General features: G+C 42.1%; 3 protein-coding genes, 1 long non-coding RNA gene, 7 other non-coding genes and 1 pseudogene across 19 annotated transcripts; 3 read left to right on the top strand and 9 right to left on the bottom strand.

Annotated features, from left to right (window-relative positions):
- Window positions 1-4,950: 4,950 nt before the first annotated feature.
- Window positions 4,951-5,032, bottom strand: TRNAS-AGA. Its single transcript has one exon. It is a non-coding gene; the product is annotated as a tRNA-Ser (tRNA).
- Window positions 5,033-11,828: 6,796 nt separating this feature from the next.
- TRNAQ-CUG lies at window positions 11,829-11,900 on the bottom strand. The gene has a single exon. It is a non-coding gene; the product is annotated as a tRNA-Gln (tRNA).
- Window positions 11,901-19,783: 7,883 nt separating this feature from the next.
- Window positions 19,784-19,865, top strand: TRNAS-UGA. Its single transcript has one exon. It is a non-coding gene; the product is annotated as a tRNA-Ser (tRNA).
- A 3,269-nt stretch (window positions 19,866-23,134) lies between these two features.
- Window positions 23,135-23,206, bottom strand: TRNAD-GUC. The gene has a single exon. It is a non-coding gene; the product is annotated as a tRNA-Asp (tRNA).
- Window positions 23,207-23,706: 500 nt separating this feature from the next.
- On the bottom strand, window positions 23,707-23,788 carry TRNAS-AGA. The gene has a single exon. It is a non-coding gene; the product is annotated as a tRNA-Ser (tRNA).
- Window positions 23,789-30,732: 6,944 nt separating this feature from the next.
- Window positions 30,733-30,814, bottom strand: TRNAS-AGA. The gene has a single exon. It is a non-coding gene; the product is annotated as a tRNA-Ser (tRNA).
- An 8,748-nt stretch (window positions 30,815-39,562) lies between these two features.
- Window positions 39,563-39,644, bottom strand: TRNAS-AGA. Its single transcript has one exon. It is a non-coding gene; the product is annotated as a tRNA-Ser (tRNA).
- Window positions 39,645-40,754: 1,110 nt separating this feature from the next.
- LOC119877867 lies at window positions 40,755-43,106 on the bottom strand. Its single transcript, XM_038583978.1, has 3 exons — window positions 42,951-43,106; window positions 42,448-42,844; window positions 40,755-42,180 (listed from the first exon to the last, which is right to left on the bottom strand). Exons 1-3 carry the CDS (start codon window positions 43,104-43,106, stop codon window positions 41,942-41,944), a joined length of 792 nt encoding a protein of 263 aa, XP_038439906.1. The 3' UTR covers window positions 40,755-41,941.
- On the top strand, window positions 42,560-67,218 carry ZNF184 (zinc finger protein 184). 3 transcript variants are annotated; one of them, XM_038584380.1, is made up of 6 exons: window positions 42,560-42,731; window positions 43,273-43,416; window positions 50,864-50,931; window positions 59,072-59,198; window positions 59,514-59,609; window positions 62,756-67,218. In XM_038584380.1, the coding sequence occupies exons 2-6, from the start codon at window positions 43,410-43,412 to the stop codon at window positions 64,711-64,713; spliced, it is 2,256 nt and encodes a 751-aa protein (XP_038440308.1). In that variant the 5' UTR covers window positions 42,560-42,731; window positions 43,273-43,409; the 3' UTR covers window positions 64,714-67,218. The 3 variants fall into 3 exon arrangements, with proteins under 3 accessions (XP_038440308.1, XP_038440307.1, XP_038440309.1); XM_038584379.1 differs by having other exon boundaries at window positions 42,560-42,976; XM_038584381.1 differs by having other exon boundaries at window positions 42,560-43,025.
- Window positions 63,254-105,705, bottom strand: ZNF391 (zinc finger protein 391). Of its 7 annotated transcripts, none has more exons than XR_005384417.1 (6): window positions 105,619-105,705; window positions 105,046-105,116; window positions 104,000-104,074; window positions 99,429-99,619; window positions 68,342-68,819; window positions 63,254-66,407 (listed from the first exon to the last, which is right to left on the bottom strand). XR_005384417.1 is itself a non-coding variant. In XM_038584397.1 (6 exons), the coding sequence occupies exon 6, from the start codon at window positions 98,385-98,387 to the stop codon at window positions 97,527-97,529; it is 861 nt and encodes a 286-aa protein (XP_038440325.1). In that variant the 5' UTR covers window positions 98,388-98,675; window positions 99,429-99,619; window positions 103,526-103,682; window positions 104,000-104,074; window positions 105,046-105,116; window positions 105,619-105,703; the 3' UTR covers window positions 95,494-97,526. The 7 variants fall into 7 exon arrangements, 6 of the variants coding, with proteins under 6 accessions (XP_038440327.1, XP_038440325.1, XP_038440322.1 ...); XM_038584397.1 differs by lacking the exons at window positions 63,254-66,407; window positions 68,342-68,819 and adding exons at window positions 95,494-98,675; window positions 103,526-103,682 and having other exon boundaries at window positions 105,619-105,703; XM_038584394.1 differs by lacking the exons at window positions 63,254-66,407; window positions 68,342-68,819 and adding an exon at window positions 95,494-98,675 and having other exon boundaries at window positions 105,619-105,703.
- Window positions 74,785-89,915, top strand: LOC102151425. Its single transcript, XR_005384426.1, has 3 exons — window positions 74,785-75,246; window positions 89,272-89,341; window positions 89,443-89,915. It is a non-coding gene; the product is annotated as an uncharacterized LOC102151425 (long non-coding RNA).
- Window positions 105,706-109,451: 3,746 nt separating the features above from the next.
- On the bottom strand, window positions 109,452-110,886 carry LOC111094039 (annotated as a pseudogene).
- Between the last annotated feature and the right edge of the window lie 6,268 nt (window positions 110,887-117,154).

Here is a 117,154-nt window from a genome sequence, read left to right as displayed (position 1 = left end):
CTTTGTTCATTTCCAATGGTCGTCTCTCCCTTGAGTTGTAAAAGTTCTTTATAAACTCTAGATGCAAGCCCCTTATCAGATATGTGATTTGAAAATATTTTCTCCTATTCTTTTGGTCATTTTTTATTTTCTTGATAGTGTCTTTTGAGGCACAAAAGCTAAAAAAAAAGAAAAAAGAAGATCTTGATGAAGTGTGATTTATCTACTCTTTTTTGTTGCTTGTGCCTATTTTGTCATATCTAAGAATCCACTGTCAAATCTGAGGTCATGATTTCCCCAGTATTTCCTTCTAAAAGTTTTATAATATTAGACCTTATATTATGTCTTTGACTCACTTTGAGTTAATTTGTGTAAATTGTGTGAGGTAAGGGTCCAATTTCATTCTTTTGTAGGTGGTTATCTCGTTTTCCTGACACCATTTGTTGAAAAGACGATTCTTTCCCCCACTGAATAGTCTTGGCACTTCTAATAAAAAACCAGCTGACCATAGACATATGGCTTTATTTCTGGACTCTCAATTCTATCCATTGATCTCACTGGCTTGATTATCACTGCCTTGTAGTTACTTTTAAAACTTGACAAGTGAGGCCTCCTACTTTTTCTTCTTTTTCAAGATTGTTCTGGATATTCTAGGAATTCTTGAAATTCCATGTGAATCTGAATCAACTCATCAGTTTCTACGAAGAAATCAGCTAGCATCATGAAAGGGAAGATCAATTTGAGTGAGAATAGCCTTCATAACAATGTTAAGATGCAATGCATAAACATGAGATTTCTTTATCTATTTTCATTTATTTCAACAGTCTTTTGTAGTTTTCAGAGTATAAGTTTTGCACTTCTTTTATTAAATTTATTCCCAAGTATTTTGTTCTTTTTGATGATGTTTTAAATGGAAAAATTTACTTTTGGCCCTTTTTTCCACTCCTATGAAACATGATGAGTTGTCTGAAGCCTCTCATATATATATATATATTAAGTGCTGGGAGGTGTCAGGGATAAAATTGCGTAGTATAGCTTATGTAGACAAAAACAAAAAATTTTAAAAATCCAACAACAGAAAAACAAACTGAAATAAACTGCCTTTGAATTCAAAAGGCTGGCTTCAGAGGCCAGAGTGCTAACCATTATACCATAGAACAATTTTGGTTAAAAGGTCCCTTTTATATGATTCATGCTGTCATAAAATTCCATTTCCGAATGAATTTAATCTTATTGACTGGGGTATAGCAACACAGTTAAGACAAAGAACATGCCCCTGCTCTTGCGAGTTGAGTCCACTAGGAGGGATACTCTATACACATACAATTAATATACCCCACATAGGAAGATCATGAATAAACTGCTTAAGATTGAAAGTACAGGGGTGCCTCCTGGCTGGCTCAGCCAGTAGAACAGGTGAATCTTTACCTTAGGGTTGTGAGTTTGAGTCCCACATTGTTTGTAGAGATTACTTAAAAATAAAAACTAGAAAAAAAAATTTTTAAACTGAAAGTATATTGGCAGAGATGAATTGGGAGGCATAAATAAAAATGTAAACCTGTCATTTTTAGATGAATGGGACTTGAAGATGCTGGTTGGAAGAAATTGCTGGTCCATGGTTTTATATACATATATACAAGAGACAGCTTGTGGAACTAGATCCTCAAAGTAGAGCCTGTTTGTCCTCAATGTGATAACGTAATATAAGAGTGAAAAAAAGAGAATCAATTTGTCAATGCCTCTAGCAACATAGATCAGGCAAGTCCTCAAAAGTCATTTGCCTTAGGCAAACAGGTGCCTGTTTTGGTCTGTAAGCATCATAAATATACATGGGCATGGCAGTGGGTGTCTTGAATTCCAGTAAAGCTTTCTTCCTTGGTGTGGGGGCAAGTGTGAGTTTGTCATTGGGAGCATTGGGAGGACAGATGTTGGACTCAGGTCAGACATACCTATTATAAGTTAGAATTTGTTTGGAGCCCACATATCTCCTCATAGTCATTTTATGTATTTTCCAAAATAACAAACTAGAGTGAACAAACTCTTCTTCTCATTTAGTGGTCGTGAAGTTATTAAGAAAGAAATTATTAACTAATTTTTGGTTCAAAATCTCATGGAGTGTAAAATAACACTCATCCTCTCACAAAGAGGTGCCCCTGACAAAACCAACGACTGTAGAAACCCTGTCAGGGAATTCACACTGTTGGAGACATAGATGGAAGGCTGAGAACTGTCTGCACTTTAGAAACTCTTGTATGTCACATAACCTCATTGTAACGAATGGACTTCACCCTACTAAACTGGAATTAAATACAAAGTTGCTAAAGAAATATCATCTTTCAAATATGTCTATGTGAGTCATTACATCAATTTTATTAAGGAGGCCAAAGTGCACCCATGCCTGAAGCTAAGATTCTAGTCAAACCAGTTCTTGGAATTCTCTCATCTTTTTCAGAGGGCTCATGGGTGTGGGTTCCTCAGAGCACACGCCTGGGACACTAAAATAAGGCAGGTAGGTACAGCAGAGTGAAATGGAACCCTGTCCTCTTTTTTTTTTTTTTCCTGTCCTCTTTTAACCAGAGATTATTGGAACCTCTATTTCATCTCCTTCACAACCCTAAGTCTCCACTGAGAAGAAGCCCTTAATTTGTAATATTCTGGGATGTCTGGGTGGCTCAGTGGCTGAACATCTGCCTTTGGCTCAGGTCGTGATCCTGGGGTCCTGGAATCAAGTTCCACATTGGGCTCCCCACAGGGAGCGAGCCTGCTTCTCCCTCTGCCTATGTCTCCACCTCTCTCTCTATGTCTCTCATAAGTAAATAAATAAAATCTTTTTAAAAATTTTGTAATATTCTCCATTTTTTATTGGAGAAGGAAGCACAGAAAGGGAAATAGATGCTAGGCAACATTAATTCTCTTAAAACTTAATGAATTTTCTGAATTCTGTGTTTTCAGAGTGTTTATTGCAATTGCCACTCAGAAGTGGCACTTTGCACTTGGGAGTCTTAGAAACCTCATAAACAGCATTTTATTTAGGATGCTCTGTTGCTTCCGAAGGACTACCAGATAATGTAGCCAAGGAAACATAAACATTTCCTAAAGTATATAAGGAGAAAGGATGGGTTAATTGATCTACTCCATGCAGACTTTTAGATGGTGCCAGATAAACAAAAGAGATGAAAGAACACTCTAAAGGAACTTACTGAGAAAGGACACAGCACCAGTTAGATTCATAGATGGGGTTAGTTTCTACTACATTAGGCTAAATCATTTGAGGTGATTGAATAATTAATCACCTGGGCTTTGAGGATTAAAATATGATCATCCATTTCCTCAAACACACTCTCACTCACACACACACATTCTGCAGGCATCACAAATGACAAATATAAAACCAGTTTGATATGAGATATAGGTATAAAGAAATATGGGGGCACTAATAGTATTGTGTTTTCTTACAGGATATTTTGGCAAAGACACCATAAGAGGCATAGAAGCAGGTGAATGAGGGGTGAAGTTGAAGGCTTCTTCAAGTAGGAGACATGGGTCAGGATTTAAGAAATGAAAAAGCTGGAGGTGAGAAGTGCCCACAGGAGGAAGCTAATTATCAACTTTGAGAGCAGAGGAGCCCTACCTTGGCTCTAGGGCAGCTACTCAGCCAATCAGAAACTGTCCCACAGATGAAACAAAGGCAATCCTTTTTTAGCACATTTTTATTTTAAAATTCTGTAAACAGTTCATGTGGTTTTCTTCCCTCTATTCCCTTGATGATAGAATTAAGAATTATTTGCACAGGAGGACGTTAACCTTCCATTAGCTTTGACCTTCTAGAATTCTGTTAATTTCTGAGTCTCAGCAACCAGTATGCTGGATATGAGAGCAGGAAAGGAGAAAGATGAAGAGTTTTTGTGGAAAATGATCAAATTCATCCTCCAGAAACCTGCCTTTGTAGATAAAGCCAAGTTCCGTTTATTTTGCTAGCACTGCTCACCAAAGAGGACTTGTTACAGCTTAGTATCAATGCCCCACTTGACTTTGAAACTCAAAGCTTTTAATTATACTTCCTGCCTCAAAGGCCCACATGAAAGAGGAAGGGATCTGATATTTCACCAATACAGTGAGCACCGTGTTAACGAAAAATTATTAGAGACATTCTTGGAAGAGGTGCACACAGGTCTGACAACCATGCCCAGATCTCTGCTGCCCCACTAAGCTGCCAGGGCAGTGATGGGCTATATTTTTCGAAGAATGTCTAGGGAGGTAGTGAGCCTAGCGTCCCTTTCAGGCATTGATTTAAGACACCAACGCCTGCTTGTTATGCATGCAGTGCAATTCTGCACCTGAATGGGGCCTGGCTTGCGCCTAGATGGAGTCAAAGCCTCAATTCATCACTGCTGTCCTGGACCGGTGGGACAAACCAGCCCAGAGATCCGTTGTCCATCCTGTTCCACGACAAAATTGGCTTTATCTAATTTCTTTAGCTGTGTAGTGGTTTCCTATCAATACACATGTGGATTTGGGTTTGGGGACCATCGCTCTGAGTCAGGGCTTTCACCTGCATTTGATCCAAAAGGTCCTGGAATTTCCTTTTCTGTGTGGCAAGGGCGGGCAGAGCTGGAGAAGAGCCCAGGTAAAGGTGGATGGAATTCCTTGGAGAGGCAAACACTGCTGCCAACATTTCCTTCGGGAAAGGGTGCTCTGGTTGCAGCAAACACGAAAGCATCACAAAGCCTGGGCTCTTCTTCGCGGAAAAGAAAACACTTGGAGGAGTGCGGTCGAGTTACTCGTGAAAAAAGTTAGTAGAGAAACAACGTTGGTGTCTGGCTGTCTGGGGGCAGCAGGCCGAGTCTTTCATTGGCCCTATAAAGAAAGGGCCAGGGTAGGGTCCTTCCCGAGAGGCCAGAGCAGCGCCTGGCGCCTGGCGCCTGGCACCGGCGGGGAGACAAGAGGCTGCCTCCCCGAAGTGGGGAGAGCCGTAGTCGGCAGGATTCGAACCTGCGCGGGGAGACCCCAATGGATTTCTAGTCCATCGCCTTAACCACTCGGCCACGACTACGCGGGAGCCCGGGGCCTCATTAGCATAAATAGCCGCCGCGCTGCCGGTCTCCTCAAGGGCCACGTTTCCCACCACAAGGTAAGTGTCCTCGCCCTTCATGTTTCTTCCTGTTTGACATCGTTCAGACCGAGAGCAGCTGTGATGGCGAGTTGGCAAAGTCACACTTCCTCCGTGGCCCGTGAAGGACCCCTCACTCCGAGGGCCGGATAGAGGGAGACGCAGCAGACCTGGGGGAGCCCAGCTTCCTGCTGGGGCAGCTTCTGCTGGGGACCCGTGTGACACCCGACACTCCGGCCCGGGCTCGAGCATTCGCTGCAGAATCGAGAGGCTAGCGATGATTTGAAAACCTCGAAATGACCATCGATTTTCAAAGTAACTTTTGGAACATCCACATATGGAAGATCCTGTAGCTGATAAAAGGAAGAAGGCGCCCTTCTAGTTATCAACAAGTCGTTCGCTGGTGTGTCTGTTGTGGCCTAGTCTTGAAAGACAAATAATGCATTCATAAGCATCATTAGTACAGAGTCAAACTTACTTTAAAACCGAAACAAACAAATAAAAAAAAAAAAAAACCCTCACTTTTTGGAATTTTGACTTGAAGGAAAATAAGTCAGCTACAGCAGCCTCTTCCAGAGATAGGCAGGACTTCTTTCCCAAGTTTGTTATCGTCAGCCTTGGATTTATTTTATGAAAGAATCCTATCCAAAGCTCCTGTTTTCTTTTGTAGAGATCGAAATCTTTAAACCCAGACTCTGCTGCCAGACCCTGGCAGGGTCAGACATCAATTCTGTCACTTACTACCTGTGTCATTTTGAGGGATCTTAAGATCTTTATATCAGTTTCTCATGATTTGAAGTGAGGATGTCATAGTTTAATATGCTGCAATATGCTTAGAAAAATCCATAGATTTTTGGCAACCTCTGTTGCCAAATTAGGCTTTTATTTCTTTTGCTAAACAAATATCTCATCAAAGGAAGCTGATTTTTTTTTTGTTTTCACTGAAGTCAAATGGACACAGAAATAATGCACAACTCTTAAACATCAGGATTTATGATTTTCACAATCCACATACCCGTGTGATCCAGATGGAAATAGGTCTCAGCCAACAGCCCAGAAGCTCCCACCCAACCCCAGGCATTTCTCACCATGACCAAGGCCATCAAAGTGTGCTGGTGAGAAGGTCACTAGGATTACTGAGAAGTTCACGGTTGCTCTATGTGTAAGCTGGGGCTCACTGAAGGGGACGTGGTCACAGAGTTTGGCTTGTTAATGGCAGTGGGAAAGAGAGGATGCCAAAGCACTACACCGCTGGTGGAAGTAGTGAAGGTCAAGAAGCCAGAGGTTTGCAATTATCACAATGACCAACTGGGTCGGAGGTTCAGTTGAGGAGGCTTCACACCCAGAGCTGTGAACAGAGTGTCCCTAAGGATAAAACAGATGGTTGGTACATGTGCTGCATAATTTAAATAACCAAAATAGGCAAGGATGAATGGGAGACAGAGAGCACTTCCCCTGTAGGAGAATCATGATAATCTGACAAGTTCCTGGACCTAAGCTTGCCTCTTTTTCTAAAAGCTGTATATTTTAGGGGCACCTGGGTGGCTCAGTCATTAAAGTGTCTGCCTTCAGCTCAGGTCATGATTCCAGGGTCCGGGGATGGAGCCCCACCTTGGATCGAGCCCCACATGGGGCTCCCTGCTCAGCAGGGAGTCTGCTTCTCCCTCTGCCTCTGCTGTTCCCCTCACTTGTGTTCTCTGATTCTTTCTCTGTGTCAAATAAAATCTTTTTAAAAATAAACAAAAGTTGTATATTCTAAAAATCATATGGTTAGCCTAATCATATGTCATGCCATGATTTTTTAGTCAACTTTGTGTATTCAGTGAGGCTAAACATTCTATTTTAGAGATTGTTCACTTGCAGGAAGATGGGCATAAACACCAACTGTAGTCCCACCCCCACCCACAAGCTTCCAAGTCCTAGTGGGGAGCCCAGAGCCCCATCCTCACCAAGCTGTAGCAAGGTGCTCCCTCTACCCCTGTTCACTGCCCCCCAACACAAGGTATCTCTGAGAAGGCAGAACAAGAGGCTGAGACTTTCATTGCTCAGACTTTAAAGAGGCTTTTCCCATACCCTATTGGCAGAGACCCTATAGGGGATCTTGTATAACCACCCCCTACTTGGCAGGAATGGAGGGTCTGTTACCTCCCCACCAGGGTGGCATCAGAAGAGGCCTAGTGGTGACACAAGACTCTCATCATTGCTTAGCTGTAAGGAGGCCACACACTCCCTGTCAGTAGAGATCACATGTGAAGCAATAACGAGGCTCTCCTAGTCTTCCAATCCAGGGAAGTACTAGTGGAAGTCTAGTGGGGAGCTAGGACTCCTTCTCTTGCACAATAATAAGAAACCTACACCTAGATATGGAGAGATGCTGAATGAGAAACCTGGAATTCCATTTCCACCTGATAATAACCAGGAGGTTTCCCCTTCTCCTGTCCAAAGCAGTGTTAGATGTTCGAGGGAACCACCTGAAACAGAAGGTTTAAATAACATCCAAAGTCCCATAGCATAATACCCAAAATGTCCGGGAATCCATTGAAAATCCCTTGTCATGCCAAGAACCAGGATGATCTTAAACTGAATGAAAGATACTCAGTAGCTGTTGTGATAGGCAGAATAATGGAATCCTCAAATGTCCATGTTCTAATCCCTAGCACTTGCCAATATATTGCCTTGTTTCAGATGGTTCCCTCGAACATCTAACACTGCTTTGGACAGGGGAAGGGGAAACCTCCTGGTTACTATCAGGTGGGAATAAGAACACAGAGGGATGAGAACCAATCAGTGCCAGAGATGGAGGAAGGAGTGGAGGATGGGAGGAGAACAGGTGTGGCTGCCTGAAAGGAGATCAGGGATCCTGTGTTGAAGGAAATGTTTTCTCTTCACTGTATTTGTGTCAACATACTTACTATTACATTGTAGGATAACTTGCAAGTTGTCACCACCTGGGGGAAGTGGGGAACTGGATAAAAGGTACAGGAGATCTCTCTGTATTATTTCTTAAGAAGTGCATTTGAATTAAAATGCATTAAAAATTAACTTAAATATGCCACTTCTATTATTATTGTAGTTTCCCTTAAAGATTTAACATGCATACTTAACAAATCTAAATGTAATCAATATCAGATGTAACAAAACTTGATTTCAGCCTTGAAGTCAACACTTTGTTGATTGGTTTTGCTTCATCCTTTGCCTTTATTAAGCCAAATAGCCAGGTGCCTATTTCCACATCATTTTTGGCACCCTTAAATTTAAGCTTGATGAATAATCATGAGATTGTATTATTTGCTGTCATATCTAATCAGTGTGAGATTACGAGTGATATGAACAAGGCATATCATCCAGGTTTACTGTGGCTGCCTGAAAAGTTATTTTAAAACAAGAATAATAATTCTAGCTATTAAGAACAGAATGAAAATCTCTTATATGCTTTGTATATTAAAATACTACCAATTTGTTGAAATGTGAATGGATTTTTCACTATCTGGGGTAAAATGCTTCAATAACTAATAAATGTGAAAGTGGCTAATTTTGTTTATTTTATGTAATATTAAGAATTATTTACAAATTAAGTATAAAGATAATTTATTTTATTGTTAAGATTTTATTTATTTATTCATGAGAAACACAGAGAGAGGCAGAGACATAGGCAGTGGGAGAATCAGACTCCCTGTGAGGAGCCTGATGTGGGACTCCATCCCAGGACCTCAGGATCACAACCTGAGCCAAAGCAGATGCTCAACTACTGAGCCACCCAGGTGCTCCTAAAAGGATAATTTAAATATTGAGAATTCTTTAGCTAGATAGTTAGCAGTAAGAATATCTCACACTTTTACTCCCAATAGATATTTATAAATATCTGTCCAGCGTGGAGCCCAATGCAGGGCTTAAACTCTAGACTCTGAGATCAAGGCATCAGTAAGACCAAGAGTCAGGGGTTTAACCAAATGAGCCACCTGGACACCCCTAGTTTTAAGCCTTTAAAGAAAAAGTTCTGTTTGAGAATTCTGCCCATGTGGTCAAGACAATTTAAAAGTAAAATGTTTACTTTGCTGTATTAAACTTCACAAGAAAGAAAGACTCTAAAATTATGTGTTATATCATGATAGATCTTCACTTTTTCAAATATAATAAAGTCTATGAATAAAAGGAGAAATGGTGAGAAACAAATGGGTCCATCTAAGTTAAGAGAGGACAGAGGGCATTTTGGGGGCCCAACTATGCAGTATAGTGACTGAAGAAAAATTTAGCAAATGATAATGAAGCACAATAATATACTTATTTTAACTTCTGACTACTAAAATTTTAATTTTAGTATAATTATAATATGCTAATATATTCATATGTTATAGAATATATTAAAATATACTGCTAATAATAATTGATTTTTCAATAATATTTCTTGGTTATTTTATATCCTGGAATTTATATATTCCTCTTTGCCAATGGTTATCATGTGGCTTTGGCCATGAACTCACACAAGCACTGATTTTATAGTCATTCATCATTTGCATGAATTATGACTCCATTGAACTTTGTTTTTAATCTTTTCTCACAATAAATAACTCTAGGATAATTTGACCCTGATCACAATATCCCATTTCTTATATTACTCTTGTCTATTATTTTTGTTCCATCTTGTTTCTACATCTCAAAAGTTAGTAATTACTAATGACATTATTTTATGCATTCACTGTTTATTTAGATGTTCCTGTGTGTTTCTGAATGTTCCTGTTGTTTATAATTTTGTATACCATTCGGTCATTAGTTCCAATTTCTTGTTCATTAATCTATTCATCATTTCTATTGTATCTACTATTCAAACTATATATTTGAGCTTTTAATGTCAATGAACAAATTTCCCCTTTATGATTTTATTTCTTTTTATGGTTATTATTTATTAAAAGTGATCTTTTTCATATTTTACTCCTTAATGATAGAATTCTTTTGTTTACTGTGTTTTTTTAGTATTAATTTACTATTTAATATGTATAATTTATTATCTTCCATTAGAATATATTCTGTAGGTGAATCATAATGCAAGAGAAAAACAGTGGAAACAAAAGTTTGGGAAGATGTGAAAAAAGAATTGTAGATGATTATCACATTGATGAACATAGTGGATTAATATGGCTAAGACTTAAAAAAAAAAAAATAAAAAAAAAAATATGGCTAAGACTTCATATATTAGGAAGAAGTTGCTAGCTATGAATTGTGCATGCTCAGGGCATAACTCAATTTCCTAGCCTTCTGCACAGCTAGAATGCAGGCCTGTGCCCTAAGCTTTGCCAATCAAATGTGTGAAAGCAAAATTCCTTCTTTCGGAAGAAACAGGTGGCACAGGTCCCACACAGAATTGCTTCCTGGTCAGGTAAGTTCAAGTGGCTATGTAAGCTTTAGAGATAGTGGTGGCATAGGGCCTTGCAATGGCATATATGTTGGAGGACATAGAGAACTAGAGAGAACTGGCAGTTAACTCTAGGAATTACAGGATTATGAATAATTTGGAGAATTGGATAGTATAATATAAAAGGGTGAGTGATATTACTGTGCCCAAGCATTTGGAGGGCAAAAATGACAGATCAAAGTTATAAATTCTCAGCTAAGTGTGTCATTACTGAATCCCAGATTTCCTCTGCCCTAAAACAATTTCAATATCCCATGACCCCAGAGCTGACATAATCCAAAACCAAATTCATGAATTTCCCATTGACAAAAGGTGGATGAATGAACTGCAATTTATTGACACAGTAGAGAATTATTCATGAATGAAGGAGTGAATGAATGGCAGCTACTTGTTGTGAAAGTAACAATTTCAGCAATATGGTTTTAAGTGAAAAAGACCCATAAGATAATGTATAGCCTGATACTGTGTATCTTGAAATAAAAATATACAATTTTTAGAAATGCAATAGATAAAACTAAGGAAGACACTTTGGAATTATTTTTTGAGGATCTCAGGAACTGTCTTTCCTTAAGTTCTGACACATACTAACATCTACCAGAAAATGAGCTAACTTGCTGTTGGAACAGTTTTATGACAATAAAATGATCACAGAAATGTTGTCAGATACAATTCAAAAGCTCTGATGTCTGTGGAACATACTCATCATAGCAATTCTGTGTGGTGGATCAATGTCATAAAAATAACCAAAGGAACACTGTGGAAACACTTAGAAAATGTATCTGGATCTTTATTTGCTCTGTCCATAAGTACTTCAAATTTACATCTGTGGGCATCCAGCAGTGTTCAGTGTTCAAATATCTGAGACAGTCCAAGAAATTTTTTATTTAATAGATGAATAGATTTTTCCCAAATCTGTGTTTCTCAGTGGAAAGTGAAAGATGTGTAAATTCAGGTCATTGTACCTAATAGACATTATGAAGTCAGATTTTCTCTGGGCAAATATTGTATTCATAAGAATCTTTCTTCTCCTTCAATTCTGTTGCATCCTTTTGCACCAAGTGAGCTCATTACATTTTATAAAGCAATAACTCAGAAAACGTTCAACTCAACTCAAAATTGTGTGTCACAGAATATCTGTTAGGTGGGAGAGGAAAACAGGGAGAAGGAGGGAGGATGGTCCTCTACTCTGTCTGAACAATAGGGCAGCGAGTCAGTGTCCAGGTCCACACGGTGTCATCTTCCCCTTCAAGATCACACTCTGGGTTCACGTGAACTGGAGGTCCACTGCCAACTCCCCGTAAAAAAGGAAACTTGAAAAGGAGAACAGTCAGGTTCCACCGAGATTTGAACTCGGATCGCTGGATTCAGAGTCCAGAGTGCTAACCATTACACCATGGAACCCCACACTCGCTGGCCCCGACAGCGCTCCTCCCTGACAGGATGGATCTCCACCTCTGAGCTCAGGGAGTCCCAAGAAAGCTGAAATTCGCGTCTTAGTTTTTGACATCTGGCCCCGTGACACAGGGGCCTTGGCGTGCACAGGGCTCTTAGTGCAAAATCCCAAAGCAAATCGGTTTCTGGGGACAGACGAGACGGGTTCAGCCCTGGTGGCGCCCCTCTGCCCTTCCTGCAGCCCCGCGGTCCAGACGCAGGTAGGGCGGCTCCACCTGCCGGCGGCCGGGCTCCGCCTGCCCCGTGCGGCTGCCCAGGTGGCGCCGCCTCGCGTGTGCGGGTCTTGCGTTCCCTCCTGCCCTCGCGGGTTAATCTCATGACCTGTAAAGTGTGGATGACGTCACGACACGGGCCTGGGGCCGGACCCCGGGGAGAAAGAGGCGCGTTTTCCTCCGGGGAAGCGCTCCGCCCTGCGGAGACTGAAGCGTAAGAGCAGGATAGAAACCTCGAGTGCCTTCCACGCAGGGTTTTGTCTCTGGAAGTTTTGACTCGGCTCTTCCGGGAGCGGCTGTGCGCCTGGCGCGAACTCCTCGGCAGGAAAGACCTCCTGCGGTCGCGAGGCTGGACGCGTCCGGACCGGTCCCCACGGGCGGAGGGGCCAGAAGCGATCCCCGGCCGTCAAACCGGAGGACTGGGGACAGAAGCAAAGCATCCTTACTGAGAGTAAATAATACTCGCAGGTGTCAGGGTTTGAACCTTCCCAACAAGAGCCTAGGAGAGGTGTCGGCATTCAGCGGAGACCATTTCTGTTGCAGAAAGACCTCTATCTGGTTTGCAAGGAGATGCTCCCAAAGAGGCGCAACAGTTAGGTGAAAACTGACCCAGAGATGGTGACCTGGGAGTAGCAGGGCTCAGTCCTCCTCCTCGTCCCCTGAGGCCCCTGGCCCTCGCCCTCACTAGCAGAAAGACAAAATGAAACTCTCCTGCCAAGTGGGGTAAATAAAGTGATTCCCAGAAGCCTTAGGAAGGAGACACCAGACTTGTCTGCATTTTCAACGCAACTGAACTTCAGATCTTGGCAACAAGTTCACAGAGAGTATTTGCAGGGGCTAGGGCTTGTACCAAGTTCTAGGCTCTCTGACAATCAATCTATAAGTAAATAAAGCTATAAATATTGAATAAATAAATGGGGGCTGTGGAGAGACGTTTGGGAAGTAAATGAAATGCCTTACCAGTGAACATGAAGACTACATTGCAGTTCCAACAGCCTGGCTCCAGTAGCTTTCCTGATGTAGAACCAACCTCAGTCTCAGGGAATCGCCCATGCAGAAGAGTTCCAAATAATCTAATTCCCCACTCTTTCATTGTGGGCTCTGCATAGTGGTTGCTTTCCAAAGAGTACATTAAGGAAAGGGAGAGAAATAGGGTAAGTGATCGAAGGAACCTGACAAACACAACTTCAGCCAGTGACCAAAGTCAACATCAGCAGGAGTAAGCCATTTTTGATAGTATATAACCTCGAAATGGTATAAATGGTGAACATGACAATGACACTTCTGTGATCTTCCTCCCCCAAACCTATAACTTTGTTTAATTATGAGAAAAACATCAGACAAATGAAGGCCATTCTACAAAACACCTGAGCAGTACTCCAAACTGTGCAAAGACAAGAACAAGCAAAGCCTGAGAAACTGCCACAACCAAGTGGAGCCTAAGGAAATGCAATGACAAACTATAATGTGGAATTCTGAATAGGATCCTGGAACAAAAATGGACACTAGGTAAAAACTAAGGAAATCTGAATGACTTTTGGACTTTAGTTAATGATAATGTATAAATATTTGTTCATTAATTGTAATAAATGTGCCACACTCATGTAAGATTTTAATCATAGGGGAAAGTGAGTGTGGGATTTGCAATGTGCACCAGCACAATTCTCTCCCCTTTTAACTAATGAGCCACATTGTCAGATGCAGTGATACTGCCCAAAGAGCCAACCACCTTCCTCAGAGCATATAGACTCATAGGAATTTAGAAGGAGGAATTCTCATGCCCTGCCAACTGCCGTGCTCAGCATTGTGGGCATAGCATTAAGGAGGATACTAAGTGTTGGCTCTGCCCTTGGAGATTTGGGGCTAATAGTGATAGGATAAACTACAATTATGAATAAATTAGTTAAGGGAGCCTGTAGATGGCTAGAGGCCAATCACATATTCTTCAAAGAAGAATAAAAACTGGATGTTTACATTTGAGCAGAGATTGCAGATACTGTTTCAAAGGGTGTCTTGGGTTCACACTTTTTCATATGGAAGATGCAAGATAGGGACACAGTCTATGGACTGGTTGTCTGGACAGCCATCTATAGTGAAAGCAGAAGAGGAGCTTTTTGATGGTTTGATGGTGGACCAAACTCTTGTCTCAGGCCAGAGCTGTAAGGTTGCTTTTAGCCTCAAGGGCCTACTTTGAACAAGCACTGGAGACTCCAACTGGGCTTTCCGCCTCAGCATAATGGTAAGTTTTCTGCAAAACTGAGGTCATTTCCACATGTTGCCAGTACTAGTCTGTGGGGATTGGTTTGAAGAGTGCATGCTCACTCATAGGCGTATTATTTATTTCCCCCTAAACAAAATATTGCTGAAAAATTCTCCTCTTTCCCAAGATAAAGAAGTCATTAAAGCAAAGATTCATAGTACATTTTTTTGGCTCTGGATTCCAGATCATATTGAATAAAATCTGTGAAACCCATTTCCCACAAAGGTGCCCCTAGACTTATCAATCATATATATAATTATATGTATCCATATTTTATTCGATATTATTATTATTATATATTATTAAATTATATATATTTATATATAATTATATGTATCCATATTTTATTCGATATGATCTATATTATATATATGTATGTATTATATGTATTATATATATATATTTATATATATATATGTATGAAGTAGTCTGCAAACTACTTCAGAGTGTTTGTGGAACACTTCAAGTCCATAGACTACAGGCTATGAATAGTCTACATTTGGAGATTCTCCTATGTCACCTAACCTAATTTTTAACTAACTAAAAAGAAATTCTCTAAGTAGAACTTAAGCATCGTACTGCTAAAGTCAAATCACCTTTTATTTTTTTTTTAAGATTTTCTTTATTTATTCATGAAAAACACAGAGAGAGAGGCAGAGACACAGGCAAGGGATAAGCAGGCTCCATGTAGGGAGCCCAACATGGGACTCAATCCCCGGTCTCCAGGATCACACCCTGGGCTGAAGGCAGTGCTAAACCACTGGGCCACCAGGGTTGCCCAGTCAAATCACCTTTAAATAGTGACTGTATTTTTCCTTAATATTTATCTTGTAAAGTAAGTCAAAGTTGCACCCATGACTGCATGCAAAACACTGGTTGGACTGGTTCTCAGAGGGCTGTTGGGGTGCAGATTCCTGAGAATGCCATCTAGGGAGTCTTGACTCAGATGTAAATAGGTCAGATGAAGCGGGGAGGACTGGGCTCCTTTCTATGACAAGGTAATGGCCTTACTTCAGCCTTGCCTTGGCACCACCGAGGGGAGCCCCTTAAATTCTCATCTTCTCCTCCTACCATTGAAGAAGTAGGCATGTGACTGGAAGGCAGATGCCAGACAGTCTTTGATGATGATCAAGCCTTTAATGATGCTCAGTGAGTCTTCTAGGTCCTGTGTCATTGAAACCTTAGTTTCCTTGGGCTTTTTCCTGTCCACTCACAGAGGCACTGTTACTCCCAAGTCACAACTATCTCATAAACTGCATTCCAGCCAGAAGGCATTGCTGCTCCTGAAAATCAAAAGATAAAGCAGAAATGATCCCAGAAGAAAATGCAGAAAATACGAGTAACAATGGTACGTTACAGTCAAATGGAAGTGAATACTGACTCAATAAAACACTAAGAATGCCTGCCAGGGGAGAAAGGGAAGGTAGAATTTAAAAGCATATAAACAACGAATTTAGACATCTCTCAAGAGAGAGATGAATAAAATTTAATTTTCCTAATGTTAAGGCCTTTGCATCATCTGGGAAAATGGTAAAATATCAATATAAGAATTGTTTGGGAGGCGCCTGGTTGGATCAGTGATTGATTATCTGCCTTTGGCTCAGGGCGTGATCCCGGGATCCTGGGATTGAGTCCTGCATCGCGCTCCCCACAGAGAGCTTGCTTCTCCCTCTGCCTATGTCTCCACCTCTGTCTCTGTGACTCTCATGGATAAATAAATAAAATCTTAAAAAAAAAAAAAAAAAAAGAATTGTGTGGTCAGGACTCTATGTGGTGATCTCCAGCCTCACCATCCAAACAAGATCAAAGGAATTTGTGCCTTTCCTGTGAATAGAGAGGAAATAATGGAATAATGTACAACTATTTACTCAATACAAAATCAGACAAGATGTAAAAGGGGGACATAAAAGGACAGGATGATAGAGTGGGATATATCAGAAGGGACAGACAACTACACATGATAGGATGATCACCGTAACCCCAAATCTATTCAGTGATCAGTTGCTTGGGGTGGGGCAGGAGGGAGCTTCTGGGGCGGTGTCACAGCTCTGTGTCCTGGCCCGTGTGGGATCACATGGATGCCCCCCACTCCAGCCCTGTGATGCATCACTGCAGTGTGCACCTAACTTTCGTTCACCTCTTTACATGCACGTTCACAAAAAAAGACACAGAAAGAGAAGGTTAAAAAAGACCACAAAAGCCCATCTAGTTCCCAATTGGCAGTGTTTTCCAAGTTGTTTCATTGTGAGAATATGTGTCGATGAGTGAAAATTGTGGTATCTGTGGTGTCCAAGGGGTCTCTGGTATCTTCCAGCACCCTCAGGCAGGAGGTAGGTTTCTCTAGTCCTTTCTACCACTCCATGCTCAGGTTTCATTCTCATCGCCACAGTTTGGGTGATTCTCTCTTCAGGCCTCCCAAGATCACTTTCTAGACTGAGTGATGTCCTGGGGTGATGAGGCAGAGAGCCCAGGAGCAAAGCATCTGACAAATCTGCTGTCTTCTCCAGATTACAGCCCTTCTGGATTGGTGCCACTCTCTAGCTGCATTTTTGAAAAACTGGTCTATTTTCATTTATAAGAAAAATCTCACCCTAAATAAACAAGGCAAAGAGCAGAAGACCTTGCTCTGAAAACACTAACTGGGATAATCTGTTCCTGAGAAGTTTAATGGTTTTTGTTTGGTGCTGATTGTCTTGTGCATCTAAGAAAAGTATACCCCTCAAAAAATGCAATCTGTACATTCATTCATTGAGGACTATTTTTCAAAATCTGAACATCAGAAAGGCAGTCTTTTCCAACCACCAGCCTCACTGTTGTAGCTGGCTGTGGACTTCAACCTCCTAAATTATTTCTCAAATTATCAGTATTATTAAACATCATAAATTACATGATACTTAGTTTTAAAAGTGAAATGGATTGGCAAAACCTATTTTTTTAAAAACAAACCAACAAAACCCAAAATGAATGCAGCATTTTTCTGCCCTAAAACCTCCCTAAACTGAATTCGGATTTCCTAGCTGCAACTCTTCAGTTGCTTCTAGCTGCTAGCTCTGTGACCTTGGGTCAGGCACTTAATTTCTCTGTGTCTGTTTCCTCCTCTGTAAAATTCGGCTTCACCAACATATTTAACAAATAGTGCCCCCCCCCTTTTTAAAAAGATTTATTTATTTATGAGAGAGGTAGAGACATAGGCAGAGGGAGAAGCAGGTTCCCCACAGGGAGCCCCAATGTGGGACTCACTCCCAGGACCCCAGGATCGAGACCTGAGCAGAAGGCAGATGCTCAACCACTGAGCCACCCAGGCATCCGAACAAATAGTTCCTTTGGATAATGACCACTTGAGCCAATGTTTGGCTGGCTACTGAGGAATACTGAAGTCTTGTATCTAGAGAATTCATCTTTCTTGTTCCAGCAATAAAATCAGTATCTCTGCTTCTTCATTTTAAAAATTTCAGTAATGATGTATGCTTCAAATCATAGAAAAACAAAGAAAAACAGTAACACAACCCTCAAACCCAAAGACCACATTAGCAATACTTTGGTATATTCCACACACCCCCCCCCCAACTTCCAAATATCTATAAATAAAATTTTACAGAATCATGGTCATGTATTTCATATATTTTTATCTGGCTCTTTTCATTTAACATTTTATCATGTACTTCTCACCTGAGCAATCACAACCTCTTCCAAAATGTTGTTTTCTATAGCTTTGCAACATTCTTCCAGCTATATATAACTTAAGTTATGTAATCATCCCCTCCCATTGTTGGAAATGTTTTAGTAACATTATTATGATAACTAATTGTATCATATAGGTCTTTGCACATAAATAGTTTCCTTTAGTTTGGATTATTTCCCTAGGAGAATTTTCTCAAAAATAAGCATGCCATGTGGAAATGCCATGCCATTTGGGTGAGCTTCCTTGGTGGAATTTAGAAGCGCCACCACCAGCAAGGATATTATTCCAAACTTGTGGGGAAGGGAGCTGCATTAGCATCCTAGGGCTGCCCTAACAAATTACCATAAAGTGAGTGGCCTACAACAACAGATGTTTATCTTCTCACAGCTCCAGAGATCGGAAACCCCAATCCAAGGTGTCTGCAAGTTTGGTTGTCTCTAGAGGCCCAAGGGAGAATCTGTTTCCTGGCTCCCCCGCTGACCTTCCTAGGTTTGCAAGTTCACTTCTCCAATCTCTGTCTCCTTCTGACCCAGCCTTTATCCTTGTGTGTCTGTTTCTGTGTGTCTCCAAATCTCCTTCTCCTTATAAGGATACTATCATTGGATTTAGGGCCCATCCTAATCCAGAATGACCTCATTTTCACTTGATTGCATTAGCAAAGACTATATTCGAATAAAATCACATTCACAGATGGGAGGGGATCCTGTTGCAGTCTATCTTCTTTGGCGACACACTTGACCCCATCCATGCGAGCAATGGTCTCTTTGCCTGCCCTAAATGAAGACAGATATGGGAGAGTGAACTAACTGCAAGACACTGCCAGGGCCTCAGGCCTGAAAGGATTTCTCCTGATTGTATCTGGAAGTCTGTCTGAATCTACCATCTACCGTGAGGGTGCTTTGAGCAAGTGCTTCAATTCCCAGCACTCAATCTCAGGGTCCCTAAATTTTCCATTAAAAGAAGAACCCGGTTCTATAGTGTGTCAATGAATCCATTTTCTACTGGCAGGAGCAGTCCTATTAATACAGCTAGGTTTAGCCAGTGTTCACACCCTCCTGTGTGTTAGGAGCAGGAGAGAATGTCCGGAGGCTGGAGAATCTGTTACCCTGCACGGTTTCTCCCTGTTGGCCGGGCTCCTGGGGCTGCCGGCCTCCCGCTTCCTGCCCGGGGACCCTACCTGCCCCCTTCCCAGCCCGCACCCCCCCCCCCCCGCCCCCGCCCACCGCCCATGTTCTTTTGAAGCAGGGAAAGGGCAAAGCAGTTGAAGGCCATTGAAGATATTTAGGTTTTAGTGTTTAACGCTGAAAGCAAACGCGAAAACTCCAATTCCTTCCAGCCCGCTTCCAATCACCGTTGGCACCTGCAGGTCTGAGGTCACTCAGACCAGGGAGTGGAGTTCTGGGTGCAGACAGTCCCCTCTTGGCTCACCAGGCTTCTCTGCATTCCACCTGCCCCGCTGAATTGGGATTTGCTGTTGGGCGATGCATTTCATCCAAGGCTGAGAAGACCTGAATGGACGTAGGAATCCTATTTCTCCTTACCAGCCTTAGTAATTACGCACCAAACCATCTTTCCCTGTATCGCAGTACAGTGTAATGTCACATTATGGTGGAAGATGGTTTGGTGCCTATTAAGCGGCACACCTTCAAAGTCACTAACGAGAAGCGACAACCAGCAGGTAGTCGTGGCCGAGTGGTTAAGGCGATGGACTTGAAATCCATTGGGGTCTCCCCGCGCAGGTTCGAATCCTGCCGGCTACGATTTTGCCAAAATCTTCCTCCCATCACTTCTGTCCGTTTGCACGCCAAAGGAAAGAAGAACTTCTGTTCAGCTCACCCTGCCTTGCCAGTTACCTATGTCTCTGGGTCAGACAATTTCTTTCTCCAATTCCAAATACCACTGTGTCTGAAACCTTGACCATCAATTCTCAAAGGGATGAGTGCATCTCTTTGGGTGTGAGCCTCACTTAATATTATACCTGATTTGAGAAAGGCTATTGGTTTTTCTCAATTACGGGTCATAGCCAACTTGGATTCTCAGCATCAAAGTCAGACCCCCTGAATCTCCTGGAGTTGGTGGTATTTTCGTTGCTACCATCTACAGCTCAAGATTTATAAAGCAGTCTATACTCTAACAGCTATCATTTTTTGAATCCTTACTATGTCCCAAGCACTGAATTGGCATTACATGTGTTACTTCATTTAGTCACCAATATAACCCTATGACATAGGTGATATTAGTCCCATTTTACAGAATAAGAAAACAAAGATTGACTTGCCCAACACTGCACAGTAAAATGGTATGTACACCAAGGACTTTCTTATGTGTGTGAGGTCACTTTTCATAAATACTACAGGGAACACTCTTTTTAAAAACCAGTGATTAGCAACTCAATCCTGGTGTAAACACAGAAATGACTTTCATATCAGTACCTACCTATCAAACATTTATTATATACATATTTCCAAGTGCTTTATGTGTGTTAGCTTGTGTGATTCATTACAATGTTCATATGAAGTGAATACTATTATTACCCTTGGTTTATAAATCTGGAAATTGACATCCATAAGAGTAAGATAATATGGCCACGATCACCTAGCTTGTAAGTGGCACTGAGCTTGAACTCTGAGTTTGTGTCTATACTCAGGGAACCAAAAGTTGGGGTGGGTGTGGGGGCAGGTCAGGGGTGCTTTCGTTGCTATTGTCTACAGCTGGAAATTAAGGTTATTGCCTGACTCTCCTATTCAGATTTTTGCCTCCCTAGATAAGTCTAAGTGGTTGGTCTGGAGTATGAGATTGTTACCCATTGTGTATTAAGTGTTTCTCTAGCACAAGTTCGGGGAAGATCATTTGGCAGCAATGTGGTTTTACCTGAGTGATAATAAGTCGCTATTGTAACTTCATATGAATGATTAATTTATAAAGAAGAGCACTACACTCATTCTTATCTTCTCAGCCTGAAAACTCCAGAGCCCGAGTGGGAAAGGTTTGTTAAACCAAAGCAAGTGGATGTAAGGCTTTGGTTGCCAAGCCCAGGAATATTTCTGGTTTGAAACTAAAAACAAAATCCATGTGGAGCCCCATACAGAAACCATCAGAAAAGCCTGTTGATTCTGGTAAACAGGGTGTATTGAAGTTACTCAGAGGGGAGAATCTTAGTCTAAAGGAGCCTCAGTGTCTCAGGGAGGGGACTCTCAGGACCAGAATTAGTCATAGGATGATTTTAGAGCAGAAATTACTGAAAGAGATCTGTGGCAACAGATGATCAGAATATGTAAACTAAGTAAATGATGGGGACAGTCAGCGGTCTTATCTTTGGAACATGAGTCCATGCGGCATTATTCTATGATATTGCCATAAAATATGTAAAGAAAGTGGACTACAAACAAGTCGGGCTTAGGCAGTTTGTCTTGCACGTCATGGTCTTGTACGCTTTACATGTCGTGTGTGTCACAGTGTCACATTTGCAAGTTTTGGTTTCGTTTCAGTTACTCGTCTGTTTTGGTCCAAAGATGGCTAGCAATAAGAGTCAAACAACCAGAATGTGAAGAAGTGGGATCAGAAAAAATGAAAATCTGATCAGTTAGAGAAAAAATTCCAAATCTAACAGCACAGTTGGCTGCCAGGACTCGCTGTGCTCAATGTCTCGGTCTCTTCTGACATAAAGACTCCAGCAGAAAGTTCTCTGGTTCCTGCCCTCTCTCTTCATACCTTACTTCTGCATACTCAGGGACTGAGAACATTTACCTGTGTTTTTTGGTTGATTTGGGAAACAGAGTATAAATTCAGAGACTTAGTACTCTGGTTTGCATGCAGTGGTAAATGGAAAGAAAAGGTCCAGAGCTTTTGTTTATAGAAAAACAAACAAAACAACACCCCCCCCACACACACACACACACAAGAGGAGAAGAATGAGAGTTGGAAGGACTGGAACAGAAAAGCAGCCACCACGGTGCCACCTGGAGTGTCACCAGAGTGTCACCCCTCTGGGCCACTCTTATTCTGAGCTTCCTTGGTCATAGAAGACCCCAGTGCTTTCACTCTTGTTCTGACAGGCATTTTTCCATGATCCCCACTCTTCAAAATCAGCGACATATGTCAAGGTATTTCTTAAACTCCACCCCATCTACAAAGGCATTTGGATTGTTTCCAACTTGGACTACCTTAGCCCATTTTTCTATTGGATTGTCTGCCTATTTCATATTCATTTTTCTTACTCACACCCATGGGTACCTATACATGATGAGAGCCTGGCTCTGCTACTCCAGGTGTGGCTGCCTTGGCATCCATTTACCTTGGCCAAGGCCTGCAGGGACACTGACACCAGGGCCCGGTACAAGGGAAGGGCATGCCCTACATGGCAGCCCACAGTGTCACAAGCAAATGTCAGTTCCTGTAATGACTTCCCCAACAGCCCTTGTGATCAGAGGTCTCCCCTGCCTCCCAGGACCTTGACCTTGAGCTATCCTTAGATTAGACCCCTGTGGAGCTCACCTGAACCCCTCTTTCCGTTCCAGCCTTAGCCCTGGAACCCCCAAGCACTCCACACATGGACCCTCATCAAGGCAGGTTCCCCAGGTCGCATTGCTCTGCTCTCTGTCTTGACCTCCCCAGGCGGCACTTTGAAGAGTACTGTGCACCTTCTCCAAGATCTGCGTGATGAACTTCTCCACTAGGATTTCTCTTGTGCTCTGGTGTAGACTTGACTCACCATCACCTCGTGCTCTCCTGAACACACCTTAACTTAACAGTCATGACCACGTTTGTACATCTGAAATCTGGATCCTGGGCTCAGCCTTTGTTAGGCAGGTATGATGGGGAAGCCGGGGAGCGCGCAGATGGGCGAAGACCACAGCTGCCTCGCCCTCGGCGCTCCGGGACCGAGGTCCGCAGCTCCAGGTACCCAGCCCGGGAGCCCCGCGGCTCTCCTGTGAGAAGGTGAGGAGGACAGTATTTGATCCGAAGCCGTGGGGACCTCAGGGCCAGGAATTCTAAAAATATGTGAAGACACACAAAAGCAACCTCAGCACTCCCCGTCGGGGAATCGAACCCCGGTCTCCCGCGTGACAGGCGGGGATACTCACCACTATACTAACGAGGAGGACCCGGCGGCGGTGTCACAGAGACGTCTCATAAATGACACTGCAGTTCCGCGTCCTGTGAGCACGAGGTCTGGGCTTGGCTAGCCACGACCATCATGATCTCAGCAGCAAACGCGCGAGTGCGCCGCCCTGGCTGTACGCGGTCCCGCGGACCCTCGCCCACCTCCACCCCCCCACCCCCCATCCCCCATCCCCCCATCCGCTGCGGAACCTGGGTCCCGGGGCAGCTCTGCTCCCGGGAGGGCCCGCCGAGCGAGCCACGGCGGAGGGGGGACGTGGGGCGTCCCCGAGGGGCTTGCATCCCGCTGCGCGATGGCTGCTCCTCCTTCCCCATCTCCCTCTTCTACTCCTCCGCTCCTCCCCTCCGCCCCCTCCTCGCCCCAATAAAAGGGACGGGCTGGGACCACCCCACGCCCCTGGCGGGAGGCGCTCCAGCCCGAATCCAGCCCCACTGCTTGAATTCGGTCCAGGATGCCGGTTTCACTGAAAAAGGAGCTGTCGTAGTCGGCAGGATTCGAACCTGCGCGGGGAGACCCCAATGGATTTCTAGTCCATCGCCTTAACCACTCGGCCACGACTACACGACGACGAAGTCTTTTTCAAGTTGTGGATGACAAAGAATACAGACAAGGATCATCTGCTTGTCGTACAAGAAAGCACATTTTATAAACGACACAAACCTTCAGGTAAAATGGGGTTTGATTTTTTTTTTTTAATTTTTTTAATAAAGTCTAACCTCTCGTTCCGCCCGGGCGATTGGGAGCAATGGGATGACAATCCTCACCGCGAGAGCATCAGTGTTCCAAGCACACAAGTCAGTCCTGCGAAGCCCGAGCCTGGGGACCGGGGATTGGGCGGGGGTCCGAGTCCCGGGGACTGGTCAGGGGTCCGAGTCTTGGGAGTGGGCCGCAGGTCTGAGCCCCTGCTCCGGTGTGTAGGCGACGAGAACCCAGCATGTTTTCTCCCGGCTGAACAGGCCCTGACTTCCAGCCCTTCCTGGTCTACGGCCTTTGAACACCTGGTCCTCCAACAGACCTGGACGCTCACGACCACCTGTAGGAGGGAGTGGGTGATCATGTAGCTTTGACGGAGAAATCGGCAGAAACAGCTAGTGCTTTACGTGGTTACAGTGTCCACTGCACCATCATTCGTAAGAGCAAAAATGTGGAAGTAACGTATTAATCCTTAAGGCATTAGTATGATGCTGTTCATGTCAAGGGCACTATGTGGCCTTTAAAGAGTTAGATCTTTATCGTTTTACTTGGAAAATGTGTGTGAACATTAACATAGAGAACAACAAATTTAAATCGTCCCATTTATATAAAATGAACTCCAAATTACAAGTACATAAAAAAAAATCTGATAGCCTACTCACCAATCTAACAAGAACGCAAACAAGTGGAATGGAAGTGAAGGATAAAAATGATATTTAAGTTAACTTTGTATTCTTCAAATTTTTCATAATAGGCACTGCTTTCTGCATTGTTTATATAATTGGAAAATATATAAATGGAAAAAACAGGTTTAAATCAATAGTCCGCTATATACTCTCATTAAAAAACTGGATGTGCGTCAACAAAAAACTGATTACTAAAACTTCCCCGGGGGTGTTGGAATCATAGCTACTCCTTGTTTTCCTCTTTCAGCTTTTCTCTCTCCTTCAAATTTTGAGGCAAAGTATAATATTTCTTTGTATTTGAATTTAAAGTGTTCCCCACACTTCCTTTAAAACTACAGGATGATTCTACAATCACTTCTTATCTGTTTGAAAAAACAAAGAGTGGTGTGGCATGGAAACTGATCTGGTAAAAATTATACTAGTGTCTATCAACTCTGTATTCCACATTTTAGAAAATGACTTCTGATTAATAACTTCATTTAACCCTCAGAACAGTTCCATAAAGTACTGCCACCATCATTTACAAATAGAAACATGTGCAGATAAGAGACATTAATTAATTCAGAGAGCTAACGAATGTTGGAATGAAAGCATCTTAGTCTCCACGTTTTCTGAGGGACAAGGAAAATGACTCCCTTGAGAACTCAGAAGCAATAATCACTTGTTGCAACCCCTAGATAACCTCACTGGGTCATGGCATATCATCCTTTTTTAGAAAATACTTGATTCAATCTAAAATTTGTTAAGAATACTGGCAGTTCTTTTCATGGAGAACATGCGTCTGTGATTTTTTTTTTAACTGTCATTGGTTTTGTTATCAAGGGTAATGCTGACCTCATAAAATGAATAGGAAAGCATTCCCTTATCTTTTAATTTCTAGAAGAGTTTATATAGGTATGGCATGCTTCCTTCTTTAAAGGTTTGGTAAAATTCACCAGTAAAGCCATCTTTATTGGCCTGGATTTTTTCTTTGTGAGAAGGCTTTTAGTTACAAATTCTATTTTGTTTGTTTAGTTTTAAATATTTATTTATTTATTTATTTATTTATTTATTTATTTATGGCCCACGCCAGCAAAGGGAGAGCCAGAGGAAGAGGTAGAAAGAGAATCTCAAGAAGACTCTATGCTGAGCATGGAGCTTAGCTCAGGGCTCATCCCAGGACCCTGAAATCATGACCTGAGCTGAAATTAAAAGTTGTATGTTCAACCAATTGAGTCACCCAGGCGCCCCTACAAATTCTATTTAAATAGGTATATGACAATTTAGATTATTTATTTTTTCTTGAGCTGTAGTTTGTGTCTTTTGAGAAGTTGGTCATTTCATCTAATTTGTCACATTAATTGATGTAATATTATTCATAACATTCTTTTATTGTCTGTAGAATCTGGGTACATATCCCCCTTTCTTTCATGATATTGATAATATGTGACTCTTTTTTTTCCTCATCAGTCTGTCTAGAGACCTGTCAATAATATTCAACTTGCCAAATCACCAGACTTTGGGTTTCATTGATTTCCTCTACTGTTTTCCTGTTTTGTTTAATTAATTTTTGCTTTACTATTTAATATTTTTTCCTTCTGCTTATTTTGTGTTTAATTTGCTCTTTTTTTTCTACTCTCCTTTTTTATTAATTTTTTTCATTCCAGTATTGTTAACATACAATGTTATATTAATTTCCATTGTACTTTTGCTAGTTTCTTGAAGTGGAAGAATAATTAATTTATTTGAGCACTTGGTTTTTTTTATAATATAAACATTTCTTGCTATAAATTGCTCCCTATACAAAACTTCAGCTGCGGACACTTTGTACTATTTCGCTTCTATATTCTTAATGAAAAACTTATATTTCCCTTGTATATATTATTTGGCTTGTGGGTTATTTAGATGTATTTTCTTTAATTTCTGGTATCAATTTCTATTTTAATTCGTTGTGGTCAGAAAATATATTTTCTATGATTTCATTCCATTTAAACTGAAGATTTATTTTATTGCACAAAACACAGTGTATCTTAGTGAGTCTTCAATGTTGCTTGAATATATTGTATCCTTCTGTTGTTGGATAGAGTAGTCTATAAATCTTACTCAGGTCAAGTTCCTTGATAATGTTCAAATCTTATATCTTCTTACTGATTTTCCTGACTACTTGTTCATCAATTACTGAAAGAGAAGTGTTAAAATCTCCAACTGTATTTGAAGAATTTTTCTATTTATCTTTTCAATTTATCAGATTTTGCTACATGTATTTTGAAACTCTGTTACTACGTGCATACATATGTAGGATTATTATGTCCTTTAAAAAAAGATTTATTAGAGAGAGAGAATGTGCACAAGCAGGGGGGAGGATTATAGGGAGAGGGTGAAGCAGACTCCCCGCTGGTCAGGGAGCCTGACATGGACTTGATCCCAGGACCCTAGGGGTCATAACCTAAGCTGAAGGCAGCCACTTAATTGACTGAGCCACCCAGGAGCTACTATTATGTCCTTTTGATGTATTTACCCCTTTATCATTATAAAATGTTCCTCTGTTCCTCTTTTTTTATTTTATTTTATTTTATTTTATTTATTTATTTTTTCCCCTTCTGTCCCTCTTGATCTGTTTTCAGGCATTAAGGTGACTTGATTTTTTTCTCATTTGTTTTCCTTCTCTGGTATCAAAGTTAGTCACTGTCTGAAGAACATTATTGTGTATACTTTATTCAGTTTTCTGGTTTAAGGTGGAAGAGTAAGTCTGGTGTTGTTTTACCATGTTGTTTTACCATGGTGAAAAACAGAAGACCTTTTGGCACTGGTTATTTAAGTCCACCAATCTGACTTTATTTATTTTTAAAGATTTATTTATTTATTTATTTTAGAGAGAGTGGGGGAGGGGTAGAGGGAGAAGGAGAGAGAGAATCTTAAGCAGACTCTATGGTGAGCATGGAGTCCCAAGCAGGCTCAGTCCCCTGACCCCAAGATTCGGAACTGAGAGGAACCCAAGAGTTGTTGCCCAACTGACTGAGCCACCCAGGTGCCCCCCACCAATCTGACCTTAAACTTTAGTGGTATATCATTCTTTCCTTTGCATAGTGTTTATTCATCCTTTTCTTCCATGACCCTCTTCTTGAATATAGACATTTCTGGAACTAATTTCATTCCTGGTCAACACTATGAAAATGAACAATTGGAACAAATCCATGAACAAAAAATTACAATCAGTGTTCAATGACAGAAGCAGAACCACGGAGATGGTTACATACATTTCATATATATACACATATATTCATATATACTTGAGGGATTTGTAGAAGCTGATTAAGTAGTCTACGTAAATGCTGAAGTGCTGTAGCTCAGAGTCCATAGGGCAGTTTGTTCAAGAGGGGAAGAAAAATATAAAGTGGGGAAGATTAGAACAAGCTGGACTCCACAAGTAGGAATTGAAGCCCCACAAGATGGATTGAAATTTGTGTTATTTTGGTGCAGATGTCCTGCGGAAGCCAGGGCCCTTCATTTAGAGCTAAACACACACGTTTGATCCAAGAAAGAGGAGGCTGAAAGAGGATCCAGGGGAAGGTGGGGCAGTGGCAGGCCCAACTGCTGCCTCTGAGGAGGTATGTCAGCAGGTGAGTTAGAACGAGCTGCAAAATGGCTACTTGACTTCTCCCTCCAAATTGCCCCCAAGAATGTCCCTTGGGGACCATCCAATCAGAAACATACAGAAAAGGGAATTCAGCCTGGCTAAGTTGATATAGATAAGAAGATAATGTTTTAGTACATATGTAACAACCAATATATTTACATATATAATAACCAGAAGCGTACTGCCTTAGTTTACATAGACAATACCCAAGAGCATACTGTCTTAAATATCATAGATTTATAAATACATATATCTTGATATGTATATTGTATCAGTCCTCCAATTTTGCTATCTTCTTCAATAGCTTCTCATTTTTTAAGTTGCTCTACATTTCCAAATGTGTTTTTAAAACAATGGATTAATTTCCATAAGATACATATTTGGTGTTTGGGATTTTATTGAATCTGTTGATCAATTTGGAAATAGTTGTCACCTTGACAAAATTGAGTCTTTCAAAAAATAAACATACTATTTCCTTCTATTTAATTTCCACCAGCAATATTTTGTAGTTTTTAATCCATATTCCTGCATATCTTTTGTTAGATTTATTCCCAGATGTTTAAGGTTCAGCTGCAAATGAAATATTTGTATTTTAATTTCCACTTGTTATACACATATACATTTTGTATATGAAAAGAAGAAACAGAAACAAATAATTTTTAACCTTAGCTGAAAGTGGGCATCTGCATATTACTTCCAATGTGAACCAGAGGGACTAAATAATTTAGTGAATAATCCTGCTGCACCACAACACTCATTTATTTTACCCACTAACATTTAAGTAACATAATTGTAATAATTAGTGTTTAAATTAAAATATTGATTAAAATTTCAGGTTTATTTTTGTCCTAAAAGGGTGTTCCTTGATTATGAACTTGGATGGTGACTTCATGGAAAAGCTGATGTAACACTGCTTATTTTTTTCCTGATACAAAATCATGGGACCCAAGAATGATTTGATTATATTCACCCTTCAATTATGCATGATACTGCTGTGTAATACTTCCATCTTGTGCCTTTATCCTAAACATCAGTCATTATTAAAAATAATGTGTATGAATTTCCTTGCTTACTACAGAATTCTGCATACTATTCTTTCATCAGGCATAAACTCACATTTAATAATTTTCTCATTACCTATGTTACATCTAATGTTCAAATTGTGCTTGGGTTTTTATTTCAATGAGCACTATTTTTAAAATTAATTGATCTATGGTTTTTCTTTTTTCATCTCTTTATTTTGACATAAATTCTAATTTATGGAGAAGTTGCAAGAATAGTACAAAGAATCTTCATAAGTCCTTCACCTATATTCATCAAATGTTAAATTATGACATGTGCTTTATTTTTTCAGTAGATAGATACATATAGATAGATTTACACGTATATAATTTTGTTTCTTAAGTATTGACAGGTGAGTTTCAGACAAGATGTCCTTTACCCGTAAATACTTCAGTGTTTTCTAAAAACAGGGACCTTCTCTTTCCTAACCACAGAACAATCATGAAATCAAGATTAAAACTCTTATTTAATCTACAGACCTTGTTAATATTTTGCCAATTGTGCAGATCCTTTATTTCAAGAAAAATAGATTGCATCCAGTTGTTGCATCTCTTTAGTCCTTGAATCTGAAAGAGTTCTTCAATCTTCTTCTTTCATTTCATTGACATTAAAAAACAAAGTGGTCAGATATTTTATAGAACGCCCCCTAAACTTGAGTTTGTCTGATGTTTCCTGAGAGCTAAGTTCATAGTATGCACTTTTAGCAGAATATCTCACAAATGAGGTTGTATTCGTCGCAGTCCATACCTGGGAGATGTGTGATGTTGATTGTCCAGATACTGGAGATGCTAACTGGGATCAGTTGATTAACGTGGTGTCTGCCACAGCTCTCCACGGTCAAATCACGATCTCCTTTTGTATTACTTATATGATTTATGAATTTCACTTCTTTTTCATTACATTTGGTTGTCTAGGGAGAAAATAAGGTAAAGGAAGAAGAAAGGTAATATCTGAGTGGAAGACCAAGCAGGGTTTGTCAGAGCCATGGTGTTGGACAGGAAAGCGCAACCGTACTCCGGGAGGGGACGCCCGCGCCTGGGTGACCGTGCTGGGTTGCTCGGCGGCTGGAGGTGAGTGCCGCACCTCTGGCTGCGCTCCTGAAAACCCAGCCCAGCCTGGATCTCACGGAGCTGGCTTTCTAAGTGACGACCGTATTCTCGCAACAGAAGTGCGTGTGTGGAGAAGATCCAGGTGGGGCTTCAAGGACAGCAAACAGGTGGCAGCATCCGTTTCGTTCAAATAAGTTTTAGTTGGCTTTCTTCTTTAGTTTCGTGTTTCATTTTTTTGCCTGTGAAGACAATTGTTTAACCGTGGGACAGGAATTCGGTGGCAGCAAAGGTATAAGTGAGGGACGGAGCAGGGCACTCGCTACCAAGGCCACCCTGCAGCAGTGGGAATGGCCAGCGAACTCCTCCCAGGACAACCTCCGGTGTCGGAGAAAAACACGCCGTAGTCGACAGGACTCGAACCTGTGCGGGGACACCCCAACGGATTTCTAGCCCGTCGCCTTAACCACTCGGCCACGACTACACGCGGGCGGGAGCGCACCCACTGGCACTGGTGGAGCTCTGGGGCGCCGCACACCAACCCTCCGGAGCTCCTCGGCCCCGCCGCTGTTAGACACAGTTATTGGAAAGCAGCCGACCCCCGGGACCTCGGGACCCCGGGGACCCCAGAGCACCAGCGCCGCCAGCAGTCCCAGGTGAGTGCAGGTGACCCCCGCCTGCTCCGGTACCGCCTAGGAGTGCTGGCTTCAGAGCGCAATTTCCCCTGCGCCAAACCCGTGCGCACCCAGGCCCTTGGGGCATAACCTTCTCCTACTGAGCCCACGCTCCTCCCAGGGTGACCAATTGTGCGGATGAGCTCCAGGTGAGCTCCAGGTGGGTTCCAGGTGGGCCCCAGGCTGTTTGGGGAGGGGTGTGTTAGGTGGTTCCCAGGGGGGTTCCAAGAGGGCCCAGGAGGGTTCCAGGTGGGCCCCAGGGGTTTCCAAGTGGGCTCCAGCTGGTTCCAAGTGGGGGACTGCTTCCAGGGCTTTGTGTCCCAGGTTGGAGGCGCTCAAAGTGATGCATCCCTAACCAGCATCTTGCTAAGTTGTTATGGTTTCTTGGGGCAGATGAGGGGCTATTTCTATCCAAATTTAACCAATTCAACAGGGTTTTTCCCCCTTTCACATTTTGAGCTTCATTTCTCTGTCACAGTGTTTCCCCAAATCTTGAAACTGATTTTGTCTATCCTGCTTAGAAGGTCTTAATGTAATTTTTTAAAGAGCAGGGCAAGGAGGGGAGGTGGAAAGGGGGAGGAAGGTGATTCGAGTCTGAAGACAGGGGGATCTTTCGTGCTATCTAAACAGACAAGAGGACTGAAGTATACCCAAAGGCAGCTGTATCCATAGAGGCCATCATGGTAGACCATTTGGCCACAGACTGTGGCTATTAACATGGTGACAGAAGACAAGAGGACTCTTAGAGACACCCAGACCTTCTATAGAACCTGCATGAAGGAGATGCCCCTCAGGGTTGCTGACCTTATCTGAGAGGGGCTGTCCTGCTATCTAGCCCTAGCCAGGATTCAGTCCCTGGGGGGCTGCAGAGGAGCAGGAGGGGAGAAAGAAAGGTGACATGGGAGGACATCTTGACATTTTTCTGTCTTTTTGTTTTCTTTGAATAAATGTCACTTTTGGGGGCAAAGATAGGAGGAGGAGGGAGGAGAGGTGAGAGAAGAGTGAAGGGAGGTGGGAAGGAGATGAAGGGAAACTCTTCTCCTACTGAGATAAAATCAACTTTAAGAAACCCCCAGTTTAATGAGGGGAGAGTCTGCCCTGAAGGGAGTATTAAGCCAAGTTTTGGGTAAAGGAACCAGACTCCACATTTAACTGAGCAGTTTATTATTTGAGCAGCCTTCACTATCACTGAGTATCAGTCACATAATTAGTCTTTAAAAAGCATGACTAAGTGCAAATGTAAAATAAAATTGAAGTTGTGATATAGATGTTGCCATAATTAGTTATATCATGACACTTTCATGGGTCTATGCGATATCTAATCAGATGGGGACCCCCGTATGCCAGGGCGAGGGGGGGGCGCAATCATGTGGAAGCCAGTGGGGGCGGGGTGCAGGTGGTGAAAGTATTCACTAGAGGCAGAAGGAAGGAGATAGAAGTTTACTGACCACACTTGGGCGAGGAGTGGGGGAGGTAGGTAAGGGGGGTGCATGGCAGCAGAGGAGAAAGTGCAAAGAGGCAGTGCATAGGGGTTGTATTCAAAATGGGCAAATATGGGGTGCCTGGGCAGCTCAGTCAGTTAAGCTCTCTGGACTTCATTTATTATTCTATTTATCATTAGATTAGACACAGTTTTATTGCTATTGTAAATGATATTTTTAAAAATTATCTGTTTTGCCAGTATATGTGAATACAACATTTTGTATCCAGCAAATTTGCTATTTTTACTTATTAATTCTAATAATTTGTAGATTTGGGGGATTTTTCCAAGCATGTAATCATATTATTTCTCCACTTCTAATCTTAACATCTTTTAATTCTTTATCATGTCTTGTTTCATGGGCTAAGATGCCAATACAATTTTTAATAGCAATGGTGATAGTGGTCATGCTTATCTTGGTCCCAGTATCTGGGAGAAAGTGTTAAACATTGGGCAGCCCTGGTGGCTCAGCAGTTTAGGGCCGCCTTCAGCCCAGGGTGTGATCCTGAAGACCCGGAATCGAGTCCCACGTCGGGCTCCCTACATGGAGCCTGCTTCTCCCTCTACCTGCATCTCTGACTCTCTCTCTCTCTCTCTCTGTGTCTCTCATGAATAAATAAATAAAATATTTTTTAAAAATGTTAAATATTTACCATAATTGTGGGGGGTTCCTGGCTGGTTTGATTGGTTGAGCATGTAACTCTTGATCTCAGGGTCATGAATTCAAGCCCCACAGTGAGTGTAGAGTTTACTTAATAAATAAATCTTTAACATTATCAGAATGTTAGATGTAGGATATTGTATATATGCATCATGAGATTAAGAAATCTTTCTATTCCTAGACTGCTGAAAGTTTTTAACTATTGGTGTTGAATTTTTTATTTATTTTTTTATTGGAGTTCAATTTGCCAACATATAGCATAGTGGTGTTGAGTTTTGTTGAATGCTATGATCATTTGATTTTTTTTCTCTTACTCTTTGTGGTACATTTAAAGTGATTGCTTTTTATATTAAACAAATTTCATATAATAACTTAATAATATATATAATATAATAATTATATTAATAATATAATAATAACTAAGATAAACACTATCTCTTTACTTTTGACTATTGTGTCATTACCAGATTACTGTAAATCATTACTGGATCTGATTGCTATTATTTTATTTAGAAGTTTTGCATCTAGAATATTTTTATTTTTTATTTTATTTATTTATTTATTTATTTATTTGCATCTAGAATATTTAACACATAGATTGACCTGTAATTTTCTCTCTAGCAACATGCTTATCAAATTTTAATATGAAGATTATTGTTCTGGCCTCATAATGACAGTTAGGAAGTGTTTTTATTTTTTTCTGTTTCCTGAAAAATTTTATTTTTATTTAATTTCATAAAATTTTCCTGAAAAATTTTATATTAGTTCTTCATTAATGTTTTAAAACTGCAACAGTGAAGCCATATTTTCATAGTGTTTGTTTTGTGAAAAGGTGTTACAAACTGAATTGTGTTTCCTCCCAAATTCAAATGCTGAAGACCTAATCCTCAGTACCTCACACTTGACTGTATTTGGAGATAGGGTCTTTGAAAAGGTAATTAGCTAAAATGAGGCTGTTAGGATGGGCATTAATTCATTCTGACTGGTATTGGTGTGGGAAGAAGAAATTTGGATACAAAGAGACACCAGAGATAAGCCATCACAGAAGAAAGACCATATATGGACAGGACTGTGCTCACATAGGAGAAAATGGCTTTCTGCAAGCCAAGGAGACAGGTCTCAGGATAAACCAAACCTGTACCTTGATCTTGGACTTCTAGCATCAAGAACTGTGAGAAAATAAATTTCTATTGTTCTGAGTCTGTGGTATTTTGCAATGGCAGTCATAGCAAATAAATACAGAGGGTAATTATGATTTTAATTTCTTTAACAGGGTGGCCCAGGTGGCTCAGCGGTTTACCGCAGCCTTCAGCCCAGGGCCTGATCCTGGAGACCTCGGATTGAGTCCCACGTGGGGCTCCCTGCATGGAGCCTGCTTCTCCCTCGGCCTCTCTCTCTTTCTGTGTCTCTCATTAATAAATAAAATCTTTAAAAAAATAATTTTTTAACAGAGTTTAGGCTACTTGAATTTTTAATTTCTCTTTGTGTCTGCTTTGGTCAGTCATGTTTATGAAGGAACCTATAATTTATCCTCTATTATCAAATTTATTCCCCAGAAACTATTCATTTTATCCTTTCACTCTAATCTTGATATCAGTAAGATTTTTAATGTTGTCCCCTTTTTATACTTTTTTCCCCCTTAAGAGAAGTTAGTTTTGATTTGGGGTAACAGTTTTACTATCTGAAAAGCAAATTTTTGTTCATTTATTTCTTCTATTTTTTTTCTCTTTTTGATTATAGCTCTTGCTATTTTTTCCTTCTAAGTTTTAAAAGTTTAATTTACTGGATTTTTAAAACTAGGTTTTTGAGCTGAAAGCTTAGATCATTACCTTTCAAATTTTCTCCTCTTCCAATAGATTGGAGCTGAAGTGATATATCCTATTTTCATTATCATTCAGTTAAAAATATTTTATAGTTTTTAAAACTTATTTGACCATAATATTTTGCATTCTGTCGCTTAATTTTATAACATTTGGGAATTTTCCATTTGTTTACGTTATTAATGCTGACTTTTATTTAATTATACTGTGCTGAACATATTCTGTGTGATTACTATCTTTGAAACTTGTTGAGATTTGCATAATGCTCACCATTTGGTTATCTTGTTAAATGTTGCATGTATACCTCAAAAGTTAAGATATTCTGCAGTTGGGTATAGTATTAATCCAATCACTTAAAATTTCCTCACTAAATTTAACTTACTTTTCCATACTGCTTTTTTGTGCCATTTGTTATATCTATAGAAGCATTCAAGTATTCAACTATGATTATGGATTTTTGTATTTCTCCATTTAGCTCTGTCAGTCTTTTGTTTTCTATACTTTGAAGTTGTTATTATGTGTGTACAATATAGGATTATAATATCTTCTTACTAAATTTACTCTGGAGATTATGAAATAGTTCCATTATTTTTAGTAATGCTTCTTTTTTAAAGGCTATAAATTCAAGTTATTATCACTAAAGTGGTTCTGGTTTATCTTTTTTGGCTATTCTATGTCTTACATTCCTTTGCTTTAATTATTTTTAAAAATCTGTATGTTTAAATTGGATGCTCTATAAAAAGCAAATGGTTTTGGGTAAATTTTTTCCTGTATGACATTTTTTTCCCTTTTAATTGCAATATTTTCTCTGCTTATGTTAAAGATAAATATCTATTTAGTTGAGTTTTGCTTCTTATTCTTTTAATTTTTCCAATTTGTTCTTTGTTTTACCATTCCTGCTCCTTTGCCTCTTTTTAGATTGGTAAATATTTATATAGTTCTACTTCTTTTTCTGGATTAATTTTCAGTTATACATTAAGGATCTCAGTGCAGGTATCTTGCTTATCTTTTATTAGATTTACTTCTAGGTGTTTTAAGTTTTTAAGCTATTGAAATTGGAACTTTTATAGTGCCTTTATTTATTTATTTGAGAGAGAATGAGAGAGTACAAGCAGAGGGAGTGGCAGAGGGAGAGGGAGAAACAAGACTCTCCACTGATCAGAGAGCCTGACTTGGGGCCCATGCATGACCTGAGCCTAGCTGAAGGGAGACACTCAACTGACTGGGCCACTCAGATGCCCTGAAATTGGAACTTTTAATTTTCACTTCATGGTTATTGGAACATATAAATATATATGTTTTTTGTATATTGACTATGATACTAGCTACCATGTTAATTAACCTATTAAGTACAATTTTCAGATTTTTTATTTTTCTTTGGCATTAAGAATACCCTTTATTATGTCTTGTAATGCACATTTGCTAATGAAGGATTCTCCCAGTTTTTGTTTGAGTTAAGCCATCCTTATTTTGCCTCAATTTTTCTCATTTTCTAAATTTAGGTATAATTTATGTACGGTAAAGAGCACAAATCTTAATTATATAGTTTGATCAATTTTCAGTTATAGCTGTGTGACCATCACCATGCTCAAAATATAGAATAGCTTCTCCAGGATAACAAGCTTTCATTAGTCTCATCCTGGTCAGTGTGTGCCCTCCCTCTAAGGACAATCATTCTATCATCATAAATCAGTTTTGCTGTTTTTATACTTCATGTAAGTATAGTGTGTACTCTTCTGTGTCTTTTTTTTGAGTGACATTATGAGACTTAATCATGTTATTGGGTTTATCAGTAGTTATTCTTTATGCTGACTGTATACTCTTCTACATTTCCATTCTGTCGCTGACACTTAGGTGATTTCAGATTTTTTTTTAAGATTTTATTTTTTCATGAGAGACACAAAGAGAGAGGCAGAGACATTTGCAGAGGTAGAAACAGACTCCCTGTGGGGAGCCCAATGCTGGACTTCATCCCAGGACCCCAGGATCACAACCTGAGTCAAAGGCAGACGCTTAACCACTGAGCTACCCAGGTACCATGATTTCAGATTTTGATTATTAAAATGAAGTAGTTATGAACGTGCATGTACATGCTATTTATGTTGGTTTATAATCAAATTGTGTAGTATCTGAGTTATATGACTATTACGTTTAGCTTTTATAGATATGGTGAAACATTTTCTCCAAGTGGTTATACTAATTTATACTTCTACTAACCATGTGAAAAATACTTTTACCACCCATTGCATTGTCATAGTTTTAAATTTTAGCCATTCTGGTGGGTGTGTAGTGCTATCTAATTTTGGTTTTGATTTGCATTACTCTCATGACTAATGGTGTTGAATGTCTTCTCATATGCTTATTGACCATTTTGAATCTTTTTCATAAAGTGTCTGCCAAGTGTTCTGGCCATTTTCAAATTGGGTTGTCTATTCTTATTGATTTATAGAGGTTCTTCATATGTATATGGAATTAGTCATTTGATGGGTATATATATCATTTGATGGGTATATATGTATATCACAAATACCTCCTCTCCTTCCACAGCTTGTATTTTCACTTTTTAAATAGTGTCTTTTACAACCAATACATCCTTCATTTAAAGTGTCTAGCTCATCAACTTCTTATTTTATGATTCGGATCTTTATGTTCTGCCTGAGAAATCTTCATCTAGCCCAAGCCCATGAACATATTCTGCTGTTTTTCTTCTAGAAACGTTTGTTTTTTCTGTCACACAATAGTTTAGGTTTATCACTAAATAGTTTTGTTTAGAATGTGTTTATAATGTGAAGTAGGAAATTAAGGCTTATTTTATTCTCTCAAAATGTTGTACTGTTGTTTATTAAAAAGACCACCCTCACTTGACTGAATTTACCTAAGACTTATTTTGTAAATTGCTAGCGTAAGTCTTCCAATTTAGTTTATATTCTTCAATATTCTTATATTAGTCAATATTCTTCAATATTGACTTGACTTTTCAAGTTCCTTTGCATTTACAAATATAATATTTTAGAATCAATTTCCACAAAAATACTCTCTGAGATTTTAATTGGGACTTCGCTGAATCTATTAATCAATTTAAGAAGAATTGACCTCCTAACAGTATTGAGTCATTCCACATACAAACCCGGCATATCACTTCTTTAGGTCTCCTTATTTTATCCAGCAATGTTTTGTTGTTTTTAATGTAGTCTTGCACACTTTTTTTCAGGCTTATTCTTAGGTAATGTTTGTAATACTATTGAAAATAGAATTCAGAAAATTCTATATTTCATTTGCTTGTTGCTAGAATATATTCATACACCTGATATTTTATATATTGACCACGAAGGCAAAAACCTTCTAAATAGTAGCTAATAGTAATTGGATTCATTTAACTAATAATAGTTTTTAGATCTTTTTCAGTTTGTACATTCATAATCAAGTTATCCTCTGATAGTGAAGGTTTTATTTTCCAATATTAATATCAATTATTCCTGTTGTATTGTGCTAGACTTTACTTCTAGCACCATGCTGGGTAGAAGAAATGATAGACATCTTTGTCATGTTCCCAAACTTGGGTTCATTGTAGATATTTTGAAATAATTTCAGACTGACAGAAGTTACAAGAATGTAAAGAATTTCTAGCTATCCTTCAATCCATCCCCAAATTTTAGCATATAACTCTTTTCTTTTTCTGTCACAGATGAGAGAAAAGTATATATTATACACGTACGCTTTTTCTGAAGCTGTAGGAGATGGAGTTTGAAAACACTCTTTTCCCTTAAGTATCTCAGTACTTTCTTAAAGGCATTCTTTTTACATACCCAAAGAACAATGAATAGATTTAGGAATTACCACTGGTAAAATAAAATTCTTTAATCCATGCTCTCTATTCAGATTTTACCAATTGTTCCAATAATGCCACATACATCAAAAGAATGTACCAGATTATGTGTTGTATTATGTTTTTAAAACCTGAAACATTTAGTCTTTCCTGTGTTTCATAATAGTGCTATTTTTGAGTACAGTTATTTTGCAGAAAGGCCCTTCATTTGGGTTTGTCTGAGGTTTCCTCTGGTCAGGGGCAGAGCACACATTTTTGAGGGTCACGGGACAGATGACTCGGCGCCCTCCCCAGCGCGTCACTTCCGGAGGTAATTCTGATTGGTCGCCCAGTCAACCACGTGGTCACGGGCCTCCGCTGGCACCGCCTCTGTAGGGAAGACATTTTGCTCCTTGGGTTCCTTTTGCTCCGCGGCGGGCTTGTACTCTCGTGCCCTAATGCAGCTGGTGGACGCTCCCTCCTCCAGCCCCGCCGCCGCCGAGCGCACGGGGCTCCCGCCTGGCCGCAGAGCTCGCCGTGCGGCCGTATGTCTCAGGCGGGAGGATGCTCTGGTGGAGCAGCCTCTGTGGGGCCCAGCTGCCTGCGCCGGCGTCTACACTCAAAAGGCGGGAGGGAGTGGCTAACCCTGAGCCGAGTCCGCCAAAGCTCCGGGCCGGGTTCCCAAGTAAAAGAGGACCTCGAGCAAGAAAGAGAGTCCTGTTCACAGAGAGCAGACTCGAGGCCAGGCTTTGTCTTTGAGGAGACCTCAGGTGCCAAGCGGAGAAAAACACGCGTAGTCGGCAGGATTCGAACCTGCGCGGGGAGACCCCAATGGATTTCTAGTCCATCGCCTTAACCACTCGGCCACGACTACACAGCCCTCGGGTAGCTACTTAAGTCCGTACTAGAAACTGCACCAGCCTAGGGAGCGGACGGGGTAAAGATGATCGCCAGTGCATAGGCAGGTCCTCTGCAGATGGTTCCGGAAAGCCCTGCGCTCCCCCGGGACGACGGGAGGGGCGTCCTCGGGCGGCGGCCACGCGCTCCGGCCGCGGGAGCGGGATCCCGTGTCCCCTGCCACGGTTCCAGCCCTGAGGCGCGCCGCCGTGGTCCCCGGGGAGGGTTGGGGGGCGACGTGGCCCCCGAGAGGGGAGCGGAGTGGATGGGCGCCCCTCGCCGCTGACGGGTGTCCAGGGTGGAGGGCGCCGGGAGGGCTGCGGAGCCGCTCGGGGACCCACCGCGTCCGCCAGGCGCGCGTCCCAGGTGCCCGGAGCCCGGCCACCGTCCTCGAGGACGACTCTGGTCTGAATCTTGGCCAAAGCAGCCGCTCGTTTGCTGAGTTTCGCAAATGCTCGCATGTTTTCCCTTCCTCGTCTTGGGTTTCCGGCTGCGGGCTGAGGCTGGGGGTACAGGTGTTTTCCTTGAGCCCGTCCCGTGCACCGGTTTTTGTCTACTGGGTCTCGTGTGCTAATCTAAGGAAAGAAGAGAACGACCGCAAATGGAGAAATCACGTCGCCCGAACGCAGAGGAGGAAGAGATGAGAAGGGGAGAGACAGGCATTGTGTGCATTGATGGGACAGCCAGCCCTGAAGGGACGGACGGGAACTAGTTATCATCCATAATTTATACATGTCACTTACTTTTTATTTGGCGTACACTTTTTATCAAGCATGTAGGGCTGTTTTTATTTTTGCTTTTAAGTCATTTGGAACCCCAGCTTTCATTAAGGTTAGACACCGAAGAAATATCCCGGACCTTCTGTGATAGATTAAAAACAAAAACAAAACAAAACAACGACAACAAAAAACACGCCTCAAAACAGCAAAGAGTGATGCACTCTTTGAACTAAAATTATTAATCAACTGACTGTTTTAGGGTACCAATGAGCAAGATACGGACAACTGTTTTACTGACAGAAAAATTTTTTTTTATGGAGGAGTGGATCTAGGTAAAGGATGAGAATCCATGGCAAGTGGCAGGAAACAAAACCTTTGGAAACAACTCAAATGTCCATTTAATGTTGAAAGGACAAACTGAGTTTTTTTTTTTTTTTTTTCTCATATGATGTAATTTCACAACACAGAGTAGAAGGAATTACAAGAATACACAATCACATGGATGAAATCTCACACAGTATTGAATAGGAAAAGCCAGGCACAAAGGAATACAGACTGTAGTGCATTCTATTTTTTGAAAGTTCAAAAACAGGTGAAACTAACTTATCCTGTTAGAAATCAGAATAATAATTACCCTTGGGAGGAGTTTCTGGGATCCTGGTGATGATTGTGGTTCTCAAATTGGAGTGTTCAGTACATGGGTGTGCTGGCTTTGTGTAAATATATTGAGTTGTTCAAATACCAAGGAGTAAGATTGCTAGATCATAAGAGTATGTTTAGTTTTATGAGAAACTTCAAACTGTCTCCCAGAGTCCTCCTGACAGCAATGAATGAGAGATGTATTCTTAAACTCAGGAAATTGTTCATCTTTACTTGGGAGTCTAGTGAGACTTTGGGATCAGATTACTAAATTCAAGTCCCAACTTCCCCATATATTGGCTATGAGATCTTGGGCAAGTCCTTTGTTGTAAAGTAGGAATAATAATGCCGAAATAACTTCACTGGGTGTTTTAGGAATTAAAGGGCAAAAAGCACCTAGAACAGTGCCTGGTATATAGAAAGTGTTAAATCATAGTTGATTTTGTATGGCCCTCTCCTGATAGCCAGATAGCACTTTCTTTTCTTCTACTTCATTTATCATTTCCTTCTGAGTCATGGAAGAGCTTGAGAAGAATATTCTACTACACATAATGGACTCAATTCTCATAGAGTTGATCCAGTTCTTCTCCAGTATGACTTTATGTTGCTTCATTTTAAATATGCTTGGTATATATTTTTGTCTTTTATCATCTAGAATGTCTTTCTCGTGTTTTGTTTTTTGTTTTTCCAGCTGGTTTCCACATCTTTCTATCCTGTTTCACTCAAGCAATGTCTTTTTACCATCTACTGAGAGCTTGTTCTTGACCTCAGCTCCTTCCTGACATCTGCTCTTGGAGGCTTCCAGTTGATAGTTCCTTTCCCTGTGTGGATGTTTTCCATTTACTCCGTGTTAGGATTTCCAAGTTCAGTGTTCCCGTTGGCCAGGCCAGCAGACGGACTAACTTGACCTTGGCCCTCACCCCAGAGCTGGGGTCCACAGCTCGGAAGTGCCTGGGGAACCACACACAGAAACCCTCCCCACTTCCACGGGGTCCTCCTGTGCCAGGGACACGCTGGCGACCCGGCGTCGGGCTCCACTCGACCGGCTGACGGAGGACGAAACCACGCAGTGCCCGGAGCAAAACGCCGACACCACACCTCCCAGGTTCCTCCAGCATTTAGAAAACACAGGCCTCCGGGACCGGTCTGAGAGCCCTGAAAGTCACATTACAGGTCACGAGCAGAATTTTTAAGATGACGAAGCAGCAGAGCACTCCCTAGGTTGCAGGAAGAGGAATAAAGGCAAATAATACATCGTGGAGTGCTTGTGTGTGCTCTAAGACTATCTACAAGTGTATGCACGGATTGCTCGCAATCTGCTCGGTCACACAAACTTGAAAGTGCCCGCGGTTCCCCTGCTGCCACTGGAGGCGTTTATAAGCCCGTGATTGGCGGGGAGACCTGCCCAATGGGAAAACTTACACGTTGGCTGAGGCCTCTGGGAAATGGGGTTCAGCGTCGTGATGCCCTCTGGGAATCGTAGTTCTGCGTGTCTGCCCGGCACGGCCGAACGCTGCCCACGAGCGGGGGCGGGGTTCTCTCCGCGCGACCGGAAGTGGCTGTTGAAGCGGCAGTAGGCGTGAAAAGAGGTTGGCGCTGGGGAAGTGTAACCTCCTCGGCTCCCTTCTCTACGTCTGGTGATTGTGCCAGTGCTTCCGGACGCGGGATCCGAGTGCGCGGATCGCCCTAGAGGGAGGGAAGCCCAGGTATCACCATGGCAACCGTCAGCCTCGCGGCCGCGTGACGTCACCCTCGTCGCCGGGCTGGTCGCGGCCTCTGCGGGAGGGCGCCGGGGAGTCCTCGGAGGGAGAGCCCCTCTCTTTTTTCAATGCGGGGCGGTTCCGCCCTGATCCCTTGGACGGCTTTGTTCTTTTGTTCCGGTCTAAGAGGAAGGATCTGCACCCGGCCCCGCCCTGTCTGTCCACCTTCCAGCCTTTCCTCCCCGCAACAGGTGTGTCCTCCTCCCAGCCGGGGCGGGAGCCCGCCAGGTGTGCACGGAGGTAACGGGCCGGGCCTGGGCGCGCTCCCGCCAGCGTTGGGTAGGGGGTGAGGGTGGGGGGGCACCGAGGGTTCCTCTGCATCTGGAGCTGAACCTGCGTCCTCGTGCCCCACTCTCTTTTTGTCCAGCGGGAGTGCCTGTGCACTGGCTCTCGGCGGGCACTTCTCTTTTCCAAGGCTCTCTGAGCCACAGTGCAAAACTCTGAAGTGCGATTGTGACGCAGGCTGCTGACCCCGTGTGTCTTTCAGGGCCGCCAGCCTGAGCGTGTGGAAGGGCTCCTGCTCTTTGCTGGACGGCTGAACCCCAGACCGAGGCCCCTGCTGGAAGGACGCTGCTCGGGAAACCCTCGTGTCCAGGCTCCGGAGGAACGGAATGAGCTCCTGAGATGGAAGGTAGTGGGGACCCGAGGATGGAAGAGCGGGGCGATGGGGGCAAAAGAAGATCAAATACTTGACAGCTGGTAGAGGTGGAAAGAGGGAGCCTTATCTCAAGGATAGAGAAAAACTGGATTGCATAATGGTGCGAGATCCTTACTTAGGTTTACATGGAGAGACTTGCAGGAAGAGTTCATTACCCCTGGCATCGGGATTGGGAAATGAAAAGGAGCGATGATTCAGGTTGTCTGTGATCCTCTTTCACATGACTTTTATTTCTTAGATATGAAAATAATCTTGTGGTCAGAAAAAATCTTGGTAATCGTCCCTTCAATACAAGAAGGATAGTATCCCTGGCAGATGGCCGTTTGCTAAGCCTATGCATCCTGATGGAGTGTGGCATTAAACTCTCCGTTTTGGGTGCACACTATTCCCTTGGTGGCTCTTCCGCCCCCCCCCCCCTTTTTAAGTTCCTTATGTTAGGCAGAAGTGCCTATCCCTGTAACTTCTATGTTGAATATTAGTTCTTAGTCTCCAAAAGCAAGAGACATTACTGCCCTGCAGAATGTGAATTCAGCTGTTAAAACACCTACTCACAAATTCTTTTCTTTTCTAAGCAAAACAGCCTCAGTTCCTTTGATGGGTCTTCATATGATATGTCTGGACCTCTTTTCCCAAGACTCTCCTGCCCGAGAGCATTGCTTCTTAAAATGCATTGCCTGCAATTAAACATAGTTCTTTAGATGTTTTTGTGATAAATTCCGTAGACCTTTAGTACCTAAAAGTACTTCTTTGAGTTTGGTTTATACTTCTGCTGTTTAGAATCAGTTTATATTTGCTTTGAAAAAAATCATCAATATTACGTGGTAAGCCCTAGATCTTTTTTTACATAAACTGTAGTGAACTAGATTTATGCCATCCTTGTGCGAGATCATTGTTTTTTATCTTTAATATCAGGACTTCACATATATGATTGTTCAGGTTTTTGGCCATTTTCCAACCTGTCAGAATAATTATGAATCTTCATTAATTCAGTGTTTTAGGGATCCCTGGGTGGTGCAGCGGTTTAGCGCCTGCCTTTTGGCCCAGGGTGCGATCCTGGAGACCCGGGATCGAATCCCACGTCGGGCTTCCCGGTGCATAGGAGCCTGCTTCTCCCTCTGCCTATGTCTCTGCGTCTCTCTCTCTCTCTGTGTGACTTATCATAAATAAATAAAAATTTTAAAAAAATCAGTGTTTTAACTCTCCAACTTGATGTCACTGGCATCGTTAATGAATATTCCTTCTATTTCTTCCTTCATGTCCTTGAACAGGTCAGAGTTAGGACAGAGCTGTGTGATATATCACTAGACTTTTCTCTGCATTGTCATTGCTTTTACATTCTTTAAGTATGGGTATGCAGCGAAGTTTGGTTTAACCTATTATCACAGTTTCTTTTTGAATTTAATATCATTAAAAGTTTTAACATCACTTATTTATGTAGGTTTGAGCTCTACCTTATATTAGTCCTTGATTTTTTAAGAGTGCAGAGAATCTCTAACAACTTCATGTGTATCTAAAATTACCTCAAAACAAAAAGTTTAATTTAAAAAATGAACTGTCTTTCATTACATTATCAGTAAACAATTGTAAGTTCCAAAAAAATAACAGTTCTGTTTATAATAGCACCAAAAATATGAAACAGGAATATAATTAGTATGTGTAAGATCTGTACACTAAAAGCTACAAAATGTTGCTAAGAAAAAAATTTTTCCAGCTATACTGAGATATACTTGACTCCTAACATTGTGTAAGTTTAAGTTGTCCAATGTGATGAGTCTTTAAGATTTTTCTCTGTGTGTCATCTCCAAACAGATCATTTTATTTCTTTCTTTCTAGTGTGGATGGCTTTTATTTCTTTTTGTTGTCTAATCATTCCAGTTAGGACTTCTAGTATTATGCTAAATAGAATAGAAAAGGTGAGAGTGGGCTACCTCCTCTTGTCGATTATCTTAGAGGGAACTCTGAGCCTTTCACCATTGACTATGATATTAGCTGTAGGTTAGGTTTGTTATATATGCTGTTAGGCTGAATTTGAAAAGTATTGGCATTAATTTTTCTAGCAATATTAGACAGATTCACCAGTGAAACAGTTTCATACGTAGCTTGTCTTTGTTGGGAGGTGTTTAATCACTGGTTTAGTCTCCTTACTCCATATTGGTCTGTTCAAATTTTCTGTTTCTTCATGATTCAGTTTTATTAGGTTGTATGTTTCTAAGAATTTAAGTTTTATAGGTTATCCACATTGTTGGGACAGTGGTTTCTTCTGATCCTTTTTGTATTTCTATAGTATGAGTTGTAATGTCTCCTTGTTCATTTCTGATTTTATTTATTTAAACTTTTTCTCCTTTTTTTCTTTAGCTAAAAGTTTTTCAGTGTTGTTTGCCTTTTCAAAAAACCAACTCTTAGTTTCATTGATCTTTTCTGTTATTTTTCTGATCTTTATTTCATTTATCTCTGCTCTGATCTTTATTTCCTTTCTTCTGCTAACTTGGGCCTTAGTTGTTCCTTTTCTAGGTGTAAAGCCAGGTTATTTATTTGAGATCTTTCTTTTTTTTAATGTAGACATTAAGCACTATATAATTCCCTCTCAGAGCTGCTTTTGCTACATCCCATATGTTTGGTATTTTGTTTCCATTTTCATTTGTTTCAGGATATCTTTTGATTTATTCTTTGACCCTTTTGGTTGTTCAGGAGTGTGTTATTTAGTGTCCACTATTTTTGAATTTTTCCAGTTTTATACTATTTTTGTTGAAATGGTGGATATGATTTTAGTTTTAAATTTGCTAAGGCTAGTTTTGTGATCTATCCTGGAGAAAGCTCTTGTGTCCTTGAGAAGAATGTGTATTCTGTTCTGTATTATATGTTTTAGATCCATTTGATCTAAAGTAGGTGCAAGTCCAAGGTTTCCTTGTTAATTTTCTGTGGATGATCTATTCATTGCTGAAAGTGGGATACTAAAGTCTCCTGTTTTTTTTTTTAAAGATTTCATTTACCCATGAGAGACCCAGAGAGAGAGAGAGAGAGAGAGGCAGAGACACAGGCAGAGGGAGAAGCAGGCTCCATGCAGGGACCCCGGTGTGGGACTCGATCCCGGGTCTCTAGGATCACGCCCCAGGCTAAAGGCGGCACCGAACCGCTGTGCCACCTGGGCTGCCCAGAAGTTTTCTACTATTATTCTACATTGTTGTCTGTTTTTCCTTTGAAATCTGTTAGTATATGCTTAACAGATTTAGGAGCTTTGATGTTAGGTACATATGTATTTATAATTATTATATTCTCTGGATATATGAATTAACTCCTTTATCATTGCATAATGGCCCCTTTGTCTCTTTTCAGTTTGTGACTTTACATCTATTGTAGTTTCCCAGGAATTTCCATTTGGATGGAATATCTTTTTCCATCCATCTACTTTGAGTCTAGTGAGCTCTTAAAACTGAAGTGAGTCTCTTCTAAGGCTGCATATAGGTGGGTCTGATTTTCTTTATCCATTCAGCCATTCTGTTCCTTTTGATTAGAGAAATTCATCCATTTGTGTCTAATTATTAGTAACTAAGGACCCACTAATGCCTTATTAGTTACTTTCTGGCTGTTTTATACTTCCCTGGTTCCTTTCTTCCTCTTTTGCTGTCTTCCTATGTGAATTAATAATTTTCCAGAGAGGTATGCTCTGATTTCCTTTTCTTTATCTTTTGCGTGTATACTCTAGGTTTTGCTTTGTGGTTATCCTGGAGCTTATGTAAAACAGCTAGATAAAACAGTCTGTTTCAAGTTGATAACTAACTTCAATTGCATACCAAAAAACCCTCTACCTTTTTACTGCTCCTCCCATTTTATGTCTTTGGTGTCACAATTCACATCTTTCTATATTTTGTATCTATTAATACATTATTGTAGCTATAGTTTTAATATTCTTGTCCTTTAACCATCACATAAAAATTGGTGTTGAACACACAACCATGTTACAGTATTAGGGTGTTACTGAATTTGACTATCACTTATTTTTACCAGTGTGTTTTATAATATCCTGTTTTCGTGATACTAATTAGCATCCTTTCATTTTAACTTGAAAGATGTCTTTCAGTATTTCTTGTAAACAAATGGTGACAAACTCCTTTAGGTTTTTTGTCTTTCTCCATTTCTGAAGCACAACTTTGCTGGGTAATGTATTCTTGGTTGGTAGTTTTTCTCTTTTAGCACTTTTTTCTCTTCCTGCTTTTATAATTTTGTCTTTGATCATAGATAGTTTCATCATAATGTGCTTTAGAGAAGATGTTTTTCAGTGGAAATTATTTGGAGACCTCTGAGCTTCATGAACTTGGAGGTCCTAGTTTCTGCCACGACTTGGGATATTCTTAGCTACTATTTCTTTAGGTAAGCATTCTGTCCCTTTTTCCCCATTATTCTTCTGGGACTCCAGTAATGGCTGGGTTGTATCTTTTAATGGTATCCTACATCGGGTTTTTTTACTCCTTTTCTTCTGTATTCTCCTGTGACTGGATAATTTCCAGTGACCTGTGTTCTGTCCCCCAGGTTCTTTCCTCTGCGTGGTCCAGTTGGCAGTAGATGTCTTCCATTGCATTTTTCATTTCATTATGTTCTTTGGCTCTAGAATTTGTCATTTTGCTTTTTGTTTATGATTTCTATCTATCTGTTAAACTTCCAGTTTTGTATATTGTTTTCCTAATTTCATTTACATGTTTTTCTGTGTTTTCTTATAGCTCACTGAGCATCTTTAAAATGACTATTTTGAATGTTTTTATTGTGTAAGTCATAAATCTCCTTTTCTTTAGGGTTAGTTACAGGAAAATTACTGTGTTTCTATGGTAATGTCATGTGTTCTTGATCTTTCATGTTTCTTGAAGTCTGGGGTTATGTCTTTGCATTTGAAGAAGCAGTTACTTCCTCCTCCTGTCTTTAGTTACTGGCTTCAGAAGAAAAGTACCTTCTGTCAGCCCTGTTATGGATGCTCAGGTGTTCTCAGACCTTCTGTGGATATGTCTGCCCCACACTTTTTCTTCCCTTGTGGGGAGGATTTCTTAAAATTGCATACCTCCTCTCAGTCCTGCAGAGTGAGGCTAGGTGGCGGCAGACTCCCATTTGCTCTCCCTTGGTGGTACGAATGCTTAGGGTTTAGTGCTTTCTGCCCAGACCTGCAGAGTCAGGCTGGCAAGAGCCTGACTTGCTCTCGCTGTCATCAGGGATTTACACAGGGAGCCAGCCACAGGAAGGGTGTGCAGGTGAGGCATGTAGACCATTGGGGTGCCCATAGGCTAGTTGGGGGAATGTGCGGGGGAGCATCCCTAGTGGCTCTTTGGCAGGCTTCCTAATGGAGTCCATTAAGTGGCTAGTACGTTCTGTGGTCCTTTGTGCCCTCCAAGAGTATAGATTGCTGTTCCCCAGCTGCTCCCTGCCCCCCAGTCCCTTGGACACTTCAGTGTTCTGGATGGATGAGAAGGAAGTGGGTCTTTTTGGTGGCATCCCACACAACTAGGGAAGCTGAGTGCCCAACTCTCACTTTTACTCTCTGGGAGAAATAATGGGCCTGGAAGGTTTCTCTTGGCTATGAGCTTTACACTGTGGGGATGGGGGCTGTGACACAAAGTGAAACTGTCTCTTACATCATCAGTGCATTCAGTCCTAGATTATTATTATTTGCTTCCACCATATGCCAAAACTTCTCTCCTGGACTCCTGGACTTCCACAGAGATACCCTCACCACAGGGATGGTCTAAATCCATGTTCTTTTACAAGGAAGGTCCTTTTACACTCTTAATCTGCCACGTTGATACCATTATTCAATTCTTTGCCTGTTGTATCTTTTATAAATGTAAATCAGCCAGAATGATTTTGAGTCCTTGCTTTTTTTTTCTTCTTGGGATTTTTTCACAATTGTATAGTTAGGATTACTTTTCATATATGTCTCTGCCTTTATAATCATAACACTTGTAACATTTACTGAGCGTTTATTATTGCCGTTCACCATAACCAGCATGGTTGGTTTCTGCAGGTCTCACTGTTGTTGGTTCTGTTGGTTTCTGTTACTTGAGGTCAGAAGCATCTTTACCCGAGACATTTTTCTTGATTCTATTTTCCTAAAGTCTTGGTTACATATCTGTATATGCACAACAAATCCTTTGCTGTTAAAAATTCTAAAATCACATCTTCATTTTTTTCCTCAAGGTCTTTATTACAAATCAGTTTTCCCTTACTGATCAAATTTGAGAATAATAAATAGCTTCTTTTATTGCTTCCTTCTGCTTTCTGAGAATTGGGCTTTCCTGTTAACCATTACTTTGAATAGACCTTCCCAAAAGCAAAGTTTGTTTTTGTTTATTGACGTATAAGTTACATATATTAAGTGCACAACTCTATGTTGATTAATTTTTATATATTATATACCAGTGGAATCACCACCTACAGTAAAATGTAGGATGTTTCTGATGCCCCAGAACTTTCTCTTATGGTCCTGTCCAGTTATTATCCCTCCCGAGGTAACCACTGTTCTAACTACTATTACCATAGGTCAGTTTGGTCTGTTTTTTTTATGTAAATGGAATTATATAGTTATGTATTCTTTTATGTTTGGCTTGTTTTACTCAGCATTATGAGGTGCATCCATGTTATTAGGTATATCAATAGCTCATTCTTTTCTGTTGTATGAAAATATTGTGGTTTATTTATCCATTCACCTGTTGAAGGACATTTGGGCTATTTTCAATTTGGGGATCTTATGAATGAATCTGCTAGAAACAGTCTTTTACAAGACTTTAGGTGGTCATGAGCCTTCACTTCTGTGGTTGTATGTGGTTGTATGCACACAAGTGCTGAATTCAGAACAAGCATATGTTTAACATTAGTATATAACTGCAAAAACAGTTTTCCTATGGGTTTGATAAATTTACACCCCACAGCAATGCACAAAAGTTCCAGTTGCTCTACGTGGTTGGCAGCAGTTAGTACTGACCATGTCAATTTAATTTTTCTGGTGGGTAGGTAGTATAAGTAATATATGCTATTATGATATTTAATTTCTACTAATACAAATTTTTATATTTAGAGTTTCAAAGGACCTGTGAAGACTTTTGGGAAGTAATTGTATTATTTATTCAGATGTTGTATGTAGCAGAGAAAGCTGTGGAAATACTTTGCCTGACTTAATATGGAACATATTGAGTTGAGGGATACTGTACATATCTAGGGGACAGAACTGTGAATGTCAAAGTCATGCTTTACTTCCCAAGCCTACTGATGAGGTGTACTGGGGCCCTAGTCCTCAATGATCCTGCTTATTTTTTTGCATTCAGAGAAGTAAGGAAATGGCATAGTTCATACTATTTTCACATGGAAAGAGAATCTGAACTTAACAGATTGCTGGGAACAGCTACTATGGACAGGATTCATTGTGTTTCTTCTTCTCCTCCAGACCCTTCCTCTCCGGAGCCTGCCCTCCTCCAAGCGGGACACACTTTACTTGCATCAACCAGTTTTCAAGTAAGTTGGAATTCCTGAAATGCCATCTTAGTCTGCACAATGGATTGCGAATTTTTTGCTGTGGCATATGTTCATTTATAAAAACCAATGTTGGGGATTCATTCTGGGCTCCCAACTGCTCAGTGACCGTCTTTGCATCTCTGTCTCTCCAGCATCACTAATACATGTTCACCACTTACCCTCTTGCTTGGTGTCTTGTCATGCTCCAACAGTGATAGAGCAAAGGGAGTGCAAAACTTAATCCTTTACTTGAATAGACTAATTGACTGCTAAAAACCAGAACAGATAAGTATAAAAATTAAATGAGTACTGTGAAAGATAAAGAATGCACAAATGTGTAGTGTGGAGGGGTCAGGAGAGTTTCAAGGGGAATGGGATATGCACTACCTCTCCCAGGATATGGGACATTTGGATATTTAGACAAGTAATGTGGGAGAGATGGGTTGGATTCTAGCTATGGGGAAGACTGAGCAAAGTGTCACTAGAATTAACAGGTGTTACATGGGAATTAGAAAGATTGGTTTATTTTGGCAGATGGTAAACAAATGATTAATTAAATAAGTTAAAATATGGCAGGCCTCAGTTGTCTAGATGAGAAGTTGAAGGCTTTATTCTGTAGGCCATTTCTGAACCATTAATGGTTTTTGAGGAAGAAAGGGACAGGATCTTGTTTTAGGAAAAACCAGTAACTGAGAATTTAGGCAAAAAAAGTAACCATTGGAAAAAAAAAAAATAACCATTGTTCCAGCAGGAATGATTCACCTCAAGGCCTCCCTTCATCAGACTCCTTCTTAGACTTTTTCCCTACTTCCTGCCCCACAGTGTAGTCATCTTATCAAGGAAATGATCCCAGTTCTTCCCACTTTCAGCTCAAGTACTTCTGGTATCACTTTGTTTTTATTGAGGTATAATGTGAGAATAAGCTACGTATATTTGAAGTGTATAACTTGGTAAGTATTGACACACCTTTGTATTCAGGAAGCCATCACCATAGTGAATATATGCAATTAGAGAACATACTTTGTATGACTTGAATCTTACTTAATTTGAGACTTCTTTTGCCCTTATTTGGTCTACTTTGGTAAATGAGCAGTGAGGACTTGAATGTATATTTTGTTGTTGTTGGGTAGAGTATTCTAAGAATGCATTAGTTTCCTTTTAGAAGCATCACGACTTAAAACAACACACTTACTGTCTTCCAGTTACAGAGGTCAGAAGTCCAAATGAGTTGGCAGGACTGCATTCCTCTGAAGTCTGTAGGGCAGAATCTGTTCCCTTACTTTTTCCAGCTTCTGTATTCTTGGACTTGTTGTGTCCCATTCCTCCACCTTCACAGCCATTAGTGGCATCTGTAAATCTCTCTGTGACTCTTCTCCTATCTTCACATCTGCTCTCTGACCTTCTTGCTTCCCTCTTACAAGGACTCTTGATTACATTGGGCTCGCCCCTGTAATCTGGGATCATTATCCCATCTTCAAGTCCTCAACATGATCACATCTGCAGTGTCTCTTGTTTTAGGTAATAATTTCATAGGTTTGAAGGATTGGTATGTGGATGTCTTGGGAGGGCCACTACTCCATCTACCACAGGTATCTGTTCAGTCAAGCTGGTTGAGTGTTGTTCAGATGCTTTATATCCTTATTTTCTATTGACTTGTTTTGTCAAATGTGATGGGGATATTGAAATTTATTATGTGGATTTGTGTATTTCTCCTTGCAATTTTATCAGTTTTTCCTTCATGTCTTTGGAAGCTGCAACTAGGTGCATAAACATGTGGGATTGTTATGTCTTTTTAACCAAGTGACCTTATTTATCATTGAAAAATGAACTTTTTATTGTTTGCTTTGAAGCTTACTTTGATATTTGATTAGTGTCAGCATGGCATATCTTTTTTTCATCCTTTGGCTTTTAATTTGTGTCTTTATATTTTTTTGTAGGTGATATGGAGTTCATTGGGTTTTCCTTATTTCAGTGCAGTCTGGCAATCTGCCTTTTAATTGGGGTATTCAGACCATTTATTAATATGATTTTACATTCAATGTGATATTTATGTGTAATATGATTATTGATGTGATTAAGTATCATCTAGCTTTTTCTTTTTGTATTGCCTTCATTCCCTTTTTCCTCCATTCTTACCTTCTTTTGGAAACTGAATGTTGCTTAGGATTCCAGTTTATTTTCTTCATTAGCTTATTAGCCATAACCCTTTGTTATTTTTTTTTGTTGCTTAAGGTATACATATTTATTGCCTTTTACTTTCAAGTGATAATCCTGTTCGTAAAGACTGGAAGAACCTCATGGTAGTGCACTTTCATTTCTCTCCTCCGGGTTTTTTTTTTTTTTTTTTTAAGATTTTATTTATTTGAGAGAGAGAGAGCACAGAGGGAGAGGGAGAAGCAGACTCCCCACTGAGCAGGGAGCCTGACATGGGGCTCGATTGCAGGATCATGGGATTATGACCTGAGCCAAAGACATGTTTAACTGACCCAGGCACCACCCAGGCGCCCCTCTCTTCCCAGGTTTTTTTTTTTTTTTTTTTTTAATATTTTTTATTTATTTGAGATACAGAGAGAGAGAGAGACAGAAGCAGGCTCCATGCTGGCAGTCTGACATGGGACTTGATCCCAGGTCTCCAGGATCACACCCTGGGCTGAAGGGGGCGCTAAACCGCTAAGCCACCAGGGCTGCCCTCTTCCCAGTTTTTAATGCAATTGTTGTCACATACTTTACTAGTACTTGTGCTGCAAACCCCACAATACTTGATATTTTTAAGCAATTATCTTTTAAAGAAATATAATAAATAATAAGAAATTATATATATTTATTCACACACTTAGATTTCTGGTGTTTTTAATCTTTTCTTTTTTAAAGATTTTATTTATTTATTCATGAGATACACAGAGAGAGAGAGGCAGAGACATACGAAGAGGGAGAAGCAGGCTCCATTCAGGAGGCCCGATGTGGGACTCGATCCCATGAGCCAAAGGCAGACATTCAATTGCTGAGCCACCCAGGCATCCCATGGTGTTTTTAATCTTTATGATGTATATCAGTGATCGACACTTAGGGGTGATTTTGACCCTTGAGACATTTGGAAATGTTAGGAGATTTGGTTGTTACAACTTGGTGGGAAGTGCTACTGGCATCCAGTGGGGTGATGCCTATGATGCTGCCCCTGCAGTGATTTAAAAGAATGATTGGTCCAAAATAGCAGTAATGATAAGGTTGAGAAATGTTGGTTGTAGATCCTTTTTCTCATCTGGCATCATATGTTCTCCTGTGTGAAGGGCTTCTTTACAATTTCCCATAGTGCAGTCCACTGGTCGTGAATCCCTTCAAGTTTTTATGCCTGAAGAAGTCTTTATTTTTCCTCTGTTTCAGTTCTAGTTTGACAGTTTTCAGTATATAAAGTTGTTTCTCCATTTTCTTCTTGTTTGCATTGCTTCCAGCAAGGCAGCCCAGGTGACTCAGCGGTTTAGTGCTGCCTTCAGCCCAGGGCGTGATCCTGGAGACCCAGAAGCAGAGCCTGCTTCTCCCTCTGCCTGTGTCTCTGCCTCTTTCTCTTTCTCTCTCATGGATAAATAAATCTTTTAAAAAAAAAGAAAAAAGGCACTGCTTCCAACAAAAAGGCATCTACCCTTTTTCGTCCTTGTTCCTTTACATTCATGTGTCTTCGTTGCTCTGTATGCTTGTAAGATTTTTCTCTTTCACTGGGTTTGTGCTACTTGATTAGGATGTGCCTTGGTGTAGATTTCTTTGTGTCTCGTAGGATTGCAGTTCATTGAGTGTCTTAGATCCGTGGGTTTATACTTCTCATCAGGTTTAGAAACTAAAGAGCTATGCTTTATTTCTTCAATTTTTTCTATTCCCCTCTCTCTCTTTTTTTTTGTTTGCAGGGACTCCAGTTGCACACATATTGGCCACTTGAAGTTGCCCATAGCTCTCTGATGCCATCTCTGTTTATAAGTTCTGTTTTCCTGTTTCACTTTTGATATTTTCTATTTTTGTTGTCTTTGAATTTATGAATTTTTCCTTCTTCGATGCCTGATCTGCCGTGAATACTATTCAGTGTGCTTTTCATCTCTGAACGTTCTCATTTTTAGCTCTAAACATTCCATTTAGGTTTTTTAAGAAACCTTAAATGTCTCTTAACATTTTGAACATACAAAATACATTCATAATTTTTACTGCTGTCGTCTGTTAGTCTTAGCATTTGTGTTAGTTCTGGGTTGGCTTTAACAGATTAATTTTTTCCTCATTACAAGTTGTATTTTCCTGCTTCTCTGCAGACCTGATCATCTTTGATTGAATGGCAGACACTGTAAATTTTACCTTATTGGGTTCTGTGTACTTTTGTGTTTCTATAAAATATTCTTGAGCCTTACTCTGGGATGCAGTTGAGTTATTTGAAACAGTGTGTTTCTTTTCAGATCTGGCTTCTAAGATTTATTAGGTAAAGCAGAGCAACGTGTGGTCTCCGGCTGCTTGGTCCCACTGTTGAGACACAGCCTCGCTCAGTATTTTACCCAGTGTCTAATGAACTGTGCAACTTGCCAGTTTGACCAATGGGAAAGGAGACTCTACTTCCGGCCCTTTTTGAGCACCAGTACTACTCTCTTGAATCCTTTTGGGTGATTCTTCCCCAGCCTTGGGTGGTCTCTCACAACCACCCACTGATGGTGCTCTGCCAAGTCTTCCTTGCTTCTTTCCTATGTGACTCTCACCTGTAGTACTCTGTCCTGTGACCTCCAGTCCCTTTGGCTTCCCCAGACTCTCAGCTTGGGGAGCCCTGGGGCAGCCCCTGAGAGCTCCGCCTCTGCATTCCTGTCTGGAAACTCAGGGCAGTAAGCTGGAGCAATTGTGACTCACCTCTTTGGTTTACTACTTCTTCGGGATCGCTGTTCTTTGTTGTATGAGATCATTTGCTTGGAAACTGTTTTCCTATGTTTTGCCTAGAGTTTTTTTGTTATTTCATGCAGGAATGTGAATCCAGTCTTATTACTCTCATCCTGACCACAGCCTGATCCTTCTGAGGTTTGTTTTTGAATCACAAGCTTTATTAGGGCTGATCTAGCCCAGCCTTACTCTGGGACTGTTTTTCAGGGAGCCCCATGATCACCCTTGTAAGTCAGTGATTTGCTAGAATGAGTCCCCAAGTCAGTGGCATGACTTAGGGCTAAAGATGATTACAACATAGGATACACAACAGGATCCAGAAGAAAAAGGTGTTCACGAGTGGAATCTAGAGAAATCAGGTGCAGGCTTCGGAGTCCTCCCTCCATGATGGTCGCACAAAGACACTTTGTTTCTAGCTGTGATCCACAGAGATATGAGAAATGTCTACCTGGGGAAGCCACTTGAGTCTTGGAGGCCAGAGTTCCTGGAGGGAGGGAGCTGGTCTGGGTGCCTGGGTGGCTCAGTCATTGAGCATCTGCCTTTGGGTCAGGTCGTAATCCTGGGGTCCTGGGATCAAGTCCTGCATTGGGCTCCCAGGAGGTAGCCTGCTTCTCCCTTTACCTGTGTCTCTGCCTCTATCTCTGTGTCTCTCATGAATAAATAAATAAAATCTTTTTTTTTTTTAAAAAAGGCACTGACCCCCCTCGGCACATACGTGCCGTTGAGCAGCTGTGGTGCAGATCCCAGAGCAGGCACTGTATGTGCATGATGCCTTCATCTGCACTTTCAACAGTGCTGACAGTCTGGGACATCCCCCTCCAGGCACGCGGTCATGCCATCAGTCAGTGACGATGTAACATTAGCTATCAGAGCTTAAGGCTCAGAAACATGGATCGGGTTCTCCCTGTTAGATTAGTAAAGGTCGTACAAATCAGACCTGCTGCTTTTTGCTCTTTCCTGACAGGTAAACTTGCCTTCCTTCTGAAATGTATTGGCACCGTCTGTGGGAGCTGAGCGTGCATGTCTCTTCATCCCTCTGTCATACTGCTGACTTCATCTTGTCTGTGGAGACCATAGTATTGGCACCAGTTTTTGAACTTCCTCCTTGTATAGCTCCCCACTCTGCAGTATCTTCTTGCAGATTCCCTGCATCCATATTCTTCAGCAGTCGCTTTTGTGTCTTGAGCTTAGTAAAACCACCATTCTTTAGGGGCTCTGCCTCCTTCCCCTCCAGCCTGGGGTGCCTCCAGGCAGGTTGCTGAGGGTGTTGTGAAGCTCGTGATCGTCTGTCCTGCCTGCTGTTCAAATATAAACGCATTTGTTCCAGATAGATTGTTCAGTTGGGTAGTTGTTGACACTGGCAGAGCTAGTCTACTTGCTCTGTTCTCGTCAGAAACAGAAGTCTCATGTGTTGATTGATCAATTTTATTTTTATTTATTCTTAAAGATATTATTTATTCATTTTGAGATAGAGCATGAGCAGAGGGAAAGGAAGAAGCAGGTTCCTTGATGAGCAGGGAGCTCAACGTGAGACTCGATATCAGGACGCTAAGATCATGACCTGAGCAGAAGGCAGACCCTTAACTGACTGAGCCATCCCAGTGCCCCTGATTTACCAATTTTAAAACAAAACTAACTCACCCAGTTTCAAATACAGAACAAAGCAAAGGTAGGACATCCCCTGTAGTGCTTCCAAGTCCCACCACACAGGCCCACTGATAATGTTGGTAATGTCTTTTTTCAGGTTTTTTTCCTGTTTATATATAAGCCTTCCTAGTCATAAAAATAAAAACAAGATCATGCCATATATATTGTTCTTAATATCCCATGCATTTCTTAATCAGTGCATCTAGAGATACTTCATTTTAAAAATGTCCCTATTGGAACGCCTGGGTGGCTCAGCTTTTGAGCGCCTGCCTTTGGCCCAGGGTGTGATCCCAGAGTGTCGGGATCGAGTCCCGCATCGGACTCCCTGCATGGAGCCTGCTTCTCCCTCTGCCCCCCTCTCTCTCCCATTCTCTCTATGTCTCATGAATAATTTTTTTTAAAAAATCTTTAAAAAATAATGTCCTTATCAAGGGCTTCAGTATGGATATTCCATAAATTCTTTAACCACTGTCCTATTAATGAACATTTAAGTTTGCTTTTTATCCCTCCACAGTGTTGCAAGGGTACTTGTGCATGTGTCTTTGCATTCTGAGTGCTTCTGGAGAATAAATGCCTATAAGCAATAAAACTGGATTGAGTGATAGGTGCTTTTAAAGTTTTACTGGGTCCAGGGCTGCTCTACCTCACTGCCCATGTACACTTAGCAGCATTAGCCAACCTGCTGTCTGGTTGTATCTCATTTTTTATAGAGGGCTTATAGAACACTGTCCTGGGTGAATTTGCTCTTTGCGTTGTTGGCTTTGTTGTCGTTATTGTTGTGGGTTCATCTTTTTTCTATTTATTGGAATTCATGATATTGTCTTTTGTTTATAGTTTATTTTAGAAGTTTTACATTTTTATGTGGTTATATCTTTCAGTCTCTTTGTGTTCGGATTTTCATTTCAAGCGTATTATAAACCCTAGTTCTTGTTCTATTTTTGCTTTTCCTTTAAGATTCTACTCCAACAGACATTTTTGTGTGCCACGAAGTAAGAAATTCACCTTAATTTTTTTCTCAAATAGACAATCATTTGTTCTGATACTACTTAGTGGCTAATTTAGCTCTTTTTAACTAATTTGAAAGTCGCTTAATCCTGTTCAGTTCTTATAACCATGGGTCTGTTTCATCAAGTTTTATTCCATACTAGGCCACTCCCCTTTAATTTCCCTCTTGGTATATTTTGAAATGCAGTAGGGCAAGTCTCCTCCCCCAGATTCTTTCAAAAACATTTTTGGTTATTCTTAAACACTGTGGGTAGTAAAAGCTTTTATTGATGTTAATAGGTAGTATTAATACTCTGTGTATTTTAGATCACAGAGATGGTGATGATGGTGATGAACTATGTAGCCAACATTGACTTAGCACTAGTTTTATGCCAGACCTTAAATAAGTATTTCATGTTGAACATTTCTTATCAATTTCTCACAGTAACGCAGTGAATGAGGCACTATTTTGATGTTGATTTCAAAGAGGAAACATCAAAGTCATTCACCTAGCCCCATTGTTCTTTTGCCTTACTTCCATCAGTATTGCAAACTCTACCCCTTTCCTAGGTAAATGCTTTATGGCTGAGGAGAAATATGTTCGCTATTTCAGGAATCAGTGACCTTCAAGGATGTGATCGTGGACTTTACCCAGGAAGAATGGAAACAGCTGGATCCCTTCCAGAGAGATTTGTTCAGGGATGTGACACTAGAAAATTATACCCACCTGGTCTCCATAGGTAAGGATGATTTCTGAGTGAACATCCGGGTGTGCAGGAGGAGGGGTCTCTTGTGCTTATGTGAGTTTTTGCCTTTGATGAAGTTAAGGAACCTAAGATTCCTAAATTTTGAAAGGTTTTGAAAAGGTTTCTACTCTCCTAGCAAGTAGAAGTACAAACTAGTAATTTTTCGAAGCCCATATTGGTTCCCAATTTATACCATGTTTGGGAATTTGTCACATCAAGCCTTTATGTGCTGTTCACTGCCATCAGATTTATCCCATGTAGCACTTTCCTCTTACTGTAGTCAGGAACCTTTTTTTCTCCTGTGAACAGGACTCCAAGTTTCCAAACCTGATGTGATTTCCCAGTTAGAGCAAGGGACGGAGCCATGGATCATTGAACCTGGCATTCCAGTAGGTACTTTTGGAGGTAAGTAATGGATACCTGATGGATGAATATCATTAACTCTAACCATTAGCTTGATAAGAGGGTTTTATGCCTGAAATATAGATGTACTTGCCTCTCTTTAGTGTCTCCTGTAGAGAAATGAGAATCCATATGGACTCTTGAGCTTTGTCAGAACACTGATGGTCTCCACATACCTTCTTTTTTGATTCTCCTTTCAGAGGAGGTATCGTTCCTGCTTTTTACTAAAGGCTGCCTCTTGACCTGGACTCTTGATTCCATCTTTTCCCACCTCCTAGTCCCTAATTATCCTAGTCTCTTAATTATCACCCACTTTTCAGCCCTTACAGTTTGTTTGTTTTGGATCTACAGGCTCTGTTGCTAGTACCTTCAAACAAATAGTACTCTAAATTTCCAAATGCTTTTACTCAATACTGTTCATCCTTTTGGCCACCATCCAATATGCCTCCTTGCTTTCCCACCCAAACTCTACAAAAGTGAGTTCCATACCTACAGTCTTCATTTTTTAAATCACTTATTCCTTAAGCTTCTGATCCTACAACTTGAAATTATGAATAACTTTATTGTAAACCAGGAATTCCCAAACTGCACAGAGTTTAAAGACCTGACCCTGAAAAAATATACAAACTTAGTCACACTAGGCAAGGGATATATCTCCAGAATCAATGAGGTGGGAATGGGAGTTCTTTTTTATGGGGAGAAAAAAAAGCACTCCATGTTCAAATTTGGGAAGTGCTGGGTTATCTAAAATTTTAGCAGGTTTCTTACTGAAAGACCACTCAGAGATTTCTTATATATATAATTGGGCATTATGAATTTCCAGCAGGGTTGCATTCTAACTCCCCCCACCCTCCCAAACATGATTCCTTCTTTTCATTCTTCACCTTTAAGATTTTAAGGTAAAAATTTATGGCTTTATGGAACACAATTTAGAAAAGTGATTTTTTTGAGACAGATTAAGAGCTTTATTAAGTCATGCTTAACTTTTGGAAAAAAGTTGTCAGATTTTATTACAAATTAAAGTTTTAAAAATCCCAACTTGAACCAATAGAAGGCAATTTTAAAATATTTGTGTATTAAAAAATCCTAGACTTTGCACAAAATGCTTTAGTCATTACCAAAAAGAGATTTATTTAGGTAAAAATAATACTAGACACCTCATGTTGTGTAGATAATAACATAGGTCCCAGTGATCTGGTGGGTAAGCAGAAGGCAATCACTTAAATATTTGACTCCATTCTCTGATTTACTTTTTATTACTGGAATAGGACCACAGGATGGTAGTCTTGGTAAGCTAGCCCTTAGCCTTCCCTCTTTAGCATTCAGAGTAGACTTAATCTTAACTGCTGATTTGCTGTTTTTAATCTCCATAAGAATAGTTTATGGTTTTACAGATATGTACAGGTAATTGGAAGTTGTCTGAGTACCTACATTGAGGTGGCTTGCTGGTCGTGGGCCTTGTCTGTATCATTCTCCTTACCTTCCTTATGCCATCTTCTCTGGGCTATTGTGGAGACCTGCCCCCTCCACACACACATACACACAGAATGCAGACCTGTCACCCTGATATGTATTCTGTCTTATGGGTCTACTTTGGTCTTTTGCAGCCAGATTGTCAGCATCCTTTATTTTCCTATCCATAGGGGTGTTGCAATATTGTGGTTGATGCCCACAGCTTTGCATTAGTAAAGTGAGAATTCCTTTCAGCAGTAGGATTGGTGCTGTTCAGTCTGGCCTTCTGAACTGGCTCCAATCCTTTATTCTTTGCCCCACCACTGATCTCAGACATGACAATGTGGATAACATTGGTCATGGTCTGTTGTGTTTGTTGCCTTCAACTACAGCTCCAGGGCTGGACACCCTTTCCCCCTTTAATGGCCTCAGACCCCATGGGCTCTGTGTTCTTCACTCTGAACTACTTCTGGGAGGTATTCTTTGTGGCCATCTGCTGTTCCAATATATCTTGGCATCATTCTATTAGTGAAAACATACCCATTTCTTATACTGAACAAATGGCCATTCCTCCAAACCTGTGCTGCACTAATTTGGTCTGTGCTGGAGAAGTACTGCTGTTAGGAGTCTGCTTGTGCCTCCTTGCATTGTGCTGGTACCTAGGGTGCCAGAATGGAGGGGGTGGGAAGCTGTTTCCCATCTCCCCCATGGTGCATGCTTGCAGTGATGCTGGTGCTGATTGCCATGAGGTTGGCAGCATAAGGGATTCAGGGTTCTTTGGGATCTTCTGTCCTCTCCTGTCACCAGTGGAAGGAACCAAAGCCATGTGGTTTTTTCTTTACTGAATCTACTAGCATTGAGTCCCCTGCTTCTTTAGTTGTCATCTTTCCTGTCTTGAGCACCACTGCACTTCCTGGTTATGTGCCTTGCTGTCTTGTTTGTGTGCTGATGAACTGCTCACTTTCATTAGTATATTTTATCTAGCCTACTGTTACCCACCTTCAGGAACCCCCCCTCCCGCCCCCCGAGTGTTCTTTCCTTGCATACATTCCTATTGCTTCGTCTATTCTTTTGCTCCCTTGTCAGTGCTGGTCCTTCCTATCTGACATTTGAACATCTGGGTGCTTTTACTTTTGGCATCTTCCACCCCCGAAAACACCACTCCAGTCTAGTCCCTCTGTTCTCTTCCTAATTCTTGAAACATCTAGAGTTGAACTTGTTCTCTTCCTCCCGTAAAGTCTGTGCTCTGGGTATGCCTTCTGCACTTCTGGCAGAGATGTAGCTGTTCCCTCTGTTTCAGGGTCAGCCGGGTCTTCCATAGTTGTCCACACTTGAAGTCTTTGTCTCAGATTTCTGTTTTGTGCACATTGGGAAGGAGTCCTGTTCACACTGTCAGCCTTAGTCTGCCAGTGTCCCTGGCTGTCTGCCATTGCTCTGGTCAGTTTTTAATTTATTATTACCTTCCTGGTTCTCAGAGATCATCTATAAACTGAGTGAGACATTCTCTTGCCACTTTCATATTTTATTTATCATTATCCTTATCTCTTTCCAACTTTTTCCCCAAATAATAGGCTATACTTGAAAATCCTCAAGATTTCCTAAGAGCTTTACTCTCAGCTTTGTTAGGTCCTTCTAACAAAGGCAATTATTTGTTCCCCTTGCATTTAGAGAATATAGACATTTTCTTTTTCTTTTAGACTGTGAGACAAGACCAGAAAATAGCGTATCAGTCCCAGAGCTGGATGTTTCTGAAGAGCAGCCATCTGACGAGGCAATTGTGGAAAAACACAAGAGGGATGATCCTTGCAGTTCTAACTTTTTAGAAAGTTGGGAGTATGAGAGCATTGTAGAGAAGCAGCAGGCAAACAAACAGACCCTGGCAAGAGAAATAAAAATAACTGAAAATAAAATACCTACCTGGGAGAGAGGCCCTGTAACTAATGACTGTGAGAAAAGCATCAGTGTGAGTTCAAACCTTATAACACAAGAAAAATCTCCAGAAGAGACCTCTACCAAAACAAGTGTCAAACAGAATATAAATCCAGTTAAAAAAGAGAAAACTTGTAAGTGCAACGAATGTGGGAAAGCCTTTAGCTACTGTTCAGCTCTTATTCGCCATCAGAGAACACATACTGGAGAGAAGCCCTACAAATGTAACGAATGTGAAAAAGCCTTCAGTCGGAGTGAGAACCTTATAAACCATCAAAGAATTCATACTGGAGATAAACCATATAAGTGCGATCAGTGTGGGAAAGGCTTCATTGAGGGTCCATCTCTTACTCAACATCAAAGAATTCACACTGGAGAAAAACCCTATAAATGTGATGAATGTGGGAAAGCCTTTAGTCAGAGGACCCATCTTGTTCAGCATCAGAGAATTCATACGGGTGAGAAACCATATACTTGCAACGAGTGTGGAAAAGCCTTTAGCCAGAGAGGCCATTTTATGGAACATCAGAAAATTCATACAGGAGAAAAGCCTTTTAAATGTGATGAATGTGATAAAACCTTTACCAGGAGCACACATCTTACTCAGCATCAGAAAATTCATACCGGGGAGAAGACCTATAAATGTAATGAATGTGGAAAGGCCTTCAATGGTCCCTCAACATTTATCCGTCATCACATGATCCACACGGGTGAGAAACCATATGAGTGCAACGAGTGTGGGAAAGCCTTCAGCCAGCACTCAAACCTCACTCAACATCAGAAAACACACACGGGGGAGAAACCATATGACTGTGCCGAATGTGGAAAATCCTTCAGTTACTGGTCATCCCTTGCTCAACATCTGAAAATTCATACTGGAGAAAAACCTTACAAATGCAATGAATGTGGAAAGGCCTTCAGTTACTGCTCCTCCCTTACTCAGCATCGGAGAATCCACACCAGAGAAAAGCCCTTCGAGTGCAGTGAATGTGGGAAGGCTTTCAGTTACCTCTCCAACCTTAATCAGCATCAGAAGACGCATACCCAGGAGAAAGCCTATGAATGTAAGGAGTGTGGAAAAGCCTTTATTCGGAGTTCATCTCTGGCTAAACATGAGAGAATTCATACAGGTGAGAAGCCCTATCAGTGTCATGAGTGTGGGAAAACCTTCAGTTATGGCTCCTCCCTTATTCAGCATAGGAAAATACACACTGGAGAGCGACCTTACAAGTGTAATGAATGTGGGAGAGCCTTCAACCAAAACATACACCTCACACAACATAAGAGAATCCACACAGGAGCAAAGCCTTACGAGTGTGCCGAGTGTGGCAAAGCCTTCCGGCACTGTTCATCTCTTGCTCAACATCAAAAAACTCACACAGAAGAGAAACCCTACCAGTGTAATAAATGCGAAAAGGCTTTCAGCCAGAGCTCTCATCTGACACAGCATCAACGAATTCACACTGGAGAGAAGCCCTATAAGTGTAACGAATGTGACAAAGCTTTCAGCCGGAGCACACATCTGACTGAACATCAGAACACTCACACGGGGGAGAAACCTTACAACTGTAATGAATGCAGGAAGACTTTCAGCCAGAGCACATACCTCATTCAGCATCAGAGAATCCATTCAGGAGAGAAACCTTTTGGCTGTAATGATTGTGGAAAAGCGTTCAGATACCGGTCTGCTCTCAACAAACATCAGAGACTGCACCCTGGCATATGACTCTTTGAGGAAGTCTGGTTTGTCCTTTTGTTAAGTACTGAAGAACCAGAGGAATTGAGAAAGTGCTTAAAATATTTTAACTTTTCACTGTCACACACTGTCACACAATAGAATGGAAAGGACATCAGGCTGAAGTAATCCGATTATGTTTTTAAGCAACTTTGTGACATTGGAAAATTCAACCGTTTTAAGGTTCAGTTTGCTCTGTGAATGAGGGGTTTGGAGTAGATGGTTTCAGAAGTGGTTTGGAGTTTTATATTCCAGTTTTGAATATTCACAATATATTCTTGATCAGGGTTACTATACATCAGCATTTTCCTATGTTGCATCTAGAGTGTGTGTATTTATGCATGTTTTGCTAATAGAAAGCATTTGTGCTTCAGTAACTAGACTGAGGATCTATTATGCTCCTGTTCTGATGCATTTAAGTTGATTTACTGGTTCTTAATAAAAATAATTGTAAAAAATTCTTAATAATTTATCAGTAATATAATAGTTCACTTCAGGGCAAGTATTAAACCTTCCTGTTAACTATCTCTTCTTAGCACGTTTTAACATTCTAGAAGTTCATCACAAAGATCCCCTTCCATAGCTAAACCAGTGTTATTTAACTTTCACTGAATAGTGGAATCACTTCAAGAACTTTATAAAATTCTGTTGCCAAGGCCCCACCCTTGAAGACGTAATTAAATTGGTCAGGGGGTAGGGGCCAGGCTTTAGTATGTTTTTTGAACTCCTAATATGCACCTGGAAAGAACTGGAATAGATTTCATTATCCACTCCTTTAGTTGATAGCTGTGTCATGTGGCTCCTCCCAGGAGCCTCAGAGATTAGCTGTTGTACACATAATTTTGACTACCATCTTGTTTTGTAAGTTGGGTTCTCACAAGCTCTGGGAGGTAGGATTAATTTATTTCCTCACTGAAGTACAGAAATTCAACAGCTTTTTAAAGGTCATTTTATTTGCTTACCAAATGCAGATGACAGGGCTAACGATGCCCCTGGCAGTGTGCAGCCCACAGCCTGTATGGCCAGTGGTGGCCAACCTGGTCAGGATAGCATGCAAGCCAGAAATCTGTATGGGCCAAGCACGGAAGAGAAAGGCCCCTATGTTTCCTTCGCAATCTAGTCTAATTATCAGGCAGCTCTTTTCAGAGCAACTGACAATTTCCCAGCCTGGCCTTGAGAATGGAGATCTTTGAGAACAGAAGGTAGTACAGAAACGTTCGAGACTCTTCTACAGAGGAGGTTTGGAGGAGGGGGTGCTGCAGATTTTCTCAAGTGAAAATAATCAGTGCAGTCTTTGGCTTATCTAAATGCTAGCAACCTACGCTGGAATCTTGTCCCTTCCTTAACTGAAGGTGCCAGACAGAAACAGATCAAATTCAGGAAGTAAGGCAGCTATTTCAAATCTCAGGACCTTTCTCCGTTGTAAGTTGAAATCACTGTAAAGGAATGTCATCTTGGTATTAATTTCTCAAGGCTTCCATTATGGAGGAATTACAGTGCTCCCACTGTAGAGATGTGGAAACCAGCAGAGAGGAGAGATCTCAGGATACAGGGCAAGGCCCTCCCACAGCAATGAAGTTTCTGGACTTGTGTGAAGGGTCTTCTCATTTCCAGAGGAGATCCCACAATGGAAAACACTAGAGGCCGTGTGGAATGGGAGACTCCCGTCCTTGTGCCACTGGTTACTAAATGAAGGAGTAGAATTTATGTAGAAATTTGTCATTAACCCAGAAGGATCCCACTTTGTTCCACTAATTTGATCTCTTCATAGATTTTGTCAGATCAGATCCAAAGCACCAAGGGTATGTGATCACTACCAAACTTCATTCTTTTCTGCCTTCCCTGTGCTTGCCTGTCCTCCATCTGCTCAGTTTGTAAATGTGCTAATAATCACTCCCAGATAATACAGGCCTGGAGAATAGAGAAGCAAGGAGCCTCCTGAAGTTAACATGACCTTGATATTTCTGTATCTTTTTGAGTAGCTCAAAAAAACAACATCTCTATTAGTTGTCCCAGAATACATTCCAAGTTCCCCAGGTGGGCAGATTGGCAACTGCTGCTGCTGCTCAGACACAATCAATCTAATGCTACATGGTGGAGAGTGAAAGTGTTCATCACCTGACATGTCCCCTAGCCATGTACATTCTTCCCCCTCACCCCTATTTTAAGAACTGAGAGAAATTAATTTAAGTGGTTTCTTAGTCTTTTTTTTCTTGATTATATGCCACAAACACCTACTATACTATAACATGCTCTATCCCCATGTCAGTCTTCCTGCTTAGCAGGGAGTCTGCTTCTCCTTCTCCCTCTGCTTCTCCCCTCTTGTTCTCTCTCTCAAATAAATAAATTTTAAAAAACTTTGATGAAGCTCCTTGTCAAAAGCTTTTGAAAAGTTAAATCACATCATCATCAAGGCAAACTTCATTGCGCTGGCATAACAGGACTGCCAGTATACCCTCAGTTAATAATAATAATAAAAGCAAATGATCTTTCAAATTGAGTGCCTATACTGTAATGATCATGAAGCAATGAAAAGTAGCATTACCATTTAGACCTGAAATTAAATACCCTGACCATCTGTAGAACTTCAGGTTTTCGGGTTTTAGCTTGTCTATACTATATACAGAGAGCTACAGCATTATAAAATGGATACCATTAGGCTCCCTAAACCTGATTCTTTTGGATGCCTGAGCCACTTCTCACCACCTTTCACTAGAGCTTTCCTCCTGTGGAATCAGACCCAATTCATTCTAACTCAATTTGTCATAAATGAATTAGAAATCAATGCATGACCAATTTGTTGAAAAATCAATTTGTCCATTTTACCAAAAAAAAAAAATATATATATATATATATGTATGTTTAACAATAAAGTTACAGTTGGGTAAAGCGGGAAAAGAAATGAGCCATTACAAAAGTGGAAACATTGGGATTCATGAATTCTAATATTTTTTAAGATTACTGTAAAATTTCAGCTAGGCAATTTTCATTTTTCTAGAATACAAAAACGATGAAAAAAATCAATTTGGGGGACTAAAGATCATAAGATAGTTTCATCTTCTAATCAGTTGTGCAAAAAAGACTAGATTCGGAGACCAAAAACTTCAGTGTAGGATTAGTACTCGGCATCTGATCGACACGGATCATTTTTTGCTAAGACACAATCTAGGGTGGTGCTTCTCAGACTTTGAAGTACCTATGTATGCATCACTGAGGATCCTGTTACTGCTCTTCAGAAGGTCAGGGGAAAGGTCTGAGTTTCCAACGAGCTGCTGATCTATGAAGTCCCTAAAGTGCCCTCTTCAACATAAATAGCAAAGTTTTTGCTACGAATTGCTAGAAAAACAAACTTAGAGCTAACAGTGTCATTTATGACATAAATAGAATAATGGCAACAGTATCTAGAGATTGGCAAAGTGAAAAAATAACATTCAAAAATGTAAAAATTCAAAAGTATCCTCCCAAATCCCATTACCATAAAAATTTAAAATTATAATTTAGTTGCTAGAAATACAAACTTTGAGGAATACAAACTTTGAGTGAATACTCAAAGTGACTTTGGGAGAGTGGTCTCTGTGGCTTCTGCTTGGAAGCTCCATCTCTCAGAACATTCGCTTACCTGGGTGCCAGGGTTTCGGATGTAACTCATCTTGGTGGAGGGTGGTGGTAGTGTTCAGCTTATTCAAGGAGACCCGGTGGGGGGATAAGACTCTAAGCTCTTTCTTCCTCCATCCTGTGCAGTTCACAGAGAGCAGCCTCTTGCTGGTAAAGAATGCACACAGAGGGGCTGCAGGGGCCACGTGATGGAATGAGGCTTGGTCATGGTGTCCCCGAGGCCATCTATCTCCAGGAGCCCCTGGCTCATTTACCGAACAACCACATACTACAACCTCAGACTGGGGGCCCAGGCACCGTGGAGCTTGAGGTTGACGTGATCTCAGCCTGCAGGAGCTTGCAGCACACACTGGAGGGTAAGTGCAGGCCCAGAGCTCTGGGCGGCAAGGCCAATCAGTCCCCCAGGTGCCATGAGTCCAGGCCTCCTTCCACCTGGCTAATTCTCCAGGGACCTCTCGCTTTGCCTGGGGCCAATGTGCCGCCTGTAATAAAGGAACAAGTCAGTGATCTGCAGTTTTTTCCAAAAGGAGGAGACAATGAACACGATCTCTAATGCGTCATTTTGGAGACATGTTATTTTTGACCTTGCCATTTCTGTGGGGCAATGAATGTGTGTGTGTGCACGCACATATGTGTGCACAACCACAACAATCAGTTGGCTGGGGTGTCCTACACATGTGATCCACAAAGCAGGCCAGGAGGAAACCCCAATACCCCAATACCTTGTCTTTCAGCCTTGGAGGTCACACCCCTTCTTTGGAAGGGAGCCCTAAGTTCGGCCCATGCTCAAGGGAAGGGGTAAGGCTCTGCTGTTTGAAGGGAGATTCAATTTTTTTTAATTTTTTTATTTTATTTTATTTTATTTATTCATGATAGGCACACAGTGAGAGAGGGAGAGGCAGAGACACAGGCAGAGGGAGAAGCAGGCTCCATGCACCGGGAGCCTGACGTGGGATTCGATCCCGGATCTCCAGGATCGCGCCCTGGGCCAAAGGCAGGCGCCAAACCGCTGCGCCACCCAGGGATCCCTGAAGGGAGATTCAAAGAATTTGTAAACGTCTTTCAGACTACTACAGTACCTAACTTGTGGTTGTCCTGAGGGTGAGATAAGACAAAACATGAGAAGTGCTTAGCACGACTCCTGGCTCACATCAAGGACCGCCTGTGCAGGCTACCTTATCAGGTAAGGCGCTTGCCTCTGCTTTTCTGTGGTTTTGCTTTCCACGGTTTCAGTTACTCGTGGTCAGCCCCTGTCCAAAGCAGATGGTCTTCCTTCTAAGGGTCTGCTGGTCAGTAGTAGCCTAAGGCCGTGTCCCGATGCTCACATCATTCTGTTCCTCTCATCACATAGACATTTCATCATCTCATGTCAACAAGGAGTGTGTGGCACATTCAGATATTTGGAGAGCAGGACCACATTCACATAACTTTTATTACAAGTTCTATTTTATGTTGTTCTATTTTATTACTAGTCATTGTTGCTAACCTCTTACTGTGCTTGATTTATAAATTAAGCTCTACCACAGGGATGTATGTATAGGAAGACACATAGTATGTTCACGACATGGTACTATCTCCAGAGGTCTTGGGATGTTCCTGCAGACAAGGGAGGGAGACTATTCTCTTTCTCTCCCCGTACCTCGGCCACACCTGCTCAGTCGGCTCTCCTCTACCCGCACAAAGGAGAGACCATTGTGGCTGCTATCGTGGTGGTAAAGAGGACACAGCCCACTCTTCCACCAACTCTTAGTCCAAAGGTTCATACTATTTTGGACTTAAATAAAAGTTGGGGGAGCATTTGCCTTTTCATTTATCATAACTTTTATTTATATTTTCTTCTGTTATTCTCACAAGAGGCCTTTGAGGGACGTAGAGCAAGTAGTTAATTTTGCAAATAAGAAAAACTGAGGCCCAGGTCTTGTTACATAACATCACATAAGTAATTAGTGGCACCACAGCAACTAGAATCCTGGGTTCCCTGAGCCTATGTACAGTCTCTTCTCAGACCATCACTTCATAGAACTGATCTCTTAGTTCCACAAAACTGTGAACTACGTATTTGGTTTCCTCAAATGCTTCTTGAGTCAGGTGGGTTTTATGGAAGAGTGTCTTCCCTTAACTAATGCAGTCTGACTCAGATGGGAGCAGATTCAGAGATTGGGCACATGTGTCAAGACAAGGACTTGATGTTGTGTCCTTGGTCTGACCCTATATCCTAGTAGGTAGATTTGACCTTTGTATGGGAAGGGAGATTCCAGGAAACAGAGAGAATTTCAAGGATCCAGACAGATGCTTAACCATCTAAGCCACCCAGGCACCAGGATGATGATTTTTTGCATGGGAATCCTAGGAGCTCCTGCACAGGACATGCGTAGCTCCCAAAGGGGAGCCCAGACAAGGTGGAAATGAATGTTGGGCCCCCACACAGGAGTGGAGGGAAAGCTGGCAAAGCACGCTCTCAGTCTGGGTGCATTGTTTATGGAAGAGTACCATGATCCGTTAAGTTCTGAGGAAAGGTAACTGACTGCAAATGTGAAGAGTAGGAAATTGAAGATCAGAGGCCAGCTTAAGAAGCCTTTGCAAAGTTGTAGCTGAGAGTTCATGTGTGAAGTAAGTCAGTGACAGCAGCAGAAGTGGGATCAGCAAGGCTGGGCAATCAGCTCAGTGGAGGAGCACTGAAAAGAGAAGACTTATAGATGACACCATATTTTGAACCAAGATGATGGGCTGGAAGCTGAGGTATGTGGGTTGGACGGTTCCCACTGTGCCAGACTGCCACAGCATTTAGTATGTTTATCATCACTGGTTCCTGCCCACTAGTCAAGTAACCGTCCCCAGTCACTGTGACCACCAAAATGCCCTCTACAGGGATGGGGATACCACTTGACATAGTAGCCAGTAAAAAAGGTGGGTTGAAGATGATGATGAAGAGTTCCTTTTCACAGCTACTTGTTTGTGGCACCAACAGAATAATGGTCTGGAGACACCCAGGAAGGAGGTGGAAGTTTCAGTGTCAAGCTCCTGAGGAAGGCTGTGTGTGAAGATGCAGACCAGGACTGCAGGGTTGATGGTTTCAACTCATAGGAGGAGGAGAGAGCCAAAGGAAAGACACTAAAGCAGAACTTTGGAGAATGTCGATGGTCAAAAACCAGAAGAGTCAGAGGAAGATGTAAAGCAAGTCAGAGTATGAGTTGGATCAAAACTCTGAGAAGTGAAATGAGGCAATCCCAAGGCAAGATTGCAGGTGCAGCATGCTGCTTACTGAGCGGGCACTGACATGGGAACAAGCACATCCAGCAACAAGGAGATCATGAAAGGAAAAAGTTCAAGTTTTTGAATAGGTAAAAATAGGGGCCCCTGGGTAGGTCAGTTTGAGCATCTGCCTCTGGTTCCGGTCATGATCCCAGGACCCTGGGAACAAGTCCCCCATGGGCTCCCTGAGGGAGCCTGCTTCTCCCTCCGCCTATATCTCTGCCTCTCTCTCTGTTTCCTCTCATGAATAGATAAAATCTTTAAAAAAAAAGAAAAGAAAAGAAAAATTGGCTCATTCAATCGTGGGATCCGACAAGTCCAAAATCCCTCAAGCAGGCCAGCAGGCTGAAAACTCGGGCAAGATTTCTGTGTTACAGTCTAGAGGTAGAATTCCTTCTGCTCTAGGAAACCTCAGTTTTTGTCTTAAAGCCTACAACTGATTGAATGAGGCCCACCCCACACTACGGAGGGTTATCAACTTTACTAAATAATCACCTCTACAAAATACCTTCACAGAAACATCTAGTGTTTGCCCAGACAACTAAGCATATGGTGCCTAGCCAAGTTGACACACAAAATTAACCACCACAAGATGCACAGTATTTCATTGTAGGGACAGCCAGAATTTATTAGACCAATTAATTCCATGATGGAGGACATCTAGGTTATTATCATTTTTTTGCAATTACAAACTATTCAATGAATTACCTTGTATACATGTCATTCTAAATATGTGTAGATATATTGTCCGATATTGCCAAATTCCCCTTCATGGCATTTCTCCTCCTACCAGCAACATACAAGACCGACTCTCCCCTCAGAGCCTTGACAAGAACTAAGCTGTCAAATCGGGGAATATCTGCCAATCTGATTGATGAAAATGATAGCTCCATGTAGTTTTAATTCTCCTTTCTCTGTGAGCAGATATAGCTGAATTTCAAGGGGACAGGCCAAATTTCATGGGCTAGGGAACAGGTGGGTGATGGTAAGGTGTAGAACAGAAGAAACAGGTAGTCTAAAGGGGCAGAAATTTGGCAACATTAGGAGAGAATTCACTTGGTGGCCAGAGTAGCATGTGGGTTTAATGAAGATGTTTTTGTTATTTATTTATTCATGAGAGACACAGAGAGAGAGGCAGAGACAGGACCCTGGGATCACATCCTGAGCCAAAGGCTCAACTGCTGAACCACCCAGGTACCCCCCACTAGACTTGTTTAAAGTGATAATGAAACAAGTCACCAGAAGAAGAGAGACTGAAAATTGAAGGGTGTGAGAGCAAAGTCATAAAAGAGACCAAGAATTGTATCTCCCACAAAGTTGGGATGGATGATAGGAGCTGAGTGGTGGGTGTGGAAAGTGTGGAGGACAGACGCTTGTGGGTGGGGAGCAGATGGCAGGCACCTTTTAAAGGCAGAGGGGGAGGAGAACTTTGGGAACAAGAATTAAAAAGGGATTAGATTCACCACTGGTGGGAGAGGAAAGGCATAGGTTCCAGATGCTTCAGCAATCTACAGGGTTGGGGATTCCTGCTGCCAGGACCCCAGGCTTCCAGAGAAAAAGCAGAATGTTTGCTGGATGATTCATCCATGTGGACACCGAGATTCAACAAATATTTACTGAGCATTGACCCTGTGAGCCACACTGATGTCACTCACAATGAAATGAGACCAGGAAGTAGAGCAGAAGGCTATAAGCCAGATACTGAAGTCACGTATGTCTGAGACCAGGAGGAGGGAGAATGAGGGAGTAGGAAGATAAAAAGTGTGTTCTGGGAAAACCTGAGATTTACTTTGGCCTCAGAAGTGCTGTGGAAAATCTAGTAACAAGATGGGTCTCAGGAAGAGGGATCACCAGCATCCTAGGAATGACCACAAGTAAAAATTCTTCACCTGGATGACCTGAACATGAGGCAGGAATTAGCAGACCTCACTGTTCCAGGAGGAACACTGGTACAGAGAAGTCATTACAGAAAATTCCAAATGGACACAGAATAGTATACTCCAGTGTATCCCTCACTCCGATGATGATCAATATTTTTTAAAGATTTTATTTATTCATGAGAGACATAGGCAGAGGGAGAGGCAGGCTCCTTACGGGATACAGGACTTGATCCCAGGACCTGATACGGGACTCAATCCCAGGACCCTGGGATCAAGGGCCTGAGCCAAGGCAGATGCTTGACCACTGAGCCACCTAGGTATCCCAAAGATGATCAATATTTTGCCAATCTTATTTAGTGATTGCCCCTTCGCTCCCCACTTTTATTGATTCCTAGAGTATTCTTCAGCAAGACCCAAATATCACACAACTCATGTCTTTTAACCTATAAAGGATTTTGCTTCCTTTTAAGCATAACCATAATGTCATTATCACAACGAACAAAATTAATAATTTGATAATATTGTTTTGATACGGGCTGACTGAAGCATTTCCTTAGGGTGCAAAACAAAAAGCACTGCTATTTAGAAAGCCTGGAAAGAAATGCTGATACAGGGACAGCATTCTTAGGTCTTTGATAAGACTACTAAAAATGATCATGTAAAATATTAACATGGGGGAAGTTCTAGATGAACGTATAAACATTTGTTACATATACACCTCTCTCTCCATACCTCACTTAGGCAGATATCAACAGATATTGGGGGGAATAAAGATTGAAAGAGCATGTTCCAGCATGAGTGACCTGGCGTGCATTTCTGCTTTTCCAGCGAAGGTGGTGGGGTTGGGGGGAGGGGTCGGGGAGGGCTGGGGGAAGGATCGCCGCCTCTTTGGGCTGAAATAATATTCAGGGAAGTGACTCATCCTCAGTCTCCCGTCCACAAACCAGAAACGCAGATGAGCGCAGGGCAGGCAGGGAAAGAACGTGTTAAACACGTCAAACGAATAAACAGGTATCCATGGACATAATTAACATGTTAAACACGTTAAACGAATAACGAAAAAGAGCGAAGGCTTCACTCTGACTTATCACTTCGCTCGAAAAGACAGCAACAGACTCCGGGTCTTCACCCTCCCAGACCGAGGCGCACCTGCGCCCGGGCAGCACCTGCCGAGCGGCCGCAGCGTCGACGCCCCGCAGCGTTTCCTGCCCGCAGCCCTGACGTCACACAGGGCCGACGGTGTGGGCGGGGCTTGGCCCTGAGACCCCTGGGAAACGGAGTCTGCGCGCTGGGACACCGCGGGGGGTTCTGGGAATGTAGTTCTCAGTCGCGGGTCAGCCCCCGCCGGGAGGGTGAGGGGTCGCTGGGGGCGCGCTCTGCGGGGTCCCGAGGCACCTCCGCACTGCCGGAGGGACCCGAGGCTCGGCGCGCTCTTGCCCGCCAGTGCAGGAGGGGGAGGCTGAGTACGCCGGGTGCTGCCCGGGAGGAAAGGCCTGCTCTAGCCCGGTGCCTGTGCGGGCCTGCGCGAAAGGAGGCGCGGGACGGGGTCGGACCCAGAGGCCGAGACCACCGCGCGCCCGCGCCCCTGGGAGACAGGGATCCTCACCAGGGAAAACAAACCTGACCTGCAGCTTTTCAGCCTGAGATTTCAGGGAAGAAGAGTCGCAGGAAGGAATATATCGTGCAGCCGCCGAGGTCGAAGCCGTTTCTGATTGCTTTACCAGGGAAATGTAGGATTAAGGTGAAGCTGCAAAATCCTCTGTGACTATCAGAGATGGTGAGTGCTGGGGGTTTCGAAGCCTCAGAGGAGGATAATAGAAAGATGAGATTTAAGAGAAGAGCAGATCAGTCTCCAAAGGTTGGAAAGATGAAAAATAGACATCCCCGAGGAGAACCCTTGAAGAGAAGAAGTCCGGGGAAAGGAGGTCTGTCTTGCTTCCGTGTGAGGTGCCGGCGGAAGCCGTGGGCCTCTGTAATGTCGGCCTCACATCAGGTCATGCAGACCACTTCTTTCCCGTAGGCGCTGCTGTGTGTGCCGTTTCGTTTGGTCTATGAAATTGGGGTGGGGGGAGGGAACCCTACAGTTATCAAGCCCCTTAGCCCACTTTCCAAAGGTGTTTTCCTTGCAGGGAGGCATGGCAGCACAGAAGAATGTGCCTCCCAGCCCCAAACAACCTAGGTTCAAGCCCTGGCTCTATATGACTTTGTGATTAAATTATGTATCCCTGCCTCACCTTCCTCGTGTTTAAATGTGGAGAATATCATGGATATCCGTTTGTGTTCAATAGATTTAATAAATTCCTATAAAGCTTTACAACAGTGGCTCACAGATAAACATTCAACATTAGTCATCGCTTTATGTTACAAGTTATTAAATAAGATCTGAGCATCTTGCTCCTTGCACTTCTATATGTTTTAAATTTAAAAAAAATTTTTTTTTATTTATGATAGTCACACAGAGAGAGAGAGAGAGAGAGAGAGGCAGAGACACAGGCAGAGGGAGAAGCAGGCTCCATGCACCGGGAGCCCGACGTGGGATTCGATCCCGGGTCTCCAGGATCACGCCCTGGGCCAAAGGCAGGCGCCAAACCGCTGCGCCACCCAGATTCTTAATCAGAGTAGTTTTGTGGGATAAGTGTAAATGATGAGGGAACAGACTCACACCAAATGACCCACTTGTGTAATTGGAAGTAGCACTGTTGGGGCCAGAAGCCTCATCCAATAGATAATTCTTCTGAGCACCACACCATGGTATTCTTGCTTGAGTCAGTGAAGCTACAAACCTGCAGAGTGATTGTATCAATAAAGCTACACTGATTCTTGTATCACGCTACATTAATTCTTCTCACTTGTATCAATGAAGCTACAAACCTGCAGAGTGATTCAGACAATCCTCAATTCATAAACAGAAACTGAACTTTGATGGGCTGCAGAGAAATTTCTGAGTCCTGGGATGCCTGGGTGGCTCAGCGGTTGAGCACCTGCCTTTGGCTCGGCCTGATCTCGGTATGGAGTCCCTCCTCCCCTGTGGGGAGCCTGCTTCTCCCTCTGCCTATTTCTCTGCCTCTCTCTGTGTTTCCCATGAATAAATAAATAAAATCTTAAAAAAAATTTCTGAGTCCTAAAATGATCTCTGCATGTTTCAAAGCATCTTAGGAGAACGTTCATTATTTATTCTCATGTACACAGTATGGGATTATGGACAGACCTTCTCTATGGAAATGTAAACTGTAGCAAATTGATCCTCTCCTTTCACACCAGATGGAGCCTCATTCTAGAGCCTTGCTGATTTTAGAATGGCAAGTACAGAAGCTGACTACACTGAAAAAGTGTTGGCTTCCCATGTCCATAACTCAGAACACATTTTTCCCACATCATTATGATGATCCATGAGTCCAACACATCACGGATATTACTTATTGCATAAGCTTTTAGGATTTGACCTAGCACCCTGAATGACAAGCGTTGTAGCCTTGGAAAACAGTTTCTAACTTGCTGGCCTTGGGGATTTAACTTGTAGGTAAAAGGGAAATTCCTGCAGGTTTCATTTTGGTGTGGCAGTCACTAAGGCTCAGAGACATTCAATCATGTATTTATTCAGTATATATTTCTTGAACAACTACTGTGTGCCAAGCACTGTTTTGTAGCTGTGGGTACGAAGGTGGACAGACAAGTATCTGCCCTCATGTTGGATTTGGTCAAGTAGTTTGGTCAGGACAAGAGACTTTAACCAAATAATCATACAAGCTAGAAATTGTGAAGGAGCTGTTAGTAAAATGACGGTCTGGGACTCTGGGAAGTCACAGAAAGCTCCCCTGAAGAAGCGGCACTTGGGCTGAGAGCTCATAGATAAAGAAGACTAAACAGGTTGTATTAACCATATTTTATTTTCTGGTTTTTGTTTTTCCTGTATTCTTGATGCTCTGGTATTTGGAACCTCACAGACTAGAGAGGGATTGTGCCTTCCCAGGACTCACCAAGTCCTAGGGATATCAACAATTTACCCCACCCTTGCATATCTTTCACAGGTGAACTAACCCATCCAGGGCCCACAGCACCCCTCCCCACCTGCCCTTTGGCTCTTACTCCTTGCTATTCCGCTGTCCTATTCACTTCAGGTACCAGACCACTAAGGACAGTCCCTATACTCCCCCACTGAAATAATTCAGATTGGACAATTCTAAACCTACCTACCCTCCTTTGTCCTTTGCCATTTCCATAGAAACCACAATAAAGGCTTTTGCCCACATTTTCCTCCCACCAGGGCACTTTCCTCCCATGTGGCCCTGCCTGGCACAGCATGCCTGCTTTTCAGGAACAGTGAGTGAATAACAAACTCTCTTTTCAATGGCAATCATCTTATCTCTTGATGTCACCATGCCTGAATAATAAAAACTACATTTTAAGAAAGAGGCAAAGAAAACAAGGTAGGGTTTTTAGGCAGGCCTAAGACTGGTGAAAACCCATGAGAAAGCCAGCGTATCAAGAGCAGAGGTCTGAGAGGATAGAGGAAGGAGGTTAACCAGGGCCTCTAAAGACTTTGTAGGTCATATTTAGAATGCTGATCTTTATTCAGGTTGAAAACTGTAATTTTAGTTATGTCTTATGGAAAGTAGACCGAGATAGAAGAATGTCTGACTCATCTCTGATGTTGATTAGAAAAAATCAACTGGAGGGTGGGCATTTACATTAGGTGAGTCTGAGAAGCATAAGCAGGGCACTCACCATCTATTTCTTTCCTCTCTTCAGCAAGTAGGGCATAGAGCAGGGATTGGCTACCATTCTCTCGCAGGCTGAGACCCAGGTGAGGCTGAGTTTCTGCTCTTTCCAAAATGCCATTTGGGTTTCTGGCGTGGCAACAAACTTCCCTGTCCTAGATTATTTTTCCCTCCTCTAATCCCATGTAAAGACAGGATTTGCCAAGGCAGAGTGGGATTGTCAAAGAGATAGAGGTCAAGGGTGATGGCTATATTTCAAGCCTGAGAGAATGGTTGTACCATTAAGAGATAGAGAAATCAGATTTGGGCTTTTGATGGGAATAATCTAGATTTCCTATCAACCAGGACAGAAAATGGTTAAGAACCTTTAGCAAACCCGTAAGCAAATACTAGAGAAATCACATCAGATGATTCTAATCTTAGTAAAAGAGAGAGAGGGGATAAATAACTCATTTTAAATTAGAAAGTTTGCTGTTTGGGTTTCACCTGTACAGTTAATGCTGACTTCCTTGGCTAGATGGTGGATACATGTTTGTTCAATATGTTAACATTTGTAATATTTTGAATGTCTTGAATATTTTCTAATGATTTAAAAAAGCATATGGGGAGATTATTGGGCAAGGAGGTAGTGTGAATAATTATGTAGACAATAATAATAAATCTCTCCATAATTGTCCATGAAACATTTATAAAAATACTTTAGTTCTTCAAAAAAAATACTTTAGTTCTAAAATTTAACAAAATAATATCTATGCATATTTTTAAAAGCCAAAGAATACTATTCGACTTATAAGGAAAAACAGTTATCCCTACGTCCATGACCTGCTGTCCAAAGGGAACTATTATTAAGTCTTTTGGCTATTTTGGCATTACCCTCAATGTTCCTAAGAATAATGTTTCTACAGCATTGTCTATTCTTGGTTTTTCGGTTTTAGGTAATTATATATGGGCTTTTGCTATGGAGGATGAGAATTTTTACCTCTCTCAACCTCCCTATACATACCCTGTCCCCAACCTTTCCAACAAACTGACATCACAAGGTTGAGTGAAATCAATTTTGATAACTAGGACTATATACATATCGTTCACAGATAAGCCACATAGTATACTATGATTAATTTTCTTTTTCTTGGTACAGATTTTTGTTTTTCCTAAAGGTAGTTATTAATCCTTTTTTGCTTGCTTAGTTTTCTAAATACCAATTCACAAATTCACCAATATATTCATAAAAATCTTCTTGGTATGGTCAAACACATCAGAATATCAGGTCATCTGTTTTTCCTTGCTGACAACACTTTTGGGGGCCGCCTCCTCCTGTTCTCATCTTGACTCTTTATGCTTACTACATAGTTAACATCCTGAGGACTTACAGCTTGGAACACTATCAGTGTTATTTTAGTTTGATCCTCTCTCACTTCTGGCTACTTCATTCTTCATCCTACTGGTACCATATATCTTTGATGTTTTAGGAACTGATAACATCCAAGGATGATTTTAGACTTTACCCAGGAGAAGGGGCAACAAGTGAACCTTGCTCAGACAGACATATAGGGATGTGATGCTTAAAAATTATAAAAACTGGTAGCAATAGGTAATAATAGCTTCTCCCAAGATTCAAATTTCCTCATGTAAGGTACTTTCTGCTTTCATTCTAAAATGATAATAGTACCTTATATTTGTCTGGTGTTTTACAGTACTTACATTGCTTCTGTTGCTTCTATATATGTTCCCTCATTGGATCCAGACAATATCCCTGTTCACATTCTGTTGCTTATATAACTACAATTATTTATTTTGTTGCTGGGTGAACTGGAGAGGCCCTCTTGATCCAGACAACCACAAAGATGTCACCAAAGGCTCTTGGTTGTATCACAAGAAAGAATTCAAGGGCAGACAACACAGCAGAGAAGCAAGAAAGTTTATTGAAGTGAAAGCACACTCTCCCTATCTGAGAGCAAGCAAGCTAGAGAGAGAGAGAGAGAGCATTCGTTGTATACCTCTGGGGGGGGGGGCGCGGGGGGGGGGGTGTTGTGCTTCTTTTATTGACAGTTGTTAACAAGGGGATGGGAATATCCATCATTTGAGGTGGGAATTTCTTGGATGCAGGGTTTTGTGGCTTTTCTTTCTTATTTGGTCAGGGGTTTCTGACCTTCCATGTCAGTCATCTTGGGCCTGTCTGGTTGGATCCTGCTTCTTGTGGCTTTGTCTTGGAGTGCTGCCAGGACTGGCTGACTTTCTGAGTTAGCAAAGACTTCCTCTTGACTGACCTCCAGGCATCTTCCTAGAACCTAACTAACTCGCTCTAACAAGTTGAACTGGTATCCAAATAAGATCCATATATTAAGATTGGTTGATGTCTCTTGAGACTTTTTAATCTATAGTGTCTTCTCTGTATTTTTTTCTTGCAATTTTTTATTGAATTAACTAGGTTAATAGTGCTTTCCATTGTTGTACTGGTTCTGCTGGTTGTATGCCCAGTGTCATTTAATAGATTTCTTTTGTCCCTCATGTTTCCTATAAATCAATAGATCCAAGAGGCTTCATCAAATATATCTATATTTATATTTTTACATTTATATATAATTTATATATATCTATTTAATTATATCTATTTATATATTTTATTTTTTTTTATTTTTTATTTTTTCTATTTATATATTTTAATTATATCTATATATCTCTATATTTATTCTGGCAGAAAGGATACTTCATAGGCGTGTTCTATATACATCTATTAGAGGTACATAATGGCAGTGATGGCAGCCATTGGTGATCATTGCCTCAATCAACTAATTCATTATTAGTTGATCATCATTGATTTCTGATTTTAAATATTTTCCTTATTTCTTTTGATCTATTATTGTGTTTATTTGCTCTTCTGTTCCTTGTAGTGTTAGGTTTTCTTTTAATGATCAGCGGAGAAACTTAAAGATAGAGCCAGGTTCCAGAGTGCTTTAATGGGGAGCGCTCCTGGGCGAGGTTCCCTGACTTGGAGAGGCTCGAGTTAGGAAAGTCCGCCCAGGCAAACTGCAGGGGAGTTTATAAAGCTTTTGGCAGGAAGATGGGGGTGGGGCAGCAAGGCTGCGTTATTGGGAGGTTGCTGGCCTCATGTCGGCCATTTTGAGGTCCCCAGTCTCACCAGCCCAACATGTAGTTTAATCTTCATTTCTGAAATTATTTTTCTTTTTTTCAATTCTTTCTTGTTAGTTCCTTTCCAAATATCTGTATTTCTGGTTGTGATAGTGGTGAAGTTTTGGAATATAGGTGAAGTCCAGAGTCCACGACCAAGAAAGAACTCTTGAGATGTCTTTGGTGCAAAATGGTTTTATTAAAGCATGGGTACAGGACCCATGCTGCCCCAGGCTTGTGAGGACTGGCTGATTATATACCAGGGAGTTGGGGGAAATAAGGAAAAGGGAGATTTCTAAGGATTTCCATATGCTAAGGAGGACCTCCAAGATACAGGAGGCCTTGCCATTGTCAGATTAAAGCTTGTTTTTCTCTCTAGCAAGGCATTAACATTAAGACCATTAGAAACTCTCTGAGGAGTGTCACACATATCCCATCCTGGGGTAGGGGGGTTGTTTGTAGGATATCAGCTTGTGCTTTGTCCTCATCTAACCCTCTGTTCCCCATACATACATGTATTTGGCCTTGTCCCATTCCTGAGCTCCAAAAACCCTTGCAATTTCGTAAGTAATAAAAGCAATAGAAGCATCTTCTGCGATTTCTGGTTTCTGTCCCCAGCTTCTAAAACAGTTCCAGAATGATAGAATGATAAAGATGAAAGAACATCTTTTGTTATAAAAAAAAAAAAAAAAAAACCTTACAGCCACCCTGAATTTATGTTAACGAGGTGAGTTTTGGAAAGCCTCTAAGTATGCACTGGTTACCAGGGGAACCACCCTTGTGATTGGAGAGTTGAAACTTTCACTCCCAGTCCCAATTTCCAAGCAGGGGAGAAAGGGCTGGAGGTTGAGTTAATCACTAATGGCCAGTGATTTAACTCATCGTGCCAATGTAATGAAGCATCCATTAAAAACCCTCCCCTGAGGGGTTCTGAGAGCTTCCAGGTTGATGAATACATTGAGGTACAAAGGGAGGGCACAGAAGCTCTGTGCCCCTTCCTCAATACCTTGCCCTATACAACTCTTCTATCTGGCCATTTCCTGACTTACATCCTTTTATCTAGGAAGTATACAGTAGGATACTATTATTTACTAGAAGTAGAAGCCTTAGAAAGGCCTCCAAACATTCTTCCTTATAACATTTTGCTAAATCAGTACTCCTGAGACTGGGCAGAAGTTGCTCTCAGCTCTTCCCAAAGAGCTCACTAAGAGGAATAAATGTGTGAGGTGGAGATTATAATACTTATGAGGTCTTGATGCATAAGACTGGCCTAAGAAAGTTAAATGTACATAAATTGGTCTTTGGGTAGGTAATACTATTTTATCCAAACAGTGGAGAAGTCTTATACATTTTAATTATTTCACAAAATGATAAATATGACTGACATTGTTTTGCTCTCACATCAGTTTGTCCCCCCAGTATGTACTGTCGTTTATTTTGAAAAATTCTCAGCCATTATTACTCTAAATATATCTTTTGGTCCTTTGTCTCTTTCTTCTCCTGGTATTCCCATTGAGCATGTCACAATTTTTGGGGTAACTGCTTCATAGTTCTTGGATATTCTGTTATGCTTTTTATTCTTTTTTTTCTCTTTTTCAGTTTGGGGGTTTCTATCAACATATATTCAAGCTGAATGATTCTTTGCTTGGCTGTGTCCAGTCTACTGATGGGCCTATCTAAACTATTCATTTCTTTACAGTGCTTTTAAACTCTAAGCATTTCCTTTTGATTCATGCTTAGAATTTTTGCTTACATTATCTGTTCTTATATCTTATTCACTTTTTAAAGCCCTTAACGTACTCATCATATTTTAAATTCCTGGTCTGATAATTCCAAAATCTCTGCCATGTCTTAATCTGCTTCTCATTGTTTGCTTTGTCTCATTAGTCTGTGTTTTGTGCTTTGTAGTACTCCTTATAATTATTTGTTAAAATCCAGACATGATGTATTGGGTAAAAGGAACTGAAGTAAATAGTAAACAGGTCTTCAACATGGAATTTGTGTGACTAGGAATTAGACTGTGTTTTTTTTTTTAAATTTTATTTATTTATGATAGGTACACAGTGAGAGAGAGAGAGAGAGGCAGAGACATAGGCAGGGGGAGAAGCAGGCTCCATGCACCAGGAGCCCAACGTGGGATTCGATCCTGGGTCTCCAGGATAGTGCCCTGGGCCAAAGGCAGGTGCTAAACCGCTGTGCGACCCAGAGATCCCCTAGACTGTGTTTGTAATTTTCTGCAGCCACAGCCTTCGAGGCTAATTTCCTCTGTCCTTGTTTTTGTCTTCTCTGTTGTTCTTGGGTTTCCCTAGAGATTCTTTCTCAAATACATCCTGAGTCTTACTTGAAAATAGGCAGATAGTCAGGCTCTGACAGGATGCCTGGAGGCCAGCAAGGAGGACCCTGGGGAAGGTCCAAGGCCTGTCCTGGCAGCAATCTACAAGAAGTCAGATCACACCAAACAGGCCCAAGATGGTGGTGCCATGACAAAACCCCTGAGCAAGTTAGGAAGGAAAGGGAGGAAACCTTGCTTCCAAGAAATTCCTGCCCCAAGTAATGAATAATCCCAAATTAACGACTATCAGTAAAAGACAGAAACCCAAACCCCAGGGCATAGTTTGCTCTCTCTCAAGCTCACCTACACTCACATATTGAGAGTACAATCTCCTTTAATAAACTTTTCCACTCGTGTTGCTCATCCACTGTATTGTGTCTATCCTTGAATTCTTTCTTCTGACATGACTAAGAAGACAGGTTTGGTCAAGGCCCCAAGGCCTGGAGCCCTCCCAGTTCACTTGGCAACATTACAACTCTTTCATGTGTAATCCTCCATTATTATACAGGAACTATACTGATGTGGTGGTATGTCAGGGCGGGAGGGAGCAGTGTTCTATAATCTCTGGTTAGGCAACAGTTGTTGTGTGCTTTTGACCCTGGGCTGGGACCTTCACAAGTACTTCTCAGTACTCCTCTTCCCTTTTAGGAGAGAGGAAGGCAAGAAAGAGCTAGAGTTGGGAATTTCCCTTCCCCCACATAGTTAGACTCTAGTAAAATAGTTCTCTAGACCGCAGGCATTTGTCAAGGAGACTAGAATAGCTCTGGGCATATTTCAAAATTATTACTTCTAGCAGGGAGAGGATTTTTCTCAGATCTTCACAGTAAGAACCTGACAGGGCTCCTAGAGGTAAACCTCATAATGTTGGTCTCCACAAAGGTTGGATTCTCAGGTTTTTTAACTCTCTAGTTAGACCATGCTCAGTCTCCAGCAGCTAGTCAATTAGCCTTTAGTTAATCCTATCAGTAGCTGGCTCCAACCTCAGTTTCTGCCCTTGATAAGTGGTGATTCTCTGTATCCACCTGTCTGTCTCTCCAGTTTTCAGGGTGGTATTTACCCTGTGACCTCAATTCTATGATGGATCTAAGAAAATTTGTTAATTTTCAGTTTGTTCAGCTTTTTTCTTGTTGTGATGATAGGAGTGATAACTTCCAAGCTCTTTACATGCTACCCTGGAAACCAGAAGTCTATATTGTATGTTATGGAGTTTTGGTGCTATGTAAGAACAGAACTGCCTCAGATTTTTCTCTCAGAATTCTCTGATGCTGTGAAAGACATGAGCTGAGTGAAGTTCCTTCCACATTTGCCATATTGATAGGACTTCTAATATTTTTTGATGTTAAGACATGAAACAAAACCAAAGGATTTCCCACATTGATCAGATCATGTTTTTAATCTGTATGAGTCAAGAGATGAGTTATGCTTTGTTGGGGAGCAAGAATACCCTTCAAAGTTCTTCTAGCTGGACTAAGAATCAAACTGACATGAGAAAGATTAACAGGAGAAAATAAAATTTAATGACATATATACAGGGAATCCATGCAGACATGGATATTCCAAAGGCAATCAAGCAAAATGAGATACTATGTCTTCCTCAACTAAGGAGAAGGGGATAGGGGTCTGGAACTCAAAGGGAAGAAGTGCAATCCTTAGGAAGATGAAAAGTAGTAAATTTTTGGTAAACAGATATTTCCTGGGCCACTCAGAAACAATGGGACACAGGGAGGACTTTGGTTAAACAGCTTGCTAGGTTCCTCTTTGTCCACAGTACCTAGTTCATACCACAATGTTGTTATCCATGGTGACAGCTCTCTTCCTATCTACATTCTTTTTAGGCATGTGGGGAAGGTAAAGAGCTTTTCCTGAATCTCCTGGGTTTTGATTGCTTTTTTTTTTTTTTTAAGATTTTATTTATTTATTCATGAGAAACACACAGAGAGGCAGAGGGAGAAGCAGGCTTCATGCAGGCAGCCTGATGTGGGACTTGATCCAGGGATTGAGGGACCACACCCTGAGCCAACAGCAGACAGGCAACTGCTAAGCCACCCAGGTGTCCCTGTTGATTGCTTTTTAAAGATTTTTTTTGAGATTTTATGTATTTATTCATGAGAGACACAAACACACACACACACACACACACACAGAGGCAGAGACACAGGCAGAGGGAGAAGCAGGCTCCATGCAGGGAGCCCAACGTGGGACCGGATCCCAGGACTCCAGGATCACGCCCTGGGCCGAAGGCGGTGCTAAACCACTGAGCCACCCAGGCTGCCCTGTTGACTGCTTTTTAATTCAAAATAGTCTTTTTTTTAAATAATAAATTTATTTTTTATTGGTGTTCAATTTGCCAACATACAGAATAACACCCAGTGCTCATCCCGTCAAGTGCCCCCCTCAGTGCCCGTTACCCATTCACCCCCACCCCCCTCCCTCCTCCCCTTCCACCACCCCTAGTTCATTTCCCAGAGTTAGGAGTCTTTATGTTCTGTCTCCCTTTCTGATATTTCCTACCCATTTCATCTCCCTTCCCTTCTATTCCCTTTCACTATTATTTATATTCCCCAAATGAATGAGAACATATAATGTTAGTCCTTCTCCGATTGACTCATTTCACTCGAAAGATGAATGGATAAAGAAGATGCGGTCTATGTATACAATGGAATATTGCTCAGCCATTAGAAATGACAAATACCCACCATTTGCTTCAACGTGGATGGAACTGGAGGGTATTATGCTGAGTGAAATGAGTCAAAATAGTCTTCATTCCAAAGTAGCCTAACTTGGGGGCAGCCTGCTACTGGCCCCTAGAGTTTAAAGGCTCTTCCTTTTTACAACAGTGGTATGGCTTTTCCCAGTATCAGTGGCTGATGTTTGATAAAGTGTGCAGGGCAAATGTTAAGGCCTTCCCATATTAATTTAACTTGTTGGTTTTTCTCCAGCATGAAGTATATTATACGCTGAATAAGCTATGCATATTGGTTGAAAGAGTTCTCATTATCACTCTTGTTAAACAAGATGTGAACTATGACTAAAAGTGTTCCTACATTTACTGAATTTATATGGTTTCTCCCCTGTAGGACTTCTGATTTAGTAATGGAGAAAGGAGCTAGAGAGAGACAGAAAGGGAGAGAGGGAGGGACGTGGGGGGGGGGGGATGCTGATGGAGAGAGAAAGAGAAGAAACACATCTGTCAAAAAATGTTCCCACATTCACTGGCTATAAATGAATTCTACCTTGCACTGTAAGGGAAGTAGTTCAAGGAAATGCCTTTTTCCATACAGCGCATTTTTAAGGCCTCGTTCCTATAGGTATTATTTGACATTGGTTCAAGACAGCTTGCTGAGTAAAGGATTTGCCAAATTCAATACATGTACAAGACCTCTCTTCTTCTTCTCCTTCTTCTTCTTCTTCTTCTTCTTCTTCTTCTTCTTCTTCTTCTTCTTCTTCTTCTTCTTCTTCTTCAAGATTTTATTTATTTATTCATGAGACACACACACAGAGAGAGGCAGAGACACAGGCAGAGGGAGAAGCAGGCTCCATGCAGGGAGCCTGATGTGGGACTCGATCCCGGGACTCCAGGATCACACCCTGGGCCAAAGGCAGGGGCCAAACAACTGAGCCACCCAAGGATCCCAAGACCTTTCTTCTTATGACTTTGATAACAAATAAAGGCTTTCAAATTCTTTCTTTTTTATCTTGAATAAGATTGGAATGATCAAGTCTTTTCCACAATCATTACAAGAGTATATCTCCTCTCTAGTAAAAATAATCTGATCTTTTATTGGCTTTGAATTCCATTTGAAGCTTTTCTCATATATATTACGATTAATGAGATCTTCCTGTAAGAACTCTATTGTTCAGTGAATACTGTCTTTGTTGGGCCAGTGGGATCAAGGGGGATCGGGAGGCACCAACAAAATGGCGTGGACCCCCCACCTTGTTGCCCCAACCTCAGAACTTTCCCATCACCAGCAGACACCCTGCCCCCCCAGGACACGGCATCACGGGAGCCTGGACCTATGCAGGAAACCTGAACCCACTTTACCCAGACCCCATATAAGGGTATGGGCAGTTATTGCCCCAGGCCGATTCCACCAGTAATATGCCTAATACCTATCACCCTGTACAGACATACAACCCCTTCCCCCTTCCCCCTTAAAAAGCCTGCTTGCCCTCCCCTGAGAACGACTTCCCTGGCCCGCGACTTTCCTGCTCTCTCCCTCCCCTGTGGCCGCGGAACCTTGACTGAGAGAGAGCACGTCCCATTAAAATTCCTGCTTCGACCAACTTTTGCCTGGACTCTCTATTTCATTTTACTACCGATCAGATTAAACCTGACATTTGGTGCCAAAACCTGGGAGGAGATCAAGGCCCCACGCTGGTGGGGAACCTCTCTCTTCTCACCACCAGGCTCAATGGCCCCCTGGGGGTACTTCTGACTAAACCTGACAGTCTTAGCTTTTGCTAAACGTATTACATTCATACTTATGCTGCACAGTGCGATTTTCAGGTCAGTGACTAGTATTTTTTGTGAAGCCCTTTTCTTCAGAAAGGTATTTTTTGTGATGTGTTCCTACACAAGTTCTTCTAAGTTAAAAAGTTAGGTATAGAACTACCCCATGACTTAATCACAGTACTGGTATTTACCCCAAATATTCACCAATTCAAAGGGTTACATGCACCCTTATGTTTCTTTTTTTTTTTTTTTTTTTTTTTTTTTTTAAATTTTTATTTATTTATGATAGGCACACAGAGAGAGAGAGGAGAGAGGCAGAGACACAGGCAGAGGGAGAAGCAGGCTCCACGCACCGGGAGCCTGACGTGGGATTCGATCCCGGGTCTCCAGGATCGCGCCCTGGGCCAAAGGCAGGCGCCAAACCGCTGCGCCACCCAGGGATCCCCTCACCCTTATGTTTCTAGCAGCAGCATCTACAATAACCAAATTAGGGAAGCAGCCCAAGTGCCCAATGACAGATGAATGGATAAAGAAGATGTGGTATAGACACAATGGAATATTACTCAGCCACCAAAAAGAATGAAATCTTGCCATTTGCAATGGCATGGATGGAACTAGAGGGTACTATGCTAAGCAAAAAAGTCAGAGAAAGACAAATACCATACAATTTCACTCACGTGTCAATTTTTTTTTCACATGTGAAATTTAAGAAACAAGAAACAAATGAGCAAAGGGGGAAAAACAGACACATGAAGAAATAGACTCTAAACTACAGAGAACAAGTGATGGGGGAGGATGGGGGATGGGGGAAATAGGTGATAGGGATTAAGGAGGGCATTTTATCATGATAAGCACTGGGCACTGTATGGAATTGTTGAATCACTGTACTGGATAACTGAAACTAATATAACACTATAGGTTAACTACACTGGAATTTAAATTAAAAAAAATTTTTTTAATTAAAGAATTTTTTAAGTCTCAGCAAAAGAATACAACAAAGAAAGAAAAGAGGGACAAATAAAGCAAATGTGACAAATTTTTAATAATTGTTGGATCTGGACAATGGGCATATGGGAATTTATTGTACTGTCTAATTTTGTGTATGTTTTAAATTTGTCATAATATTTTTATAAGTGAACACTGTTTTATCAGTTTTTTATTTCCTAGAGAACAAGTTTAAAATGGATTCGACTGGTTTTATGATCTTTGAGATGAAACTTCAAAGCAATCATAGAAGGTATGGACTTGGTGTCTTTATCCCTTTCCAACCCCTTTTCCTAAATTTTATCACCTTATATGATTACCCTTGCTTTCCATCTCCTTCATTTCCTTTCACAGCCAAATATGAACAAACACCATGTGTTGGGAGAGAAAAGGCAAAAAGTGGTATGAAGAGATAAAAATGGCTTTGGTGAGAGGTAAAAAAATCTAGATTAATCAGCAGCTGCTGCCTCCATGTCCCAAAACTCAGCGTAAGGAGCCATCAGCTAGGAGTTAGGGCCAGGGCTATATCTCAGCAACTGCAAAGTCGGCGTTCCTTTTTCTATCTTTGTTAAAAAACATATTAAAATGCAACACCTTCCGATTAGTTTGCAAGAACAAGTTGACTCCTATCAGGAAAGACAGAGAACCACCAGCACAATTCCAATAAGGACCTCTGCATAAAAATGGGACCCAAAAATAAGTATACGGATTCCACAGGCAGAGGCCAGCAATACCCTTTCTTCATTCAAACCATGTTTCCAGTAAACAGAATCTCGTCAGATCCCACATCCCTGCATCAAAAAGCATTAAAGCAATGATGAAAACCACGCAAGTCGCAGTCCAGTTTTTGGCACCACAGCAGATCCCGAAGCTGTCAGGAAATCCGGGGCACCCCCCCCCCCCCGTCGGAGGAAAGCGCGGCAGGGCCCACGTGTCGCACTCAGGCCACCCGGGAGGGCACCCGGGCACGGGAGGCCGAGGCGCCCCCCGCGCCCCCCGCGCCCCCCGCGCCCCCGCCCCGCTCGGGAGCCCGCACTGCGCGCTGGAGCCGCCTCCCCTAGCCCGCCCGCAGCCTCCCGGCCCGGGAACGCCTCCGCGCGTGGGCCGCCGGCCTGCGGGGTCGAGCAGGGCTGCAGAGCGTCGGAACGCGGGGCCGCGCGGAAGGGGCGCGTCTCCCGGGACCGCGGGGACGTCCGGGGGACCCTCCGCCTTTCCTCGCTGTAAGGCTGTCCCCGCCCGGTCATGCTGCCCTCTGCCCCGAGGTCCCCGTGGAAACCACGCGGCTCTAGCTCCACTCTGACTTAAGAGAAGCGGGATCACGTCGCGGTGGTGCTGACCTGAGGTGTGTCAGACCCGCCCTACGGGAGACCCCACTTCAAAGGCACAGGGAATCATGGCCATCCCGGAGGCGCCCCTGGACCAGTTCTCCCAGCCAGAGTCCCGGCAGCCTGACTTGCATTCCCCACCTTCCCGGCTCTGCAGCTCCCAACTTTCCCCCTATGCTCTGACTCAGGTCCATGCCCTCCGGCCTCTCTCCTGGGTTTTTCTCCCGCGAGACTGAACTGCTTGAACATGATCAGGAGCCTCCTATAATCCCCTTACTTCACACAAGCACTATCCAGACCTGGAGGTTGTCATCACCAACCTATCCAATCCCAGACAGCGATCTCGTTCTTGATACCCCGAATTCCTTTCCATGGACAATCCAGTGCATCTCCGGGCTCAGACAAGGGCCTCTCCTGACCTCTATGCCTGTTCACAGTTCTCTCCATGAAGGACAGTCCAGCGCATCTCTAGAAGAACGGGCCACTCCCCACCTCTGTGCCAGTACTCACAGTTGTCTCCGTGATGGACAGTCCAGCACATCCCCTGGCACACACACAGCCTCTGGACACCTCTGTGCCTGTATTCACAGTCCTCTCCCTGATGGACAGTCCAGTGCATGTATAGGAGCAGAACGGGCCTCTCCCCCCGTGCCTTTACGCACAGTTCTCTGCCTGCCATGGACACTCCACCCCAGCTCTAGCAGACACGGGTCTTTCCCTACCTCTGTGCCTTTATTCACAGTTCTCTCCCTGATGGACACTCCAGGACATCTCCATAAGCACAAAGGGCCTCTCCCCCCCGTGCCTTTACTCACAGTTCTCTGCCTGCCATGGACACTCCACCCCAGCTCTAGCAGACACGGGTCTCTCCCTACCTCTGTGCCTGTATTCACAGTCCTCTCCCTGATGGACACTCCAGGACATCTCCATGAGCACAAAGGGCCTCTCCCCAGCTCTGTACTGGTAATCATACTTCTCTCCGTCATGGACAGTCTAGCGCATCTCAAGTTGCAGAAGGTGCCTCTCCCTACCTCTGTGCCTGTACTCGCAGTCCTCTCCCTACCATGGACAGTCCAGCAATCTCCTGGAGCACACAGGGCCTCTCCATAACTCTGTGCCTGTACTCACGTTTCTTTCCCCTCCATGGACAACCAATTCATATCTGGAACACACATCTCTCCCCACTCTGTGCCTGTACTCACAGTTCTCTCCCTGATGGACAACACTCCAGCTCAACTCCAGGAGTACACAGGGCCTCTCCCCACCATTGTGCCTATCTCACAGTTTACTCTGTAATGGACAGTCCAGCATACCTCCAGGGTCAGACACAGCCTCTTCCCACCTCTGTGCTGGTACTCACAGTTCTCTCCCAGATGGACAGTCCAGCATATCTCCAGGAGCAGACAGGGTCTCTCCCCACCTCTCTGACTGTACTCACAATTCTCTCCCTGCTATGGAGAGTCCCACCCAACTCGGGGAGAGGACAGCGCCTCTCCGCACCTGTGTCTGTACACACAGTACTTTCCTTGATGGATATTCCAACACATCTCTGGAGGGGACACGGCCTCTCCCCACCTCTGTGCATGTATTCACATTTCACTCCAGCCATGGACAGTCCAGTGCATCTCGAGCACCATACAAGGCTTCTCCGGACCTCTGTGCCTGGACTCAGTTGTCTCCTTGATATACGGTCCAGCGCATTTCTAGGAACAGACAGGGCCACTCCCTACCTCTTTGCCTACACTAACGGTTCTCTCCCTGATGGACAGTCCAGCGTATCTCTAGGAACAGATAGGGCTGCTCCCTACCTCATTGCCTATGCTCATAGTTTTCTCCATGATGGACGGTCCAGTGCATCTCTAGGAACAAAAGGGACATATCCCTACCTCTGTGACTGTCCTCACAGTTCTCTCCCTGCCTTGGAAATTACAGCGCATCTCCGGAGCAGACAGGTCCTCTCACCAATCTGTGCCAGTACTCACAGTTCTCTCCCTGAAGGACACTCCAGTTCATCTCCAGGGGTAGACAGGGCTTTCCTCACCTCTGTGCCTGTACTCAAAATACTCTCCCTGATAACTAGTCCAGCACATCTCCAGCAGCAGACATAGCCGCCCCCTACCTCAGTGTCTGTACACACACTTCTCTCCCTGATGGACAGTCCAGTGCATCTCTAGGGAGCCGAGAGGCCTCTGTACCTCTGTGCTTGTGCTCAGTTTTCTCCATGATGGACAGTCCCGCATATCTTTAACAGCAGACACGGCCTTTCCCCACCTCTGTGCTGGTACTTACGGTTCTCTCCTCTTTTTTTTTTTTTTTAAGATTTTATTTATTTATTCATGAGAGATACACAGAGAGAGGCAGAGACCCACAGAGAGAGAGAAGCAGGCTCCATGCAGGGAGCCCGATGCAGGACTCGATCCCTGGGCCCCGGGATCACACCCTGGGCCGAAGGAGGGGCACTAAACTGCTGAGACAACCAGGGATTCCCTAGTTCTCTCCTTGATTCACAGTCCAGCCCGTCTCCTGAGCAGACAGGGCCTCTCTGCACCTCTGTGCCTGAACTCAAGAGTTCTCTCCCTGCCATGGACAGTCCAACACATCTACCAGAAAAGACATGACCTCTCCCCACCTCTGTGCTTATACTTACAGTTCTCCCCTGATCTACCATCCAGCACATCTCCAGGAGCAAACAGGGCTTCTCTCACCTCTGGGCCTACACTCACAGTTCTCTTCCTGCCATGGGCAGTTCAGTGCATCTCTAGGAGCAAACAGGGTCTCTCCCTACCACAGTGTCTATACAAACAGGTATCTCCTTGATGGACAGTGCAGCACACCTCCTTGAGCACACAGGGCATCTCTGCACCTTTGAGCCTGTACTCACAGTTTTCTCCCTGATGGACAGTCCAGCACATCTCCTGGAGCAGAGAGGGCCTCTCAGCACCTCTGTGCCTATACTCACAGTTTTCTACCTGCCTTGGAAATTATCCAAGGAGCAGACAGGTCTTCTCCACAGTCTGTGCCTGTATTCACACTTCTCTCCCTGATGGACACTCCAGCTCATCTCCAGGAGTACACAGGGCCTCTCCCCACCTCTGTGCCTATCTCACAGTTTACTCTGTAATGGACAGTCCAGCATATCTCCAGTGTCAGACACAGCTTCTCCCCACCTCCCCAATCTTTCCTTGATTCACAGTCCAGCCCATCTCCTGAAGCAGACAGGGCATCTCCACGCCTGAGTTCCTGAACTCACAGTTACCTCCCTACCGTGGACAATCCAACATATCTCTGGGAGCAGAGAGGCCCTCTCCCCACCTCTGTGCCTTTACTCACAGTTCTCTCCCTGCCATGAACAGTCCAGCGCATCTCTAGGAGCAGACAGGGTCTCTCCCTAACTCAGTGTGTGTACTCACAGTTATCGCCCTGATAGGTAGTCCAGCCTATCTCTAGGAGCAGAGAGAGCCTCTCCCCACCTCTGTGCTTGTATTCAAACTTCTCTTCCTGATGGAGAGTCCAGCACATCCCTAGGAGCAGAACGGGCCTCTCCCCACCTCTGAAATGATTCTCCCTCTGAAATGGAGAGTGGTGCACATGTCTAGAAGCAGACCAGGCCTCTGTACATCTCTGTGCTTATTCTCACAGTTCTCTCCCTAATGGACAGTCCAATGCACCTCCTGGAGCATAGACGGTCACCCCCTACCTCTGTGCCTATATTCACATTTTTCTCCCTGATGGATAGTCAAGCCCATTCCAGGAGCAGAACAGGCCTCTACCAAACTCTGTGCCTGGACTCCCAATTCTCTCCTGATTGTCCAGTGCATCTTTGGGAGCACACAGGGCTTCTCCCCACTTCTCTGCCTATACTCACAGTTCTCTCCCCGTTGGACAGTCCACTGCATCTTGTAGAGCAGACAGGGCCTCTCCCTACCTCTTTGCCTGCACTCACAGTTTTCTCCCTGATTGACATCGCATCTTGTGGAGGAGACAGGGGCTCTCCAAACTTGGGTCTGAACTCATTGTTCTCTCCCTGTTGGACTGTCCAGTGCATATCCAGGAGCACACAGGGCCTTTCCCCTCCTTTTGGCCTGTACTCATATTTTATTTTATTTTATTTATTTATGATAGGCACACAGTGAGAGAGAGAGAGAGAGAGAGAGAGGCAGAGACACAGGCAGAGGGAAAAGCAGGCTCCATGCACCGGGAACCCGATGTGGGATTCGATCCCGGGTCTCCAGGATCGCGCCCTGGGCCAAAGGCAGGCGCCAAACCGCTGCGCCACCCAGGGATCCCTGGCCTGTACTCATAGTTCTCTCCTTCCTGCCACCTTATGTGGTCCAGTACTGGTTAGCAGAACTGGGCTCAAATCCTGGTGTTTGGTAAGTATCTTAACATCTGTAAACTTCAGATTTTTTCATTGTATAGGGCAGGAAATTAAGACTCAAATGGGTGAAAAGAGCTTTTCTTATGGCTCACGGTTATTATGTGTTTATCTGCTCTATGCTCTGCTCCTTCTAACCCCACTCCACCCCAAGACAATCTTTGCCCCTACCTTTCATAGCCTTCCACTATGAACTAAATATTCATTTACTGTAGAACTTACATGTTAGATGTTGTGGAAAATATATTGTTTTTTGTTTTGGTTTCAAATGCATTGTATAATTAAATGCAGAGAAATGGAGAAATTCATCTTAAGTCTATTAGGAAAGCTTTGCTGTCCTTGAAGAATGGATATATTTTTCTTTCTAAATACAAAGTAACTAACCTCAGTTGGCGGAATGCTCTGTTGGCACCTCTATCTGGGTAACTATAGCATACCATAGATTGTCTTGATCTTGGTCTCCAAGGCTTTCTCCTTTTTCTAAAGCTGACTTATATGTGTTTAAGTTTTTAGTTTATCAATCTTAAAGTTATATTGAATCCTTTTTGACACGTGATAGTTATAATAAAATAGATGGCTGTTGCCTATCATTACAGTTAGCAGAAATGTCTTCTAATATAATTGTAATCCTAGTTTTCCATTTCTGGCACTGGATTTACAGACCCTGCAGGAGATGAAATGAAAGGCTATAGGTTGATGCACCGCAGAATCATAACAATTAGCATTTATTGAGCATTTACTTTATGTTAGGCACTGTTTTCATCATTTTACATGAATAAGCTCCCTTATTCCTTACAACAGTCTCTGGGAAGGGAAAGCCAGGAGGCCAGCATCCCTGGAACTCCAAAGGAAAATTTGTCCCAAGAGTGAATTTATATAATTCAAGGTAGGACAAAAAGGACCAAAATTTTTATGAGGTTATCTCTCCCTTCAAAAGACTAAAGAGATTGTACTCGTAAATTAAACCCTGCTGGTCTGGATTAAAACTAGAGTCCAGATCTGTATTATACCATGTATTTAGATGGGGCTTCTGAGAGATTTAAGACAATTTCTAACTTCAGAAGCTTCTGGGAAAAAAGCACCTGAAAGAATCAGAAAACAGAACAGGAAAGTTTGTAATGCAGGAAAATAAATTCAAACCTCCAGAGCAAAGCACTTCTGAGGTGGGGGACTCAGACTGTCAGATGAGGCAGGATTTGAGAAAGGCCTTTTACAAAGTGGACAGGATTTCTGGCGATACCAGGAGGAAAGCAGGACATGTGAAAGGGTGCCATAGAATCATGTGAAAAGGAGCCACGTGAGAATAGGGCATAGTAAACACACAGGAAAGGCCTGCCCACAGCTCCTGGGGAGTAAAGGAAAATAAGTAAATAGATCTAACTGTGGAAGGCCTTGGAATTAAACCATCTGATCTTTTTCCTGGGAACTGTGGCCTCCTTGAACAAGGTGGTGGTTTAGTCAGGCAGCTAAATCAAGACAGGGAGACAAGGGCAGCAGTGTTGACTCTAGTAATCTGGGCCCAAACTGCTGAGCACCTAGCACCTAGCAGCAGCACCAAGAATAGAGGGAGAAATCAACTCATAAGCCATTTCAAATGAAACCTAGCAGACTGATTACCTGGGAGAAAGTAGGCAGGAATTACAGATCATTTAGTGACTATTCAGCACTTTGGATGTTTTACAGGGATCTAAAAGATTTTTGTCTTCAAGAAGCTTACAATCTAATTGAGTAACCTCAGGTATTATATATATAACCTGATAAAATGAGATTATTCTGGTCTAACTCTTGCCTAAAGTTCTAGAGCTGATCATTGTTCATCAGAGTGTCTGGGAGGTAGGAAAAGTGTGGATCAGCACAGAATAGGATGCCAGAAGAAGTTAAAATTTTAAGGCATAAGCATGGCCAAAAGTGCCAGTTCTGCAAATGTCAAGTAGAAAAAAAAGACTAAGAAATAGGCACTGAATTTGTCCTTGAGAGATCAGCTTTATAGGATTTGGGAGAGTTGGGGCCAGAGGGTGTACATTTCATGAAGTCTATAAACAAAAGAAAAATTTAAAACTAGGGCAGCATTTTTTTTTTAAATACTGGAAGAACTAAATGAAAGTCTTAAGACAGTCTTGGTAAGAATAAGATAAAATAATATTAGGATTAATTAGGCACATTAGAACTATGGTTTATACTTTGAGGAAAATCTACTACAGTAAAAAAAAAGGTGTAAGAGAGAAATCTGTCCTTATAAAAGAGACTGAATTTACCTCAACACTATTATCACCAAACTAGTGGGAAGCTTTTTGTCCTGTTCTAAAGCCAGCTCCTTCTCTTCTGCTACTGGAGCCAGTATCACTCACACTGAAACACTCACACAGTCACACATTGGATTTCCTCTTTGCTGATGGGGCTGATGTGCTTGGGAAACAAAGTTCCCTGACTGTTCAGGGACCTAAGCCCCATGGAATAGATAAAGTGGGCAAATACAAGGTGTCAAGTAGGTCTATACACTACGGCTGGAGTCCTCCAGAAGAGGAGATGGACTGTATCAGGTTCTTAAAATCATCCCCTTGTACCAAGCACTCATTTCAGCATCTAGTTTACAGAAAGGAAGGCAGGCAGGCTAACTTGAAAGTAGCTTATAGCTAGCTAGTACAGAAGAAAACTTCAAAGATATCTATATTTTTCTTTTCAGCTGTAGGAAGTTAATGCTGTGTGCTCTTTTGTGAACACTGATGAAAGCTCAAATATCATTCTTTGGTGTGAAGTTGCTGATGTCTGATGAGTGTTGAACTTTGACCAAAGGCTTTCCCACAGTCATTACATTTGTAGGGCTTCTCTCCAGTGTGAGTCCTCTGGTGAATAAGAAGGGAGGAGCCCCGACTGAAGCCCTTCCCACACTCTCTGCACTCATGGGGCTTCTCTCCCGTGTGGATTCTCTGGTGCTCGGTGAGGGATGAGCCTCGACTGAACACTTTCCCACACTCACAGCATGCATAGGGGTTCTCTCCAGTGTGTGTTCTCTGGTGCTCAATAAGGGAGGAGATCCAGCTGAAGGCCTTTCCACATTCACTGCACTCATAGGGGTTCTCACCGGTATGGATTCGTTGGTGCTGAATTATGGTGGAACGATCACCAAAGGCTTTTCCACATTCATTACACTTGTAGGGTTTTTCTTGAGTGTGGGTTCGCTGATGTTGACTGAGGTTAGTGCTTCGGCTGAAGGCTTTTCCACATTCACTGCATTCGTATGGTTTTTCTCCAGTGTGGATCCTCTGATGTAGACTAAGATGAGTGCTCCGGCTAAAAGCTTTCCCACAGTCACTGCATTCATATGGCTTCTCTCCAGTGTGAGTTCTCTGGTGCTCAATAAGGTGTGTACTTCGGCTAAAAGTCTTCCCACACTCATTGCATTCAAAAGGCTTTTCTCCACCATGAATTCTACTGTGAATGATAAGGTCTGATTTGTAACTGAAGGCTTTCCCACACTCAATGCATTTACAAAGTTTCTTTTGTGGGAAAAGTTTTTGGTGTTCAATAAAGTCTGAATTATCTTTGGAATTCTTCCTAGACATGGGGGATCTAGCTCCGTTTGGAATGTCCTGCTGCATATTAGCTTTTGAGCTTAGGCTAAATTCACTGATTCAGGAGCTCTCTCTCTAGTGAAAATTTCCTTGAGGGTCATTGACACTTTTCCGATGGCTGTTTTCTCGAAAGATATCTTTTGTACAGGACATTTTGTCTGCCTTGATAACCGGCCCTTGTCTTTATAGGCCTCTTCATTTGCAGGACCTTGGGCAGTATTCCCTGAGAATTTCCATCGCTGACCCTGAAAACTTTAGTTCTTCAGAAATAGCCTGATAGGTGTAGATGCTTTGGCTCAGTTCAAATCTCCCTATCTGAAAGACATTTAAAGTGCAGATGTCACTGGCATCTAGTATGGAGAACAAGGAAAATAAACCAGCAGAAAAAAAAAAAAAAAAAAAAAAAAAAAACGACAAAAATTTGCAATTCACGCACACTAGCAACTTTATATGGGAAGAAAACAAAAAGGGACAGTTAGAGGAGGGAAGTGAATGGGGCAGAAGAGATAACAGGCAGAATTTTTTTACTCCGCACAGGAAGCTCAGAGACATCAGGATATACCAGGATATACAGGAAGGGTGACTGTGTACTACGCTGAGCCCCCCAAAATGGAAATAAGCAGATATGCCAGTTGATGAGCAGAGAGTAGGGGATTAGGAGGTAAAATGATCTGTCAGTTACTGTAACTGATCATCAGCAATGGTAAATGGGAGAAAGGAAAGGGATGAGAAGAGTAGACTCTGAAGTGTAGAAAAGATACCCTCTAAAAAAGCACAGTAAGGATGATTCTATCAAGCTTGGATGTAATCATTTTCATGGGATTGAGAGAGAATAGGATTTAAGACATGCTATCTACGACACTGCCACCCCTACCTGTCTCCCCACCATCCTTCCAATTAGTTTAGGAATTCTTCTAAACAACACTACTATCAGAATTCACCCAGGCCAGCTCATATTTATCTGACAAATAGAAAGCAGACTCAAGTTACCCGGCGAATTCCAAGAGGTCAGACTAGAACTCATGTCTCTTAAATATCAAATTGGTGGTCTTTTCATGGGTCACTTACCCAAACAGGTAGTTTCACTCACTGCCCTCTTTGGTTTCCTGAAGATTCAGCTATCACAGCTGTTCTCTCTCTAACTGAAGGACCATGTCCAGTTCACATGCTGGGATTCCTGATGGGAAATGATGATTTAACACAAGGCTCTGGGTGCTGGAGACACGGGGCTATTCAGAGTGCAATCTTAATGCTTTGACCTATAGAAACAAGAGTGTAAACGTTCAGAAACTGTGGGAGGAGGGCCTGGTGAAAATGGCTTTCTGAAAGAGGCCAAAATTGGGTTCCAGAAGGTTATACACATTCACATCAGAATCCCCTGTGGAACTTATTATTCAAGATACTTGGGCTTTGCTTCAGAACTAATAGGTATGATATGGGGCCCAGACATTTGTATTTTATAACTTCATCTAACTTGACAAGTAGAATTGTCCAAAAAGAACCTTAGAAACATACTCCGGGTTGCCTGAAAAATGTGCTCCCCAACGAACGTTCCTCACAGAGCGGGAGGGTCTAAAATATAAACTCAGCCTTCCCCACTAATGCTTTTTCTTTAAGCCATTCTCTTGTGGATTCCTCTTGAGCACTTGTGCTTGACAACAGGCTACAAACTATAACATTTCCTCTAAAGCTTCTGCTCACAGCATAGTTTAAACTCCCCTGGGTCAAGACATAATTTAGTTTCACAGGTATTTCCTTTCTTGTAGACTGGGAACCTCCCAGATGCACAGGTGAACCTTGGACATCCACCAAGAAGTCATGCATACAGAACCTCAATGGCAGTATGATGATGTTGTTGGGACTCAGCTTTGCCAAAACCATGCCTTTCATCTGGAAACAGAGAACACAGAAGCCCTACCACTAGACTAAATAAGTCTCATTTATATAGAACCTTCCAGTAAGATCCAGCTGCATACTTTATGGTACCATCATTCCTTAGTAGGAATTTGCCTTCTTACAAGGTGGCTGGCCTCATTCTTCTTTTTTTTTTTTTTTTAATTTTTTTTTTTATTTTATGATAGTCACAGAGAGAGAGAGATAGAGGCAGAGACACAGGCAGAGGGAGAAGCAGGCTCCATGCACCGGGAGCCCGACGTGGGATTCGATCCCGGGACTCCAGGATCGCGCCCTGGGCCAAAGGCAGGCGCCAAACCGCTGCGCCACCCAGGGATCCCTGGCCTCATTCTTATAGCAGAGACACTTCAGCTTCTCCATCATTACTCTGTTGACACTTCACTGTTATTTCTTTTATTACAGTAATTCTCAAGGCAGTAGTACTACTTCCCAGGGAGAGTTCCGGGAATTGGTGAGGGTTTTTTGGGGGATTGTCATGTTGATTGGATGGTGCTATTGGAATTTAGTGGGGGTCAGGGATAATGGATATTCCTGCAAAACAAAAAAATGTTCCTCATCCTGTATGACTTTCAAAAGTTGTTAATAGGGGCGCCTGGGTGGCTCAGTCAGTTAAGTGTCTGACACTTGATTTTGGCTCAGGTCATGATCTAAGGGTTATGAGATCCAGCCCTGTGTTAAGTTCTGTGCTGGGCATGAAGCCTGCTTAAGATTCTCTCTCTCCTCTCTTTGCCCCTCCCCCTGCTCTAAAAAAAAAAGTTAAGGGACACCTGGGTGGCTCAGCAGTTGAACATCTGCCTTCCGCTCAAGGCGTGATCCTGGAGTCCCAGGATGGAGTCCCACATCAGGCTTCATGCATGGAGCCTGCTTCTCCCTCTGGCTGTGTCTCTGCCATTCTTTCTGTGTCTCTCATGAATAAACAAATAAAATCTTTAAAAATAAATAAATAGGGCAGCCCGGGTGGCTCAGCAGTTTAGCACCTGCCTTCATCCCAGGGCGTGACCCTGGAGACCCCGGGATCGAGTCCCACGTCGGACTCCCTGCATGGAGCCTGCTTCTTCCCTCCGCCTGTGCCTCTGCCTCTTTCTCTCTGTCTCCTCTGTGTGTTATCATGAATAAATAATAAAATCTTAAAAAAAAATAAAAATTAAAATTAAAAAAAAATAATTTTAAAAAAGTTAATAGTTACCTTAGGCTAGAACATAACACTATATTACATAGAGCTACAATATATTTTGCATAGCTGATAGATATTGGAAAATTAAGGAAATATACTTCTCCTTCTTTAGATGTTAAGAATTGTTCACCATTTCAGGAAAATTAAACCACTTATGGAGTTAGATTCACAAATACGACATTCATGTATCAGGCTATATTTGGAGCTGTTGTATGCACAGTGATTCTGTGAATAGGTGCAGGCCTCTATTTCATCCAATCTGTACACAATGAAATATATACTATCCTAATATAAATTCTTTCCTTCATATCAGAGTTAGATAATATATTGATATTCAGAAATTATATCTATAGGTAATATTATCTGTAAGTTTTATTTCAGGATAGCAAATGGGACTTCTATTCACAGTGGAATATTACTACATTAGTACATTTAATATTCCATCCTGGAGAAGAGATATAGAAAATGTTTAGGTTTTTGGTGGTTTAGGTCTTCCCTCTAATCAGGAAGATCTAAAATTTGAAGATCTTTGTAAATTGTCTTCCTAGGACCATGAAAACATAAGCTACCTAAAAGTAAGCAGAATATCCTGACTAGAGAAAAGAACTAGGACAGAAGTCAAAGGAGATGGCCAGTTTGAGGTTGATAGTTCTCCTTCATGCTCGTTCACACCTTGGGATTGACAAACTGAGCCAATGTGCTATCGGTTTATCTACATAATTCAATTCACATATATACCATGTAGTACAGGTATCCCAAACTGTAGTTGTTTTGGCATTTCAAATAAATTCATTATATATATATAAGTATAATATACATTTTATGTTAGTATATGTGACACATGATCGATAACATAGAAACTCCACTGGGGAAAGTTTCTACATTAAAACAGAAGACCCTAACTTGGGAGATTCTTTAGGTCTTGTGGATCTGCCCATTATAAACATTTCATGAATATGGACTCATTTATGCTTCACAACAGTGAGTGGGGTACTACTGTTATTTCCATAATACAAATGAAGAACTGAGAAATGAAGAGGTTAAGTAATTTGGCCCAAAGCTAAGTGTTAAATACTGGACTCAAACTCACTAGAGAACAACACTTGAGTTGCACTCTCCACTCCTGTGGCCCCTAAATGGCCAAGAAATTAACCTCCACCGATCCCAGGGTACCAGCATGACCGTAACCACAGAACACCATGGGGGTTTAGAGAGTGCCTGCCTCTGAAAGGTGACTGCCCTGAGAGGCTACAGTGAGTCCCAGTCATGCAAAAGCCCTATCTATATAACCTGAGCATTAAATTTTCAGGTCACCTCAGTGCAGGTGGCACCGCTGGCACGATGCAGTGAAACATTAGATAGAGGTCCTGTGATGTAAGCATTTACCAGGTAATCTGGACTTAAAAAAAAATCTATTTATTCATTTGAGTGGAGAGGGCAGAGGGAGAGGCAGAGAGAGAATCTCTGCAGTCTACTCTAAGCACAGAACCCAATGAGTTTGATCCCACAACCTTGAAATCATGATCTGAGCTGAAACCAAGAGTTGGATGCTTAACTGACTGTGCCACCCAGGTGCCTCGGTAATCTGGATTTTGATCGTAGTTCTGTTGATAGCTATATAAAAACCAGGGGAAAATAATCAATCTATTTATGTTTCATCCGTCCAATGAAGATGTTGGACTTGATTGTTTGGTACAAAGCTTTCTGATTCCTGGAGTTTAGTTTTAGGTCCCAAATACTAAGGCACATACATGTGTGCTTAGACTAAGGGGATTAGACTAATGTGAACCTTGTCTTTTTCAAATCACCAGAGACATGTGAGATCCTAAGGTCCATGTTTCAGATAAAACCATTTAAGAAACAGGCCAGTAAGGTGTTTCATCATCACCTAATGATGAAATTGAGAAAAGGAGGAAGACATTAAGGGTAATAAGTCAGCAGACAAACAAGGAATAGTCCCATCCTGGGCAAAATGTGGCAGACTCACCCAAGGGAAGTTCTACGAAAAGAGATATAAATGTATCGCCTGCTTGGTGAAATGACACCCTCAGAAAAGAAGGAAGAATCCTTTACTTACATGGGACATAGCTCTTCTAGTAAGATGACAATTGCCTTTACCTCTTCTGCCTCCTCTTGGTTTTCTTTTGGGTCAAAGGCAAAGCTAGCAAAGGCCGTATCCCAGGCAGCCAGAATCACTGGTCTGGTAATGTCCACATCTGGCCAACTGAATGCAACTGTAAGGGTTGAGGTAAAACAAATGCCTAAAAGCAAGCCTACCTCCTCCCATAGACATTGATGTGTGACCCAAAGTCCCTAGTTCTTTAATGATAAAAAGTAAAAGGGATGGATCTGGACCAAGTCTAAACCCTCCCTAAACTCCCTAGGTGATCTGAGGCCAAAATCCAGGCTCTTTATGAATTTCCTCACATGGGATAGGAGTTCAAGCAGAGTATGACAGCAGTCTCTTAATTACTCCTGAGGATCAAAGCGGAAGGCAGCTCACACTGCTCCACCACCATAAGGCTGGGCATCCCTGGGCAAGTCTACTCACCTTTCTGAAAGTCTGGTCCACACTGTAAGATGGCATACCTCAGTCCTTACTCTTCTCACAAAGCTTCTGTTAATGCTACAAGTTAAAAGACAGCAAAGCATTTACAATAAAGAATATCATATACAACATAAAGAGATATTATTGCAGTGTACATCTCAAATGAATTAATTTTAAAATTGTGAGGGTGTACATTTAAGCAAAGATGCTCTCAGAGAATGTGTGAGGCTCTCTTCAGCGGCTACTGCTCTAGAGCAGGGACAGATGAGTTCCTGGCTTTGGAGGATGCACTCGAAGGCAGGCCTGGTGTGTGTGACAAAAGTCTCAGCGGGGAACCCTCAGATATTTCAGAGAGGCTAGGAGGTTATTGTGTCTGCAAGCTCAGAGCCATTCCCTTGCTCAGGTGCCATCCAAGGGATTTCTCTGCCATAGAGTGGCAAGTCCTTTTCTCTTTTCCTCCTTTCTACCTCTGGATCACCTTACTGCTTTCTACATACTGTAGCCCCACCAAATCATTCTTCTCTCAAGTACAGAGGTCATAAGTGCTGCAGCACCAGCCAACCCAGTCTGCTTTTCTGGGACTAACTTCCCACCGCTGTCCACCTTCTATTACCCTAACCATCTGAAATTCTTTTGACCATGCCATTTCCTCTTCAAATCAATGTGTAATCCAGCAAGACTTCTCCCTTATTTCTATTCCCTTCAGTATTAAGAATTTCTCTCATTCAGAAGGAAGCAGGTTCTGAAGGTTCTGGGATAGCTATTGTCCAGGGGCTTTGTTTTCTGGTCTTGGGCGGACTGCTTGCTGGAGACCTTGCCTACGCACAAAGGAATCAGCACCAGGGCCCAGGCAGCCAGAGTTCGACCCTGGAACACAGATTGTCAAGTCCTGAAACCTACTAACAGATAGTCTTCAGGCAACAGTGTTCACAGAAACTGGTTCAAAATAACACAGAATTTGATACACAGAATTTGTCAATAAACAAGGACCTACTATCTGAAGTACCAACTATTAACATCAGAACCATAAAATAAAAGCTACTACTCACAAGCTGTGTAACTTCAAGGAAGGTGCTTCATTTCTGTGTGCCTCAGTTTCCTCATGGGCATCGCGGGGATACTAAGAGTATATGTCATGGGGTGATTGCGAGGTTAAAGTCAGTCTGGGTAGAAACTCAAGGGCCAGTGACAGGCTCACCCAGGGGCCCTTCGACTTGTGGCGTGGGGGGCAGGGGGTCTGGGGGGCCCAGGGGAGCGGGGATGCAGCTGGAGGCCACCGTCTGGCCGCAGCGCAGTCCCAGGACAGCACCGGATCCCTGGCCAGCGCACCCCGAGCCTCAGGCGTGGAGGCGCCTCCCGGCAGGATCTACAAGCAACCCGCTCGGGCTTTGGGCTAGAAAAGGGCCTCCCAGGGCCTCCGGGCCCTCCCGCCCAGACCAGGCCCGGTGCCTGGCGTCCGGCGCCCTGAGCGTTGCACTCAGCGGCCGCCTCCAGCCCCGCGTCGGGACACACCGAGGCCGGGCACCCCCGCGGCCGGACCTACTCTGGATGGAACCCGAGTGCGAGGGAGCCGGAAGGCTTAGCGCGGAGCCCGCCCGCCCGCCCGCTGCTCGCTCGCTCACCCGCTCACCCAGGCGGCCCGGGCAGCAGCGGCTCCTCGCGCGCTCGGTGGGGCCCGGCCTCGTCCTCCCCGCGCAGACCTGCGGCAGGACTGGGGCGCCGGCGGGGGCGTGGGCGGCGCGGCTCTGCGCCTGCGCCCGAGAGTTCTGGCCCGCGGCGTGCGGAGCCCTCCCCGCGGTGGGGGAGGGGGTGCTGCGAGGTCGCAGGGGGTGGGGCTCCTGGACGGCCTGGTGCGCGCCGCTCGGCGCAGCTCGGACCCTTGCTGCCTGCGCGGTTGGGAGCTGCGTACCCGCCCACGTCCCCGGCCTGCGCAGGGTCCCCGGAACGCGGCTCTTCCAGGCTCTCTGCGGGCGGCCCCCGTGCTCACGGCGGAGACCTGGCTCTGCCCGCCTCCAGATCCCTCCAGGGCTATAGCGACGTACCCTAATCTGTTAGATTGCTACACAAAATTTTAATAGAAGGGGATCCCTGGGTGGCTCAGCGGTTTAGCGCCTGTCTTCGGCCCGGGGCGCCGTCCTGGAGTCCCGGGATCGAGTCCCACATCGGGCTCCCTGCATGGGGCCTGCTTCTCCCTCTGCCTGTGTCTCCGCCTCTCTCTCTCTCTGTGTACTCTCATGAATAAATAAATAAAATCTTAAAAAAAAAAAAGGCAGAGCTATTGCCTTATTAAAAAAGAAGAGGAAGAAGAAGAAGAAAGAAAAAGAAGACAGTGTCATGGAGCCTGCTTCTCCCTCTGCCTGTGTCTCCGCCTCTCTCTCTCTCTGTGTACTCTCATGAATAAATTAATAAAATCTTAAAAAAAAAGGCAGAGCTATTGCCTTATTAAAAAAGAAGAAGAGGAAGAAGAAGAAGAAGAAGAAGAAGAAGAAGAAGAAGAAGAAGAAGAAGAAGAAAGAAGAAGAAGAAGAAGAAGAAAGAAGAAGAAGACAGTGTCATGGCACCGAAGAAGAAGAAGAAGAATAAGAAGAAGAAGGAGAAGGAGAAGGAGAAGAAGAAGAAAGAAGAAGAAGACAGTGTCATGGCACCGAAGTCGGAAGAAGAAGAAGAAGAAGGAGAAGGAGAAGGAGAAGGAGAAGAAGAAGAAGAAGAAGAAGAAGAAGAAGAAGAAGAAGAAGACAGTGTCATGGCAGAAGAAGAAGGAGACAGTGTCATGGCACCAAAGTCGGTACAATTGTTCGGGCCCTTCATAGGGGACAGCACCGATGGGGCGAGGTACGTCGGAGTAGTGTGGCGCAGAGGAGGAGAAACAGTGGAAGATCCCGGAGGGAACTGATGGACCAGAGTGGAGAGCGTGTGCAGAGCTGTGGACCGGGTGTGCGACCGCCGTGTGTAGGGGCCACGGAGTAATCCAAGAGGACCAGGATCCCGATCCTAGATCTACAAGGGACCCGGAGACCGTCTACTGTTGCCATTTTCATTATATTTTTATTTGAAATTTCAAATCGTAGTAAAATATACCCAACACAAAATTTCCCATTTTAGCTATTTTAAATTGCTTGGGGAAGTTTTTAGTGTATTCAGAATGTTGTGCAAACACTACCACCATCTGATTTCAGAACATTTCCTCACCCCAAAAGAACCCTGGAACACACTGAGCAGTCACTCCTCATCACCCTCCTCCCCACCCTTAGTAATTCCATTTTACTTCCTGCATCTATGAATTTGCCTGTTCTAGACAACACATAGAAGTGGAATAGTACATAATTTATCTTTTAGTATCTGGTTTATCTCAATTAGCATAATGTTTTCAAGGTTAATCCATGTTATAGGGTGTGGCATGTTATAGCATGTATTGTGTTATAGTGTGTTCCAAGTTCATCCATATTATAACATGATCCATTCATCTCTTGTTCAACACTCAGGTTGTTTCTACCTTTTGGCTGTTGTGAATACTACTGCTGTGAACGTTGGTTACAAGCACCTGAGTCCTTATAGTCAGTTCTTGTTTTAATTCCTGTTGTGATTTTGACCAGGGTTGTATTAAATATATGCATCCATCTTGAAGAGTTGGTGTCTAAAAAATATTGAGTCTTCAGTTTATGAACATGGTATATTTCTCAATTTATTTAAGTTTTCTTTAATGTTCTGAACCATCTATTTAGTTTTCAGTTTAAAGTTCATACATGTGTTTTGTTAACTTTAACCCTAAATAGTTTATGGCTTTTATAATAGAAATGGAATCATTTGCATTTCATTTTCTGGTTGTTTGCTTCTAGTATATAGAAAGACAATTTTTAAAAAGAATTTTACTTATTGTTTTAGAAAGAAAGAAGCTCAAGCAAGGGGAAGAGCAGAGGGAGGGAGAATGTCATGTAGAATCTCAGGTAGACTCTTCACTGAGCATGGAGCCTTGGCTCCATCTCACGACCCTGAGATCATGACCTGAGCTGCGAAATCGAATTGGACACTTAACTGACTGAGTCACCTGGGTGCCCTGGCAATTGATTTTTTTTATACTGATCTTATATTGTATCACCTTGTTATATTTACTTATTTTTTTTCAGTAATTGTTTTGTAGGTTCCTTGGGGTTTTCCATATAAATAATGTTAACTGTGAATATAGAGTTATACTTCTTCTTTCCCAATCTTTAGGCCTTCTATTTGTCTTATTTTATTAAATATTCGGTTATTATCTGTTTATTCCTCATATTTATTACTTTTATTTCACCAGCTAGAGCCTCTAGTACAATGCTGAATGGATATGATGACAGCAGATGCCTATGTCCTATATTCAATCTTAGCAGAAATTTTTATATTTCACCATTAAATAAATCAGTTGTATTAAATTGTAGAATTTTGATTCTATTCCTAGTTTGCTAAGACTTTTTAAAAAATAAATTGGTATTGAATTTTATCACCTTTTCTGCATCTATTTAAAAGATCATGTAATTTTCTCCTTTATTTTGTTAATATGATGAATTACATCAATTACTCAAATGTTGTGTAAACCTTACATTTCAGGCATAAACCCCATGTGATCCTGACATATTATTTTGTTTAAATACTGATGGATTCTTGATCTCAGGATCATGAAATCAAGCCCCATGTTGGGCTCTGCACTCTTTGTGGAGTCTGCTTGCGATTGTCTCTCCCTCTGCCCCTTCTCCCACTCTTTTTCTCTCTCTAAAATAAAAATAAGTAAATCTTTAAAAAAAAAAGTTTTAAATGTTGGTGGATCCTATCTGATAGTACACTTTTAAGGATTGTTGCATCTATGTTCATGAAGGATATTGATCTATAATTTTATCATATTTTTGTTGGGATTTGGTGTCAGGATTATGCTGTCCCCATAAAACAACCTGGGAACTGTTCCCTTCCCTTCCTTTATATTTTTGGGAAGATTTGGGGGAAGTATAGTATTATTTCTTCCTTATGTGTTTGATGGAATTTACCATGTGGGCCCGGAGGGTTGTTTTCTCTTCTCTTCTCTTCTCTTCTCTTCTCTTCTCTTCTCTTCTCTTCTCTTCTCTTCTCTTCTCTTCTCTTCTCTCTTTCTCTTCTCTTCTCTTCTCTTCTCTTCTCTTCTCTTCTCTTCTCTTCTCTCTTCTCTTCTCTTCTCTTCTCTCTCTTCTTTCTCTTCTTTTCTCTTTTCTTCTCTCCTCTTCTTCTTTTCTTTTTTGTAGTATTCTATTTAATAATGCATTAAATTTCTTTAATAAACACAGGGCTATTTATTCATATTTTCTATTTCCTCTTGTGCTAGTTTTATTGTATTTTTCATAGAATTTTCCCATTTCATCTTAGTTGGATTTAGTGGCAGGAGTTTGTTCATACTAATACCCTTAATATTTTTTTGATGTCTACAGAATCTGTAATGATATCTTCTGCTCATTATTCATATTGATAAGTTGTGTGCTTTCTCTTTTTTCTTGATCAGCTTTTCTAGGAAGTATGAATTTTACCAATATTTTCAAAAAAAACTACTTTTTCCATTGATTTTTCTTAAACCTTTGTCTATTTTCTACTTCATTGCCTTCTAGTCTTTAACAGCTATTTACTTAGTTGGGCTTAATATGCTCTTTTTCTAGCTTCTCAAGATAGACACTTACATAATTGATTTTAAATCTTTTTATCTAATATAAACATTTAAAGGTACAAACTTCCCTCTAACAGAGCTGTTCAGCAAGATCTCATGCATTTTGCTATGTTGCACTTTTACTATCATTTAGTTTGAAATATTTTCTGATTTCCCTAATGATTTTTTCCTTTGACTCACAAGTTACTTAGAAATGTGTTTTTAATTTCTAAATGTCTCAGTCTTTTCTCAATTGTCAATAGTTGTGTTTTTGTTTTACAGTGGGTGGAGGGAGGGTGAGAATATAAATTTGACTTCTCCTTCTTGTCTCCTTCTCAGCTTTGTCATCTTTAAAATTCAGTTTCTCCTTAAGCTCTTTGTCCAGCTCCGCTCTGTTCAACTGGGCATTGACAGTCTCAAAATCAAAGTTGCCTTCAAAAAAAAGCAAAGTTGCCTTCAAGCTTAGTAGTGTTTTCTTTGACATCAGTCTGGCAGTTTTGCCCTCTGGTGTGCTTCCTGACTCGTCTGGTCCCTAATGTCCTCCTCTGAGGCCTTCCATTGTCCTCATTTACCTACCGGTGACTGTGCACACCTGCTGACTGGACAACATCACTGGTGGTCTTGCTGCTGCACCCCACAGGGCCCTGCCAGGTAACAGCTTCTTGGCCTTCAGGTTATCAACAGAACCAGCATGGACAGCCTGTTCCAGCATGGGGCTCTGGCAGCCTGGGACAGATGGAAAACCAGCTCCCTTCGAGGTGAGCTGATGTGGCTCTGAGGACAAGTACGCTCTGAGATGGGCTGTGGGGATGGAGGAGAACCAAGGCTCACCAGCTTCTCCAGACCTAAGAAAGTGGGTCTTACTGGCTGAGCAGAGGGCTGGCAGCCAGCTAGCTGTGGGTGGCATCCCTCCGAAGAGACTGTGAAGCATGTGTGGCTGGAAGGTGGCCGAGCCCAAGCCTGGAGGAGACGGAGCAACAGCAGGATCATGCAGGAGTGCATGCTGAGCTTTCGCAGGTTCACACATGGAGGTATGTGTGATATCGTTTCCCAGGAAAATGATGCAGGCACGCACTTCCTCTCTTGGGGGACCCGCCCATCTGTGGGGCGGTCTTCAGCACCAAAAGACCTCACTTTGGCAAGCGCCATGGTGTTGTCCACACTGATGGTGTAGAGGATTCGATGGTGTAGGGAATACTCTGGAGACAAGGCCGATCTTGCTGCTGGGGTATCGGGGTTCCGAGGAGCCGCTCATGACAGTAGCCTCCTGGCTGGATCACCTTGACAGTATTTTTATACTTCTTTATTCCCAGCACAAATCTTAACATAGAGCAGATACTTGAGTTACACTTGCCTTGACTTCATGTGTTCAGAGCTTTATTCGCTGGCACTACCTGCATGCCTCTCGCTTGTTCTAAAACTTCTGCTGAACAAGTATTGTCTGTTTTTTTGTGGGGGAGGGCTTTGATTTTTTTTCAAGATGTGGCAATATATTTTAGGGAGGAAAAGTGGCACCCAGACTCCATTTAGAGGGACTTATACAGAGATGTGATGCTGGAGAACTGCAGAAATCTAGTCTTTGTGGGTAAGCGGTTTCCCCTTGAGTCTTGACATTTGTCCAGGAAAGCAAATTGGGCTCCTAATAGAAAGGGCTTACTTAAGCTGTGAGTTGGAGTTCATGCATCATAGACTCCATATATATATATGAATATGGATATATTTAGGTTTAGTGATAAGATGTTTCTGCTCTTCATTCCCAAGTGAATGTCTGCAGTTGGTAGAGTTGACTATAGGCAACATGTTTGTTGTGTCTGCCAGCAAGTCTCCCCAAGGAGCCAAGGCTGAGGCAGTGAGACAGCATTTTCTCAATAGTGGGACAAATCATGAATCTTCCTGGTTATGAATGAACTTTTCACCATGATCTTCATCTCTTCCTTGAACATAATGCCAACTCCCTTTCCCCTTCTTCAGAGTGCTGCCTTCAAAACAAGTCCTGAAAACCTCCTCCAACCCTCCCTATAGCCTTATGTCATGAAATAATTGATAGTTATAGATCTTATTATGTCCAGTACCACTGCCAGGTCACATGCCTTTCCTTATGCATAGGGCTGCCAGTTTCCAAGCCTGATGTGATCATTTACCTACAAGAGGGAAAAAAAACGTGTGTTGAAGAAAGAATTTCCTACATATACCTGTCCAGATGGATGAAGCCAATGGATGTGAATGGAAGAAGCATCCCAACCATTTGGTGCAGGGCAGCCTAAGAAGTTGGGGCTTCTCCCCATAGCCTAGGGAATCTCTCTCCCTACCTCTTACCAGAATTTCTGGTCTTCAAAGGAGTCATAGTCTTTGTTAAAGCTAATCACTCTCCCTAAGCTCTGGATCCCACCTCTGGATATGTTTACTTGAAACCTACTTAGCTCCTTTTCAGGCTTCCTCAGTATTTCATTTTCTATGCTCCTTCTCCTGGGCCTTCATATGTTTATTGCTTTCCTTTATCTTAAAATTGCCACTTCTAGCTACTATTTTTTTCAGACAGAAAAGAATGTTTTTCTTCTGTCTTCCCTTAATGAACTCCAGATTTGAGTGATATGCACCTGCTACCTTCACTTCTTCACCTTTTGTTTTCCTCTTCCTTTGGAATATGCCTCTCATTCATTCTACTGAAAGTTATCTTCAGGGAGGTCTCTGCTCAGTTCATTATTTCTACCCCCTGCCATTTTGTTTCTTTCTTTCTCCCCTTTTACCTTCGTTCCTTATTCCTATATCTCCACATCATCCATAGGCAATGTTATGTTTGATATTCATCCATGTTGTGTGTATATCAGCAAATCTTTTCTTATTGCTATATAATAATGTATACTTTTTGTAATATTGTTATAAAATGTAAATGGTTACTTTTAATTAACCTAAATGATTTTGTTACAAATCCCATTCTTTTTATTATTTTTTACTTTTTAAGATTTTATTTATTTATGCATGAGAGACATACAGAGAGAGAAGCAGAGACACAGGCAGAGGGAGAAGCAGGTTCCACGCAGGGAGCCTGACATGGCACTTGATCCCTGGTCTCCAGAATTCCACCCCAGGCCAAAGGCGGCGCTAAACCACTGAGCCACCTGGACTGCCCCCATTCTTTTTAAAAAAGATTTTATTTATTTACTTGAGCATAAGTTGGATGAGGGGCAGAGGGAGAAGCAGACTCCCCACTGAGCAGGGAGCTGGACCAGGACTCAATCCAAGAATCCTGGGATAATGACCTGAGCTGAAGGCAGATGTGTAACTGACAGAGTCACTCAGAGACCCTATGCTGTTTACTTTTTTCACTTAATATTGTGTCTCTGAAGGTTGCTTTGAGCATATCTAATCTATTGTTCCTAATTGCTCTGTCAATTTTGATACAGTGGGCTAACCTGACTTGTGTTCTTCCCTTCCCCCAGTTACTTTTATTATTCTTACTTCTGCTCTCTAATACTGTGACTTAATTATTTTTTTCTCATAGTTCTGCTTCTCTGTGCCAGTAGTTTTCATCCAACAGTGGGGCTACTCCCATAGTGGGCATTAGGAGGCATTTGGAAATGTGTAGAGATGTTTTGGGGGTAGAAGCATTCCTAGCATTTAGTGCCCAGGGATGTTATATGCGCAGTGATGGATGGGACATCTAGCATAACAAAGAATTGCTCCTCTCACCATGTCCATAGTGGCCTGTGGGAAACTCTCCATTCTGACTACCAGATTTGACCTCTGTAGCTCCAACTTCTTACCTTCTCTCCACCTTCCTTCATCACACATTCACATGGGTGACTAGCCATCCCCATAAGTTAAATTTGCCTGAAGTCAAAATCAGACTTCTTCCCAGTATTCCTGTTTCTTCAGTGAATTTCCTTTTTAAAATTTTAATTTTTAAAAACGGTTATGGAAAATCTCAAACATTTGCAAAAGCCAACAGAATAGTATAATCAAGCTCCATGTATCTATTGTCTAGCTTCAACAACAATAAACACATGGTAATCTTATCTCATTTCCTTATATTTATGTCTCTCTGGTGCACATGATATTACCATCTTTTGTGGAGGCCGAGAAAAATTAAGGCCATTCCACCTCAAGTTTAGCATTAGCACAAATACAGTCATCTTAGGTCCCTGGGAATAAGAGCTGAACTTTACAGGAAAAACTGCAGATTGTCCTAGGCAGGGAATCCCATATCAGAAAGACAATAAAGCTCAGAATGCCCTCAGCAGAGAATCCTGTATCAGATCTTAAGAAACTCCCCACCCTTTCCCCCATATAGGAATGGAAAAAATTCCTCCACCCCTTCTGAAGATCCCCTAGACCAGCCCATAAAAAATCCAGCTGTAACCCACTTCGGGGTCCAAGTCCCTGCTCTGCTGTATGGAATATACTTGGACCCAGGCTCGAGCTTGTAAATAAACCCTCATGTACTTGCATTGGTGTGGGCTCCTTGGTGGTTTCTTGGATTTGCAATCTTGGGCACAACACTTTGACTATTCATCATCTTTTACTAATTGTATTCCTTTATTGAGGTTACTGTCACATCCTTTAAGATTCTTTAAAAGGTCTGTTAGATTAATCTTTATCTTTTAAGATGTGTGACAGTATTCATTGATTAATTTATGTTAAAATATTTTTTTAGTGTCTGCTGTGTGCCACATACTCTAAGTGCCAGAGATGCAGCAGTCCACAAAACAGAAATCCCAGCCTTCATAGAGAGACTTTTTACAGTTGTGGGAATATATTAACTAATCAAATATGTGGTATGTTAGATTGTCCTAAGTGTTATAGATAAAAGATCAGGAATAGGGATAGGGAAGATCAGGGTGATAAGATAGTGGCAATTTTAGTTTTTTTTTTTTTTTTTAATGATAGTCACACACAGAGAGAGAGAGAGGCAGAGACACAGGCAGAGGGAAAAGCAGGCTCCATGCACCAGGGACCCGACGTGGGATTTGATCCCGGGTCTCCAGGATCACGCCCTGGGCCAAAGGCAGGCGCCAAACCGCTGCACCACCCAGGGATCCCAATAGTGGCAATTTTAAACAAAATGGTCAGGGAAGGTCTGGCCAAGAAGGTGATATTTGAGCAAGAATTGAACAGAAGTAAGGAAATGAGGCATGGAGGTAATGGGGAAAGAGCAAATAGGGCAGAGAGAACAATATGCTGGGTGTGTCCAAGGAACACTAAAGAGACCAATATGCCCGGAGTGCAGTAAGCATGGGAGACAGAAGTAGAAATTGGTGTCAGAGGGTAATAGGATAAGATTGTTAGGGTCTTGTAGGCCATTGTAAGAATCTTGCTAATACTCAGTGAAGTAGGAGACATAGCAGGGCCCTGTGCTGAGGAGTGACATGCCCTGACTTGCCTTTTAACCAGATCACTTAGCTTGCTGTGTTGAGATTTTGGGGAGCAGATTGGGAGAATATGGATGGTTGCAGTGAGAAGAGTCTGCTAGCCGTAACTAGTCAGGAGACTCACATAATTTAGGTACAAACCGGGATTTGGAGTTCATATTGCTTCCCACAGTTCATGTACATATGCATATTTCAAGTGGGTTAGGGGTAGTGGGAAGAGAGCCCTTCCCCCTCACCCAAAGAAGCCCTGGAAATTTCTCATTATCCAAGTATCTTTAAATTTTGAAAGTTAGGTAGTCCTAGAGAGCAGACATAGATACAATACATTTGACCCTGGCTCACTGCATTCCCCAGAGTCCCCCAGCAAAGGCCAGACACCTGTAGGTGACATTGTTTTTCACAGGGTGGGGTTTTCAGGCCACAAAGCTTAGTTTCATGAGGTACCACACTGTTTTATATTTGGGGCATTTGTCATTATCCCATGAGGTTTATGCTTTTGTTTAAATAAATGTTTAAAGAAATTAAGAAAAAATAATCTCATTTACAGTTGCATCAAAATAAAATAAAATAAAATAAAATAAAATACCTAGGAAGAAATTTAGCTAAGGAGGTGAAAGACCCATATATTGAAAACTACAAGATATTAATGAAAGAAATTGAAGAATACACAAATAAATAGAAATATATCCTACGTTCATGCACTGGAAGAATCAATATTGTTAAGAGATTCATAATACCCAAAACAATCTACAGATTTAATCCAGTCCCTATCAAAATCCCAATGGCATTTTTATTTTATTTATTTATTTTTAATTTCATTTTTTAAGATTTTATTTATTTATTCATGAGAACACACAGAGAGAGAGAGAGAGAGAGAGCCAGAGACACAGACAGAGGGAGAAGCAGGCTTCATGCAGGAAGCCTGACGTGAGATTCGATCCTGGGTCTCCAGGATCATGCCCTGGGCTGAAGGCGGCACTAAACCACTGAGCCACTTGGGCTGCCCTATTTTATTAGACTATTTATTAGACTATTTTAGAGAAATAGAACAAACGATCCTAAAATTTGTATGGAAACACTAACGACCCTAAATAACCAAAACAATTTAAGAAAGAAGAACAAAGCTAGAGACATCACACTCCCTGACTTCAAACTATATTATAAAGCTATAGTAATTAAAACAGTATGGAATTGGCCTAAAAACAGACACATAGATCAGATCACGTAATAGAGAGCCCAGAAATAAGTCTATGCATATGTGTTCAATTAATTTGCAATAAAGGAGCCACGAATATAGAAGGGGGAAATGACAGTCTCTTCGATAAATGGTGCTGGGGAAATTGAACAGCCACATGCAAAAGAATGAAATTGGACAACTGTTTTACACCATGCATAAATTGTAACTCAAATGGATTAAAGACTTGAATGCAGAACCTGAAGCTATACAACTCCTAAAAGAAAACATAAGTGGTAAACTACTTGACATAGGTCTTGGCAATGATTTTTTTTTAATCTGACACCAAAAGCAAAAGCAATAAAAGCAAAAATAAACAGGTGGGACTACATCCAACTAAAACACTTCTACACAGCAAAGGAAATCATCAACAAAATGAAAAGGAAACCTACTAAATGGAAGGAAATAATTGCAAATCATATATGTAATAAGAGGCTAATATCCAGAATACATAAAGAACTGACACAACTCAATAGCAAAAAAAAAAAAAAAAAAAAAAAGCAAACAAAAAACCCAAGCAAACAAACTGAACACCCCAACTAAAACATGAGCAGAAGATCTGAATAGACATTTTTCAAAAAAAGACATACAGATGGCCAACAGCTACATGAAAAGATGCTCAACATCACTCATTATCAAGGAGATACAAATCTAAAATCACAATGAGATTATCACTTCACACCTATTAGAATGGCAATTATAAAAAAACTAAAAGAATTAACAAATGTTGGTAGGAATGTGGAGAAAAACGAGCCCCCATACACTAATTGGTGTGCTTGTAAACTGGTGTATCCACCATGGAAAACAATATGGACCTTCCTCAAAAAATTAAAAATAGAACTACTATATGATCCAGCAGTTCCACTGCTGAGTATTTATCTGAAGAAAACGAAAACACTAACTTGAAATATATGTATTGG

Source organism: Canis lupus, chromosome 35 (assembly GCF_011100685.1).
Source record: "Canis lupus familiaris isolate Mischka breed German Shepherd chromosome 35, alternate assembly UU_Cfam_GSD_1.0, whole genome shotgun sequence".
Taxonomy (NCBI): domain Eukaryota; kingdom Metazoa; phylum Chordata; class Mammalia; order Carnivora; family Canidae; genus Canis; species Canis lupus.
The sequence above is the reverse complement of the archived record's forward strand: the minus strand, read 5'-3'. Positions and strand labels throughout refer to the sequence as shown.

Bases quoted from the DNA above. Each gene is read 5' to 3' on its own strand.
- LOC119877867 (XM_038583978.1), bottom strand. From the start codon at position 43,106: ATGCAGAGGAACCCTCGGTGCCCCCCCACCCTCACCCCCTACCCAACG. The intron at 42,845-42,950 runs GTGGACAGACAG...CATTGAAAAAAG, and splicing joins CGGGGAGGAAAGGCTGGAAG to AGAGGGGCTCTCCCTCCGAG. The intron at 42,181-42,447 runs GTAAGTTTTCCC...TGTGACTTTCAG, and splicing joins CCAGAGGCCTCAGCCAACGT to GGCTCTCAGACCGGTCCCGG.
- ZNF184 (XM_038584380.1), top strand. The intron at 50,932-59,071 runs GTAAGTTGGAAT...TCGCTATTTCAG, and splicing joins TTGCATCAACCAGTTTTCAA to GAATCAGTGACCTTCAAGGA. The intron at 59,199-59,513 runs GTAAGGATGATT...TCCTGTGAACAG, and splicing joins TACCCACCTGGTCTCCATAG to GACTCCAAGTTTCCAAACCT.
- ZNF391 (XM_038584397.1), bottom strand. From the start codon at position 98,387: ATGCAGCAGGACATTCCAAACGGAGCTAGATCCCCCATGTCTAGGAAG.